Source organism: Nymphaea colorata, chromosome 12 (assembly GCF_008831285.2).
Source record: "Nymphaea colorata isolate Beijing-Zhang1983 chromosome 12, ASM883128v2, whole genome shotgun sequence".
In the NCBI taxonomy this organism is placed as follows: Eukaryota; Viridiplantae; Streptophyta; class Magnoliopsida; order Nymphaeales; family Nymphaeaceae; genus Nymphaea; species Nymphaea colorata.
This window is the reverse complement of record NC_045149.1, coordinates 15,669,529-15,782,421: the sequence shown is the minus strand read 5'-3', so window position 1 is coordinate 15,782,421 and position 112,893 is coordinate 15,669,529. Positions and strand designations below refer to the sequence as shown.

The following is a 112,893-nucleotide window of genomic DNA, read 5'->3' as shown; positions in this document are numbered from 1 at the left end:
ACAAGAATACATTATGAAGCTGTAACAACACCCTTATAAGGTGTCCTGTGAGAATCACAAAACCATGCTCGATCTCCTTCAGACAGCCTAACCGGAGAGTTATCGAAGCAATGCGCTACGGAAGCGAGGAGCTCGATCCAGATTACGCACTATTCATCGTCAGCCTGCAGCTAAAATTCTCAAGCCAACTGAAAATTGACGCTATATTAATAATGGGGAGCTAGCAGTTAAGAGGATGTACTGGATTCTTTCATTATTCAAAGAAAAATTTAAAGAGATTAAAAAATTTGCGGGCGTGCATGGTCGTCTTTATGCTCGTGCAGTTTGCAGTAGTCAATCAGATGGGCGGAGCAGCTGGGGGACCCAGAGAACAAAGCCAAATAAGATAGTGGATAGATATTTTACGCACCATCAATATCATCCCCCCGTCCAAGCAATCGCTCGTTATCATGATCCATGGCCCATGAGTGAGGCGGGAGAAGGGAGATCTATCGGGTCCCAATTCCAAGAGGGAAAAAAGAAAAATTCCACATGTTCTACGCCCATCAATTTGCAGAAACTTTGGCACATGCTGATGCTCAGCAGTTTTTGAGACCGACACTACTCTCTCTCTCTCGATTTCCCAGTTTGCAACCCTTTCTTCTCTTCTTTTTTAAAGTCCTTACGTCCAACCCGTAGGCCCTGGGTAGCCAAGTGGATGGAGCTGTTGGTGGCTAGATGCTAGCTACTATGCTTTCATTCAATAACGATCATCTTGCTTTGAAGGCCTTGATTAAATGGCCGCGGCTAATATACGTTATCCAGGGTGATGGAGAGAAAATTGTCTTTCCAAACGTCACGCCGTGTTTGAAAAACTAGGGATGATTTACATGAGCTTGAACAAGGCCACCGGCCATGGTTTCCTGGCTGAAGCGCAGAATCGCTATTTTCAGGCTTGGGCATCTCCTTGTGAGAAGGCGCTTAGACACAACAGGAGATCCCATACCACAACTATATATTTATTGAGTACAATGATCAAAATAAGAAGAAAATTGCACAAATATGAGAAGACTTTGTTTCTTCTGCTGCCAATGGTACGGGGCAGAGGCCTGCGTGTCAGGGAGAGAAGTCATGGGTTCACGGATCCATCCCCACCACCATTTTAGTGACCCTTCCTCCGTCGGTAGCCCATCGATCTGTAAATTACCGTGGACTCCATTGCCAACGCTCAGCCGCGACGTTCTTACCCCTCATTCCTAGACGAGTTGGCAAACAAATTCAGAATAACTTTTCATCTTTGTTTGATTGGGTTTCCAGAATTGTCCTCAAAACCACAAACATTTAATCTGTGGAGAGGTTTTATCCGCGAATTCAAACAGTGCCCCCCCCACAACTTGCCACATCACTCGTTACCATATACACAAAAGACTAGGAAAAGAAAGGTGCTCCATTTCCTGACGAAGAGACATTCAAAACAACTGCTGCAACTAATTGGGAGGTAAAGATGATTGTCTTTTCTTCTTTTTTATCCCTTCCTGCTCTTGTGACCTCCACTTAAGAGCAGCAACTATTTCCTAAGTTGGTTTGCTATACAAATTGCCTGCCCAATGAGCGTATGAGACAGCGACTGACCTCCTCCAGTATGTACGTTGGATTTTGGCTCATAAGCATATCCGCTACTACATTCATCCCAGCTCTTTCTACTGCGGGGGGCAACTTGGTGTCGAGTGCTTCTTTTGTTCTGATTGTGGCAGTGCTCCTCATTTCAAATGGAAGTGGAAGGGGACGTAGGAGATACTGCAATTTACTTCTACAAGAATAGGTGAAGGTGTATTAGGAGGATTTCTCATTCATGGGAATGTAGATGGATTGGATTTAAACCATTATTGATCGGATTCTGAATTTTATGTACCCAAATTCAGTAAAGAAAGAACGAATTGAGGCCAGCCAATCCCAACTAGCTGTTCTCTATAGAAATGCCGATGTCCAACTTGAGGACTTGCATGTATATTTGGGTGTCCCGAATTCAAACTATTTGCGACCCCAACAATCAAGTCATGTTAAAATTGAGAATGTTGAAATTAGGACATCACTGGTCAGTGCATCCAAAGTTATAACGGGGTCACCAAACCAACACAACACATCTCGTGAAGCCAAAGGCCTGCTTCGCCCCCACATATCGATCGGTTGGTATCTGATTCTTAAAGCCATGGCGAGCAAATTAGGCAAAGTGACACGTTCTTTCTGGGGCGAGACCTGGATCATGGATCCCGTGAGCCGGTCCGCGGTGAGCCGAGCGCCGGCTTCCGCTTCCCTGGGGAAGAAAAGGCGCGGGCTCGCGCCCTAAAATCGATTCTGTCCAACAACTTTTGCGCGACAAGAGAAGAGAGCGGGGGGAAGAGGACGACGAGGGATTTCGCCTGTTCGAAAAGACGCGGGAAAATGGAGGCCGATGGTTAGTACCACCCTCTCATGTTTCTTTCCTTGTTCTTCTCTCCCCCACTTTTCTTAATCAATTGAGGGCGATGCGATTTTGATGCACGGTTCTTCGTTGGCAGTCCAACGGCCCGCGTCCAATCCAACGGCTATGCTCGCAGCACTGGTGAGCAAGAGGGAGAAGCTCCAGGAGGAACTTCGTAAACTCGAGGACCAGGTCTATCTACTTCTTCCGTGGGCGTTTTTCTTGTATCTTTCCTTCTTGCTTCTCTTCCTATACTTGTTGATTATGGTTCAGTTACGTGAATGTCTGGTTGCTTAATTCCAAACGCCAACAATCTTTTTTTTCTGTGTGATTTTTCTGTTCCAAGCAATTAGGGTTTCCATTTTGCAGAACGTAGGTCTCGTGTCTTTTTGCCAAGGGAATGAATTTCCATGGCTGCATTTTTCTTTTTTGCCCCCTATTGACCTTGATGAATAGGAATAGAACGTTAGGGCACGATTCCACGCCCCATTTCTATTTTCTTTGTTCCTTTCAGATTTTGGGTTTTTCCTTTTTCCAAGCTCAAGGGTTACTCATAAGAGATTTTGAATTCCGGCTCCTTATTCAGATTTTGAAGAAGCTTTGCCTGTCTTTTATACTACGTTGTGAAGAATTTCCAATTCCTGATACAATTGTGTGTTGATAATTACCTCAATTCATCACTCTCAGTTATGCGTATGCATCAGATCAAATTGGACATTCTTCTGGTACAATTGGGCGTTGTGTATGAGTTTGCCAACGTTTAATGACCCGGAACTATTAAGTTTTGTTGGGCTGATATATTTGTTTTGTGACTACTAGTTATATGAGTTGGAGGGCAATTACTTGCATGACTCTGCTCAATGCGGTAACGTACTCAAAGGATTCGAAGGCTTCCTGTCATCATCCAAGAGCACAACCAAGTAAGTCCTTTTTAGATGAATGGATACAGAAGAATTTTAGTCAAATTATCTGTCTTGTGACGTGCTTTTTTGGATGTTATGGCACTTCTTATCTTCATGGCCCTGATGATTTTGATTACTTTGGTGTCCAAAATGATGCATCGCAAGGGAAGCCAATAACGCCACACATTACTTTCTGGTCAGCACATGATGACAGGGTTCACTTGAATTTTGTTTTTCAGTTTAAAACGTCCCAGGAAGTTGCAGGCCGAAGACCGTCTCTTCTCGTTGTCCTCAGTAACTTCACCTGTGGTAATGTATCCGTTTGTTGTTTTTTTGGTAAAAAGATTCTCCATTCTTTATGCTACATGGTGATTGTATCTGCTTGTGTCAAATAGGTAGGCATGCTATTTGACATAAACATTTGTTCACTTCTTTGTCAAATTTTAAATCTTGCACTAGATCTGAATGTAGATTTTAAGTAATATTTTGCTTTATTAAGTGCATGATGGAGTTGCTGAATCTGTCTCTCATTTATACTCTATTATGAGAGCATGTATAACTTCTTTTTCCCCTTTGGGTTCTCTTTGATAGCCTCTTTTATTTGTTCATAGCTTTATAGAGGTATCCCATGGTAGACCTATTTTCAACGTCAACCACTTTTAAAGCTTTAACCAATGGTATGTTGATTTTCAGTAATTTGACACATGATTCTCAAAATTGGCTGTCGAATGTAATATCCATTACTTTCCTTGTCTTTCTGTTATGAACATATGGATTTGCACACTTGAAAATTGCCTCAAACCATTTCCTCTTTTTACTATAATTTGAAAACCCTAGTTTGTGCAAGTTAGATGAGTTCACCCACCTGTGCCCCAATCAACCCCCCAGAGGAATATGCGCCTCTAGAAGATCTTTTGTACTGTGCCCAATTTTGAAGTTCGTTTCCCTTGTGAGGGACTCGGAAGAAGGGGAACATGCCAAGTCTCATCCTGGGATCTTGTCTTCCTAGCTATGTTACATGGGTGTGGGTGACATGGGTGCGGGTGCCGGTGTGGGATGCTGCAAGTTCCAAAATAAATTGGGTGCGGATGTGGCAAGAGCATGTAAATATATGTATATGTGTATACATATATTATATACTTATATATGTTATTATATACATATATATGTTATTTGTTATATAAGTAATTTTGTTTGTTAAATTTTTGAACTTTTTTTTATCAAGGTTACCTTGAATCGATGTATCAATGAAAACTCAGCCAAAACATTTTTCAAAACATCCAAAACTAATATTTGACGTTGTGTCGGGCCGCACCAGTAGTGCGGGTGCGGGTGCGCCACCATTGTTGGCGCACTGTGTGACTTAGCTTCCTAGTTGCATGTTGATTTCTATATCTTAGTTAAGTTGGAACATTTGATATGCAACAAGGGGTGCGGAGACCTATGTTTTTGGTACAGTCTCTCGGTCCTGGTCACTGCGACTCCGTTTGTGAGGAGGTACCCCAAAGCCCTACGAGCTTTACGTTTGGAGGATTTGAGAATTTCTTCTTCTTATTCTAAAACTTTCTAGGGCCCACCTCATGACTTTTACCCATTCAGTGACTTTGGCATTGGATGTTCCCAAAATGGGTACTATCGTGTCGGGTGAATTAATATGTTGGCATTCCAAGCTTCCTTCTCCTTTTAGGGAGGGCCTATCCATTTCACAATTAGTGAACTAGATTTATTGTCATTGTGATAACCTAAATTTTCTGGTTAAACGATCCTCTTTGGATAATTCGTCCAGTTCAAGAAGCTAACTTGAGTAAAGCAGAAGGCAAGAGACAATTAATTGTACTTTAGCTCTTAGACAAGGTAGGCCCCATATGGATAATAAATAGAAGGAACTATTTGTGCGTCCGCTGTAATTTTCAAAATGACTACGTAAATGTTTCCTAGATCTATCTCCCCCGGACGTCCATCAACTGATTTAGTTGTTGGATCTTAATGGTGATATTAAGAAAAGATCAACTATTTATGTTATTGATTCTCACAATTTCTGTGTATATCTGTGCAATTAATCTGTGTATATTTTCTCATAAAACTCAACATATAAATATAATTGTAAATGTATTTTTTGTGATCTCTTGGCATTCTTCAACAGCTGTTTTTATCTCATTTATCTCACCAAGATCTTCAGACATAATATTGATGCAATGAATGGCACATGGAGTCCAAAAGAAGAACCCAAAATATGAAGCTAACACTCTACCTACAGCTCTATGATTTCTTCCATTATCTGTGATGAACCACATAATATTTCAAAACATTGTCAAGGCAGAAGAAAACATCAGTCGTCTTTGGAGTATCGACAAATTGATACATTTAAAAGAAAACATCTAGGACAATATACGAGACAAATTATCAACGTTTCTTGTCCTTTATCTGTCCATCCATTTGCCATGACGTTGTATCTCATTTTCAGTCTGAGCAATCTCAACTTGTCACGTTTTTATTTTAACAATTGAATCAAAGAAATTTTCCTCTCAAGAGATAAAAAAGACATTGTATGCTTAGGGCTTCTAAAAGCAATTGCATCTGCCATAGCTTGAAAATGAAATGAGTTCATCAGTTTGTCGCATTAAATGGTACAGATACATCATAGAACCATCTATCAACTACATTATTTTTGTGTTCTAGCAAATGTTTGGGACACATAACTGTCCAAGTATCAGGTTGAGAACCTACAGCAGTATGAGAAGGAAACAAATTCTAGTTGAGGCAAAAGCACTCAACTTGCCACTAGGTGCTCTACTACAATGACCTACTGCCTGTTTCACCTTTTCTCTTTCTGCTAGAACTACCTCCTGCATATATCACTCATTTTCTTTTTCCCCCAATTCTTAAGGTTCACTAATCTTTCACCTCCTTTTCTTATTTTTTGGCTTTTAATGCATCAATCGGTTGCATACATTGATATTGTACAGCTCCTGGCAGACCTTTACCGGTGCATAAATTCACATTTTTGTGTCTTGTCTAGATGGTGTTTTAGCTGAGAAAGCATATGGCTATCTGTTTTTAACAAAGGTTATAAAACTAATTTCAACTGTTTATCTTCTTTCTGTTGTGTACGCTATTGCCATGCATGCTTATTTGAAGTCATATCTTCATAAAATAATAGAAATGCACAGTAAAAGTGGAACATTTACTTTTCATGGTATATGTTGTCACATTTAAAAAGAAGGAAAGTTCTCTTTGTTTAACCACAAATTGATCTTCCACACATAGATCTAGCCATAATCCTTAAAAACAATGAAAGCTTCACTGTACACAACTCTTAGGTGTGTCTAGGATTCAAGTGTTGAAAAAAGGGGTCAGAGGTCTATAACTCAAAATGAAGAAAGTGATTTGAGTCTCTTTTTCCCACATATGATAGAGAGTATGTGCTGTATCATACAATATATAGTATGGGGGTTGATGTGAGCCTTTATATTCTTGTAACTAGTTATAGTGGTGAAATCTATACGATAGATATCGTACGATGTGTCACAGTACACAACATTGATCTGTACAACCTGTTACAAACTTTAAGAGGTTTTCAGCTCATGTCATAGCTCAAAAGAAAGCTTGGCTGCATAGACACATCATGATGTCTCTGAGGCTTTCCTACTCACAGCTTCTCATCATTTTTGCTTTTGTTGTTCATTTTATTTACTTTCAGGTTGTTGATCATGGTGCTGGACGAGAAGGTGGAAACCGAGCCTAGAACTGAGTTATGTCTTCAATCTTTAGAAGTTTCTTCATGTTTACTAATTTGAGCTACTTCTTCTCTTCAATAATAGATGGGAGGTCGGAATTTGGTCGAGTTAAGGGTGGTGGCACTCCTGCAAATGGACAGTAAGCATTCCCTTTGTTACTTGCCCTCTGGATAAAATGGTATTTTACAAAGAAACTAACTTCGGTTGCAATATGGAAAAATTTTATACTAGCTAAGAACCCCACATTAACAACTGATGCTGGTTTTGTAGACGCAATCTTTTAAGATTATGGGTCACAGAACTGTGAGTAAAAAGCTTGACGTCAAGATGTCCACAAAAGTATATAATAGAACATAAATAATAGAGTTGTTTCATCGGCAGTCGCTTCAGAAAACAGGAGCTATACATAAATTTCATTTTGCTTGTTTCATCGGCAGTTTGAAACCATGCAAATTGTTACCTTATCAGATTCTAGTGTTTTTGCCTGTATTAGTAATTTGATATAAGATGATCTGTCTCAACTAATTTTACGACTGAAGTAAATTTTATCTTATGCATAGAAAAGAAAATTTTGAATAAGTTTCTGATTTAAAAAAGTCAAACACTTTAGAGGTTGTCCTAATGATGTTAAAGATTTTGTTGCATAATGTAACTTTTTCCAGGCTTCCGTTGTACCTTTTCCAGTAAGTTCAGGTTTTTATATGTGGAAACCTTTAATTGGAATAAGGTGCAGGAAAGGCTACCTGTAGAGGCATTTAGTTTATTTCTCTTTCTAACTGAAAACTTTTTCATTTGAAAACATCAGAGGGAAACCAAAGAAAGGGGGAAGGTCAGCTTCAAGAGATGGAAAGAGGATGAGACTAAGTGAACAGGAAATTGATGATGATGATGATCCTGACTTGAGTTTGAGATAGCTGCTCACCAGGTTGATTTGGATTGGTTTGAAAGGCTGTAATTTGGTTGAATGGTGACATTTGATGGATAGTTCGTCCTGCTGCTATTAAGCTGAGGGTTTTTTCTGTCGTCTCCATGCTTTATCTATTGAGAAATGAAAACTCTGGTCACTAAAGTGGTGGCGATTGCACTCTGATGGCCGAGGCAAATCTTTTTGTGTAAATGTAATTGATGCATATTTGATATTTCCCATATATGTATATAAATAATTACAAGAAATTGATATGGAATTTTGCTTTTCTAGGAAGGAAAGTTAGGCTGCTAGCAATTAATGCTGTTTTTCCCCATCTGTGGAGATTTTGTCGTCTTTGCAGTTATTAAAACAAAGCCTCTTTCCTGAGGAAAACGAGCGATTAGCTAACGTGCTACCCTGCAAAATTTCTGAAACATTTCTCAAAGTTCAAGAGCAGGCCCCATTTTCTGCGTCTTACATTTTATTTAGAACAGATGGCAACTTTTCTTGCCCACCCAAGCAGTTAACAAATAAACATCGATTCTGCAAATGTGGCGGATGTAAGGTGGCAATGCATGGTTTACATGATCAACCGACTAAGATATTAGATTGGACAAAAGGCAGCTGCAGAAGTTTATGCTCAAACAATGCAGCTACCTCATTCTGGAGTAATACTCTCACTTCCTGAAAAGTTGAAAATACAAATCCTTTTGGTAGGGGCTGTAGAACATGGAGATCGATACTTGTTAAAAGCGCCGTTCATCCTTGAATATCTCAAATAGGGAATCTGATTACAGATAATACGATTTGAGATTTTTTTTAAAGCATGTGCGGACCAAACGTACTTTGGTGGCTCAACTTCATGAAGCATGAGACATACACTTAACAGTGCATTGCAGCTACTTGTGGAAGGGCCATTGGCGCTACTACAACGGAAAGCAACGCAGTATGATTTGGAAATTGTTGGAAACGCACAAGAATTGTAGGGTCCTTTGTTGCTCGTCATAAGGTTGAAAAAGAGTACACGAAGCGACCGTGTCATGCGTGCAATTCTCGACGTATGTGTCTCTTAAAAGAGAATAAACTAGTATGCGTAAATTCATGAATGCAGATGAAGATGGGGCCACGACCGAAAATTTTACTAAGAGGGCCTGATTATCCCATTTAACTGAAAAATCCAGGAGTACAACATTGCAATAGCACAGTATAGGGATACTAACAAAATAGGTAAAGTTGGCATTTTGTTCCAAAAATATAGGGGTCAATAACTGTCCCCAAATCTCAGTTCGAAAACCAGCCGGGAATATGGATCTTGGTAGGCCAACCGAGCAATCATGCGCCCGCAAAAGCCACTCCACGGCATTTTTTCTTTGCCCTCTTCACAAGCACCGATCATGCTGAAATACTGTGAAAAGGTTGACCACAAGATGACAGCACGAGGTAAGAAGCAACATCACCTTAACTGGGTACCCTCTGGCTTCACATAGAAGAGGGAACAATGAATAGCATGAAACTGTACGGAAAACAAGAGAGAGAAAGGTTTAAAGCATCTGTTTAGACTTGGGAACAGAAAGATTACATTGCTGTATTGAGGCTGCAGGTCATGGTTTCATATAATGAAGGATGATAGAAAAAACCAAAAGTATACCGTCGGCTTTACAAGAATTAGTTTAAACACTTTGAATATAGTTAGACAACAGCAGAAGTTTATTGACAGGAGCCCGCTCCATCAGATCAAATTCATTTCAGAAGCTGGAAAGATGAGAATTGGTGCGGATCTTGCTTCATCTACAACGATAGCTAGCTTGTTCAATTCCTACAGTAAAATGAAAAGACAAATGAATATTTCAGAAACTGGAGACAATCAAACAAACCTGTAGACGGTAAGGAGTAATGGCTTGTGAGTTGCGTCCTTCAAATTACTCGTAGCAATAATAGCAAGGGGACTGAAAGGATGAAGTGATGCTTTCCCATGAACATGCCATCCAAACATAAAACCGCAGGTGTATGAATATGCAACCCAGCGATCGACTAATGTGCTTCGGTTGAGATGGCTTCCGTGCTTAACAAGGCAGGAAAGCATTAAAAGCATTACCGAACAGAAGGTGATCAAAAGAGTTACCTGTCATTGCCATAAATCTCAAACTTGGAAGTTAATCAAATCCATCATTGTTTAATGTGTAATGCACTTTTTTCATTCTTGAACTTGTATATTCACCTACTAAGGGAGCCAAAAATATTGTGTGATGTTCTTTTTCCATTTTTGTTGTAGTCGAAGTAGGAAAAAGACCTATCATCATGAAAGGAAAATCCACGAGCACCATACATGCAGTTGCAACAAACAAGTATACAAATTACAATCTTTTGCCATGAATTAGGACACGAAGAGGCCGAAACACGAAAGTACGAGTCTATTACAAGATTGATCTTCTCCTTCTCCCTTGAAATTTATACTGTTCTTGATTTCTCCAAAAAACAAGTCCTGCTCCCTGAATATTTTATGCAAACAAGGCTAATTGCATTTAAACCACTCAAATTGTTGTCCACGTAGCTTGCGTTTTCTCTTGCCAAGCATCCTGAAAGACGGGGAAAGAGGGAGATTGTATGAGATTCAGAAATTACTTTTATGCTTAACCACGAGAAGCTGAAACAACTCCGGTAAAGTGCACAAATTGCTTAGTCTCCTAAGTTCGATTCATACTATCTAGACAGGCAGCATTGAGAAAGCTAATACATGAACTCGAATCAACTTTAATCAATTCAGGATAGACCCAAATCTTAGCCACCTCCAACATATCTATATTTAGACGGATGGAAGCTAAACTAAGCTTCCAATTCCAAGTTGATGATAGACTAATGTCAACTTTGTGATCCCTGATCATGGCTCTTTGCATCTCTGTAATATAATGAATTAATATTCGCCAGCAGTAGTCACACTCTGTTTTCAAGGGCGCTTGAGGGTTTATTTCTTTATTCGATGGCAATAAGGAGATCATTTGGGTAGGTAAATCTTTTATTTTCTCGACATCCTGGATAACGAAGTAGATAGGAAGAGTACCATAAAACCTGGTTACCCAGATTATCCTGAAAAATGATGTATCAAAGCATGTCTAAGGGTAGAGCTAAGAGAGAGAGCCCACAGTGACTTCATTAATGATGCCATACAAGCACTCAAAAGAGTTGGTGAAAGCCAACTTCCTCCCCCCTGCAACTTCATGAAAGAAAAAGGGGAAAAGGAATGAGATATGCCAGAAGGGACAGCACTGAGCTTCTTGCTTATTCGTAGCTGACCGTTTTGAACTTTTCTGCTTTCTAAATGGCCCTTTCTATGGAAACTTTTGATCTCCCGTCATCTTCATGTAATTAGGAAATAATTTCAAGTTGTAGGCGGGATCCATATCCAATTCAAGAAAGCAAGATCTCACGGATCAGTCAAGCACGACGCTTTCTGCATGCTTAAAGCTACAGCTACCTCCACCAATGTTATTATTGCCAGTGGGCCAAAGTAAATATGATTTGAAATATTATTCTAATTAAAGAAGTATTTGTACTTTGGGCATGCATCAAAAGGTTTCGGCAAAGCATTGTTGGATTCTTATCTCGTAGGATCTCAACACTCCTAGTTTTAACAGTTGTTCCGTCTCCCAAAAGTATTTCTTTGGTGATTTTGAGGAAATAATTAATAATCAACAGAGAGAGAGGAAACCGAAAAGTTGGAAATTATTTTAAAAAATATAACAATCAGAAGGACTATTAACTTTTGTTTGATAAGTATCTTGAGCATTCTTTAACATCATTTTTCAGAGAAATGTGCGGATTGAAAAACATACCTGCACATGAATGAAAAAGAAAAAAAGCAAGACACAAAATCTGATCCCATGTTTATGATGACTCATTTTCGTAGGGAAAAGATCACGTGCATGAAACGTAAATTACATATATATGTGAAACACATTCTATTTACGCTTATTAATTAATTTCATCTGATGTGCCAAACCTTCTGAGCTAATTAGAGGTGCACATTTATGATCATGTGTTTTTTTTCTTTTTCTTTGTTAAACGTGAATATATAAAAACCGTTGGTGCGCCGTTCCTTTCTACTTTAGCCTCATGACAATCGAAACATATAATTAATGTATTGACATCGAAACCTCCAGTTTGATTTGTACCTTTTAATTGGTTAAATGCTCGCCGTCGCTGTTGACGGCAACTCCCATTCTTCTTGAACCCAAACGGAACTGAAAGCATTTTAATGTGTTCGTCTGATTAACTAAGTTTTGAATCTTTTGCTGCTGAATCTGACGACGATGTTAAGGATTTTATGTGATCGATCCATACATTCTAGCTTGCTTCTGCTTCTTGCTCTTAATTTCTTGTTTGTTCTCGGATCCAATAGGGCTTCGATTTCGGCTCATATCGTGCTCCAGCCATAGCTAAACACCAACAATGCCCGTGTCACAGCTTTGGGACCAAGTGCTCCTTAATAACAACCATGCCCAAGTTTATAAAGGGGATCGATTGATAATGCTCGATATGATTCCATGTAAAATATCCTTGCTAAAGATAGCACAAGTGATAAAGCAAGTTACCATCCTGAAGATAAAGATTTTTCCGGCTAGGAACATTATGTTCGTGGCAAACCACGATAAATAAGAGGAGATCATTTACGAAGAGCAGAAACCAATCTAGCTAGAAACTGTTGCTTTAGATAAGCAGCAATACAGGTGTGTATCTCAAAATGATAGGCAACAAGAAAATTTTATGTATAGATATTGTAACTAGTTGAACAGGAGAGCAACATATATAACAAAGCCCCAAGCATCATTGTTCCTTGTGCATGTAGGCACTAAAGAGCTTAACCACATAAAAATTTTGTTTACCATTTTTTGTATAGTACCCGAACTAGCTAGGTTACCACCTTAGTTAAGCCTCTTTTGGTGTTGTCATCAACTTCAACCAAGTTCTGTTATCCTGCTCCATTATGCCAACCAAATTTTGTTTCTATGAGACTATGTCACAACATTAATTAATAATGCACTTTGAAAGAGTAAGCTGCATGGGCATGTTGAACCACACAAGATCTTTTCTTAACGGCGCCCCCATTCTAGTAGTCCAACATACTGCTACCAGTGATGGAAACTAACAACTGATCAATCGAGATTTTATATAGACAGATTGTTGTATGGCTGGCTTATGTAGGTTTTCTATTTGGAGAAGTTCGTTGTGGGAATTGAGTTAGCTATAAGGTTTCGAAAGCCCTATAAGAAAAAATTGCTCTTGATTCCCAAGAGCGAGAGTGTTTTCTTATTCAAAAAATGCAAATCCAATGTAATGGCACTCATTCTGTGGCAGAATATATTGCCTCATTCAAAAGCACATGCGAGGAATAAATGCTGCTATATATCGAAAATTAAACCTCGAACTGATGATCAACGCAAGGTGCAAGCTTTCTTTGTTGAATAGACTCGGGAATGAATCCAAGCCCTTTGTTACGACCGACCATGCTCAAATCTCATACTCCTACATACAACTGACCCTTGACCGCTGCGAGTTCGACCCTTGCTCTCGCTGTCTTGTAATACAATGACAGAAGAGAAACTTTCGTCTTCACCTTCAAATCGGACGAGTTTACATCAGTATCATGATGTTCAAGTTTAGGAGCACAAGTTTGCCCTTTCAAGACGATGAATCCAGCCACCATCTGACAGGCATATCTTACTTTCCGAATTTTTGTCTATAGAAGAAAAAGAAAAAACTAAATATGGCAAAAAAATCCGTGCTATATATTAACAGGCAACTACAAACTTCTGCATAGATCAACTCCCACATCTTCAATCTTTCTCCACCGGTCGATTAATTTGTCATGACATTGCTGGAACAAGCATAAAAAATTAAAGGCAATTAGTCAGAGGTGTTTGAGTGCCTTCTCACATTTCAGCCTCTTATTTGTCAAACAAACTGAGGCTTAATTACGCTTCAAAATGCCTGGAAGATGGGGTTGAAGAAAATGACAGATCTGACAATTTATGAATGTGTATCGATTCCAATTCCCACCCAACACCTCAAATGTAATTAATGGCCCTGGTGTGCCAGTGCCACACCACCCACAAGCTATATATTAATGCTTTTCAAACAGCACCTCATGCGTCGTATTTTTCCAAACCTTGTTCAAATGTATGCACTAAGTATATAAATATAGAACAAATATAATAATCGTCGATGCTTTCTCTCATACGCTTGTTGAAAATAGGTCCTTGGACCATGAAATTCGTGGTCGCGAAGGTGGCGTCATTTGCTGTATATGAATAGATGTGAATTCGTTTACGAGACTAATCGTCAGAGGTTGATTTCCAAAACTTACAAATTTATGAAAAAGATTGACAATGCGTCGCCATTTTTTTTTCCAAGACTGAGCACTCGGAGCACACAATGGTTGAATTGAACATCTAAGTTTCCACGAAGAGAAAGGGACGTGCTCGATAGTGGCGTCAACCGTCGTCTTCTCGCCGTGCGGTCAGCCGAAGGGAGAGAGGGACAGAGAGGGACGCAACCGACGTTGAGCAGACGTCATTTTTTTTAGGGATAAATTTCTAATTTCTTGGCGTGCTAAGTTCAGGACCACAAGCATCATGATTCCCGATCGAGAGATCTTCTTCCTCTGTCTTTTCTGATCGGAATACACCATTCTCGTCGACCAAGTGCTGGTTTTCGCTTTCAATTAAATATTTTCTGGGGAACATATTGTAGGAATCTGGACTCTTTCCCTCTGATTTGAAGCCATATGCCACTCCTTTTTGAAGCATGCACTCAGTCAAAGGTGGGGGACTAGACGAAAAATAGATGAGCAAGACAATTAAAGAAAAAAGACATTTTGTGTTTTCCGGCAAGGATGGCAGGCTTCAAAATGAGTCAAAAGCAAAGGCCGGCTCCTTCGATAACGTTGCAGTTCGGAGCCATCACTGTTCGGGACCATTTCTTTTGAAGACCTCGACCGCAGCACAAGCCACGAATCAATGCTCAATGTGAACCGACCACCAAATGCCCATCATCTGCCTAAATAAATCCTCACTGGTGTATAAATCGGACGTCTATGATGATCTTTGGTCCACTACTTACTTTGATGAAGAAGTATTAATTAGTTCTATTATTTATATATGTAAAGAAGGATGTGCTTTCATGCTCTCGAGATTAAGAAGAAGGAAAAACAAGCAAGAACACAGATTTATATGGTTCAAAAACACCTACTGTAGACGCTGTAACCCCCACTATTAGAAACAAGAGGAAGGCAAGAGATGATGAACCGCAGGAGTCTATGGTGTAGCTGGATCTACAAGAAGCATGAGAAGCCTATTAAATTGGGATAGGGCTCAATGCTCCCCATCTATGTATTTTAGCCAGTTGTTTAAAACCAACCCCTTCATGATCTTAATTAATTTGGCAAATTCAGGGTGTAGGACTGCTTAAAATTTCTCTTCATTTTTTAGTTAAAAAGTACAGATGTTGCTCTTCTCTTTTATGGATTGGAAGGGAAATTCTTTCCGTTGGATGAGTAACCTGCGTAACTCAATTTCTCCTTTGAAAGTGGAAACTATCCTCTTATTGGCGAGATCATCCTGTCTTTTTGTTTGTTGATCAAGAATTGAAAGTAAATGAAGAAGGCAAAGAAATTTCAAGGCCTGAGAGGCGCCCCTCAAAAAGTAAGGGCGAGATTTCGTCTTGAAAATCTGTCGAGGACATGGCCTTCCCTGCCAGTCACAAAAGCCAATTTCTGCCATCGCGATCCGATCCCCACCATTTTCACCTACGCCCACCGCCGTCCTCCAGGGAAAAAGAAAGGCGCCCCAAAACAAAATTGCAGAAACGAGCTTCGCTTTTGGCAAAACGATAAAGACACAGCTAATTCGCCGTGTCTTCCGTTTGCCGGCTTGAATTGATGAATATATGAGAAGCATAGGTAGGCGCTTAATGGTTCCTTTTGGTTGGAAATTTAATTGAAAAGAAAAGAAGGCATATCACAAACTCTCCTACCCTATGGTGCAGTTTAGTTTCTTGGAGACCCAAACAGAAGACAATCAATCAACCAATCTTTTTAACAAGCCAACATACCATCGTCCCTCTTCACAATTTTATTAACAAGTAATTAATTGTAGGATGATTGATTATATATATTGCAGTTACTTGATATTGAACAATTTGAAACTGGTTGTGATTCAGTAGTCGGTGCACGTGATATGCATACGGAATAAGTGTCGGTACGGTGCAACAATTTTGACTAAATCCAACAGTTCATGACATATAAAATTAGATATTGCTTGGGAAGTGAGCCTTATCGTTTATTATTTATTCACCAGCTTTTTAGTTTGGAAGATGGCGATCGAAATGCGTATCTGTATCGATATGCATCTATGTTTTAAATATATATATATAATTGAACTTAGATGCTGCATGGACCTTGTACTTGTGAAAGGCTTTTACTATATGCTCAATTTGGATGTATCTGCCCAACTTGAACTTGTTAATCCATTTTCACACTGGCTGTTGATTCAAACGAGCCGATCGATTTCGCCAAGTTGACATCTCTTGCATATCACTCTTTGAATTTGCTCATCGATCCAGACCCGCCAGCCAACATCTAATTTTTGTATATTGATAACACCAATTTAGTCGGTATATAATTTATCTCATATTCTACACATTAGAACTTGAGCTTGGGCTTGATTTCATGGAGGTGATCAGTGAGAAAAGATTTCTCGATACTCAAACTCTCTTGCTCACCGGGTCTAAGGCTGCGCTGATGCCTTGAGATGTGCACGTGCTATGTCCCTGGTGGGGTACAAGAGGGGACCCCTGAACTGAACTCAAACATGCAATCGGCCACTGATCACTGAGTGATGAACCCTCGAGGCTGGTCTTCCCCTCTTTAATTGAGTGGCCCAAATGGTTAGACGACCCACCCAAGTGGGCACTTGGTTTTGTGTGGAAGCCTAAATGTGGGCGAACTAACATGAATTTGTTTGATTCTATGAATTTCTACGTATTTGGATCATGCTACTGACTGGAAAACGATGGATTTACGTATTTTTTTTCAAAACATTATATTATATGCAGGGGAATGCATGAGTATATTTCAAACTGAACACTCTTCACGCGTACCACCTTTCACAACAAACACAGATTATTGCCTATGGATGCAAATGAAGAATTACATACAGGGGAGAAGGTTTTGCGCCTCTGTGTTATGATACACTCACTCTCTCTTGGGTTCATTTGTTTTTTGTTATTTTATGTTACAAATTAATGTTGCCAATCGGTAGGGCTCATTGAGAATTTCTCTGAAATGTTGAATGTGTATTAGTAAACTTTTTAAAGTTGAGTCGCAGTTGTGAATTTGATATACATATATATATATATATATTACTTAAACGTCATATTAGTTTTTCTCCTTTTTCTACTTTACTTGGTGAGAAAAGAAGAACGTACAAGCACTTTTGACTTGGTTCCTCGATGGCGTGTCCGATCACAACAAAGCGGCTTTTGTTGTTTGAAACTTTTCCCTCGTTATATTATACTATACCGATCTCGATTATCATATGCTTTACGTTTACTATGCCTTTTTCATTTAGACCAACGAATCGAGATCTTAGGGATCAACAAGAAGTTGCCTTTTTATATATCTCACCATTCATTTCCACCAACGCCAACTTGGGATTCATGGTCAATTCAACAAGCACTCATGATGTTCATGTAATTGACTCTTCCGATTTCTTCAAACGGCCGCTCGGAGAGTAGTTTTTGAAGTTATCTTCCATTCGCTCACATATATGAAATGGCATACATCGTCTTTTTGCTCTTCTTCATTTCCCCCATACTCTCCGTCCGGAACATCTGCGTTGATCGTTCATTACATTGTGGAGATGGCCAAACTCATGATCTGGCAAACTTTTTTAGTTTCTCTTCTCATTTAAAATAACGAAAATGTAACATTTAATACATTCAAGAAAAACGTGGATAAAGAGACTTGTCATATATGTGATATAGTAGTTTAGTATATATCCGAGAATACAAATCTTGTGTTCCGATAAAAACATGACAATACGACAACTGTCGTCACTTTCTCTACATTAAACTAATGATAAATAGTATTTACTTAAGGATACATCCAACAATCAAGTTGGCATGCATGTTCCTACAACTATATATATATTATATAGGAAAACATGTCGCTTCATGTACCTACGCATCAAATTTTAGAAATGAAGTGTTTTCTCGTCTCATATTATACGAACTAAGAAACAGGACCTTTTGTTGAATAATTCTGTATTTCGGGCTTGAAGATGACATTTTATTGTTAATTTCACAGACAACATATCCCAAAATTAAGGATGGGTTAACGAAGGCTCACTTTTTCACCAAAGAACAACTTTTTTTTTTTTTTTTATTGTGATAATAACTATTAACGTCACAAACAGATTGTGAAATATCTGTTTATTGTGATAATAACTATCACAATAATAATCTCAACCATCTTATGACAGCCAGTTTATGGCATTTATTACGATTTGGTTTCAAACTGTGGATTTGAGGGCGGTGGGCTACGACTTGGCATTAAATGATGTCTCTGATAATTGCCAAACGTATCCATCCGAGTCGTCCAAGTTGGCTAGAGTCAAGCAAGCAGAGACCGTCAATTAATACAAAATGTACTGCAAAAATTTATGATATATAACCCAATCGAGTCGTTGGTTCAACTTTCTGATCCCATAACATAGTTTTCAGCCGATCCGAATCCAAATCACATGTTTGCCAACTTTGACCGTGGTTCTCCAGCAGCTGCCGTGACTTGACTACCGCACTTGACTGGAACTCAAGTGTGGACAAACACAAAACGTTACCTCTCTTTTTTCGGAAAGCATACATTTCATGTATTAATCAAACGCTTTGTAAGAAAACGAAAGAAATTTCGGGAGGACCACCTACATTTTCCTGAGCGGAGCAGGTTACCCTGCCTTTTAATCTATAACTTAAAAAAAAAAAAGATTAGCTTAAAATGAAGCTGCATTTTTCTCGAAAACTGTAAGAACCTGAATCAAAATTTGAGAATTAAGGATGGTCACGTCTAAGACCCCCACCTCCACCAGGGATCGGCATCGGCATCTGCTCATCAATCAACGGCGAGAAGCTGACAGCCACATGTGATCGCCGTCCGCCACTCTGATTCTCCGGCGACGTCATTGAATGTCTATATTTGATTAACTTGTTGATGCCCAGTTGTCATCGCGGTTGATATAACCCATTAGTCTTTTATCGGATATATCAGAGCTTGAAAGGCCGATTCCCAGAACAACGACGATGATAAATCCATTTATACGTTCTTTTAGCCATTTGTTCAGCAATGGCTCTCCTTGTCACAATTTGGTGACCTTAACGCAGCGGTTTGCTGGTCTGGTTTACTTGCTGGTCGGGACTTTCCAAAGCTGGGAAACCCTGATCAGCACTAGCTTTTCTTTCTTTTGGGATGGAAGTATTTACCATCTCCAACTTTGAAGGAGACATGAAAATGTAAAGGCAATACTCATTGTCTGAATGCTTGAACAAATGATCACACACCACAGAGAACACTTCCGTTCGAATGATTTTCAAACTTTAACCAGTAGAATTCGTGCTTCCATTTTATGGTTTTGGATGAGTAAACTTTTTGTAGGATCCTGTAGTTATCCTTTCGATTTATATTTTCAAACAAGCGTCTATATTTAATGTATTTTCACATCTTCTGTTCAATTGAACTGCATATTATTAATTTAAGAACCATGTACATTAATAGAAACATGGATTATACTTTCTGCATGCTTAGACTTTTTAAATTATTTGCAGGGCTCTTAAATGGTGGTGGTGGTGGTCCGTCCGCACGGCTAGAATGAGCACACATTGTTTGACTGCCTTGTCATCAAATGCTGCGCACTTCATATTTCCACACCACTAGTTACAAAAGAACGTGTTATATATATTCACATTTTTTTTTTCTAGTGTGAATTTTCAAAATGCATGCTTTGGTCATATTGTTTTGAAGTACCTAATGACGATTTGTCAGAAGTTGGTGTTTAACAAATAGAACTTTCACCAAATTGTGATGATCATTACGTCATTTAATTAATGATTATATGGACGATGACGTCATGGTGCATTTTCAAAATTGTTTTTTGCAGACATATCAGGAGACTTATGGGTCTCTGTGAACGAAAGGCTACGTTGCCCACATTAAGCTTCAGTGGGGACGGCCGGTGCCTGCTGCGCTTCTTCAATTTCTGCTTGCAACTGAAACAAGAAGTGAAAGGGAGGACAACGGCTCTGCATTTTTTATCCATGGCCATGGGGATAATTTTCTAAGGTGTTTTTGTCTGGTTCATGCCTTGTTATCTCTGTCTTGGGGAAGCAAATCAAAGCCTTGTTATCGATGAATTGACAAAAGAGATCTGGTCTTCCAACGCCAAAGTTTTTGTTTGGTTCATGCCCACAAACACTCAGTAATTTCGTTGACTAACTGGAAGGAATATTGCCCAAGCCTTCGTATTACGTTCTGGAGATCATTAATTGCAGCAATTCCATCTTCTGAAATGCTCATGAAACTGAAAGAGTTGACAGAAGATGAAGAAGAAGAATGGTTACGCTATGGAGGTTCAGCGTGTGAGCCTATGAAGATAAAAAATAAGATGCTTCAATTTCGATACCTATGAAGATAAATTTCTTGGAGGAGCTAATACGGAACCAAACAGCCGCCAACGCACAAATATTATCAATCATTGTTAGGGGGCACTATTTGCCGATTCATCGCACCATGACTTGTACCGCAAAGACGAAGTGGGGATGAGCAGAGCAGGAAGGGAGTATAAACGGATAAGATCCAAGGGAGCTCCATTATTTCTAAAAGAGAAAGAAAGGGAGTGGTGCCTCCTATAAAAAATATACAAGAAATTATCAAGCGCTAAAACGTGGCACGCTTTGTCTAATAATACCACAAGGTTCACGCTGTTCCAATTATAAAAGTTTCTCTTGCTGGAAGGCAGAGTTCAGAGGTCGTGTTTGCCTCGTACCGACATTGTAGCCAGCCGTGGCCACACGGCACAGTTGTTGCGATTCTCGCTCCCAAATATTATTGATCACATGTTCGCCGAATTATTATTCCGACACGTTTGATGCGATTTTCTTTCTTGTCCAAAAATTGGAAGACCAATTCCCTTTACATTTAATTCTAAATCTAAAGGGGTGTTTGGACTTTGGATAGCGGCCTAGAACTGGGTTTTGCAAACTTAATTTTGCCGTTGAATAAGTGGTCACCCTAATTAAATTAACAGGTTAGGACTCGTACACCATGAAATGGCTTCAGTGTGTGACAACTGAGACTCATATCTTGCACGACTTTAACGCAAACCAAAAAAAAAAAAAACACTTCTCCTTTCATATGATAGAAATGTCCCTTTTTTTTTAAATGCCAAAAATGTTCCACATGGTGCCCTTCCCTTATTAGGCGCAGATCACGGTAGACCTTCTCTATTCTCATCTGTGGGGTCGAATGGAAAAAGATAGCCAAACTTTAACAGACAAAATCGAGATTTTTCATTTAAATTTCATGAATGTTGCATTTTTACTCCTTCAAATACTATTGCCGACGAAATGGGAGTACTCATAAATATAAGAACTAAAGAAAAAAAAAAAAGGAAGAAAAAGTGTCGGTTCCATCTAAGTTGAACCAAAGCTCAGCTCAAGACCTCAAAGGCAAGGAGAATGAAGGGACATCGCACCGGACAATAGGAATGAGTTCTCACTCACCAAATGTAGTACCCACGATTTGTTTCTAACACCTCAGAAGTTTAGTCTTGTATCGAAAATTGTGAGGAATCTTCAAGGGTTTATAAATGAGGTCATTACCATAAATGATTGTCTTGGTTCTAGCATTTTTTTGGGGTTGGAGTTGAAACTGTTAGGAAACGGGTTAGGATCCGTCGAACAAGGGGTCCGAGACTATGAGTGGGTTGGGTTGTTATAATGTAATTGATAGTTTTAAATGAATAAGGAAAGGGAGAAATCGTGGGCATTACACCAAACAAGATTTAATTATTTGGATGACCATTTTAAATGTCTAGACGACATACACATTCTATTATATAATTATTCCGTCTTAGATTGTAACAACCTTTTGCTGAGATCTTCACACGCAAGCTTTTGGACTCAGTTTTGATTAGGACAAGGGCATAGTTCAAAACGTCTATATGAAAAATGGGTAGGACTGTTTCTTTCTTTCTTTCGGCGTTTACAAATTTTTAGCACTGTAAGAAGAGTAGCTGGTAATCACGCTGACCACGAGTATTTTCGGTGTTTGGTAAACCATATTGACTTGGTGGGAGTTTTCTTATGGGACACACTTGGGTCTTGATCATCCAATCCGTAGAATGACCATACAAGTCTTGACAAGCTTCTGCATATTCACATTTGAATTCTATACACGGTCTTGACAAGAATTGTAGGTAGTTTATTATATTTCCTAGTTACAGTCGTCTCAATTTAGTTATCACGCGCATTTTAGAGTTATCTGGATCTATTTCTCCGCTTATACCAGTTTTAATGCCATGATGATCATGGATAAAATGAATAGACTTTGACTTTGACCTAGATTTCAACAACAGTGCTCTATTGATGTATTAATGCATGCCAAAACTAGAAAAATGAAAATTTGATAATATATTAATAAGAGAGTGGTATAGGAAAATTTATCTGTTGAGATTTGTACATCGTCGATTTAACTAATGGGTGCCATGGAAATGCCCATCTTATTAGAAAGTTCGCCGCACCTTATCTCGAACTGCCGTTTGTCCTTGTCTGGCACCAATTTTTTCTCCTTTTCAGAAGATGAAAGGCAAGTGGAGATGGAGTGCTAATTTCATTTTTCTCCACTTTTTTGTATTTTATATATATATGAAAGGCAAGTGGAGATGGAGTGCTAATTTCATTTTTCTCCACTTTTTTGTATTATATATATATATATATACATATATCTTTTACGATAGTTTTTAGTGAGACAAAATAAAAAATAACCATGTAGCTACAAAGGCAGCTGATTAATTGTAATTCTTATTCAATCAGCTGGCAAAATAAAATGAAAATAAATATAAATATATACATTGAGAAAATGGTTTTTCTCAACATCGAATGGAAAGGAAACCACTTGATTGATTGACGGTGTGAATCGCTCTTTCACTGTTGTTAATGGTGAAATAATAAACTTGATTGTGTGTGACGTGATCCGGAAGGTGTCCAACAATACCGAACAATGGAACAGCCACAGTTATGGTCTGACAAGCTACTGGAGACTATACATGTTCCATATTTGGAGATGGTAAATGTCTCTAATTGCCTGGAATGGTTTTGACAAAAGTATTATCCGGCCAATGTAGGCAACTTATCATGCCCCCATTTAGTTCTTCAGTCACACCGAAAGATGCATAGAAAAAAAAAAAGCTTAACTACCATCAGATCTGCAACAAATCCACTAGAGGTTTCCGACCGGACGTGCTATGATATTCTTCAATGATCTGGCTCATATGCCAAAGGCAATGAATGCCACCGAATTGACTAAATTGTAGTGAAAATAGTTGTTTTTCTGAACTCCAGACTCAGTACTCCAAATGTGTAATGGTTGATGCCTTGGATCTTATTTTCTCCTTAGATATCTGATTCTGGAGTCAGCGAGGAAGAAAAGATTGGCTGAAAACAGCCAAGGTCATTCCCATGCTTTTTTACTCTCTTCTGCAAGATCGTAGCTTGCCGTTTAAAACTTTTTCAGTACTTGAGCCAAGAAAAGGCGGCCGTCCCAATCGGCCGTTTAAAACTTCTTTCTTTTCTTCGACATGAAGCAACATCAAATTTTGTGCCCTTCATCTTGAGATTTTGTTGCTTGTGGCCATGCAAGGCTGCCCATTTCTAATTTTCAAAAGGAAAAAAAAAAACCATGACCGTGCAAAATGCCTACTGGTTGCTTCTCACGGTGCTCAATGATTTGATTTGAAATTTTATGCACCCATCGTCCGAAGGGAATCCCAAAAGGAAATAGGGCTCTGCTTTCTTTTCAAAGCTTGAGCTGCCTCTTTCCTTGACCCTTCCCCCCTTGTCCTTTCCCACAAATCAAACAAGAAAATATGAAAAGAAAGGGGGATTAATTACTCTGTGAACGAGCTCCCTTCGTCCCCTTCCAACTTTTAGCCCTCCCCACGTCCGGCCGGACTCCAGCTCCTGGATTTCTTTGACTATAACACACGGACCATATGCTATAACAGAGGCAGGAACGTCATGTCTCACACGCAATCTCTAATCTTTTGAAGCACCCGCGAATCTTTGAAGGGGCCCCCATCCCCCCCCCCCTCTGTCTGTTTCTTGCTGTTCCCATTTTTTCCTTTCAAAGAAATAATAATAATCAAGCATCCTTCCGCGACTGGGCTCAGCTTTGTAGCGGATAAAATAATGCACGAGTTGCCACCTTCCACGAAATTTCTGTTTACCACGTGCAGATGGCCTTCCAGCCTCCAGGAGGGACCGGCCCTCTAAATTTGGAGGCTGACGCGCCCTTCCCCCTTCTATATAAATGCTAGGATCTTCCGTAGGAAGGCGGGTGCCAACACAGAGGGGTTACAATCCTTTTAAGCAGTGGGGTGGGGTGGGAGCTGTTCAGGAAGTTGGCAGCGGAAACATGGTGAGAGCACCCTGCTGCGAGAAGATGGGACTCAAGAAAGGACCGTGGACTCCTGAGGAAGACCAAATTTTGGTGGCTTACATCCAGAAATTTGGTCACGGAAATTGGAGGGCACTCCCTAAGCAAGCCGGTAAGTTCCCCAACTGGGTATTTCTCTCTATCTCTCCAATATTGATGATTTGATCAAGAAAGAAAGAAAATTTAAGTTCTTGGTCATCTTCCTTGCCTTCGGTTTTACCTGCTGGGAATCCGTCACTTATTTGGATTTTGGCCCAAAAAAATACAGGTCTCTTGAGGTGTGGCAAAAGTTGCAGACTTAGATGGACTAACTATTTGAGACCGGATATCAAGAGAGGAAATTTCAGTAGGGAGGAAGAGGAGACCATCATCCAATTGCATGAAATGTTGGGAAACAGGTGAGAAATGATTCTGTTTCTTCAATCTGCTTTTTGGAATTTCCCTATTCCAGAGCAGAGTCGAGTAGAATAATCATGATGTTTTCGCTGGTGCTAAATGGGGTTCTTGATTTTTCGTTTTCTCGTTAGGTGGTCGGCAATCGCGGCGAGGCTGCCTGGACGAACAGACAATGAGATCAAGAATGTGTGGCATACCCATCTGAAGAAGAGATTGAAACAAAGCACCGGACCAGCGAACCAGGCCTGCAGCACCATTCAAGTTGCAGACGACAAGGTGAAACTAATAAGAGAAGCAAAGCCTCCCCAAATCCTAGAGCCTAGCGTTGCAACAAAAATCGAATGCGATAGCTGGATCGAAAATCCAGTGTCCCCACAACAATCCTCCAGCAACTTCTCGTTTTCAAGCACCGAATCGTCGTCGATCATAACTTCCGAGAACAGGGCTATCACGACTTCCGGAGCTGAAGACGAATGCATGGACTCTTTTGGCTCCATCGATTCAACCGAGTTTTGGCCCGAAAATCTTTCCGATATGGATGAATTTTGGTTGGACGCACTAAACGAAGACAAAGTCATCGACGACGGCAAGCTTCCGGTAGGCGCCACCACGGTCGACCAGGCGCTCCATGTGCCGCTCTCTCCATTGCCACTCTCCATGTGCCAAGACGACGGCATGGATTTCTGGTTGAATGTGTTGTTGGCCGGGCAGACGCCAGAGTTTTGATGCCCTTAGCCGGATTCCGGCGGAGTTAGGAGGACAACCCGGGATAGATTAAAAAGAAAAGACAGGCTTTAGTTTTTTTTTCCTTTCTGAATCTGAAAGTATTTTTTGTTGGTTGTCGATCACTCAGAACAAAGCGGGCTGCTGTGACAAATCGCTTGAGAAGGCGAATTTCCGTGCCCCATGTAGAGAAAGTTCGACCGTTGCGCAGATGCTAATAATGCTTGTAGTTTTGGAGGGGGGAAATATTTTGGCATCAGTAAGCAGGAAAAGTGTATAGAATGGACTCTTTTTCCATCTGATATGACAATCTGTGTTTGATAAATCGCCGACCCTTTCACTTGTTATGTTTTCTCCCTCGTTTGTGCAATAAACACAAGAACCGAAACCTATAAACTTTGCCAAACAACACGATGCGTGGTCTACCAACATCTTAACTTTTGTCTTCCTTGTAGTAATAAGAATCTTACTCAACTTGCGTATGCTGCAAATCCTTCACCGACATGCCTCATCCTAATAACAACCAGTCTCTCAATATGAACTGTGGATCTACCGATCATGGACAGAATATGCCTCAAACACGTTGCCTGCGCAAAATCAATCATGAATCAAGCGGCCCTACATAGACAAATATAAAATGGATTCAGTGCTAGTGGTCCTCATTGACAGATATGATGTTGGATCGTGAACGTAATCAGGTTTGTCCCATCCACACCGAGTCAGCCTTGGAGGTCAGATATTCCACTTATTTCCATATGCCCCCCGTTCTTTTTGGCATCGAATGAATATTCCTATATTGTATTCCTTCCGGCGTTTGTCGTAATTGTTTAAATGAATATATATATATATATATATATGTATATATATATAACAAGGCACTGCTTTCATTTTCAGCTTTCTGGTGTCGAAAACCCTTGTGTATTCAAGTCTTTAGAAAGATGATGTGTTTGGCATCATGCTCTGCCAGTTTGCAACTTGTCGCCTTCTAGTCTCTTTCGTCAATAAACGTGAAGTGCGACCAAGATCCTGAATTCCAAAACTTGTTCAACCGCCACATACTTCATCCAAATTATATTCGAACTTGGATTAGCTCCATGTATCTGAAACCGAGTCTGGAATCCGGTAAAAGTCGCTCTTAATCACCGTCCTTACCTCCAACATTCGGTCGGGTTTGCTTTGAAGAATTCAGGTGATCAGAATCCGACTCCAGCAGCTAAGATCCGACTAAACGCACGAATAATTTAATTATTAGTGCATGCTGGTCTCCAAAACGTTTGCATCCCTAATCAGTAACCAGGCATGCCGCTACCGCCCCCTTTTGGATTTGTCTGCACCTACTTAGACATGCTTGGTTGAGCACGATACTGGCTTTTTTTCATGGAGTTACCTTATTGGATGAACTTTGACATAAAAAATCAGTCATACTGTGTAAGATTGGGAAGAATCTGCCACCTGTTTTAGTTTAGCATGTCTGGGCCTACCACCTCTCCAAACGCACAGAGGAGGTGGCCCAGCCTTCTGCCTGTGCCGTCTTCATCAATGTGGAACAACCCTAAGGCCTTCTGTTTTTGGCCCTTCACTTATGGTGGCTTTGTTTGACCCTTAAGATCCACCTGTCAAATAGAACAGCTTGTAATCGTTTCATGAACCTACTTTTAGAAGTTAGGGTACATTCATAGAATACTACTTTTAAGGTGTTTCATGAATTTGTTCCAGTCTTTGGAGCTATATTCAATAGATAATTATATACTTTTTTGTTTACCAAATGGACCCTTATGAATTGTTCGACAGTAAGGATACTGTGTAAGCGTCTCATGAATTTGCTCAAATATTGTGTCAGAATTCATCCAACACTAGTTCTAATGTCTCATGAATCTGCCCAAAGATTCACCTAGATTCATGAAACATTAGTTATAATGTTCCATAAATCTTGATAATCAGAGAGTGTCTTTGTTGCCAAACAAGTTATAATGTTCCATAAATCTTGATAATCAGAGTGTCTTTGTTGCCAAACAACCCCTTGAGTTTTATGTTATCAAAACCTAAGGGGAAATGAAGTCTCGATTGTTATGCAACAAGGCATAATTCTGCTTGATATTTTGAGTAAAATGTCTAATAACATCAGCATGATTCAAGACGTTTCGAGAAATTTAGGCCAAGGTGAAGCCCAAGCAGTTTCAAGAACCCTAACGTATACCATAACATGGATCGGCAGTGACAGCCGAGCTAAAATTCCTGGTTAAGGGGCACCAAGATTTTAAATTTAAACTTTAAGAAGCACCTATATGAAAATAAGTAAAAATTTAATGAATACAAATTTTTTTTTGGGGTGGTGCGGGAAATTGCACCCATCAGCCAATAGGTGCAGGTGCATACATGAGGCTGAGATATGGCTTTTACGTGGCCTTCTGATGCGATCTGATTATATGAAGAACACTGTCTCCTTCAAATACATGCTTTTGAAACACATCATTCGAAAACGTCATGTTCTTGTTACAGAGAACATAGCGTGTCCATGAATGTTATTCTTACATTCAATTATTAAAATGAGACAACAAGATGGCTTTTAAAAGAACATAGTGTTCTGTTGAAACATGCGTTCCATCAACGTGTTTTAAGGGCTTAAAGTTCTTTTTATCAAACATAATCTTAATGTTGTATTTTTTTTACTGCCTTGAGTACCCGACTCATGCAATCTAATCCTAGCATTGTAGCATCAAATGTAAGGACATGTTTAAATGATGAGTAGACTAGAAAGGGGTGTCTGAGAAGCTCTATCTCAAGGCTGAGTGTCTGAGATGCAGGGTGTCTTGTAACATCCTATCTCATCAGTACTCCAATACACACATTAAGGAAGAGTATGACGCTGTGGTTCTCTCTCTCTCTCTCTCTCTCTTACAAACAAACACATAAAATTCATATTTAGCCATTTCTGTAGGATTTCAAATCAATAATCAGATCAAATGAGTTTTTCATGAATCATATATAGCTGAAATGCATGCAGGGGTGTCATGTATATACCATAGAATGCTATACGCGCGCGGTTACAGTCTATTGAATAACAATATACACTGCTACCGGAATGTACTTAACAGAATGAAATTTATTTCAATATTTTTAACATTTGTACAGTCTAGAACTACAACGTTAGACAGCACAGATTCATGGAAGTAAAAAGTCCTCTCTCCAAAAACAAACGAGAAAGACCAAGGACCTTTATCTCTGAACCAAAAAATTGTTTCTGGTGGTGAGCCTATAATAAAAAAGCACTTTATTCACACGAGGAGAGCCATAACATAGTTAATTTGATCGTGCAGAAGACGTGGCAGAGTAGGTAGTGAGTCTTGTTGATCGGTTTATTTTTTCTTCAACTTGCGTCCTTCATTCTTTGCTTTTGGATTTATTAGGTGGTACTGCTGACTCAACAAAGTTCATGTTTATCATGTCCATGTTGCAAAGACATAGTCCCAAGTTAGGCAGGTTTTAAAATGTCGTATCATAGATCCAGTGAGAATTAATTTCTGTTCGAATGGATAACTAAATGCCACCAGTAGGTAAATAAACAAGTGGCTATGGGAGGATTTGTTAATATATCCGATTTCAATCGGATATCCGACCGAACTATTTTTAAAATATCGGACATGGAAAAAAATTTACGACTCGATTAAGAAATCGAATCATATTCGGATTTAAGACATAGCTTCTGACTTTATTTGAATTTGAATTCGAATATACATAAATATCTGATTGGATACCTTTAGACAATTATGCTATATCTAATGCTTTTACATTTTGAAAATTGGTTAAATTCAGTTTAAACTTCAAATTCGGATTAAGATATGAATGTATAAATCAGATTCACATTGTTAAATCGGAAGGCAGACTATGATATGACTTTTTTCTACAAATCTGAATCTGAATATGTCAATATTCGTAAAATAGATACAGTAAAAGATACATCCTATTCGAATATAATCCGGTTGTCCATTATTATGGGCTCTCAGAATTAAGCAACCTCGTTCCTCATATTCGCTCTTAGAATTATTGCGTGCATGGATCATGGACTCAGATTCTGTACCCATGTACATGGAAATACTGTGGCAGCACTTTGTCAATAATTTTGGCAACTTTTAAATGAAAAACATTATTAAAATGTCTCCTCGTTAATTACGATCGAGTCCGTCTTATTTTTTTAATTATCTTCTTAACTTGGTCTGGATACTTTTCGGTTCCCATTTAGGAACTTACGGGATATCAACCAAAAAATGCCAGAGTACAGTACCGCTTTACTGTACTGCTTCATAAGATGAGCACAAAAACCACATACTTTCTTATTTTATATTCTCTGAATTGTTATATTAAAAACAACTTTCATTTATTTTAAACTAATAGAACAAATAATCTTTACTCGCGTGAGTTAGGAAGAGATTGGCCGTTACATAAGTATCGGTTGAGGATTACTAACCGGAAAGCGCGAAAGTTTGTTAAATAATTTGGGAAAGCCAAGTAGTACGTTTTCATATCTGTCTTCGTTTCGACCATCTGCTGTCACTTGAAAAAAAGGACAAAAGCCAGCAGCCCAGGCCTGTCGCTGAACGGAACTATAATCACATCTCACATCCCAGTTCATAATTGCTAGGCGATGGAGATGCGTGTTATATATATATATATATATATATATATATATATAGAGAGAGAGAGAGAGAGAGAGAAAGAGAGAGAGAGAGCAAATTTGATTTAGTTTCTTTCCCTTGAAAAAGTTGAATGATCATGACACTAAAGAGGCTTTCCACTTTGTTGGAAGTCAATTTCCTTTTAACTTGGCAGATGAATAGAAAGAAAAAGAAGACCCGAAATTGAACTTGGGCTTCGAAAGGCACGGAGTAACAACATTTGGTTTCTTTCATGTATCGTAATTTAAGTTTCTTTGGCTGTAAGAACAGCATGAATTAATTGAAGGGATGTCGACATGCTGGTGTGGTGAGGCAATCGAGCGACAGGACTGCAGAGGCGGCTGTCGCAAGCCATAGATATATATATATATCGCACACACATCGTTGCTCCATGATCCAGCTTCAAGGTTTTGGGCTGGCGGCCAGGTTCGACGACCCATGGACTCAGACATGAACAGGGAGGCTGGGCCATGGGGCATGCTTCTGTCAATCATGGTGGGCACGACCTGGATCTTTGGGCTCCACTCACCATGACAGGGGCGACTAGCAAATGTCATCAAGTTAAGTCGATTGGGACACTTGCGTGTTGAAATCCATAACTGATGGACACTCGTGCGAGTGGAGAAACAAGTTTCCTCCGCACTTTGAATAATAAAAAGAGGAAATTAAAGAAGAAGAAGAAGAAGAAAGTGAAAGGAATAAATGCAAATTTCTCTCATGCTTTCTCTATTCTATATTTTATACAATGTTGACATAATGACATCTTTACATAGCATTTTTAGGAAAAAAAAGTTGCTGCAGCGACAGAACAAGTCGCTGCTGCGGGCTGCAGATTTAGTGCTTGTTCAATTATAAGAGTTGATGATGATGAAGATGATTACATATGATGACGATCAAAAGATGCCACTCCCCAAAAGGTGATCGCTTGAGATACTGGCTGCTATAACCAACTATTTTTTGCACATCGTCGATAGACCATAGATAGATTGAGATAAGCACAAGCCAACTTTATGGCCTTCCAAAGCGGTGAATCACATGGCTCATAGATTACCACTTCCTTTTCTAACTCTCTTACTGGTGAGCTCTTTCTTTTTGAGATATAATTATTTAGCAGCAAATCAGGATCTGGGGTGGGGAAATGGCCACGAGGTGCACGAGAAGTTTGGCATGTGGTTAAGATGTGATACATGAGGAGCAGACGTCTCTCACCGAGCTTCATGGCCTGCTGCTTGGTGACTCGGCCAATGCCAATCCAACAACATACTCACACCCTTTGATTGAGACAGGAAACAGGGAAAAGGATAACAGAAGATCTTCCGATCTGCTGCAAAAGACCGTGCGGATCTTTTTCTCCACCTTCCGTGTGTTTTTGGTGGATGGCTTGAATAATCAAACTCATCATTCATTGAATACATACATGTATATATATAAAGGTATGGATGGAAGGAGGAAGATGGTGCTTAAGCTTCTATTCATATGTTATGATTTGTTATCCCTTTTGATCATAATACCCTTCAGTAGTGTAACTTTTGCTTCAGTAGTGTAACTTTTGCTTGTGTTGAAAGCAAGGTCCACCTTAGCTCCAAATATTGATCAAATAAAATTTATAAATAATTAAATCAAGTATTAGCCCCTCAAAGCCACGTGCTTTCCTAAAAAGTTTTGTACCGTGATTGCTCAAGAGCTTTTCCAACAGCTATGTGCCTACATGCAATTATTTTATCATTCTGCAATGATTCAATCCTAAAGTAAGTCAACGTTAATAACATAAAATGATAAAATAAGAACATATAACGTTTAATTTGTTTTCCTTTTCTCCTCAAAGTGAACCACGTATTGCTGGCTGCATGCGTGCATCAAGTGAATTAACTTCATGCTGCCTGTTGTGACAAGCTATTGTCCACAAAGGCAAAGACTATTGTTGGTCTAGACTTGAGGCGTATGTAACGTAACAAAATTTATACAAATACATTACTATCCGTTTAGTAGACTTGAGTACTTGGCCTGATAACAAGATTAAAGTTTTTTTCTTTCCCAAATCCATGTCAATCTTTTGATATTGGTGGCGTATTCTAGCCGTTTAGTTGGAAAGGTTTTCTCGTCACTCTTCATATTCAGCCTTTTAGTTCATTTGAGATCCACATCTTCCTCTTGTAAACTAGTACTGAACTTTAATGCCATTATTTGCCAAAACGAGTCTCCCTGAATCTTTTCTTGTTAAACCAAACGGGTCATTTGGCTGCAAGAACACTAACAAAGTGTTTAATTTGATTCAAACATTTAGCAGATTCATCATCGACCCTAATCTTTTGATAGATTGATGAAATATTTTGTTAGAGTTTTTCTCGTTGAACGCCCCAAAAAGGACTAGACCCTGTCAAAACGTGAAATCTTTGATCTTTGAACTAACAAAGTGTTTAATTTGATTCAAACATTTAGCAGATTCATCATCGGCCCTAATCATTTGATAGATTGATGAAATATTTTGTTAGAGTTTTTCTCGTTGAACGCCCCAAAAAGGACTAGACCCTGTCAAAACGTGAAATCTTTGAAGTTCTCGTCTGGAACTATGAGAAATAAACCAAACAAGGTTACAAAAGGGGAAAAAAGGGAGGGGCGGTAAAGAGAATTCAGCCCAAAAAGCTTAAAGAGAATTCAGCCCAAAAAGCTTACTTATGGAAGACCGTTATAGGGAGAAAATTTCGATATTCAGTGACGTGTTTATGTGTTATTTTAAGGCAAACGTCAGTGCTGTTGTAATTCACTGGCATTTCGCTTAAACTGTCAGTAAAGGTTATCGTAGTCACTCTCCCTCTGTCTCTCTCTCACGGAGTTCCAGCTGACACATCAAGTTCACCATAGTTTCCTTCAGACGAAGGCACCGGGCAATTCATTTATTTCATAATAAGGTAACTACAGAGAGAGACAAGCATATGATGATTGATCTAGGGAAAAAAAAGTAAGCGTCCTCTCCAACACGCAGTTCAATCCTTCACTTGCTACCCTTCTGCTCAGCATGCAGATCAGAGAAGTAACCTTTTGGATCACTTTCAAACTGTTCCCTTGATATGTACCCACTGCCACCAGGAGCCCACATCGCTCCCGACCCACCAGGGCCACCACTCCTCCCACCTCCCCCTCCGCCGCCACCGTTGCCTCCTCCACCACCTCCGCCACCACCTTTGCCTCCACCTCCGCCACCACCTTTGCCTCCACCTCCGCCACCACCTTTGCCTCCACCTCCGCCACCACCTTTGCCTCCTCCTCCTCCACCACCACCCCCCTTAGAACCTCCCATCTTTGCTTTCTACAGAAATAATACTGAACAGTGAGAGCTGGAAGATGTAGACGACCCTTTTGTTCCGTGGGTTTTTATATAGTTGGAATGGGCACTGGTCAGCATGAGCAGCAAGTGACGAGGATGGATTGGCATCGTAAATACATCTTCTTGGTAACAGGTGTGGTGTTCTGAAAATTAAGTGAAATGCGAATTATTCTCATTTCGTTATGGCCTTCTAATTCCCAGGCTTTCGAAATGTACGTCAGGTCTTGTTGACTGTGGCCATATTAATTTCTCTTTGATTAGTTTCTAGAGATGACAAAGAAATTCTCAGTTCTTTCATGACGAGTTACACACAGCGAGAGCTCCATCTATTAATCATCAAGAGGCAGCCTTGGTACCATGCATAGCAACCATGTAAAAAGGTGACAATCTGTTGGTCAATTTCCGATTTTCAACCTTTGTGATTTTGCGTTCGTGTTATTAATATGACGCGCGCATTTGTTGGAAGTTGAAGCCTGCCATTACTATTTCTTGGGAAGAAGTTAAGTTCGTTTCAGGCAGGATGCATCGATGCTGTGTTGGATTTGGCACTTCGGTCAAGTTCGAGTTGCTGAAAGGATAAGAGTCTCCTGATCGAGGTTGGCTCTTGAAAAGACCAAAGGAGATAAATTGGATACATGATAGCTCATGAATCTAGTACAGTTCGTTCAGCGTCCTTGCGAGTCTTGCCTTTCCGGGGTAACTTTTCATCTACACCAAAAGAAAGGACGATGAGGTCAATAAGCTCCTCCTTTCTTGTATTTCCGGCTTTTTCCCTCTGGTTCGGGTTTATTAAATGTGCTCAGGTTTACAGGCATAGTTACTCCAGCAATTTGGGTGCTGCAAAGGTCAAGTAGATATTTGGTTCTTTGTAGCGGCAATGAGAGTGACATTGAGAAGAAAAAACATGCTCTTCCTTTTCGAGGTCCGGAAATGGAGAACCCATAGCATCCTCTGGACACATAGAATCAAACCTCAAGCAGTAGTTTTTTGACAGAGTTCTCGCCAGCTAGAAACTTTAGGGCTTGTTGGAGCCCAAGCAGCGACTACCATCTACATGTTTACTTCACTGTAGTTGAATAAATCAAGTGTAACTGCATAAATGGAATGCAGTTAATTCATTATTGAGATAAGCAGTACATGATTGTACACTGCCAATCTGACAGAAGTACTTCAACTTCTCTTGCTCTGTTGACTCGGGATTCATTCTTTGGAGTTTGGATCTTTTAAAAGGAACAATGTTAATTAATCCTATTACGTGACCTTCAAAGCTTTTGTATCGTTTGGAAAAATGATAAACCAGCAGCCTTCGGACAAAAGATTCACATAGAGAAAATCCTTTGCAATTTGTTTTACTCTTTTAAGCTCAAAGGTCTTAACGGGTTGCCTAACTACTTATATGCAAGTTGGTATCCCTTACATAACCTTGTTGCATAAGGGCCTTTGGCCAGGCTCATATCTGTTCATATTGGAAATGCAGCTGATTCTTGGAAATTTTCAATTTTCAACAAATTCAGAAATATGAAGAATTTATCTCTCCTTAAAGAGCTATAACTAATTGCACTGCACAAAAAAAAAAAATTAACTTTGTAACTGAAGTTGTATGAAATAAGGTGCCTTTGGAATGTGCTTTATGATAGTTTGTCATATTGAATGTGGATTTTCGCCTTCGTTTGTCATGGATTTTAGTTCAGTTTGAAACGTTGACATGGTCATATGACTTAACCATGCAGTTGATGTCATGTTCCAATTGACAGGCATACAAACAGCCATTTCCCAACTATTAGCAATGGTCCTTATGAGAAGGCATAAAACTAATGCTGGTGTCAAAGTTTACATGTTGTTTACGGAAATCATTAAGATCTGAGTGAAAGAAAGGACTATATTATCGGTCTGGATGTTTCGGTAGTGTAAGAGGAATTGGCTGGTACATATTATGTTTTACCATATTATACTGTTATTGCACTTGGTCAACCTTTTGATGTACAGTTTTGGTTACAGATTTGTTAAAATAGGCTCTATGTTCAGTCTAAAAGTTCCTCATTCGTGGAATTATCTATTATCTGGAACTGAAACTGCAGCACCTTCTTTGAATTGGATTCCAGTACTCTGTAGCAAATTTTGTGATCACAAGTATACTGAAGGGCCATTGATAGGAATCGACCTAAAGGGAGAGCACTGTAAGCTCAACTCCCTACAACCGTAGATGGATTGTCTCACTACTTCAATGAAATATCTTCATGTGCATTTCTCTTCCGTAAAAAACAGAAGGCCATTGTGTTTGTGTTCGCCAACTAACCATCTTTATCTTCGTCTAATCACCATGGAACAACTGTTTAAAAATAAGAGTCGTTTCTTGTGCAATATGCACTGTTCAGAAACTCTTTTTTCTTCTTTATATCATCATAGTTTTTGTGTTTAATTCTTATATCCTTTCCCGATTGTCATAGAGATCTGGGAGCTCCCGAATTGGACATCGCATGTGCTTCTCTAAAGCAGCTCAGCCAATGGCCATTCTGAAGCAGGGGCGCCTTGAAGATATCTAAGGCTTGGGCATCCATTGGTCTGCACATACTTTGATGTCATTATTTGCCATAACGATTCTCCCTGTATTTTTTTGGTAAACCAAACGGGTCAACACCAACATTAAATACTTTTGACAGATTTATGAAATACTTTTGTTAGTGTTTCTATTCTTGAATGCCCCAAAAAGGACGACATCCTGTCAACACGTGAAATCATTGAAGTTCTCGTTTGGAACTTTCAGAAATAAACCGAGAGGGGGAAAACGGGAGGGGCGATAGGGAGAATTCAGCCCAAACAACTTACTTATGGAAGACCGTTACTAAGCACAAAAATTATATTCTACGCTTTTATGCGTACGTTAACCACCCTCTTCCCATTAAAAAAAAAAAAAACTTTCCAGTTCAGTTCCATGAACGTCAGTAAACGTATACTTCACTGACATTTGGCTTAAACTCTTCTCCTTCTCTCTCTACCTGTTCACTGTGGTTTCTCCTCCTACATTCGCTCACGATCTTCTATTTGGTCCACCTTCCTTCCGACGTTCCTGACCTTTGGCGCACTTGGTTATACCCGTGATGATATCTTGTTCAGTGGGATGCATATTTGATTGTTCTCTTTTGTTCGGGGCAATTCATTTATTTCATATAAGGTAACTAAAGAGTGAGACAAGCATATGATGATTGATCATGGGAAAAAGCAAGTAGGCAAGTAGGCGTCCTCTCCAACAACAGAGTTCATTCCTTCACTTGCTACCCTTCTGCTCAGCATGCAGATCAGAGAAGTAACCTTTTGGATCACTTTCAAACTGTTCCCTTGATGTGTACCCGCTGCCACCAGGAGCTCACATCGCTCCCGACCCACCATCGCCAGTCGCCACCTTTGCCTCCTCCTCCTCCTCCACCACCACCATCTCCCTTTGAACCTCCCATCTTTGCTTTCTACAGAAACAATACTGAACAGTGAGAGCTGGAAGATGTGGACGACCCTTTTGTTCCGTAGGTTGAGTGGGCACTGGTGAGCATGAGCAATAAGTGACGAGGATGGATTGGCGTCATAAATTCCTCTTCTTGGTAACGGTTGTGCCGTTGTGGTATTATGAAAATTAAGTGAAATGCGCATTATTCTCATTTCGTTACGGGCTTTTAATTCCCAGGCTTTCGAAATGTAGGTCAGGTCTTGTTGACGGTGACCATATTAATGTCAGTCGCATCACTCCTCTCCACATTAGATGACGAAGCAGCTGCATATTGCATCCATTTTCTTTTGCTTGTGTTACCATTCAGCTCATCTTTTACAATATCGTAACCCTTCTTGGTCAATTCCACAACCTTATTATCCTTTCGTTTTTCAAAAGCAGCCTAATTTTTGGTGGTGCAGATGAAACATTTGACTTGAACCTATGAAAGAATGGATCTGACGCACTGGTTGGTCCTTGACTACTACTGGCCTCAGAGGAGCCTTTCCCATCCCCAAATGCACCACTGTCATTATTGTTCATGCTAGCACTGGATTCACTTGGAGTACTTGTTTTCGCATCTGCTTTTCCAAATCCAAATGTTTCTTTGACCTATGACAGAAAGAAAAGAAAAAAATCACCTCACATTTAATCCACAGAAGAAAACTTGCTTCCAGCTCAAATGTGGATACACGAAAATCATCATGACAGAGTCTTTCGATAATATGTGATAAAAGTATGTCCATACCTCTTCCTTAGCAGCTGAGATCTTCTCTTTCACATTTGTAGAAACCTAAAAAATACCATTGAAGAAAGTAAATATGAGTAAGACAACAAAAAGAGGAACTAAAGAACACAGTTTCAAATTATTTGCAGTAACAAGCCACAGAAGTAACAAGTTAACGGGAATTAGAAAGTAAAACCCTGTAATACACTACCATGCAACTCTAGTTTTGTATAATGAAACCGTAGCTAAAAGAACTCCCATAGCAAACACACTCTGGGGGTAATGCTTCAACAACTTGTTTAATTATGATAATACCAGCTTTTGAACAAGGTAACAAGATGAACACACGGCAGAAAGCAAGCACTGGTGATGATTAAGACTGCAAAAAGTGTGAAGCTTGTGCTGAACAATATCAGGAGGTTGCATTGTGTGAATATAGAGAATAAATATGAAACCAGCGAAAGATATAAGTAACCAGTAGAGTAGACAAACAAGATAAGAAAGAAAATGGGCATATGGAGTTTTATCCTATATAAATACCAACAAAATAAACAACCTATTGGAAAAACAATCTTGCCTGCCACCCACACCTACCAATGAATCTACAGCCAGAAAGGTAGTTCTGACTGATGCAACAATGAGTGATCACTTGTCTTATCCTCCTTGAGAGGAAGCAACTGAACCTTTCGTAATTTCAAATTTTGAATTTTAAAGCAAGAAAAATCTGCCAAGCTACAGGATATACAATCATGGCATTACCAGACAACACCAATATCTACAAGTACCAATTCCCCCTCTTGAGAGGACATAACTAAGAATCAGAGAAATCTTTTATAACTATATGACTTCATTCATACAGCAACGAATTTAAATCCATATAAAACTCCATAAAATAATCCATTGTGACCAAATATCCAGAGATTCAATAAAGTGAACATCAACAAGAAAAGAACCAGAACTACATTTACTCCTGTATCTTGTGGACAACAGGATTGTCACTAGTCTCCCACCGTTCCATCACATCCTCTGCAACCTGCCAAACAGATAAATGGACAAGTAAGAATTATCAGGATAATCTGCTTCTGTGAGTGGAATAGTTATCACATGATGCTTTAATTGCAACATACCTCTTGGGGGTTCTATTTTGGGGAATTATGCTATGTAGAGGGTGTTGAACAATGAATGAGAAAGATGGATTGGTGGTTTGTACATTTTCACAAAACGAGACTTACATTTAGTCTTATTTTTGGGACTCGTCAACAATTAGATGGGCCTTGCATCAAGCTACCTCAATCATTCTCCTTTTATCCTTCTTAACCTTATATTAGCTATGCATGAAGAAGTTGATCAATAATATTTACCAGATTCTTTATGTCAATTGGCGTGACTAGCCATGAAGTGGTTTCAGAAAAGTATAGGCAAACATTTGAGTTGTCTTGATGGTGTTGGAGGGTCTGATTCTTGGTGAGTTTGAGAGAGTTGATTAAAATTTGAAAATTTTGTTAAATTATGTAGATCAATCGTATATCAGGAACGAAGGTTTTGGAAAGCAGAACTGCAGTATTTTGGCATAAATAGCTAGCTTAAATTAAATTCAAGATATAATCTATTAAGTGGATAACTAGCTTGAATGTCAATCTTGTTAATGTTGAAGATGAAGGGTTTGATATTTGATAAGCCCGATGCTTTTGAAAATTAAACTTCAAAGATTCAGTTGGTGTCGGCAAATCTTTCTTATGCTCAGAAGGAAAGCTTTCAAGCTAAAGAAGGTGATGTAGTTATGAGCTTGCATTTTTTTTTTACTAATTTTAAGAAACTATGGATTTAATCAGATTCAGGTGATCTGTCTACTATGACTGTTCAAGTGGCACAAACATGTATATTAATTTTCACTTACACTGCTATATTCATCGTAAGAACTTTTGCAAGAGCTGTTTCAGAAACTATCTGCTCGTGGTGGTGCATGTGCATGATTAGTTGCATGCATTTACATTGTTTCTTCATTCATAAGGTTGTTCTGATATTGTCCTGCCACTACTATCATGTTGCTTCTTTGGAACAGGTCTGATGGGAAATATGACTGGTGAAGCTCCAACAGTATTTCAAGATATATTCATTTAGTTGCCTGTCAGACCATGATGAAACTAGACCCACTTCAGAAAGATTACAGAAAGATAGTTAGAATTGTCACTCTTAGCTTTCAATTAGTGTCTGGTCATCAAATATAACATGAGTAACCAACTTTCAGTTAGTGTCTGGTCATCAAATGTAACATGAATAACCCATCCTCTCGTCATTTGTAATATGATGGGCTCCAAAAGAGAGGGAGAGTGGTGGGACGGGGAGGAGGTTTGCAGCTTATTATATTGGAAGGTATCATATATTTTTTTGGGCTAGTTAGTCCTCTTATCTTCATTCTTTGTTTTGTTTTTTAAGTTTTCCTTGCTTGTGACAAAAAGATAAACCAATTAAAAAACTTAAATGCATCTTAAATGCATCATTCAACGATAGGATAATTTGCATTACGGAAAATGAGAAAATCAACTCAGTCAGAGCAGTGCAGAAAATAAAAAGTTTGAAAAAACAGAACCACAATTCGCAACTCTGTTTTCTTCAGGAAACAGGAAAAAATACATTATAAATATTTGCATTAAACGAAACATTCATTTGGCTGACAGAATGAAATTATTTTTTGAAAAAAAATTATAAGATCGAAATACTTTTAAAAATAAAAACATCTTCGGAAAAAATGAAAATCCTTTGCAAATTTCAGTCTGAAATATTATACACAGATATAAGCACACACACACACACACACAGATAGAGAGAGATGGCAGTGCTATAGAAGCACTCAAAGGAGCATTCTCAGGCCTGCAAAATGAAAATGAAGAGGAGGAAGAGTCCCATTGGTTTTTATTTAACCCAAAAAAGGGGGCAGAACTGAACTTGTTCAAGGTTGACTGGGTCCATATCTGGGCAAAAATAGACTTGAATCCATTGACTTTACCTGACACTGTGTCCAAATCAAGCAGAACACCACACCCATGAGGATAATAGAACTTTATACTTGAATGCAGTAATGAAGATGAAGATGATATCCAAATGGCCACTAAGAAAGGAGAATAAACATATGATCATGTGAAAGGATTGCATCATGGCACATATAAATTATAAACTAAAATTGACCGTCATCTTCTTAACTGCTCCATTTTCTTAGCATGAGGTGGCAGATCATGAACTTTGTATAGTATCTGGTGTTGGGTGGTTATTTTTCCCTTTCCAGCATCTGCATGCATGCAGTTTTTGCTTCCATTACGCAACGTCTGACGGTGCATTTCAGAAACATATGTACCTAGTTATATGAGTTCATTAGAGAAAGATGTAAAAAGCTTCACGTCTCACTGTATCTTTTGTTTGTGAAACCTCTCTACATCATAAGCTAGCTCCTGTCCCCAAAATCATGAAGTAACTCACGACTAGAAGTTTTTTGCCCAGGTCTTAAGACGTGAGCCACTGATGATGAAGGTCCAAAAAAGTTGTCTGGGAATTTGTTGTATAGTGAACAGATCGCTGATCTCTCCTAAAATTGAGGCATTATAGAATTACCACTAATGTTTGTTTTTTTCATATGCTCTTCTTGTGCATATCAATTTTGATTTTTTCTGGTTTTTACAGCTTTAGGACTGGTTGCATACAAATGGCATCTGAATTGTGTCAGCACTGATAGAGGAACTTCAATGTATGGAACCGGGACAAGCTTCAATGTATGGAACAGGGACAAGCATCAGAATTCATCGAAGAAACTCTGAGAGATCAGAGAGACAATCTCAGACACCGATCAGATAATTTGATGAAAATTGTGGAACTGCTTGGTTTGGCATCTAACCAGGAGTTCTTCAGGGAAAGTGTTGCTTTGGAGCAGAAAAAGGAGAAGGCTGAATTATCGAAAGAAAGAACAGACATACACTACCTTGATCAGATTATTGTCGTTGTCAGCCACATTCGTGATTGCATCAGTTTGAATAAATCCAGACTTACTGATGGCAGGGGAGTTCCTGCATATTTTTGCTCCCCATCATCAATGGAGTTGACGATTAATCCAGTTATTGTGGCATCCGGACAAACATTTGAAAGGGCTTTCATTCAGAAGTAGCTTGACTATGGCTTAAGAACTTGCCCGAAGACATGCCAATCACTTGCTCACCGTGATCTCATTCCTAAAGACACAGTTAAGGGACTTATTCTGAATTGGTTTGAGATGAACAATGTTCTTTTCCCCCCTTCCTTCATGTCAGTAGATCACCAGCATTCATACCCTTATGTTCCTTCAACAGTCTTGGATTCTCCAGATAGTAAAGCCCTTCCACGCAATAGGAGTGTTAGGTCTGATGAGGCCCTGTATACAGCCAATCAGTACTTTGGCAGCAATGAAGTCTTGAGTGATCACAGTTCAATTTTTCAAGGAGTTAGGAACATGCCAATTCAGCAAGATGGCACTGTATCGTTTCAAAATGGAAACTCCTTTACAGAAAGAAGGAAAGGGAGTCATGGCATGCGATGTGAAATTCCAAGTGTGGTGTTATCAGAAAGTAAACCCAGCAACCTCTCATCATGTGACCAATGTAGTGACCATAGCCGGACTGATTCACTGTCAAGTGCCATTTCTAGCATTCAGTATAATCATGCAGTGGGTACAGAAGATTCAAATGACGCAACCAGGTTTTCAGGCAAGTACGATAGCAATGAGGCCTCTGGAGAAATTACATCTTTCTGTCATGTTTTCCACACTTGGTTGCCTGGACGACTGCATAGTGCAGGAAACCGGGCACAGGCTGGTGATAGTACTGCTCCTCGAAAGCATGCATCTTCACTTCCATCTTATAGACGTGAGGATGCCTCAGCTTGAAATTGACTGAAGGACTTAATAGTCAATCAATTGGATCACAAACGGCAGCAGCAGAAGAGCTTCAGCTTTTGGCAAAGCATAATATGGAAAACCGGGTAATGATTGCAGAATGTGGAGCTATAGCTTCATTAGTTTATCTATTATATTCTCAAGATAAAAGACACAGGAAAATGCAGTGACAGCACTTCTGAACTTATTGATAAATGATGAAAACAAATGTAGAATTGCTGAAGCAGGTGTGGTTGAACCTCTCATTCATATCTTGAAGGCCGAAAATTCTGAAGGCAAGGAAAACTCCACTGCAACTTTGTTTAGCCTCTTAGTTATGGAGGCATACAAGAACAAGATTGGGAGATCTGATGCTATACGTCCCTTGGTTGAACTTCTTGGTGATGCAGCCACAGCACTCTTTAATATATCCATCTTTCATGAGAACAAAGCACACATAATCCAGGCAGGTGCTGTCAAGTTCCATGTGGAGTTAATGATGGATCCAGAAGCAGGAATGATTGATAAAGCTGTTTGCCGTTCTGGCGAATCTATCGACGACCCCAGAAGGCCGATCAACTATTTGTGAGGAGGGTGGGATTCCAGCATTAGTGGAGGTTGTTGAGTTTGGATCTCAAAGGGGTAAAGAGAATGCAGCCGCCGCCTTGTTGCAGCTCTGCATTAATAGCCAGAGTTACTCCAGCCTGTGTAGCAGGAAGGAGCTGTGCCCCCACAAATTGCATTATCTCAGTCAGGCACACCAAGAGCAAAAGAGAAGGTAATGTGTTATTCCATGATTTCATGTTCCATAGAGTAGCCTTGAAACACCAAGCAGATTGAGACGACCAAGTCAAAAAATTGATCGTTCCATTTCAGAACTCCAGTATCAAGACCAATGAATTTGGAAGGCATGTTCCAGCTGCATGCCAACAAGAGCACTGTACACCTGGCTAGGGAGTCCGCTTAAGACTTACAAGTTGGAGGAGGTCAAGAATTTGACACCCAGGGTTCATCTTTTTGCATAGTCTGGTAGAAGGCTGATTAACCCAGGCTTGGCCATTGAAAAATATAAAAAATGAGCTCACTTAGACAAAGTAGGTCCCCCTCTCAGTTGACCATCTACCGGCCCATTTGCACGACACAAGGAACATGTTAGATAACTCGTTTTAGTAACAAATCTAGTTTTAAAATGCTTGTTTCTTGTAACAGTCGGGTTTCTGACAGTGTTAGTGCATCTTCACGGCTTGTCAAGCTTTCGTATGAGTTACCAAATTTGTAAGTGAACCATGTTGAGTTTATTGAGTCAGTTGATCATTTTCATTTTCTACTTAACTGAGTCAATTAACTGAAATATGCTAAATGCATTTCTCTGCTCTGTATGTATTCTACAACTAAAACTCAAAGAAGCTAAGCTGGTAAAGCAGTTGCATGCACAACATATGACCACCATCTTATAGGTCAATCAGAGCAACTTAAATGTAAGGGGTTCACCCCACAGATATTAATTACAAAAACAAAAAATATGTCCTCCACTTAAACATGTCTAACTAGTGGTACTTTTGTGCATGATCATCATATCTTTTAGTGCATGATATAACCATTAATAAATAAATACACACACATATATTATATATATTATGGTCATCCAACCAATATTTTCTCAAAGATAATATAAAGTAAATTCGAAGTTTTTACATTTTTAGCAGTGAAAAATCTTTACTTTAAACACTAAATTGGTCTCCCATGCACTAAATTAGCCTCCAAATGGTGTTTTTTTCCTCAAACACGTGAGCATCCTTGCACCCAACTCCTAAAGAGTGTACAAATGTGAGAGGCATTTAAAGCCCAAAATCAGAAAAGGTAATGATCCAAATAGACATTGCCCAACTCAACTAATAATAAGAGAATCACATAACAGATGTGGGCAGGATGGCTGCACTTCGACTAACATAAAGAGGAAAAAAAGAAAATGAAAAGAGAGTCCTCGTTCACCCAAATGACTTTGACTGCCACTGCTGCCTTTTGCATCCTTAGACCAAGGAACGGACGCTTATGAATCCTCAATCTCTTGCCTCTTTTAAGATTCTCTAATCCCGGAATGTGGGGCTCTTCAACAGACAGAAAAATACAGACCCCAGATTAAGTCATATTGTTCTAAAATTGCTGAAGAGATCTGGCACGAGACAGGATAAACTTCCCTAGTGCTTTGTGACACTTTGTAGAACTTGGAAGTAGTTCGGAAAAGTCTTGCGCGTGCAACCAGGATCCTTAATAGTGACAGGCACATCTGAACATGCAGCAAGAGAAAATGCCATTGCCATCCTGTGGTCATCATATGTGTCAATTGCTGTCACATTCAGCCTCTCTGGAGGAGTGATTACGCAGTAATCTGGCCCTTCTTCAACTGTTGCACCCAACTGCAAACAACCAGAAAATGCATTTCATTTGGTCAGAAATGGAAGAATGAACAACCAAAAAATGACCGTTGGTCACGAATTCTAGGTGGTAACTGAATAACATCATCTGTTTGCTAAGAATTATCAAGTTAGAAATACAATCATAGTCTACAATTTCCAGTGCTCCACTAAACTTTAAAATTTGGGACTACTGTAATTTAGATTGTAATTAGTGATCATAGAAACTTGATAAAACTCAAGAACCATTTGAAGTTGTAAGTATACTCTAGTCTGTTATATAGGAAAACTCATTCAAGGAAAAGAAAACCAACCTTTGTCAGCTCTGTGCATATTGCTACCATCCTTTCAGTTTCCTTCACTCTCCAGTTTGCCACTGCAAACAATAAATGAATGCTTCAGGTTGCTTGAATATAGTGTTAATTCCTATAGCAACGAGAAAGGGTATGCTTTATAGAACATTCACAGTGCAGTAAGTACCATCTCTTATCGCTGTTGGACCATCTGCAAAAAGTGCAACAACAGCTAGGGTCATTGCAACGTCAGGCATCTTGTTCATATTGACATCAATACCACTCAGACGCCTCCTCGAACCATCCTTTCGTGGACCAGTGACAGTGACACTGTTCTCAGCCCAAGTAACTTTTGCTCCCATTTTCTCGAGAACTTCAGCAAACTTCACATCACCCTTCATGTACAAAACAGAAATTAGCACCGTCCTTACAAAGGAACAAACAGAAGAGTCCTTAAGCCTCACAAAAAAAAGCAGACGGCTACTGTACCTGCAGGCTACTTGTACCACAGCCTTCTACAGTTACAGTGCCTCCAGTTATTGCAGCACCAGCCAGGAAGTAACTTGCGCTAGATGCGTCTCCTTCAACATAAGCACTTCCAGGTGACCTGTTAAGTATCGCCCAGGCAATGAGCATATAAGCGACTTATCTGGCTATCCATTGTTTCTTTCTAACCAAGAAATCTCTACCTCTGCCATAAGTCTGAACTTACTTGTACATTTGACGACCCCTAACCAAGAATCTATCCCAGCCACCAGCATGCTCGACTACCACTCCAAAGCGCTCCATCAATTTAAGTGTCATTTCCACATATGGAACAGATACAAGTTTGTCAGCCATCTCAATTTCCACGTCCCCAAGAGCTAAAGGTGCTCCCATGAGTAACGCTGTGAGATATTGACTGCTTATTGATCCAGAGAGTTTCACCTAAAAAGGGAAGCACAAAAAGAGTAACTAATAGATATATACAATAGTAACAATATATGCTATATAAAAAGATTTGGTAAATGCATCAAATATTGTGTTTGTGTGTGAGTGGATACGTGTGTAGTGCTTAGGCTAATGAAAGTACCATGTCACCTATAATAAAGACTTTAATGAATTCGCGACACTTCTACTCCGCTAAGTTCTCCTAGCCTAGCAGCATCTCTTGCTCTACTAATTTCTTGCTGATGTGGTGGACATACAGTTGATGTGGTTGATAATGCTGGTTCAACATCTTCATTATCAAATTAGGGATTAGATTTTCTAGCGAATCTATCTTGATTTGCAGACTCAAAAACAATATTTGGTAGAGGTGAACTTTTGCCATCACCTGCAATCCTTGTCCTTCTCTATGTGAACTCTATGAATCATTTACAAAAATCAGGTGTCTTTTCATCTAAATGCATAATGGCACAACATATGACCACCATCTTCTAGGTCAATCAGAGCAACTTAAATGTAAGGGGTTCACCCCACATATATTAATTACAAAAACAAAAAATATGTCATCCACTTAAACATGTCTAAGTAGGAATACTTTTGTGCATGATCATCATATCTTTTAGTGCAGATAACCATTAATAAATAAATACACACACACACACATATATTATATATATTATGGTCATCCAACCAATACTTTCTCAAAGATAATATAAGGTAAATTCGAAGTTTTTACATTTTTAGCAGTAAAAAATCTTTACTTTAAACACAAAATTGGCCTCCCACGGCCCACGCACTAAATTAGCCTCCAAATGGTGTTTTTTTTTCTCAAACACGTGAGCATCCTTGCACCCAACTCCTAAAGAGTGTGCAGAGGTCAGAGGTGTTTAAAGCCCAAAATCAGAAAAGGTGGGTTCAGAACCCTCTTTTCCCATCAATTCTAATATTGTGCCAAACAGACTGTGTCATACTTTATCATATGACATGGTGTCATATTGTACAATACAGGCATTACACCTATTTTAGACCTCTAAAACTAGTTTCATGGGTGTTTTTCGTCATGTCTTTTCTTTATCAATTTCTGCAATAGTTAAGTACTATAATGTATTGTGTGGTACAGTAGGCAAAAAAAATTAATAAACTTCTAAGGCTCGTTTTCTCTTAGACTTTCTTCCTTTCTTCCTTCCATTCTAAATACAAATCCATGATAGAAAATTTTGATACTGATGATGAGGACTCCAATAGTCCTATTGACCAGTTTGTTGTTGCACCAGAAAACATTAACACTATAGTGAAGATTAAAAAAAAAAGGCTAGCATCTTTCTCAAAAAAATACATATCTATCATTATATGTACATGTCATATGAAGAAACCAATGAACAGGAAGAATGGGTGGCATCACTAATAGGCTTTACAGATTTGTGTCTGTTGATTACCATCTTACTGACAAAGGAGGGCTCAACCGACCAAAAGGGGTTGGCAAAGTCAGCCAATCAGAATAAAGGATGACTGCCTGATGGTAATAAGTTCAGTGGGATTGCTTGTAATAGTAAAGGAAAAGCTCTCCACAAATGCTCATTAGACTTGACAACTTCTGCATACAAGGTCCCAAGAGGAGACCAGAACATGGAACACTTATTCGGAGGGTCATATCAAATATTTAAAGATAATTAAAGTAGCGTCTCCTTCTCACTAATATGTTGAAATATTAATTAATTCAAACTTTAGAGGAAGTTTCACAATGGGGGACAAGCAACGGTAACCCAATTTTCACCACAAATTATGAATGGTAGAATCATTAAATTTAGATCTGTATGCAGGAAAGTCCACCATCCTAACAGTCAGAAATTGGTACAATGAGTGCTTACCAAAAAAGAGAAACAAGGACTTAAAATTGAAATTGTCTAAATACAGATCATTATCATCTACGTATTTGAACTGAGAAGCAAATTTTGCAAATCGGTTAGAACAAAAGCAGAAATATACATAACGCAACAACAAAGGACCTCACCTTTCCTCCAGGAAGTCCTCCCTTTCCATTTACATAAACTGGCGGGCAGTTGGTACCTAGTGTACAGCCAATATCTGCACCGAGCTGCTGTAGGCCACTAACCAAGTCTCCTATAGGCCTCTCCCTCATTCTCGGAACCCCATCAAGTATATATCTAACAATTTACAGGGGAGGAACATTTAGAAGATCAGAACAACGACTGCCATAAAAAATACAGCCTAAAATATTTCTTCTTTTGAATTGACATAAAAAACTGCAGATGAACGGACCTTGTATTTCCACCAGCAGCAACAACTGCAGCAGTCAGCGGGCGCATCGCAGTCCCCGCATTTCCCAGGAAAAGTTCAACCTCTTTTGCCGAATTCTTTGCCACTGGGAACTGACCACTACAACCTTCTACTATTGCCCTTTGCATATCTCTATCTTCATCTACACGAAGACCAAGCGTTCTCAAAGCGCCAAGCATATAATGAATATCATCACTGCTCAGTAAGTTGTCCACAGAAGTTGTTCCCTGGAGAAAACATTCCCAAAAACAAATTGACGGCCTTGCATAATATATATATATATATATATCTTTTAAAAAAAAATGTTCTTGGCACCCTCAATAATTGGCCTATTAGCTTCAATCATGAATCCAACAATCTCAAGAGGTTAGCTAAGGATAGAGAGGGGAGAGAGAAGGACGCCGGTTGCACTTTAAGATTCCAAAACTAATTATCAAAATGAAAAGATAAAGAATTCCAATAAGAGGAAGTAGGAAACAAACAGCACCTCTGAAAGGGCAGCCAGGAGAAGGGTGCGATTGGACAAAGATTTAGAACCAGGAAGCTTAACGATCCCGCTGATTTCCTTGATGGGCTGCAGAACCAGCTCATCCTCCTTCTTCTCCGTGGCAGCAACGGCCTTGATCTGGAAAACCAAACCTCTTTTGAAGGAGGGCCTTTTCCTTCCGCATCCCTCCAACTGAAGAACCGTCACTGGTGCACCGGAATACCTCGACCCGAGGTAGACGCTCTCCATCGCTCCATGGCGGGACTGCACCGCGTTCTTTGGGGCCGATGCAGAATGCAACGAAGCCATAGCACGTCCTCCTCTCAGACTGCGGCAACCGAAGGCAGGGGTGGGTGGGTGGCTGACTTCCTTCTTTCTTGTGTATGAGAGAGGAGAAGGATCGAGACTGATATACGCAGATGGGCGAGAAGGTAGGTGGAGAACACAAAATTACGAAAGACCCCTCATTTCGGTGGGTGTTTGGTCTTCGGTTCTTGATGGCCGCCAGCCCTCCGGGTAGGTAATGGGATTTGGTCGGGATGTTGGGTTCGCCGTCGTCGCAGAAGTCACAATACCGCTACCTACCCACTTTTGTATCCTGGTCATTGGTGAGGCCATCAGTGGCCATTATATGGAATCCTCTTCTTTCCACCTTTGTCATTGACCTGCTTGTTTCCCCAATTGTTTCACTATCTAACGATGTATAAAGACTTCAGATTTTGTGGCTATGCCGCCCGTACCTTGATGCTAGTTTACGTTTCTAGGTAATGAAAGAGGTCCAACGAATGTTGGGAGCTGTGTGTGGCCGATTCTGTGTCAGACACCAACGCTCCAAAACTCCTCGTTGAGTTCTAGACTTTTGGAATGGGCTGATCTGCACTCTGAAGTCGTGTAGGACCTTTGGACTTCTCAAACAGAGGGATTTATAATGGAAGCCAAATTCGCCAGACTTTATGGCGCTGGCGATTCTTCAGATTTCGACCTACCTTGATCCAGTGGCACACATACATGAAAGCTGGTGTGGGCAATAAACTTGTTATTTCATCTTTCAGCCATTTCATTATTTACATATCGACTGCTGCTCAAAAGTTTTGATGTATTAATAGTGCCCCTCAGGAAGGAAGTTTTGGCTCCACCACCGCCTCGAGCCAGCGTGAACTTGATGTACCACATAAACGAGGTCAAGCCAGTCCATTCGCCTTCTATCATCCTCTGGAATCATGGCCTTTCTTGTGCCAGACCCGACAGGCTGTGTAGAGTCCATTTTTGTATGTGAGCTAGGTTTGATTCATCAAGTAAGTTTCAGGCCAAACTCAGGCTCTTTTCAAAATCCGACAATGGGGTCGACCATACTCGAATCTGAGTTTGACGGAGGGTAGTCTGAGTCTAATTGAATTGAAACCTGACGCGACGAGCATAAATTTTGCACGCCCAGTTGGATATCCCCCTTCCATCCTCTACAAGCACATTTACTCTGGTTCCCGTCCATAGATTCGGCCGTGGAGTAAAACTTCCACAGAGTCGTCTAACGACGACATGTACACAGAGACACGTGAACCACGTCAGCCTTTGAGGCGAGAAACTTGGCAGAAACGATGGGTTGCAGCCACCGGTTACAAAAGCTTACAGGGTTGGCAACCGCTGGTAAAACGACACAGCCATGGTTTTGTTTTGAAGAATTGGATTGGAAGCTTCCAATTAGAAAAATATTTTTGAAAACAAATTTTCTGAATAAAGAAATGAGATAAATCTTTTTTATTCTCATTTTTATGTGTACGTGATAGATTGAAAAATATGTTTTTACAAAATTATTTTTTAGTTTGATAATAAAGAAACTTATTTCTAGATTTAGATAACACCGATTCTAAACTCTTGTCTGCCAGGTATCGCTTAATAACGTACAACGACAATATTAAAAAGTCATTGTCCCTCAAAGGGTGTGAAAAACATGCCATCCTAATTTCCATATTCAAATTTGACAAAATTCATCCTGGACCTTCAGCCTCCACGCTGCCATACATGAACTATAGTTCACACGGTTCATCTCGACTCCAAAAAGGAAAAGAACAACAATAACAAAGAATTTTGCCTCAGATTTTATGCATTACAACAACATCACCTGTCTGAAATTGGGCCACTGCTCACCTCACAACATTTCCCTTTCTAATCTCAGAGAAATCAAAAGCTCACTACAACAGAAACTCATATATTGTATACCAAGTACAAGTGAAGCAAAGCTCAATGATGGTAAAAATACTTCTAAACTAAAGATGATTACCATAACATGGTTGGCATAGTTATTGAACAATTGTGCCCTGAAAGTGAGGGCAAACTTGAAGCAGGCAGACTTACTGACAATGTGATCCCTTGTGCAGTGGTCACATTTTTCTTTCTGTTGGTTCCATTGCTTTGGCAGTTGCTAGTGAACATTGTCAGAGTTTTGTAAACCTGAGCCTCCGGTGAATAGATGCAGAGTGTGAAAAGGAGTTCTAAAAGATTTTTTGCAGTTGGAATCCAGTGTATTTATTAGAGCCTCTTATAGTTTCAGTTGGTTATGCTGATAATCCCAAGCAAATATATAGAGCAACTGGCCATTGTACGTATTAACATGTGTAAAGATTGATGAATTCATAGTAATGTGAATCATAGAGCATCAATATTAGTTCAGTTCATTTTTTGTCGATCAAGCTTTTTGTGTGTCCCATTTCCAATGATGATATAGTTAGTCCAGGTGTTTATTAAGCACTAGTTCCATCTGCAGATGTGCATAAATGGTTTCTGTTTCTGTTTGTAGCCTCTGTGTATAAATGGATTGGATATAAATCAGAAGTGGCTCCTTCTCATGCACTCAACCTTGTAATCAAAACTTGGAGTTGATATGCTACATTCCATGAAGAATAGAAGAACCCAACACCTTTAATGGCCATGAACACCATTATTATAAATTAGTGATAAAATACAAGGTTTACAATAAAAGGGTGGACTCAGGACTGACGCCAAAGCTACATGAGTACATGAACAATTGTTTGTTAGAGAAATAGCTTTCCCCAATTAAAACCATTATAACCAGCAAGTCTCTCTCCCTAAGCCAAGCCATAATTCTATGCCAAGGCTTCACTCTCTTTTCCAGATCGAAGAGCAGGTAGCCAGGGAATCACTAGCAAGTCTGCTGTTCGTTCAGATCTCGGATTGCTTTTTGATTCTTCCTTGTCGGAATTGGCATCGAAGCCAGTCAATAATCGATGACCACCATTCAGAATTTTACTGCTGAACCAACTATGGAGGCCTACAGCTTTCATAATCTCCGGCAAATTCCCCATTGTGTTCCTGCCCAAAACGTGGCGATATCCAAGAACGATCAGTGGGCCAACATCTTCGCTCTTCATTCCCAAGCTAGAAAAGAAACTGACCTTATCTTTCATTATCTTTTTCACATTCTCCTTAGAAGAATCAAGCAAAATAATCAAGCCATCGCCCAACGCTTCCCCAATCGGCCCCTTCTCGCACCCAAGATCGTAAAAGATCCCAACCTTCCTGCAATTAACGTAGCACGAATCCAAGCAACGCGATTTCGCGAGCTGACTCTTCAGCAAGACCCACTTGAGATCATCAAACAATCCGTCGTCTTTGCCCGCTGATTCCTCCTCCTGGCGGCCCAAAACGAAGGGAAACGACAGACAGATGCCGACCAACTGCGTCCTGCTGAACCCCAACCCCAATTCTGATGCGCAGCGGCGAACGACGAAGATGAGAATAGGAAGACGGTAATTTCAGAAACATTTTTTCACCCCTCGCGGTGGAAACATTTTTTCAGGAAAATCTTTTCCATTCCAGCCTCAACATACCAAAAAAAAAATTGGCAGAAAAATTTTAAAATTTTTTTCCTGGGCTACAGCCTACAGGGAGAGAGTTTGAGAGGAAACGCCCACCACCCACAAGCGATCGGGCAAAACTCTGAAAAAGGACTGCAAAGGAGAAACCGAGAAAACCGGTTCTGTTCTTTTCATGTTTCATCTGCTCTGGCCTTCGGAGGAGCATTGTGCTTGAGCTGTTTAAACAATGGTTTTTAAGGTTGCAAACTAATCAAACTCAAGACGCATAAGATCAACCAAAATCACATTTGAACTGCTAAAAATTGACTAAATCCTCAAACCAGGTCCAGACCACAAACAAATCCTAATTCTAAACGCTGGGAATTTTGTCAAACCCTTCATCTTCGGATGCGCACCCTCCTCATCGATATTAATGCCTACCAAGAAAGCACTTACAGCCCAATCACGGCGGAAATGTCCTTTACTCGGATACCGCCCATGGGGCCTTAAATCGGAAAAAATATGGGTACATCAAAATTGAAAGGACGTCCGGTCAAAATTAACACAACAGAGAAGCGAGCGCTTGCTCGTCATCAACTTTTCTTTTTTACCCAAATGAAAAAAGATACGTTATTCTAAATCTCCATAAACGGTTTCTGAACGAAAAAAAGTGAAGCGGACGCCTCCCACACCGCCTAGAGCACGGTTAAGCGTTCGAGAGGCAAGAATAAGCCAAAGCTTTCTCCTCGGTTAGCTCCTCTGCTGTTGCATCCAGTTTCTTCCTAGAAAATTCGTCGATAGGGAGGCCTAAAGCAAGCGGCATGATAAACAAGAGTAAGAATTTTATCGTCTGAAAGCGGAAAAAGCTGACGCTGTGGAAAAATTGATCTATGAACGCAGAAAAACAAAACTCACCCTGGACAATGCTCCATTCACCGTTCTGGCAAGTGACAGGGAACGAATACATGAGTCCAGCTGGGACGCCGTAGGAACCATCAGAGTACACTCCCATGGAAACCCAAGTGCCCTGCGCATCAGAAATGGATGAGACATTCAAGCATACAGTAACGCTCAGGACTGCCTAGTGCCTAGCGAGAAGGGGGTTTCGTAAATCATCCACCTCCATGAAGATACAAATAAAAGTGGGGGAAAAGAAAAAATACAGGACAAAGCAGAATAAAAGAGCCATCTGCTAATGTTTCAAAATGATAGAAATAAAACCTGAGGTGTTCCAAGCACCCAATCACGAATGTGGTCGCAAGCAGAACTTGCAGCAGATAATGCACTGGAGAGCTTCCGAGCTTTGATAATGGCAGCACCACGTTGTTGCACAGTAGTGATAAATTCTCCTTTCAACCTACAAATATTTACAGAAAATGTGCATTGAATTGAATATACGCGCACCCAAAACCGGGAATTGACAATCTTACAGACGAGTGGTCCAAAAACATGAAAACATTGGCGTAAGCTTAAAATCAGAATGAGACGGGAAAATTAACAAGGTTAGTTCTCACCAATCATCGTCACCTACAAGTTGACGAACAGGCTTCTCCCCTTGCGGAGTAACAACACTTGCATGATTGACGTCAGGATACTGAGTAGATGAGTGATTGCCCCAGATGATGGCATTCTTCACATTAGAGACTTGCACGTTCAGTCGTTCAGAAATCTGACCGAGCGCTCGGTTATGATCCAACCTTGTCAAGCATGTTATGTTCTTCTCAGGGATGGAAGGAGCAAATTCCTTCAGAATCAATGCATTGGTGTTCGCTGGATTGGCCACAACCAGTACCTGTCGTGGAAACAAAATATAATAAAATGGTGACAAAATATCAGTATACACCCAACTAGACGGCCTGCTGTCGGGGTTATCATTCCCAAATGTGACCAAGCACTTTCGACGAAGAGAAAAACAAGACAAGCAGAAAATTGAAAGGTTATGCTGAAAGGAACCTTGCAGTTTGGAGCAGCATACTGCTCTAAAGCAGAGGCCTGCGCCTTGTAAATAGAAACGTTTTTGGACATCACATCCTTCCTCTCCATTCCCTCTTTTCTTGGAAATCCACCAACCATCACTGCTACATTCACACCAGTGCAAGCCTCAACGACGTCTGTGGTAGCAACAACTCCTGTTTGTCCAAACAAGTTCTAGATTTAAATGTAGCTTTATCCAATAAAAAATTGCGAAAACAACAAAAAAGGAACACACACTAAGATAGCAACGGAAGGAACCTTTGAGAAGAGGAAATGCTGCATCAACAAGCTCCATCTTGACCCCATTCAGGGCCTCTGCAGCAGGTGGAATATCAAGCATATGCAGAATGACCGGTTGGTCCAGCCCAAGCATCACACCCCTAGCAATCATAGGAACAAGAGCATAACCAATTTGACCTGAAAAACAAGAATGTCCATGTTAGAACCAACTGGCAAAGAAACGCAATCTTATCATTACCCAAAACTTTTCAAAGAAATTAACACATATGAGACGAATGAGAGGGCGCCATATAACTTTGGTGGACAAAAGGGGGCAAAGGAACTTAAATCATTAAACGAGGACACAAAAATATTTTGCCATAACCAGTATTATGCTGCATAATGTGCCATAATTTTCTTGCACCGTAGAGAGAGATTTCCTATGCCAAAATTGACTTTTTGGCATACATTAATCTTTGTGTATTCAATCAAGAATGTTACATAGTCGTCAAAGATTTATGACATGCGGAGAATTACAGAAACACACTTGAACATCATTTAGAAAAACACCTCTACAGGAGAGGGTTATAAAACTGCCAAGTTCTAAGGCAGAAATAGTCCAACCGACCTTTCATACCACAACAGGCATAATGATAGCAGGATTCAACATAACGTGCAGTTGAATGAAGGATCATTACCATAAAAGTAAACTGTTAGGCTACAGTGAATGATACTAAGATTTCAACTGAAGAAATTCATCTCATAGTCATACAAAAAGTACGTGCTGCTTAATACGGAAAATTTTAGCAAGCATGCCTCCACATATTTAAGTCAGAATTTGGTTAAATGATATCAAATTGCGAAAGGAAATTGTGAAACATGGTCTCACACACATGGGCATATGAGGTCCTTTTACACATTTCACACTGAAATTTCCTACTTTTTCATACTTCCAAACATTGCCCAAAAATGACAATCAAAAGAAATCTCAATTCAAAACTTTTTGTGCATGTAGTCGATACTTAGAAAAATAAAAGTGACAACCGTAAGATTCCCCTCAATCAAAAAACAGACACAACAGCAGAACGAAACAGAACGCCCTTTATGTCAGCAACTCGTACCAAAACACGTACTATAACCATAAGAAAACTAATATATGCATGTCTCTTTTGCATAATTTGAGTCTCTAGATGTGTTTTACATTATGCATTCAGCACAAAAGATGCAAATAGACTGATTGTTTAAAGAAAATGCCTTGTTACACAACAAACCTTAATGATAAAAGATTCGCGATCTTTTGTTAAACCAATTCAATATAAACCATGTTTAGTTGGTAACCACAGAATGCAAATTACAAGCACATCTACGCATTTCAAGAAAAGTCAAAAGGCCTGAAACGCTGTTTCTCTATAGGATCCTAACCGCAATCGCATGAAATTGCTTCCCCTACACGCATGAATGACTGATAGCGTGAAATTATAAGTATATATTTTCTGATTTCAACACTTAGAAATTGCAAGGGAACGCTCCATCTAGTCAATCAGAGCTAAAATGCATTCAGAAAGGAATCAATTGGTCAGGTACATGCAGCCATGCCCCAAGGCATGTGTAATCTCAAAGCACTAATAGGCCTTTTAGCCATAAAACTGCGTTAACTGCTTTGGCTTTTCTTTGTTTCTTCAGTTGTGTAACTATATAATGAAAACAAAAAAATATTGAATACCTTTTTGCGAAAAATATTCATTCGTTTTGCTACGCAGACGAATTGAGGTGGATCACGCCCTTAAATAGACATTGCAAAAATCATCATTGAATGCTTTTTTGTGATGGTTTTGAATTGTTAAACTAGAAAACACATTAGAACATGCTCTTTCAAGCTAATATGTGCTTTCAGAAAATGACAAAATAAATGTCCCAAATTGTTTTAAAACTGAGCAATGAAGATTTTAACCTTTCCTTTCTGCATACAAGTCCACACCAATCATGTAGTTAGGCAGTAAACAATAAGAAACACGTGATCAAACATAAATACTATTACAGTACTTTTACTCAAGGGCCTTATATGAGGCTAAAATATTATATATATATATATATATATATATATATATATATAAACGAAGCCAGAAATTTCTGGCACAAGTTCAGTGGCTGAAAAGCCAACAACGTGTGAGCAAATAAGGCCACGAGGTAGTACTGTGTAGATGTGTGTGGGTGCATATGCCCGCGCTGTAGGCATGAGAGTACATGCGTTCCATTAGCGACACGTATGAGTGTTTATAGAATAGAAATGCCAGTTTCACAAAATTCAAGATCATTTGTACTGGCGAAGAACTAAAACCAACCAGACGCGCCCACCTTTTTGAGATCAACAGAGCGTGGCCGGACAAAGACAAGCTCACTTTATTGCGGAAGGGCAGGTGAAAAGTAAAAAACCCGACAACAAGGCAAAAGGGGAAATGCACTTCTCCCATTATGCATCAGCCTCCAATATCATTGGACGGTCAAGTATAAAAAGCAATTTGGCTATTGGTTCCAAGTTTCATATAACCAAAACAACTAGATTAACCGCACGTCTCTTCTCTCTTAGGAGACATCCGATAAAATTGGAACGATTAACCGCACTCACTACCAGCACTTTCACGCAGCCCAAAAAGTCCATAAGAAAGATGAAATGGAGGAAAACATATTTCTATCCTGCTCTTAAGCATCAAGCAGATCAAGCGTCCGTAAGGGGAAAAAGAAAAATCCAACCCCTCATCTTCCAGAATAACCCAACTAAATCACAAGATCTGGCTCAGAATCATCCCAAATTAGTTCATTTAACGACCATCCTCCCTCCAAAGTGATAGTTAACATTAGAAGTTCAGAAACCACGCAAAAATAAAAAAAAGGAAATCACACGCCCCCTCTTCCTCAACTATTTCAAGTTTTCTGACAGATCTACATCGTTGCATCACCGATCGACCACTTCCGATAAGTGCAGATGGGCTACACCAGACTTTTCGAGTCGTGCATCCCGAAAAACGAAAAGATTGCTCGGAAGAGGAGATCTGAATCTGAGCGAGATGAGGAAGAAAGAAGGAAAAGTAAAAAAGCACGAGCTGAGATCTCACCGGCTGCGCCAGTAACAAGGACGCGAACAGGATCTTTCGCCATTGCCGTCGGGCGGAAGAGAGGGCCGAAGCTTCGAGAGAATATTGAGAAATGGTGTGAAGGGTTTTCTTGGGGCCTGGGGGCCGACGACTTCGTCTCCGCCTCTTATAGGAGGAGGAGTGGGGAACTTCTTCTTTTCTCAGCTTTTTCGTCCGTTTACTTTTCCCTTTTTTTTCCAAGAAAGGAGGCCAAAAAAAAAAAACGGACGGCCCCCCGCCTCAATAAAATGGCAGCCAAAAAAGTCCCTTCATGATCCGAAAATTACGACCTTACCACCCACGCTCACTTCTTTGAAACTTCCTTAAAGCGCCTCAGCTAAGGGTAAATTTCTCGTTTACACTGTTTTTGTTTTCTAATATTTAAGTTAACATGTTGTCTTCGGGACGACGTTCATGCTTGCAAGTCTCTTTTCCCTTTAGACGATTTTCATCGCAAATTGGATTCTCCTGGAGAGTGTTTCTCACATTCGATGAATATGCACGATTTTTTCATCGAATTGCACATGGTGAAAACACAATCTGCAACCATTATCGTGTTAATTGTGGCTGTGCTTTCCATTAAATGTTTATATACGTTAAAATTTCATTTCGATGACGTATTGAAATAAATAAAATACATATGCATAATTCGGGTTCGAGCAATCTCAGCGACTCTGATTTTTACAGAAGTCATCGAACTCTGATTTTTATTATAATAAATATAGTTGAAATGTCCATTTCTTTTTTCTCTCATTCCTTTCCTCAACGTCCTGAGGTTTTTATTATATTCATTCGTACCTCTGTGAATGGTTGAATTCGACGGCCCTCACCCAAAAAGAAAAGGTTTGCCAGGAGGGAGCACCAAAAAAAAAAAAGGGCATATTCCCATCTCATGCTCTTCTTGATGCTTGTGGTGGGCCCCCATCCTATCCTGTCTCTCCTTTTTCTCACCGCAAGAACATAAGTGAGTTGGTAAATAATTTATAAGTATCGATTCTTTGCCTTTGTTTTTTTTCGTCTGTATCACGATCCGACCTTAAGAACGCATTTCGCGACACGAGCACTGTGGTCTGTGGGGTTTCCATGATCTGGAACGCTGTGTTCTTGTTGTTACTTGTTAGCCAACGAACGCTGCCTTCCGGGAAAAAAGACTGAGAAACGTTTTTCACCGTCGTTTTTAAAAAAAGCTCAAAAGCTCTGAGCACACAACGTAAATATTAATTTGGCTATGGAAGGTTAGGTGGAGAGTTTGGTTGGGAGGTCATCCCGTGCATCACCCTGCACTCCCACAAGCCAACTGGTACTTTTATCTATTTTTCGTTGCGTAAAGAATTTGAACTCTGGAAGGCTTCTAGTGTATTTGGAGCCTACTTCCTTTCATATCTTCACGTTTAAGCCAAGATTTTGTGTCCCTATTCTTTTGTGGGTTTCTTATGAGGCTTCCCAAGAATTTTTTTCTCTCTTTCTCTGATGAGGAGTTCTATTGTCACTTAAATGGATCATTTCTTGGAAAACCCTGAATAAGTCCAGGCCGATATGGGATTCAATGTAGCTTAATATTATCATATACAGTTGTACATCTATATATATAAATGGCACAACGATCATATGTCTTGCCTTGCAACTGAACCCTCCACCAACATGCTTTACGAATACAATTAGTTGAGGTCGTCTGGAGTGTGGAGTCTTATCCCAATTTAATAGGCTTCTCCCATTTTATACGGATATAACTTGCATTTTAGGGATATTATTATAACGTTTTAAATATTTGTAGTGTTGTCCTAAGTTAGCATCTCTTATATTTGTCTTGTTTGATTGGTTGCATCTTTCCCCAGCCAAGGCTGCCAGGGATGGAAACTAGATCCTCCTCTCTGACTGATGCAGTTGAAAGCAATTCAGGGGCAGCAGGTGCCAAGAAGGAAAAAAACTTAAACTTGGCTGCGCCACCGGAAAGGATAATTGAGTCATCCGACATATATCTTTCATAGGGATTACCTTGTGATCGAGACATCCCAGGAAGTCGTTTTCTCTTTCAATCTTAACTTTTTTCCTTCGTTTCTTAGCTGAGCGAATTGCATTCAAACCAGATTATTTAAGTAATTGGATTCTCACTAGCCCTCCACAACCTATGCACCGTTTAGCTTTTACAGAAAGCAACTCTGATTTGTTTGAACTCCATCTGGAGATAAATAAACATTGATAGTGAAACTCAATAAAAAAATAATCAGTACTACCCAATTGAACAAAAAAAAAATGAATTATTAAGTTGGTCCAATTTACGGGACAGCCCCTTGCTGCACCAATTTGGTCTGCTGGATCTCATAGTTCCAGTAATCTTCTTCTGATTCTGTCTAATATAACTTGGATCTCAAGTCCAATCGACCTTCAGATGACAGATCTATTGTTAGATGTCATATTGGATTTGGATCTTAACGTCAAACATTACCTCATAAAGGATCCTACATACAGAAGTCATCGAACAGTATTCTGGTAGTCCCAGAAATAAACGATAAACTATTAACAAACGCTCAAAAGTGCCTAAAGAAAAAGGAATCGAATATTTTCACGCGATTCTTGTTTTCTATTAAATTTTCCCACGTACTGGCAATTAATAGTGACTGATCACGAGAAAAGAAATAAAAGAGCAGTTGGAGACCACGCCCACAGTTCCCGACTCACGTCAGGTACATCTCAACATGGTGTTCTAGAGCACTTGTGTGGTTCAGATAATTCATTTTTCTAATCTTATTTATACACCACAAACGTAAGTATCAAATCTTAGAAGCAAATCAGCTACATCTCACTTACAAGGTTCACCTTTTGTAATTATTGAGAAGAGTCAAATTTGATCGTGAACGCTCATAAATGCATGTTAAATTAAGTATTCAACTTCTTCTGTGTAGGAAGGTGACAGATTTTTTTTATGGGCAAAAGCACAATAGACTGTTTGCATACGGGGGCTTTCAATGTGTAACTGCAAGTGGTTTGGGTGAGTTGGTTCAGACCAGCAAACGAAAGAAGGTGCACAGTTCGATTCTGGTCAACATCAAACTGCTGTGCAAATCGATGCAGCCCGAAACTTTCGGAGCAAGGGAAAAATGCAGGAGACTTGACTTCTGGCTCCTTATTGCAGGGCTTTCACTGCGCATTATTTTTTTGTAATGAGTCCCAAATGGGTTTCACCGCTGTTCCCGTGACGGTTCAGGAATAGATTTTTTATGCTTTAGCTATAAGAATATTAAGTCCCAAAGGCCTCCTACTACAAGGCTTTGGCTTCAAACTCCATGTTGACCTCTTACAAGGCCGGACAAGGTAAAATGCCTTTGTACATATCAAAGCTTCTACATTGTTGAGAAGATGTCCTTAAGTATGAAAGCTAATATAAATGCTCTCTAAATCATGTTCTTCCAAATATGTCATATGCTAAAAGATCAAAATTCAAAACCTTGGCTTAGATTCCATATCTAAAAGGTTTCCAATAAAATAAGATATTTAGATATTGATAATCAGTGTTGATCCCATAGAGACATGAAACCTCTACACAGAGAGGGAGGTTCTAGTAAACAGAGGATCGACAGAGAGGGCAGAGGTTCTTATAAGCCAGCCACGCCGCAATGCAGATGGTATGATACATGTGAGAACATGCCAAGAGCTTCACTTCATCACCACCGCCGCCGCTGCTTTCGACCTCCCACCCTTCCCTGCACACAGCACACATCCATTCCTCCTGCTCGCTGCTGCAACCCACCGCATGACTCACCGTTGTCATCTCTTTCAGCCGTCTCGACACCTCGACGTTGGACAGCACCTTCCTTTGCACATCTGCATAGTACGTGTCTACTGCCTGTTCCTCAGCAATGGCGCCTTCTCTGCTGCTGCTCATTTCCATTTCAGAGAAGTTTGAGGGGGGTTCTGACCAGACCAACCTTTGCAGACGCTCGGCCAACTCACTGAGTCTCAAATTATAGTCCAAGATCTGCTGGTTCAGGGAATCCAGCTCTGTGAGCAACCGATTGATGCGTGCGTCGATGGCGTCCCATGCAGAAGGCGCAGGAGGCCGGCCGGCCATCTCCTGCAAATTTTCTTTCGCTCCGTAATACGGGCTTTCTGTTGTCCTTCATCATACTTTTGATGCTTCATCGTCATTATATATCATTGTGTTTTACAAGTATTGCATTAAAAAGTTGGCTACAAGGGTAGTTGCTCAGAAACATTGCATATGGCTAGCTTGGCAACATCAATCACTACTGTGAAGAAACAAAGAATCTATGCCAAGCATGTTTGGAGCCGTCCCCAGAAAATTGCAAACCTTCTCATGGTTGGGAAGGATAACTTTACCCTTGCACATGAAGTCTACCTTCTCCTCTTCCTCAACTACCTTATGATGCTTTATAAACACGTATCCAGGTTTTTGTAAGTGGTCGAATATGTTCAACACCCAAAAACAAATCAAAATGTCATTCTGTATTATTCGACCACGTTGAAGACATTTACGAGCTAAGGTTGACCATCGCAGCCTACCGAAATAGTTATAGTTAGGAAGCTCAAATTCTGCGAGTATAAGTGTGCAGGATGAGCACGGCCCAATGCCCACCAACAAATCAGAGAAGTTACCTGGAAGGAATTGCAAACTTATGCTATTTAACAAATTTGTAACTCACAGTGCCCTGGTGAAGAGAATGAGCTCCCAATCGGCTTTTCCCAACCTTTTTGTTTTTTTGTTTTTTTTTCAGCAAGAGAGGCAGAAAAGCCTTCCGGACCATCATCTGTCAGAAACGTACGCGGAAACAAACGGGTAATCAGTCTCCCTTCATAAATTTCTACAACATAGGTTCTGGTTAAGGCAAAAGAAATCAAACACGAGAAGCCACTCCACATATCAAGCTTGGGGTGTTCTTCAGGCCACCACCTCACCTGATGTTTCCAACTTTAAACTTTAAAGGTCTTAACCTAGCGCTCTTAGCCGCTGGGGCCAATTTCTGCCAAGCCCGTCATCCAATTGAGGCGAGCCACCAACAAGAAGCAGAAGCAAGCCATAGTTCTCCGCCTTATTATGCAACATGCTATGATCCAAACTTAGGCAAGTTTCGTACAGAATAAGCAAAGAATAAAGCCAACTTGATACAATCACTTCGGGCATCTGTTATAAAACCAATTGCTACTGTTCCACAAAAAATTTGGCGCGGGATGGTGCACCCGTAAATAAGATGCCCTTCAAAGGAGGTAAAAATTAAGTAGCGCCACATAAAAGCAAATACTCTCTCTATCTGAAAATATAAATTTATTTCCTCGAAAGAAAAAAGGAGAAAGGAAAAAAAAAGTAAAACAAAACTACTCTTTGCAGAACTGCATGGTATATACTTCGGTAATTGTTTACAAATCCTATATGAGGGCTTGAATACCCAGTTGTTGCATCTCTCTTAATCTCCACACAGGGTAGAAGACATTTTCACCAAGCTCCTCGGCATCAACCTGCTGCATTGCCCATGCATAATATACGGTGTGTATGGTATCCTGTAATTCAAACTTCAGTTAAAACGTAAACACATCAAGAAACTTCCAACGACCAAGTTAACTGTCTTATTTCTGACCTTGCCACCTTCCGTAATGGCACCATGCTTATCACGAACACAATATATTTGCTGTGTTTGGAACTGCATTCACAACACAACCAGCATAATAACAGGCTAAGTAGGGAACGGTGAATAGCTAAGATCAGCAGTCTGAAGTAAACTTTACAGTCAAATGTAGCTTAAAAAACAGAGGATCAAATCTTACTGCTAATACGATTATTGGTGTTGTGCCCATAAGTTTAGTTTCCCTGACTTCCACTTCTGATATATGTAGAATCTGCAATAAAATTGATCATATTTCAGGGTTTCTAAAGAAAGTCTCTGTTTCTGGATGTTTTACTACAGTCCTCTCTTATTATGGTTTAGTTTTACCTTGTAACCACTACCTTTTAAGCAACTAAACCTTTCACCTTAAAGAAAACAGAATCCAGGAAACAGCCTGGTCCTATATGCAGATAGCTTTTGTGCAGTAATCGAACTAGAACAAAAAGATATTTCACATCCTAAAGAAACAAATGGAGCAACAATTCAGAAGCTGAAAGAGGAGACTAATTACGGGGATAAAGGAATCTTCTCAAAATAAACACACAGAAAAAATTAGAGAACCAGTAATGTTTGTGTACCAGACAGGAGTTACACATAATTGTGGTATTAAACAAAAAGCAAAATATTACCCTCCGCTGATAGCAGAGCCAGAATTTCAAGTTAGAGGGGCACCAAGGCTACTTACCAAGGCTACTTACCGTATATACGCACACACAATTGAAGATTTTGGCAAGTCAGATGGGCCTAGCACCTCCCTGGCTCATATGTAATGCGCCAATGGCTTAGCACATCAGGGATTTTTTGGACAATGCACGTACTCACAACATATGGCCACCAACGTCAAGTTTAATTTGTCATAAGCATCACCATGATTTCAAATGATCTAGAGATCACTCATAGAACTATATCAAGATCAAGAGTAGCAGCATGTCGTAGACTCGTATGGTCATATCACCAAGGCTATACTTCGCTTATTGATACCCTGAAAGGTTGCGCAATTACTAATAATAAAGAATATCTATTTCCTATCATGGAACAATATCTTGCATCAATTTCTGGTCCACAAAAGTAGTATTTTTGGCACCAATGCTCTCAATACAATAATGAAGTCCATGCCTAGCGTGTAATTGCTCTGCCTTTTTGTTTCAATTTCCTGTTCTGCTTTTCTTCCCTCATATTTCAACCTAGACTCCTTTAATACTGTATATAGTCCACGGCATCCAGAAGAATCTGCAAAAACTTGCTGAACTTACATCCTGTAACTGGAAAAGTCTAAGTCACTTTCAACTAAACCAATTGAAGAATGTTCTAGCAAAAACATCCCAGTTTTGGGGTTTTAGGAACACTGGAAAGACTTTGTCCAAGGTGTCCCCATGTCTACTATTTGCAATGGAGATATATATCAGGCCCCCAATTTTATGCAAAATATCCTCCTTGGAAGGCACCTGTTCTTGCATTCGAGCACCTTCTTGTGTCTAACTTTGTCATCTTTGGCTTTGAGAGCTTCCATATGCAAGGACATGATCCAATTAATGACTTTGTTCCACAACAAGAACCCACTTTTGCAACCACAATATATATAGATATGTTCATATGGACCACCAAAAGGATCCAAGATGACATAAAAAATGTAAAAGAAAGATGCGCACACACAAACACACATAGCCACAATAATATGAACCCCTAAAAGGATCCAATATAATTGATACAGAATGTAAGACAATATGTAAACAACTATCTAATAGGGAATACAATTTAACCTAGTCATTTTGTAACTACTTGAAACAAAACATACAACTCAAAATAAAACATACATAATTACACAAACCCCGATACACCATCCTCCAAATAAAATAATGTCTAGGACTCGAAGCTCCGAGGACAGCCAGAATGCTAAAGTTTAGTGATAAGCAGAACCCTTTAATTTATTTTGAAAAAAAAAATACACATGTAGTGGACTTGGAGGATAACCTCCAGGTTTTGAGCTTTCACTTTGCTATGACTGCATAGCCTAACCATCAAGCTAAGAAAGCATTGACCCCTTAGAAAATTAGCAGTTAGGAGAAGGGATCAATCAGTAGATCACTATATCCATTAAATGGTTGATGAAGGAACCATAAATAAATTAAATGAAAGGAATGGCGAATAATGGTAAACACAAATAGACCAGAAAGGCACTCCAATAACATTAGAAAATAGAAAGTTATTTAACTTGCCAAAAAAGGACATAGAGAAGGGAAATTAAAAGATCAAAGGACGTTGCTCCCTCTTCATTGTAACTTTTTGTGGCTGCATTAGGTAATGCTACTTAATTAAAGAATCTAATAGAAAAACTAGAAACACTGTAGATGTCCATGTTTATGACCTTATAGTAAAATTGCAGCTTCAAATAGCTGTTGGCTGAAGACAATATTGCCAAACTGAAGGCATGACAAACATGACAAGGATAGAATATGGGGGAACTAGAAACAAGTGGACCAGTGCAAAATAGCATCTCTTACAAGCATAAAAAAATACAAACTTGTCAATACATTTATTTCTAAAGTTGTGGGAACTGGGAACATCATTTTATCATCATTATAGCTTTGGCTGCATTTGACTTTTCCAGCATTGTATAATAATTGTCATCTTCTAATGATAAACCTGGCTTAAATAACAACAATGCCTATAAAACCATCTCCAAGGTTTCAATTGGCCATGATATAAATAGAGAACTACCTTGTTATCAAAGAATATTCCTTGACTTTCATATGCCATACGCTCCGCTTTGCACCGTTCAATCACTTCAGGAGCACAAGTTTTCTTTAAAGCTTCCACGTCACCCTGTCCAATGTCACCACCAATCACCTTAAATGAGAAGCCTTGCACAATGCATCAGAAGTACAGTAGAGATCTGTATAAAATTATAATATTCAGCAAACATAATCAATATAATTAATATGATACTTACTTTGAGATAAGCTTGAAGAGTAGGCCTGACCATTTCCTGAACTTCAGCCACAAAATCTGGCAATGAAAATGTTCTTTTCCACAAAATGCCACACAACAATCAGTTATTGCTAATAAGTTCTGGAGGATGATATCATATTAAAGGCATCAAACAGAAATCTTACGGATCACGGCGCTTAATTTCCTTAAAAGAAAGAGCAGCAGCAGTTTCACCAAATACAGTTTCATTCAGACTGACAAAAGAATAGTATATTAGATGAGAACTGCCAACAAGAAATGCATAAAAACAGACAAAGAAAAGATAGGTCATAAGGGGGCACGTACTCCTGTATCTTGTGTACAACAGGATTGTCACTAGTCTCCCACCGTTCCATCACATCCTCTGCAATCTGCCAAACAGATAAATGGACAAGTAAGAATTATCAGGATAATCTACTTCCGTGAGTGAAATAGTTATTATATGATGCTTTAATTGCAACATACCTCTTGGCTCTTTGTTACTACAGGTTCACTGTACCCACTAACTCGCTTAAAAACAGGATGTTTTTGCACCTGGATGGAAACGATCATCCTTAATAAATCAGTTCATTGTAGAAAAATAAGATAACCAGACTAATTAACTGCCCTAGCAGTATGAATACGCACCTTATTCTTGAATTCCTCCCATTTTTGGCTCCAACGAGATTGCTTCACAGGTACAACAACAATGTCAGTCGCATCACTCCTCTCCACATTAGATGACGAAGCAGCTGCATGTTGCATCCATTTTCTTTTGCTTGTGTTACCATTCAGCTCATCTTTTACGATGTCATAACCCTTCTTGGCCAAGTCCACAACCTTATTATCCTTTAGTTTTTCAAAAGCAGCTCTAATTTTTGGTGGTGCAGATGAAACATTTGACTTGAACCTATGAAAGAATGTATCTGACGCACTGGTTGGTCCTTGACTACTACTGGCCTCAGAGGAGCCTTTCCCATCCCCAAATGCACCACTGTCATTATTGTTCATGCTAGCACTGGATTCACTTGGAGTACTTGTTTTCGCATCTGCTTTTCCAAATCCAAATGTTTCTTTGACCTATGACAGAAAGAAAAGAAAGATCACCTCACATTTAATCCACAGAAGAAAACTTGCTTCCAGCTCAAATGTGGATACACGAAAATCATCATGACACAGTCTTTCGATAATATGTGATAAAAGTATGTCCATACCTCTTCCTTAGCAGCCGAGATCTTCTCTTTCACATTTGTAGAAACCTAAAAAATACCATTGAAGAAAGTAAATATGAGTAAGACAACAAAAAGAGGAACTAAAGAACACAGTTTCAAATTATTTGCAGTAACAAGCCACAGAAGTAACAAGTTAACGGGAATTAGAAAAACCATGTAATACACTACCATGCAACTCTAGTTTTGTATAATGAAACCGTAGCTAAAAGAACTCCCATAGCAAACACACTCTTGGGGTAATGCTTCAGCTACTTGTTTAATTATGATAATACCAGCTTTTGAACAGGATAGCGATATGAACACACAGCAGAAAGCAAGCACTGGTGAAGATTAAGACTGCAAAAAGTATGAAGCTTGTGCTGAACAATATCAGGAGGTTGCATTGTGTGATACAGAGACTAAATATGAAACCAGCGAAAGATATAAGTAACCAGTAGAGTAGACAAACAAGATAAGAAAGAAAATGGGCATATGGAGTTTTATCCTATATAAATACCAACAAAATAAACAGCTTATTGGAAAAACAATTTTGCCTGCCACCCACACCTAAACCAATGAATCTACAGCCAGAAAGGTAGTTCTGACTAATGCAACAATGAGTGATCACTTATCTTATCCTCCTTGAGAGGAAGCAACTGAACCTTTTGTAATTTGAAATTTTGAATTTTAAAGCAAGAAAAATCTGCCAAGCTACAGGATATACAATCATGGCATTACCAGACAACACCAATATCTACAAGTACCAATTCCCCCTCTTGAGAGGACATAACTAAGAATCAGAGAAATCTTTTATAAATATATGACTTCATTCATACAGAAACGAATTTAAATCCATATAAAACTCCATAAAACAATCCATTGTGACCAAATATCCAGACATTCAATAAAGTGAACATCAACAAGAAAAGAACGAGAACTACATTTACTTAGTACAGGAAAATGAAGAAATATAAGAAACCCTTTAAGATTAGAAATTATGCAGCATGTTGTACTTCAGACAAACGCCATGTATTCTCCTAGGAACAGATTTATAGAATAATAGAAATATAATCTCATCAAAAAGCATGTGTCCTATGAAATCGTAGTATTCTCACCTTCTTTGCTGTAGCTTCAGCTTCCGTCCAAGCACCATCCACGTGTTTGTACAGCTGCTCCGCCGTCTGCTTCGTTCTGCATTCGGCAGTTCACCATCTCTTCCTAAATCAGGGCTCCTTTGAAGCTTCTGCGTGCCTTGACATACACAGTATGTCTCAGCCTATCACTAAAAAATAAACAGAATTCTAGAAGGTGATTATTCCTGCCATTACCTAGCTTTCACATCTTCTCTCACACCTTTGAGTTCATTTGCTTTTTCTTTCAATTCCTTGAGTGACTCTTGGAAGTCCTGATTACTAAAAGCAACCACACCAACGCTTGATATCAGACAAAAATAAAATAAAAGACTGCATGGTAATAAGCCAGCCCCATCCACAAAAGTGGCTTCCATGATGAAAAATAAGAAAAAATATTCAGTCGCTAGGTGGAAAACCGCTTGCACAATTCCCCTAGCGATATGGAATTAGATTTTTCTGTTTGGAAGAAATTTGAAAAAAGGTAAGCAAATTGAAAACACAGCAGGCGGTTTGGTGGAGAACCAAGTATTTGTACATAGTAATACATTAGTAATTTAGCAGGAATAGGCATGAAAAAGTGAATGCATCACAGCATTCTTCAAATATGTGAAGGAGAGAGCACATAACCCACCAACTTGCGCTGCAACGGCACTTTTCCACAATGAGGAAACTAAAGACAAGTTAGACTACAATAATACAGAACAGATAGCATAACACGGACATGCCTAACCGAGAAATTCTGCTGAGTGGCATAGATGGCTTAGCTGAAGTTGATATTTTGCGCTCACAAGTCGATTCCATACAAATAATTAAATGGCCAACCAAAATCAGTTTCACGCAGTGACCAAGAAGCTCCATTTCTCCCTTTTTGGAAGAACAACCAACTTCAAGAATATCGATTAGATAAAAATGTATTGATGATGAGCAGAAATGTCGAATAATAAACAAAAGAAAAGGTGACAAACGTCGTTCCACTAAGAACCATAGGCTGCCCAATCGAGTGCCAACTTCAACTGGCAATCAAGCGAATGAAGATAACAAGGATTAGCAAGTAGATGCACAAAATAAATGGGTCCTGTAAAACAATAATCACAAAATAAATGGGGTCCTGTAAAACAATAATCTTCATTCTCCACCAAGCTAATAGACGAATGCCCAAAACACCCCATCGGCCATATAGAACGAAAACACATAGAACAAGCTAATTTTCCCATCCAAAAAGGACGATACACATTGAGGAACAAGGACAAAACAGTTACCTCTTGGCTTCTCCTTTCACTTTCTTGGAGAACTCATTGAAGACACTAAACCGGCGCACGCCCTCTATAAAACGATGGGGGGCCTAAAAAAACACAATCAAGAACGAGTAATAAGACGCCATTCCAAATTTTTCGTCCTGTCTGAGAATGGCGGCAAATATCATCCCCGCCTTTTCCAAGCAACCTACGTTTGGTAAACCAAACTACCTGGCTCGAGTGCCTACGTAGGAATAGGGTTTGCTGCGACAGGAGGAAATCACGAACCAGTTTCCTGCTACCCATCTATAGAGAGAAGACAGACAGAGAGAGAGAAGGGGGGGCTAGGGGTTTGCGGAGGAGACGAAAGAAGGAAGAAAGGCGTTAACAAGACGAATAAATATCGCAGGAGGGAGGGCAAGTTTGGATCCGAAAGCAAACCGGATATTGAAATAACTCCAAATCCAAATGCAACAGTAAAACGACATGGCGCAGGAGATCAAAACCAGGTACCTTTGCATAAATGATGGGTTTCTTGACCCGGATCTAACGCATGTACAGTAAACATGATCTGAATAACAGAAAGAGAACAAAGAAAGTCGCTGCGTGTGGGTAAATAGCCCGTTATTAGATCCAAAACCTAAATCTAGAATCAACTAAACTAAAAATACTTGCCCGCGTATGAACCAAAACGATGAAAATAATCCGAAGTAGTTAAACTCCAAACCCGAAATCATAGAGTGCAGGTATCGTCTATCCCATTCCCATGGAGTCGGTGCCCAAAATTAATGATCCCGCCCATACAAACCCGATCCAGTTGCACCACTAAAGTCGGTTGCCCCTCGACCAAGACACTGACGAAATGTTTAAGAGATGCAAGCCGGCATTCACCTCCAGAGCTTGCTCCTTACTCGAAAATAGGATGGATGGAAACATGGGGTGTGCTTGATAGCCTGATCTGATCTAACATTCCTTTTGTGTGGAACCTATACAATATAAATAAACACTGAATCTTACCATTTATGGACAAAACCTGTATATCGTAGATCAGATGGGAGATGGGAGGAGGCTCTGACCTTAAATCATCCTGTGATTTTCAATGACCTCAAATTTCAAATTCGAGGCGATCGAATACATACTGGGTGGGGACTGTGATCCCAAGGGACGAGGAACGTGCAGTTTTCAAGAGTTTTCGAGTACAATTTCTGCAAATATCGTGCATCTATTCTTCGAAATGCAAACAGAAGGCCTTGGCCTCTTGCTTGTTCAGAAAACACTCAAGAATAAGAAAACCGAACATCCTCGATCTTCATGGAACAGATTGTCCTGTTTCCAGGCCTCCCTCGTGGGAACGACTTGAATAACTGACTGACCCAGGTGATGCATGCCATCTAACAGTTTTTCAACAATTTGGCCTAATTTTTGAAGAATCTCATCTTCTGTTTTTCTCGTACAGGCATCTTTTTTCAAAAATTGACATCTGTGAATATAATCCAGAACGCAACTTGTAAGTTTTTTTTTTTTTTTTTGAGGAAAAAAGGCACTCAACCTGTTCCATGCCTTCAGTTTTAATTGGTAAAAAGAAAAATGCATCACCTCGCACAGTCTAGTTGGTGCTTGCATAGCCCAAGCTTGGCCATCCAATATTGAGGGAACCGGTACAAGTGCAAGGGAGTCCGTGTTGGGCATGTGAGGCACAGTGTGTAACACTGTGTACTTCATATATTAGATATACTTGCATTCCTGTATTCGTGAAGAATTCAATCCTGGAGAAAGGGCGTTTACATGTGGAAACTTTAAGGCATGAAATGTGCTTCAATAGTTCACTGACCCACAATATATATTCTTCAAGTATTACAGTGGCATTGACACTTTCGAGTTGGCAATTACTCTTTCTGATGATTAGAGATTTAAATAACCAAATCGACGAAGCTGAGGCAGGATAAAAGAACTGTACATTGACGTCCAAACATGAACTTTAATAAACCATGACTATTGATAAATGGGCTCCATGAGCTTAGTTACGTAAAAACACAAAGAACTCAAAATGGGCAATTCTTAACTTGTAACAAAGCAGAAGTATTGATGAATACTGGAGAACATTCAAATTCAAAATTTAGATGTCGCTTTGTGGCTTGTTCCATGCATGGACGCCTTGCACCCCGAGAGTCGCATGCAGTTTTGTGGCTTGATGATCTCCAAGTTTATGTTGCTCCAGAAACTTTATGCAAGCAATAAATTTGTAGATCATGTATTTATGCAAATGCTGCCTTCGTTCTTGCCGGTATTCAACGTTTACTTGTTAAGTTTGTTTATGTTACTCTTACTAAGGGGCATATTTGCCAGGTACTCTGGGGGATAGGAGGAAGGTAAGGGCTTCGGCCATCTTCTTGCACAGTAGGATCAAATATTCCTCCTCGCAACATGGGTATCGTGATGAATGTAACATTTGCCCTTTCTTTCTTTCTTTCTTTTCTGCTTTCTGTCCTTGTTACTCAAAAGTCTAAACTCTTTGTATTTATTGACTTTTTCATTTTGTTCAGTTAATAATGTGTTGAACATTTTGTTTCCAAGAGTATGATATTTTAGTGTTGGTATGTACCTGAACTGATCCTGGAACTCCCACAATTCCTTGAAAATTTTGCTGGCTGCCTGTTTTTTGGATGAGGGTATAAATCTGTGGATATTGCTGAATAAATGAGATGCCAGCCTAGAGAGAAAATTCCTCAAACATTTTTCAAATTTATGTCGCTATTTTTGGAACTTCTATTATTTAGCTCTTGTCCTGTTTGTCAGTGTTGCAAACTTGTACACCTGAATGGGATTGAGAAACTAAATTAAACAGCGGGATTGATTTGCTGATTATCCTTTTTAGGGGAATGCCGATAAGTTTGTAATTTCTAGAGTTGATTCGGATATCCTTAACTTTTATCAAAACCTTCAATAGCTTATAATAGGGCTGACTGCCAGGGACTATGAACAACTTTAAAATGTGTCAATTAACCTTTTCTTTCTGAAACCTGCATCCTGGGGTCTAACATGTTTTATCATATTCCAAAATATTGCTGGAAGAATGATGTATGATCCATGATGACTTAAAGTGTGACCAGGAAAAGAGCAACACAACCATGGAGATTACCATTGACCATATAAAGGCTTGCCATAACTCAACCGTAAAGGTGCAATGATTTAAACATTAGTTGATTTATTTGAGGAGTTCGTATGCCATTGTTTCTGCAGCTATTTGGTCATATTTTCCCTCCTGCTCTGGATATATATAAGTTGACAAGCACTTCTGCCCGACAGGAATGCTCTTGACATTTGAATCAATTTGAGGAACTTGTGTTTTCATTTCAGGGATCAATGCCTCTACTACTAAACTGACCCTTTGGTGGTCCATGATATTGTGCTTAATCTAGCCAGTTGGTTATTGTAAGCATTTATGCGGAATATTTAACCACTCCTGTGCTGATCATACAAAGTTCATGAACTTATCTGCAAGGGAAGATGGCACGCGCCGACTTTAGAAGTTATGGGGAGCTTGTTAGGAACTTGCATAGTTACATGTTCTTCACAATTTGTAATTCTAGAGATATCAGTAAATAATATATATATGTGCTTGTTTATGTGCGAGAAGTGCAGGCAATCTCATGTCCTATTATTTGGTCATTGTAAGCATGATACTCCTTATTTCTTGTGTCATAGACTTGTGAGACATATGATGTTACACTCTGTTTGGTTCGAGCCTTCAAGGGCGTTTTCTTCGAAAGACTGAAAAGAACTCTGTTCCATCTGTCATCTCCTTTTGCAGCATTGAATCCTTCAGCACGTTTGGCTACATCTTTTACAGAAGGCCTGGGTTTCTTTTCATGGCCATTACAATCAGCAATCCAGGAAAGCGTTCCTGTTTTTCCTCTTGTCTATCTAGTTCAGCAGCTAGAAATAGCAATATTTGGGGTAATCATCCTGCATCTTTAAAAACCAATAAACAGACCCATCAACTTCAGATGTCAACTCAGGTGGGGTTCACTTGTTGGTTGTAAACTTGGTGGACTGGGGTCCATCTTAAGTAGGTTCACGGAGTCCCCTTTGGACCTGTCAAAGTCAATGGCAGCAGGATATCTCTTCGTTTACATCTCTCTTGCACACTTAGCGTGCCCATTCCTCGAGGTGATCTAGTTTACGAGCTGGCTACAGATTTCAGTCCATTAGGCCCAGGCTGCGTGCAAGGGATTGTTCCCCATAAACATCTTCTAAGATGATGGTGATGGTTCACCCACTCTTTAGCTGGGAAGCTCGAGATGAGTATGCAGCCATTCCTTGCATCACTTGGCAGGCTGTTTCTCATATTTGAATGAGATAGAAAATGAAGAATTGGAGTTGCCTTGTTGCTCTATTCAGATTCAATAGGCTACAAAGTGCCCATCGTTTAGATGGTGGATAACAGGATCCAAGGAACAGGAAGTTGGACGGTTATTTTGGCATTTTATATGGGACAAATGCATATGATTAAGGAACACACGGTTTTATTACGCGTTTTTGCATAATTGCATATCCAATGTGTCATCATCAGTGATAAGCTGCATTTGTAATAAAGCAGATACCTGAGCTTGCAGCATTTTCAAGTTCTTGCTTGCAGTTACAAACCGAAATTGGGTTCATGTCATTCAACTGTGGTAGAGATTTCTTCATCTTGTTTGCAGATTTGAGGAGGCCGTTACCAATTTAAATTGAAACGGATATTCCAGAGAAATGATTGGGTGCCCTGTGACAAATTACTGTGTGGTAGGCAGGCATTTCTGGTTTCAGATGGAACAATATCTGTTTGGCCAAATGATGAATGTATTTGAAAATGGCTGTGAACCTGAGAAAGGACAAGTTTGTTAAGCAACTCCGTCCAATAATGGGGACACAAGTTGGCGCTTGGAGTTGCTTCTCGAATTGGTTCTGCTCATTTTTTTGCAGATAAAGTCTCTAATCAATTCTTGGTAGGTTGTCATGGCGTCCAGCTATATTTTTTTGGTAGAGGATGGGGTCAGCTTGAAGAAATACGTAACCAGGGGTGGGAGGATTTTAAAATGCTTCTACCCTTCTTTGCTGCAGCAGTTGACTACCATCAAGAAATCCTTCGCCTATTGCTGACGAAGGCCTTGACGAAACGGAGAAATTTAGACGCTGACTTCCAAGCTTCCAATGTGGTAGTAATTAGTGATTCTCTAAACGTAGAAGGAAACATGAACCGCATCGAGTGAAAAAAGTTGCTGAAGCATAGAAAAAAGTGAAAGAATGAATCTTTAAAAATAGTTTCACACTCAGCATCTTTTTTTTCTTCTTCTTATCCAGCTTCACACGCTTCTAGAGGAATGGACCTAAATTCAACCACAGTAGTCGTTGGTGTATTTCGATTATACTCTGCTTCGTATCAGAATGATCATGTAAGAAAAGAGCTCTTGTAAATCGATGGATTCGGAGGGGGGAAGGGGTGGGGGGAGAGAGGGGGCCATCATGTCATGGCCATTATGTATGACGCCGGAAGATGGTCAAATGCCTTGATGGTGCGTTACGATTAAAAAGGGAAGTTCCCCATGTTGTGAATCACAACCACATATCAGGGCCCCACTAAGCATTGCATTGCTGCTCTCAACATCAAGCGCCGTCCTTTACTTGGAGCCAATTTGAACCAGCACATGATCTGTTCATGGGAAGAGAACTTTATCATCCAAAGCTTCAAGAGGATGGATCCCCTCTCTCTCTCAATCGCTATTTCTTTTTGCTGTCCGTGGAATGTGGCTGGTTCCAGTAATTGTTACGAAGCAACTTGCACTGATCCGTGGCTTTGACCCTGCCTCAACTTTAGGTAGCAGAATGGACCTCTGTAAAAACATATTGGCACCCCAAGTTCACGTAATGAGTACCACTAAGCAAGTGCCGTTGAAGTCCACAAAAAAAAGGGCCTCCCCATTGGCAAAAACTACAAACCAAAGAGTTAAAGCATGTCCAGGTCATAAATTTGGATCCTGCTTTTTCATAGCAGGAAAAATAATTTTTCTTTCTTTCTTTTCCTTTTTTGTTTGGGTGTTCGACTTGATGGGTCTTGTGTTCATCGTCACACTATGTATTTTAAAACGTCTTACGAATCTTTCCAATTGAAGTTGCACCCACCAAATAATGTGGGCCTGCTTTACTTTGGAGACTTTAAGCAAAACCCACCTCGTATACCGTGACGCAGGGTCGGTATAATATACTTATATGAGTTCTATGTACAGCTCCCCTTCATATCCCAAAATTTTTGGTTGACATGAAACAAGTCTGACCATAGAATCTAAAGCGCCAATATGAACTCTTTAGGTGCTTATCCTATTAGTTTACAGCAACTTAAATACTCAGTGTTCATGAAAACAGCCGAAACTGAGGAACTAGAAAAGTGCATTACTACAGAAGGAGGAAAACAACTCAAATTCCCGGTCTTGTCAACACCACACCAGATCAGATAGACATGGTGAAATCTGACGGGAACAACTTAAAGGGTAATAATTAAGAGGTACCTGTACAGTGTCTTGGACATCGCCTTTCTCTGCATCCCTACTCCTGGCCTGCGGTCTGCAGAACCCACGTGGGCTACCAACCTTGCCGACAGGAGATCCATCAATCTGGTTAAGATATCAAAATCCAAGACGTTCAAGTAGTACGAGGTCAGGGATTCGATGCAAGAGTTCGGTTTCAATCAGATACAGCTTGCCATTTCAACAGAAAAAGAAGAGAAGACCCAGCTGCGGCGGAGGAATTGGATCTACCCAGTGTCTTAATGGCCTTGGACACAAAGCTACAGTATGGTCCTCCATTCGTCGTATTCATTTCACAAAAATTTGAGTTAATGCAGAACACTAAGTCCACTATTTTTAATCGCAGGCGAGAAACTGCACCTCACGCTTAATCCTTTAAGGTGATGATGACTTGAGAGGTCGGATGGGGACACGGGGAGTGAGTCGTATTGGCTGGTTTCGATATCATGAAATTTCGCAATAAAAGCTGGGGTAGTAAAGGCAGCGTTGAGAAAATGGGGACATGGGAGATGCCAACCAGGACACGGCGATGATGATAAAAGGGCAAAAAGAAAAGAAGAAAAAAAAGGGAAGAAAGAAAAGGTGGTCAGTCTTTAACCCTTCTGTTCTCTAAAAAGTCGTTTAAGAAATATATTTTACTCCCTCCTTTCAAGTTGAAGAACAAGCAGATTGTTAATTAAAGTGACTTAAGCAGAAGATGACAGTCTTGCTTCAATGGTTGACTAGAATGATCTCGAGTTCATGTCAATTATTTTTCTTAATATTAAGATGATGAAGACCAATGATTCATTATTTCACGGAAGGAAATGTGTTCAGTGGGTTGGTGTTACAAATGTTGCATGTTTTTCCTTTTTCATCTTGGATGTCCTTGTCCATATGGTAATCGACACCCTACAGATCAGCCATTTACTCCAAACGAAGGCAAGAAAAAAAAAACAGAAAAAAAAGAGTAAGAGGCAATGGAAGGGCAGTTTAACAAAGCTATCAATGAGGGTAGTTTGGTATTTGTCTACATTGCTCCCCCCATGAAGGGCAATACCTATGGTTCCTTCCATTCCCTAGCTTCTTGCAGTTTTAGAAAGAGAAGTGGCCTGAGTTTTGTCTGTTCATCGCTTCCGCAAGCCACCGAAACTATCTACCTGCAACAACAACAATATTCCCAAATATATATCGAGTAAAGCATCTCCTGTTCTGGGGGACTATCTCACTGCGGTGCCTGGTTGCTCTCTCTCTCTCTCTCTCTGTTTCTCTGTCTGTCTGTCTGTCTCTCTCTCTCTCTCTCTCTCTCTCTCTGTGTGTGCGTGTGTGTGCGCCTCTGGAGAGAGAGAATTGGGGTATATGGAGTTGGTTGCTGAGTCAGAATAATGAAAGGAGGCGGACACATGGTATTCTTGCAAAGAAGGAAGTTTGGTTGCAGGGAGCTGTCGGGCATTGTCTGATCCTTGGCTTCTGCAAGTTTCAAAAGGTATAAAATCCTGCATCTTTTGTCAATTTTTGATGTTTAAGGTGGAAAGATTTGAGACCCACTAGCTTTTTTAGCTAGATTCTCGAAACTGACGAATCGGGATCGACATCCATTTTATTTCTTTCCCTTTTCTGGTAGTCTTCAATGCGCACAGTGTCATGTCTAATTCCTTTGGTAACCGGGGAAGCTTACCGATCTTTATGCTAGTTTTCTCATCGGGTGTGATTGTCCATCAATCTTGGTCTCATAGACTTGGTTGGATTTTAGTTTATCTCTCTATCTCTCTCTCCCTCTCTTTCTCTCTCTCTGGGGGTTCTATTTTGGGGAGTTATGCTATGTAGAGGGTTTTGAACAATGAATGAGAAAGATGGATTGGTGGTTTGTACATTTTCACAAAACGAGACTTGCTTTTAGTTTATTTTTGGGACTCTTCAACGATTAGATGGGCTTTTTACAGTAATCATCGATGTCTTCCAGTGTGGTGTATGTGAAACGTTGTCCATTCTTTTGACTAACCTATGTTTTCGGGATGACTGTAAAATGTTCCGATGACTCCTAATTACTTGTGTTTTTGCCTTCATGGTTTACTTACCTTGCGTCAAGCTACCTCAGTCCTTCTTAACCTTATATAACTAGCTATGCCTGAAGAATTCGATCAATAATATTTACCTGATTCTTTATGTCGATTGGCGTGACTAGCCATGAAGTGGTTTCAGAAAAGTATAGGCAAAGATTTGAGTTGTCTTGATGGGGTTGGAGGGTCTGATTCTTGGTGAGTTTGAGAGAGTTGATTAAAATTTGAAAATTTTGTTAAATGATGTAGATCCATCGTATATCAAGAACGAAGGTTTTGGAAAGCAGAACTGCAGTATTTTGGTCATAAATAGCTTTAAATTAAATTCAAGATATAATATATTAACTGGATAAATAGCTTGAATGTCAATCTTGATAATGTTTAAGAGGAAGGGTTTGATATTTGATAGCCCGACGCTTTTGAAAATTACACTTCGAAGATTTAGTTGGTTTCAGCAAATCTTTCGTATGCTCAGAAGGAAAGCTTTCAAGCTAAAGAAGGTGATGTAGTTATGAGCTTGCATAAAGCAATAGAAGTTTCAATGTTGTATTTTTTTTTTTTACTAATTTTAAGAAACTATGGGATTAATCTGATTTAGGTGATCTGTCTACTATGACTGTTCAAGTGGCACAAACGTGTATAGTAATTTTCACTTACACTGCTATATTCATCTTAAGAACTTTTGCACGAGCTGTTTCAGAAACTGTCTGCATGAATTTGTGCTTTTACACATGCATGCATTCGTGGTGGTGCATGTGCATGATTAGTTGCATGCATTTGCATTGTTTCTTCATTCATAAGGTTGTTCTGATATTGTCCTGCCACTACTGTCATGTTGCGTCTTTGGAACAGGTCTGATGGGAAATATGACTGGTGAAGCTCTAGTCAACAGTATTTCAAGATATATTCATTTAGTTGCCTGTCAGACCATGATGAAACTAGACCCACTTCAGAAAGACTACAGAAAGATAGTTGACATTCTGAAGCTTTTGAGGCCAGTGCTTGATGAGGCCATTGAGTCCAACGTACACTCAGAGGAGCTACTTGTGGAATTTGAGGAATTGGATTTGGTGGTTAATGAGGCCAGGGATGTCATTGAAAACTGGAATCCCAAAATGAGTAAGATATTAAATGTATGTCCCATTTCACTTGCTTTATGCTTGCCAACCTGGAGCTTGCTTCTATATATAATGCTTCACAGTAGGGAAAGCAATTCTTGAATAACTATATGTTAGAAAATTGTGTGTGTTATGCTAGCATTGTCGAGAAAATCACTGATGAGTTGCTGCTATTGCCATCATCTGTTTATTCCTTTAAAAAGTGAAGTGCCTCATTTAGGAATGCTGTGTCAACTGCATTCAGTTTATGTACATTCCTTCAGAGTAATCCCAGTCACTGCATAGACACCTCATGTAGTTATCATTGTTTGCTTTTTCCCATATCGCATCTTTGGTTAAACCTCGTTCATTGGTTGTATCCAAGACTTGTAACATTTGATGTGGTAGTGGGGTAATTCTTGTTACGTGCAAACTGGATTTAGGCGTTATCTCTATTCTTACCCCAGGGGATCGTTAGAATTGTCACTCTTAGATTTCAGTTAGTGTCTGGTCATCAAATATAACATGAATAACCCATCCTCTCGTCATTTGTAATATGATGGGCTCCAAAGAGAGAGAGACAGAGAGAGGTTGGACGGGGCAGAGGTTTGCAGCTTATTATATTGGAAGGTATCATATATATTTTTGGGCTAGTTAAACCTCCTATCTTCATTCTTTGTTTTGTTTTTTTAAGTTTGCCTTGCTTGTGACAACAAGATAAACCAATTAAAAAACTTAAATGCATCATTCAACAATAGGATAATTTGCATTACGGAAAATGAGAAGATCAACACAGTCACAGCAGTGCAGAAAATAAAAGGTTGAAAAAACAACACCACAATTCGCAACTCTGTTTTCTTCAGGAAACAGGAAAAAATACATTATAAATACTTGCATTCAACGAAACATTCAATTCGCTGACAGAATGAAATTTATTTTTTGAAAAAAAATTTATAAGATAGAAATACTTTTAAAAATAAAAACATCTTGGGAGAACATGAAAATCTTTTGCAAATTTCAGTCTGAAACATTACACACAGACATAAGCACACACACACACACACACACAGAGAGAGAGAGAGAGAGAGACGACTGTGCAAAAGAAGCATTCAAAGGAGCATTCTCAGGCCTGCAAATTGAAAATGAAGAGGAGGAAGAGTCCCCATTGGTTTTTATTTAACCCAAAAAGGGGGGCAGAACTGAACTTGGTCAAGGTTGACTGGGTCCATATCTGGGCAAAAATAGACTTGAATCCATTGACTTTACCTGACACTGTGTCCGAGCCGAGTAGAACACCACACCCACACCCACACCCATAAGGAGAATAGAACTTTATACTTGAATGCAGTAATGAAGATGAAGATGAGATCCAAATGGCTACTAAGAAAGGAGAATAAACATATGATCATGTGAAAGGATTGCATCATAGCACATATAAATTATAAACTAAAATTGACCCGTCATTTTCTTAACTGTTCCATTTTCTTAGCATGAGGTGGTAGATCGTGAACTTTGTATAGTATCTGGTGCTGGGTGGTTATTTTTCCCTTTCCAGCATCTGCATGCTTGCAGTTCCTGCTTCCAGTATGCAACGTCTGATGGTGCATTTGAGAAACATATGTGCCTAGTTACATGAGTTCATTAGAGAAAGATGTAAAAAGCTTCACGTCTCAGTGTATCTTTTGTTTGTGAAACCTCTCTACATCATAAGCTAGCCCTTGTCCCCAAAATCATGAAGTAGCTCTTGACTAGAAGATTTTTTGCCCAGGTCTTAAGAAGTGAGCCACTGGTGATGAAGGTCCAAAAAAGTTGTCTGGGAATTTGTTGTGTACTGAACAGATTGCTGATCTCTCCTGCAATTGAGGTATTATAGAATTATCTTTAATGTTTATTTTTTTCATATGCTTTTCTTGTGCATATCAACTTTGATTTTTTCTGGTTTTTACAGCTTTAGGACTGGTTGCATACAAGTGGCATCTGATAGAATTTGAATTGTGTCAGCACTGTATGCAGGAACTTCAATGTATGGAACAGGGACAAGCATCAGAATTCATCGAAGAAGCTCTGAGAGATCAGAGAGACAATCTCAGACCCCGATCAGATAATTTGATGAAAATTGTGGAACTGCTTGGTTTGGCATCTAACCAGGAGTTATTCAGGGAAAGTGTTGCTTTGGAGAAGGAAAAGGAGAAGGCTGAATTAACAAAAGAAAGAACAGACATACACTATCTTGATCAGATTATTGTCCTTGTCAGCCACATTCGTGATTGCATCAGTTTGAATAAATCCAGGCTTACTGATGGCAGGGCAGTTCCTGCATATTTTTGCTGCCCATTGTCAATGGAGTTGATGATTGATCCAGTTATTGTGGCCTCCGGACAAACATTTGAAAGGGCTTTCATTCAGAAGTGGCTTGACTATGGCTTAAGAACTTGCCCGAAGACATGCCAGTCACTTGCTCACTGTGATCTCATTCCTAATGACACAGTTAAGGGACTTATTCTGAATTGGTGTGAGATGAACAATGTTCTTTTTCCCCCTTCCTTCATGTCAGTAGATCACCAGCATTCATACCCTTATGCTCCTTCAACAGTCTTGGATTCTCCAGATAGTAAAACCCTTCCACGCAATAGGAGTGTTAGGTCTGATGAGGCCCTGTATACAGCCAATCAGTACTTTGGCAGCAATGAAGTCTTGAGTGATCACATTTCAATTTCTCAAGGAGTTAGGAACATGTCAATTCAGAAAGATGGCACTGTATCGTTTCAAAATGGAAACTCCTTTACAGAAAGAAGGAAAGGGAGTCATGGCATGCGCTGTGAAATTCCAAGTGTGGTGGTGTCAGAAAGTAAACCCAGCAACCTCTCATCATGTGACCAATCTAGTGATCATAGCCGGACTGATTCACTGTCAAGTGCCATTTCTAGCGTTGAGTATAATCATGCAGTGGGTACAGAAGATTCAAATGAAGCAACCAGGTTTTCAGGCAAGCACGATAGCAATGAGGCCTCTGGAGAAATTACATCTTTCCGTCATGTTTCCCCCACTTGGTTGCCTGGACGAGTGCATAGTTCAGGAAACCGGGCACAGGCTGGTGATAGTACTGTTCCTCGAAAGCATGCATCTTCACTTCCATCTTACAGACGTGAGGATGCCTCAGCTTCAACAACTGTTGAACATGTTAAAAAATTGATTGAAGGACTTCATAGTCAATCAATTGGATCACAAACGGCAGCAGCAGAAGAGCTTCGGCTTTTGGCAAAGTATAATATGGAAAACCGGATAATGATTGCAGAATGTGGAGCTATAGCTCCATTAGTTTCTCTATTATATTCTCAAGATAAAAAGACACAGGAAAATGCAGTGACAGCACTTCTGAACTTATCGATAAATGATGAAAACAAATGTAGAATTGCAGAAGCAGGTGTGATTGAACCTCTCATTCATATCTTGAAGACAGGAAATTCTGAAGCCAAGGAAAACTCTGCTGCAACTTTGTTTAGCCTCTCAGTTATGGAGGAATACAAGGCCAAGATTGGGAGATCTGGTGCTATCCGTCCTTTGGTTGAACTTCTTGGTAAAGGAACCCTTAGAGGAAAGAAAGATGCAGCCACTGCACTCTTTAATCTATCCATCTTCCATGAGAACAAAGCACGCATAATCCAGGCAGGTGCCGTCAAGTTCCTTGTGGAGTTGATGATGGATCCAGAAGCAGGAATGATTGATAAAGCTGTTGCCGTTCTGGCAAATCTATCAACGACCCCAGAAGGCCGATCAACTATTTGCGAGGAGGGTGGGATTCCAGCATTAGTGGAGGTTGTTGAGTTTGGATCTCAAAGGGGTAAAGAGAATGCAGCTGCGGCCTTGTTGCAGCTCTGCATTAATAGCCAGAGTTACTCCAGCCTGGTGTTGCAGGAAGGAGCTGTGCCCCCACTAGTTGCGTTATCTCAGTCAGGCACACCAAGAGCAAAAGAGAAGGTAATGTGTTCTTCCATGATTTTCATGTTCCATAGAGTAGCCTTAAAACACCATGCAGATTGAGTTGGACGACCAAGTCAAAAAATTGGTCGTTCCATTTCAGAACTCTAGTATCAAGGCCAATGAATTTGGAAGGCATGTTCTAGCTGCATGCCAACAAGAGCACCGTACACCTGGCTAGGGAGTCCGCTTAAGAATTTCGAGTTGGAGGAGGTCAAGAATTTGACACCCAGGGTTCATCTTTTTGCATAGATTGGTAGAAGCCTGCTTAACCCCCGCTTGGCCATGGAAAAATATAAAAAATGAGCTCACTTAGACAAAGTAGGTTCCCCTCTCTGTTGACCAACTACTGGCCCATTTGCACGACACAAGGAACCTGTTAGGTAACTCGTTTTAGTAACAAATCTAGTTTTAAAAATACTTGTTTCTTGTAACATCGGGTTTCTGACAGTGTTAGTGCATCTTCACGGCTTGTCAAGCTTTCGTATGAGTTACCAAATTCGTTAAGTTTATTGAGTTAGTTGATCATTTTCATTTTCTACTTAACTGAGTCAATTAACTGAAATATGCTAAATGCATTTCTCTGCTCCGTGTGTATTCTACAACTAAAACTCAAAGAAGCTAAGCTGGTAAAGAAGTTGCATGCACATCTTTGTCGCTGCGTCTGTTATGGGCTGTTAAGCCTCTGATTCGGAAGTACCAAACTAAGACAAGGTTCATGGCTTCTGCAGGCACAACAGATCCTCAGTCATTTTAGGAACCAAAGAGAGGGAAAAATGGGCAAGGGGAAGCAATAAGATGATCGCTACATGAGTTAAGCAGTCTCCAAGTTCATATCTGCGTCTGTTCAGTGAGATTTATTTCATCTTCAGTTATCGTTTTTCACCGCTGCAACATGCCTATCATTGCCGTCCTAATTTTGCGATGCAGCCCGTCAGGCGGTGAGATTTGTTGTAGTTCGAATGGCGTTTCATTTCTGATGTATATAACTTTCCCTCTCTCCACACGCACACACCCGAGATTGGAGTATGTTTTTCTGTGTAACTGTTGCATGTTTGCATAAGGAGGCTAGTTGGAAATTCATGTCCATACATCTTGGTGTGAAGAGAGAGAGAGAGAGAGAGAGAGAGAGAGAGAAAGAGAGATTTAAAAACATCTAGCAGGCATAATGGGACGTGTGCGTCGTAGTGTCCTTGCTTCCACTCTGAAACTGACATATGATGGAGCGTATTTATTTACATAGATGATGCCCATATGCCCTTCTCTTCACCTTAGTTTCCAACCAAATATTGTGGAAACAGTAGCTGCACGTTCCAAATAAGGCACTCCTTCAGTTCCAGAAACATATGTTTGATTACAGTAACTACATTATTTGATATTACACACCTGAATGCACGAGAGCGTGTAGTGGATATCACTCTCCGAGATCTGGTGGTGTAAAACCACCCTAATACTGCAAAAAATGAAACAAATACTAGTGTATGAAACACATGGGCTATGGAAACACAAGGCTGAACAGTCAACATTGGTAAAATAAACGTTACGTTAGTAACGACATTAACAGCTGCAAACGTTCCCTACCTATAACCCTTCTACAAGTTTCACCTAAAGAGTTCTGAAACAAACTCGGTTTCAACGAAGTGGTTTTAAGGTAAGACAGCTATTTTGATGTATTTTTTACTTTTTGCAGAGGTAGTCCAGGAAGGCGGATGGCCGTAAACCTCAGAAATCGTTTTAAAAATGGTTAACAAAAAGGTATTCAGACTATTCTTCTATAAAAGGCTAACGGCAGATATTGTTTTGTAACAAAGTCCACACGGCCGGGACCATTTTGCAATCAATGGAGAATCAAAAGAATTTTTAACTGGGGACATTGGTTGAATGACAGGCAGTTCGCAGTTTAAAAGCAAAGGAACATGGTCAAAAGGGATGGAGCTAATCCGGTTTTGGGAGATGAAAAGAAACTAAACAACCACTGGCAGACTCCGAAAACCAAAGCTATAGCTAAGGTTCTTAGGAGGAGTTCGTACCTGCTGCAAGTGTCCACTGCCATCACAAGTATGCCGTGCTCTTTCAAGAAATTACAGAATTTTTCTACTGAAATGTTTGAGCTTTCCAGGATCTCGAAAAAGACCTATTTGTTTAAAACACAGAGAGTAGATGTTAGGATCCACACACAAACCAAACTTAGCAGCATAACACAGCATGAAAAGAGCTAAGGCCGGGAGGATGAGGAGACTTAACAATATTTGTCTCCACAGAAGCCGAGTTCACTTTCAGTCCTTTGATCCGACTAAGTCCCTCTGCAAGAGAATTAACATGACGTTAGAGAAACCACATAAAAAGAGGATTTACAATCCATCAATCTGCCTGCGTGATGGTGAAATAATTCCAATAGTCGAAAGTATCTTAAAAAAGCGTTCCGCTCCTTCTGGCCCAGCCAAGGCACAAACTCACCAGTACATGTTCAATTTATAAGGATGAAAGTTTCAAAAGTTGAGAATTTCTGGCAGAGAAAACAATGAAACAAAAGGGATCATAGCTGTAGATGGCATGCCTGCATGCGATCAGCACGACCGCATCAAAAAGTCCACCTATACTTGACCACATAATTTGGCAATTTTTAACCAAACAAGTTACAGATTCTAGTGTGGAAGCCACAAAACATTTGCGACAGCCTCCATAGGTTACAATTATGCACGAGTACGCCAGAATCAGCAAACCAAGGTAAGGAGTCAAACCTGCTAAAATCTTGGCCTTCCGATGATCCTCTGCAAGCTTACTGACGTTATCATTCAATGCAACTCGTGCAGCAGCACATAAGATTCCAACTTGCCTCATCGCACCGCCCAGGGTTTTCCTAAGCCTTTTTGCCTACAGAACATCCATAAGGTGTACTCTGTATCAATTGCTACTATCATCAAAACACTTGTTAGAAATAGAAACATTTAAATGAATAATGGAAGGCACCTTTACAATGAAGCTTTTGGAGCCTAGAATTACTGACCCAACTGGAGCCCCCAGACCTTTGGATAGACATACCTGTTCGGTGCATTAAAAAACACAGCTGAAAAGACCTATTCAGATAGCTCAGCAGCGCAAAGATACACTACTATCACAAGAAGAATATCTGACATTTCCAAAATCCAAGTTGAAGAACAATGTTTGAGAGAGAGAGATTCAACATGGAGAAATATTGTCATTTCGTACCGACACAGAGTCCGCAGCTTGGACAAGCCTGTCAACAGGAACTCCCAATGCCTGATATTGGAAACCTTTGATATCAGAGAAAAATGAGAGGGAGATAGAGAGAGAGAGTATGAACATACAACAAGGCAGACAAAACAGATTTATATCAGATCAATAAACTTATGTAATGTGGAATATAACAATCAAGTAAATCCGCACACCATTCAGTGATGTAGGTCCTAACAAGCATGCACTTGGAAAGGCCAAATGGAGCTCAGTTAGAAATATAGATAAATAGGATAAGACAAATGCTAACAAAGGTCAGAATAGTGTACACAATGTACCACATCATATGATACATTAGGTTGTGCAATGTAGGTAAGACGAGAAGCAATAAGATACACTTCTGCACCTAGTTTCAGCGGTGTCTTATGTGTATTGGCCTACGATATGCATTGTGTTGTACGATACATTATTGGTGGATAATAAGGGGGTTGCCAGACCCTTTCTCAATATTGGACTTCAAAAGTTTTTTATCCCCTACTCTGACACTCTTAGGGTGTTGTGTGTGAGGAAGGTCTTGTATGTTTGAGAAGAAAAACACTGATTGGAGGGTGATGTTGTGTGTGAGAGATCGATTTTGTGTTGAAGATAGAAGTCTTTCACACTTTTTGGCATCAAAGTTATGAAGTTCTCGACTTATGCCATATGTTTTTTCTTAAAAGATTGGTTCAAGGATTGTCAAACAATTTCCGTCAACTTTTGAAGTAGATCTGACGATGGCTGGTTTAGTTGGGAGATTTGGCGATCCTTCCTGTGATCAATATTGTCAGTTAGATGTGCTTATAAGAACTACCACACGTTCTTTTTGCAATCAACATCTGCAGGATGGACCCTTGATGTTTAAACTGCATCTGATTAGCCAAGATAATAGTGTATTTTGCATCACCATGCATTTATATGAAAAAGGCACCTAATTTGCATGAATAATTCACAGAGAAACCAATGTTGTAAAAAGCGTATCATAAACCGTATCGTTCTTGCTTTAAGATACGCTGTATCGTAAAATATCATAACGTATCGTAACCGTATCATTTTCTTTTTTTTAAAAAAAATCAGAAAAAATTCTCAAAAAATAATAAAAAATCAATAAAAATTACTGTATCGTACTTGTATCGTGCCGTATCGTAACCGTATCGTAAATGTACGATACAGGGGTGTATCGTATCGTATTTTACGTTTGATACGATACGTTAGTACAGCACTGAGAGAAACTCACCTAAAGAAGGACAAAGGTTGAAATTGATTATCCAAATTTACCTCTATCGAATATTGTTCCTGAATCTGAAGATCAAGATGATACACTAAAAAAACTGATAGTTGCTAAATCTGAAGATGAGGCTATTGCAATAGCAACATCAATTATATGACCACCACTTCAAAAACTCAATGAAGCAAGGAAACTGGAAGCCTAAAAGAGCAAGAGACTTAATGAAGCCATCAAGTCCTTATTTGAAAATGCAAATAATACTGCTCTTACTTTGGTTAGCCTAAAGACTTTGTTACTAGGAACTCGGATTTCCATGTACTTCAAGTTTTATGCTTAACTTATTTCCTAAGAACTTTAAGTCAATTTAATGATGTAATTTGATCATTATGTTTCTGTTAAATTGGGATTTTCTGTTCATTAGTTGTTGTTTTCTTATGTAACCTTATGTCAATGCAATTCATGTTCTCTCCTAGGGAACATTTTTCCTATTTTTTATATTTTTTTCAAATTTTTATAAATTTTTCATTAATTTTTATATTAAAACAAGCATCTTTTAATGTTATGTTACATATCTAACTTTGGACCTGTCAGAAACAAGTTACATCACACACTTCATTTAACTGAGAGACAAGGGCTTGTGATGATCACAGCAGGTCAAAGCACCACTTCCAACAGAATAGAAGAACCGATTATATACTAGAAATTAAAACCGAGAAATAGCTTTAGAGATGCATAAAAATAGTTGAAGCATAGGTTTTGAACACAGAAATTCTAGCAAAAAAAGACACTATTCAACGGAAATTAAAAGAAGTATAAAGTATAAACTAGTCAAAGTATTATATCAAACCAACAAAAACAGAAAGCTTACAACTGATGCATTAAAAATGCGGGCCCCGTCAATGTGGAGCTTTAATGCATGCCTCTTTGCAATTTCTCCCACCTTGTCCGTGTATTCTAGAGAAATGCATCTACCACCAGAACTGCAATTTAAGAGGCAAAATTAAGAATAGTGACTAATTTACGTGGAATGCCAGACTAACATACAAACAATTGCAAGAGCAGACCTCCACCTTAACATAGAGATAGTAACCTCATTTACAATTGTGTCTAAAGTAACTTTTTAAGTCACATACCTCCATCATTTCGATTGATCATATTAACACATGGAGTCATGAAGTTCAAAAATGTCCCATCCTTATATTTTGAAAGGGATACCTCTCGGTGCAAAAGAAATTCCTCAAAGTAACAACATCCATTGATGGGATGTGATTGTTTCATTCCTTGGTGTAATCGTTAGTAAGTTACGATGAAATTCTGTAATCCCCAACAGATGAAGCACATGCAAATGACATCCAGCTAATTGTACAATTAGAGGTTATTAGTTGAACCAACATGTTAAGCTAGCAGGCTGCAAGTCTATCATCTTACTTGGATGCAGGGAAAAGCATATGCCAAACTATTTGGCAGACAAACAAATTAAACTATTTCTAGAAGCGGGAAGAGTACCATTAACTCCAATAAAAAAAAAAACATATCGGATCGATTTTAAGGAACTCTGAGTTAGCTGGCACCTTTGATAAATTTACATACCAGGGGCCACTAGCGATTTGAAAAGAAACAGATAAGGCCAGTTAGCCACAAGGGCAAATAAGTATCCACGTCACAGTTTGAGGGAAGGCAATAACATAACAAATATGTTGTTCTGGGGTGAAGGAAACTGGAAAAGTACCAACAAGAACTACTCTGAGTAATAGTGCAGTAGCAAAGCCAGCAGTACTAAACACAAATACGACCTCAAAGACAAAAGGCAAAAGCAGAAGAGACCAATTCAGAAACTATTTACACAAAATCGAACAGAAAACATGTGCAGTGAATAAATAGGAAAGCACTAAAAAACATAGATACGAGGTCCCAAGGAGGAAGAGCATTATAAAGCCAAAATTCAAACTTACACAGAAACACATGAAAAAATGGATTTTTCCCTCGTCAGACAAGTTATTGAAGGGTCCAAAAGCAGGTATCCTACTATTCTGATATTCTGGGTTAATAACAGAAGCACAAGCCAGGATAATTCAATGTACTGAAAAGCGTACCAGTCTACCCTCAATCATCATTTATAGGTGATGGGGTTTCTCCTGCCAATAGAGACCATAAAGAATCTTTTTCATGACATTTTCACTTGCACATCATAACAGAAATAGCCATTATTGGGGTGCTTGGACCTGCGGATCTAGGATCCCATATCTGACACGTTTGGTCTGAGAGCTTTGGCTTATGGCAGCCACCTGTGGGAGGTCAAATCAATTCATGGCATCAGGGCTTGTTCCATATGTTCACACATCTCTGTTGAGATCAGCGGTATCATCCAGTTGCATCATCCACGTATTGAACATGAATTTCTAACCGGCAAAGTGGACGGTCACTGACACAATCACATCTGGTTTATCTTTGCATCTTCCATGTTCCAACTTTTCAGAAGCATACATTGATTTAACGATTTTTTAAGTGCACAATGTCACTGTTTTGGAGTTACCTCTGTTCTTTTGCCAATATCATTTGCATGCGATGAGGTTTTTCTTATCCCACATAAACAGCAAGGCACATCCACAGACATATGAACCAGTGTCCTGAAAACTTATGGTGGCGATCCATTACGCCAGCACCACATGTTGCTATGCGGTGACAAAATAGCAGCCAGAGCATCAAGACAAAACACGGGCCTGTTTGTTTCACGAGCTAGGAAGCATCCTAGTTTGCAAATTCCGGAGCGCAAGTCTCCAACTAGAAGGTACTTTTTCCAGAATGGAACCACGACTATGAACCTTTATTTAAGCAGGTGTGGCCCAGAGAATAGCATTTCATATCCAATAATGCAGTCTCCGGAGGTGAGTAACTGTCACGGCTGGTAACAAAGGAGAATCTACAATGGGACCCCGCAGGGGACACAATGGAAGGTGGTTCTCACAAAAAGAAAAATACAAAAACAGAAGAAAAAGAACGGGACCGAGGAAAAAGGAGGTAAAAAAAGAAAGATACTAAGTAGACTTCGTCCTAGGCATCAGATCCCACACAAATTTCGAAAAGGTAACTTCATAAGAAATCGCGGAAAAAAAATGCCGGGGATAAAGACGTTTAAAGACTACCAAAACTGGGAAGAAGAATAACTTCAGACAGTAACTACATACCGACAGAAGTCGTGAAGAACACAAGTGAGGGCACAGGGGAAGGATCATAGGCAGTGATATTTTGCAAACCACAACATGCATAATTCAAGAAGATCATGAAAAGGAGAGGAAAACGTTACTTTGCGTGAGTGTTCTCTAGACAGATAAGCCTCGTGGTTGGGTAGTAAAGCTCTTCATGAGGGTCCCTGATAGCTGCTTCAATCAAATCAAGATCCATCGTCCCATCCGGATTGTTCGGGACTGTTCTTGAATGAACGCCTCCGATAGTAGAGATTCCGCCGTTCTCATATACATTGATATGGCATTTGTCTCCAAGGATGACTTCACTTCCTCTGACCTCACAGTGAACCAAAACGCATATAAGGTTGGCCATAGTCCCCGAAGGAACAAAACAGGCCGCTTCCTTGCCCACAAGAGCAGCAATCTCCGCCTCGAAAAGGCTAGCGGTGGGGTCGGAGCCCAAAACGTCATCATCCACAATGGCGCTAGCCGCTGCTGCTCGCATTGCTTCTGTCGGTTTTGTCACCGTATCAGATCTCAGGTCCACGATTTTAGTCACCATTTTTTCCGCTTATTGACCGACTTTAAATCAAGAAGCCTCTGAGATCCCTGTTCCAATGAACAATTTCGAAAAAACAGTTATTGAAATTGACACAAAAACGAAATAACATTAAAAACACCAGACATATCAATTCTTTCCCACAGCAGAAAATTTGGTTACCCAGCCTTGCTCGTTCTCTTGTTTGTTGAAGAGATTCTAGTGCCTCTTTACCCCTCCCACCAAGATAAGTGAGATCAAGTGGGGAGAACGGCCGGCATGAGTTCTTCATCTCAGTCACCAGAAGGGACGTTCTTTGTCGCATGTGCGACAGATGGCTCGGAAAAGAAAAGAGATTTCCCCGACTCTTTCGGAATCTTGTACGGCCTACCCATCCTTTTATCGTTTTATCGAAGGGGATAGTTCTCGCAGCTCTTTTTTTAGCACAAGCGCTGCACTACCTTCCCTTACCTCTTAATAAAAATATAACATCTGTATCTCTCACACACACGCACGCACACACAATTTTTTGTCAACTAATGTCTTCTTGATGGAACCATAATTTTTTGTTATACACACGCAAACCATCCTCAGCAACAGGGTTTGCCAGGACAGGAAAGACAAGGAAAAGTTATTTGATCTCCCCTAGTAATATTCTCTCTCTCTCTCTCTCTCTCTCTATATATATATATATATATATATATATATATATATATATATAAAAGATTCGCGTTCCCCACAAAAGACCGTCCATCCCCAAGCGGGATCGTGGCCGGAGTGGAAGCGAGCCATCGATGGGCGTCCTCTAGACGTAATGTCGCAAATGACCAGGATCTGGATGGACATATAAAGAACGTATGTTGGACGAAACGTTCACATCGTGGATGATGATGCAATCTAAAGCATATAAAAAGGGAAGATTGATAAACAGAGAGTCCACCTGAGGACTTTGATGCCGCCTCTGCAACGACGGACGGTGCTTACGGGCCCTTTCTGCACAGATTTAAGATATAAACAGTACTTGCAAGTCGCAACACGTCACTCAGCCTGGAAAAAGAAAAACTTTTTTTGGTTACAAAAAGAAACGTGAGAGCGAGACAGAAAAACAAAAAGCAAAATGAGGGTCGAAACCCCGTCTTTCCGTCATGCCCAGCATTTATAAATGGTTTAAAACCTCAAAAAGCCAGAAGCACCATGAAGAAGCGCTCTGTGAAGAAGCGATACGTGAGGTCATGTTATTGTGAAGACCAAACAATCGATAAAAATGAAAAAAATCGGAGGCCTCAATAAAGGAAATGATATCCGAGTCAATTTAAAATGACGTAACAACAAAATTGGGATTCTAGTGATGGAAAATCAAACTCGCGTTGGAGAATCAAGATTCCTGATACACGCTCTGCTTTTCACTCCTTCGGAATTAGGATCCTTCCTGTTACCTTCGAATGATTCCAGCAACGATTTAAAACCCGTTCAATCAACCCGTTCCGTATGTCCATTTCATATTCTCATCACAGGTTCGTCTCGTTAAGATTTTGTTCCTTTTCAACGAAAAAATTTCATAGGTTCTCGGTAGCAATTTACAAGCCCAACCCAAAGTTACGCAGAAAATCAAATGAAAAAGTATAAACAAACAAACGCGATTATAGGAAAAAGCAATCGATAGGTCAAAAGAAGAGCATTTCCATCACGCCGATATTCGCGGCAAAACTTGAAATGGCTTCCGCATAGAATCTTGAAAACATCGAAATCCGCCTCCGAAATGGCAACAAATTTTCCAAGCTATCAAAGGCTACTAGCTAAGCGCCTAAGCCATTACCAATGAGAATCAACAGTCAGCTTCTCTCTCTCTCTCTCTCTCTCACCTGTGACCGTCTCTGAGCCGCGAAAAGAACCGCCGCTCCTTCTCTCACTAACTCGCAAAATGAGCCGTCAAATCTTCCGACGTGACTCCTCCGCTTTCCCCACGCTCTGCCACTTCGAATTCGTCTACGTGGAGAACATTTACCCCGTAGAACCAGAGAGATGGTTTCAGATAGCTTCGACGGCAATCAGAAGGGTATTTTCCGAAGAGAACCGGGACTATGAAGATGAAACCTCGGAGTGGGAAACCCTAGGCCGGAGTTTTCCACGTATTCCGACGTCGAAGAGCGTGCCGCGAGGCCACCGTCGTCGCTATAAAACGGGAGGGTAGGAGGGGCACTCTGGCACTCTTGCAATGAGAGACATCGAGGGAGCCAGCGGGTGACCCCTTTATAGCAAAGGAGGGGGAGGGGGAGGAATCGGGAGAGGAAGGAAGAGCTTCCCTCCCCGCCTACCGGAAAAAAAGGGAAGGGATGAAAGAGATTGGTTCGAGCTTCCAGGTCAGGGCTGATGCTGCCCGTTCCCTTTCCGAAGTTAATAACCCAAAAATTAGTGTGTTCGTGAAGTGTAGCCTCGGCGAAACCTGCTGCTGCTACATGGCGAGTTGTTGGTTCGATTTCCGAGAGCATCAATTTTTTTTTTTATTTTCACGGCCGTAAGAAACAAAAGAATTATCCTTTGAATGCAAACTAACGTATCGGCATTTTTTGCAAAAAGTTTAATGAATGAGCCTACTCTTGGCTACGTTTCCTAGTTTTCTTGAATTTTGTGACGTGGGTCCAGCCTTTTACCGAACGAGGGCTTGTGGTTTTGTTCATATTATTTTTTTTTTCATAATTTTCGGTCTAAAGGGGTTTTGTTCATGCTTGGGCAATGAACCTTAATCTAGTTGATATTCAAATCTGAATACGTATCAATCATGACCAACAAAAACGCTTTATTTCTAACCCAAATTTAATTCTGGCAGGTTTGCAAATCATATATAAGCTAAGACGCAAGGGAAATATGAGAACGATGGATTGATAATTGTTGAGGTAACGATATGACAAGGATGATGAGTGATGACGAGGAACTGAGGAAGACGTTATCCAAACCAATGTTCCTTTAGAGAGAGAGAGGGAGAGAGAATTTGACCTACCACTTTAAAAGCTAATTCAATAAACTACTTGACGTGTTGCATAATCTTACAGATTTAGCTCATTTAAAATCTTAATTAGGCAGCAACCAAGCAAGAAAGCTCAAACATTGGTCTCTCATGTGACGTGACAAAGGTGATTCCAGCAAACGACCATACTGTCGGCCAGTAAAAGATAAGGATTAAATGAAGAATTCATAGGGAAGAAGTAACATAATATAATGATGGAGCTATTAACATTAATCTAACGGAGCATGATTAACCATTTGAGTGCTGTAGTTTATTAAATAACTTTATGAGAATCCACATCAGTGGGACGCCAACTCCAATATCAGTGGAGGTGGGAGAAGGCGGTGTTGGAGTTCAAGAGTTTGGCCCCGACCTTCCAACTAGAAAGGAACGCGAGAGAGATGGCTATAAGAAAGACGACGCCTGTGTCCGTCTGTGCGGTGCTTGCTGCTCCAAAAACATATTGTCGCCTTCTTTGGCCATGTGGTACCCATCTCAAAGCTGAAACACATTACTTTTCAAAGATTGAAAGATGGAAACTTAACCATCTTTGTCATGACTAAGCCACCAGGTCTGCCGGTAAATTATAAGGTTCAGCCGTCTCTCTAAATGGAAGAAAGCTCTAGATTGTATATGTGCCTGTGGATTTGCCCGAGAAGCTAGTTGCCTGTGAATTCTTTGGTTCTTTCTAAATGTTGGCGATGACCACGACGATCTTAATGGTCGTGCATGGCCTGAAGATTCCAAATTTGAATCTTTGACAATGACTCTGCCGTTTTTGAACGGGATATTTTGAGCTTGGGAGATTCTGTCTTGAAGCTCCTTCCTCTACGTCCAAATTATTGAAGACCTTTGGAAACTCGACTATTTATAAATCAACACAAACACGCGAACACGACAGAAACACACACGCTCACGCACGCAAGTTCACATGTAGATGCCCGTACACAGAGCAGGAGGAAGCAAAGTTGAAACTTGCTTCCAATTGAAAAGTTTCAAATTTGGTGTCACTTGCTTGCTACCAAAGTAGCCAAGTGGTGTGGGCGCCAACCCAGCCTAATTAGGTGGATGGTCCTCAACTCAAGGCCTTCCCAAGTACTACTTTCCTTTTCGCCTACCTACCCGCCCCCTTGTTCATTAAATGCACCGTGGATACAATGTTCGAGGATTAAAATCCATCGTTCGTGGGCATTTTGCCTTTCCTTCATTTTCAGAGCATTGATCGTTTTGTCAAGGATAGTTTCGTGTTTGCAATAGGTAATTTTTTTCAGTTTTTTGGCCAACTCCAGCTGCCCCACTTGTTACAAATTGTGAATTACACTTTTGTTTAGCTAACCATATTTTTATTTAATGGTAGAATGAAATACTCCTCCTCCTCACCCAACCACACAAATCACTTTTCTTTTTTCTTGTAGTTTAAAGTGCTCATATGTAGAATTTCAGTTGAAAGGAGACATTACTAGATAAATATGTGGCTCCCCCATTATCCATAGTAGAGACAAAAACACTTTTCTGGATGGACTCACTAACCCATATGTGGCTCCGCCAATTGTCCTGGTTCAAAGGATTCAAAAGAGAATAAACTCTGCTCAAAGAACCGTGTTTTGACTTTAAAAAGAAAAAAAAAACCTTCAGACTTTTTTCTATGAAAATCATATGTGGCTCCTCCAATTGTCCTGGTTCAAAGGATTCAAAAGAGAATAAACTCTGCTCAAAGAACCGTGTTTTGACTTTAAAAAGAAAAAAAACCTTCGGACTTTTTTCTATGAAAATCCCTGTGTCATTAAAGCATTGTAAAGCTGAGATTAATCACTAATTGCATTGAATTTCTTGTTACAAGAAATAAGAGGAAATGATGTTGCAATGAATTTCTTGTTAGAAGAAAAAGTAGCAAATGTTATGAAGACCGTCCAATACTAAAGGAGAAGACGGGACTATCAAAATGATATGACGATCCAAATCTGAAGAGCTAAGATTATGGTATGAGGTTATCCTGGTAGAGGTCCGATACATGCATCAGGATATGGTCATAGATGCATGCTGCCCGTTGGGAAATTAGAGCGAAGCATATTAGAGACCCGATCAAAAAACGCTAACAGATTGCACGCCTTCCATATATCCAGAATCCGATCCACCCATTGGCGCTCGTGGACGCCACGAAAGCTACATTTGATCTAAATTACTTCTCTACATGATCTAAATTACTTCTCTACATATTTGGGTGAGTAATAGGTTCATTCCTCTACCCGAAGCGAGGCCTAAAGGTCCTCCAATTTCCTTTGCTTTTGGGGTCCTGGGCTGCGTCGGTGCAATGATAGCAACGGTGCACCCTTCAACTTGAATGTCGTGCCTACTACCTTAAGACACAGGAACATAATATCCATGGGAATCGAACTAGTGTCTACCTTTATACATGTCATAGCTCGACCAGTCACGCTATGCCCCTTGAGGTATTTCTCCTACATATTCTCGAACAATGTTCGCCTTCTGAAATGCACGCTCAAATGGACAACGACAAGTAAATATGACAGCAGAAAAAACGTTCGGCAGAAGATCCTTTGGAAATTCAACATTAAAGAGACTAATTTCTGTACTTCCAATACCATACAACCTCTTCTCTGTCTTAAAAAACAGTATTGAAGAAAAATGGGGCTACATCGATCTACGTTGATTTTTTAGGATTTCGTCGACTAAGGCTTCATCTGGTATTCCACAAGTTATTTAACTTAAAAGTCACTAGGCCGTCGGTTTCTGATGCTTCAACCTAAGAACATGCTTTTTCGTCATCAAGTTGCGGCATTTTGATGAGTATCTTAATATTTTTGAGTTTTTAAGATGCTACAAGACGTACTTTGCATACATGTGCACCTGTGTTACATGTTGAATTCTTGAAATGTAAATATCTCAAAGCTCTCCTTTATATGTCCTAGTATCACTAACCCTTTGTCCACGCAGGTTGTTCGTGTACCACGATGTCTCGTTCTATATTCTTTGTGTTCTTATGATCCTTTTTATGAAAAGTAAATTGTATACACTAGTTTTAAGTTATGGGTACCATATACAGACACGATTACCAAACAATGCTTTGGCATTTTTAATAAGTTTGATCGCTTACGGGTATCTTTTGCGTGAAAAAGAAAATATGTAAAATACATTGGTTGATAGAGTAAGTTTGATAACCAATACAGGTATCCCAAACCTGAAAATGTATCAGTTGCTGCGGTTCGGGTCGTCTGAGCTTTCCATTCGCATGCACAGATAATAGACAGAGAATGTAGAGGAATCGTAACGTATGCTTTTAAAGAGTACAGTTTGAGACATCTGGAAGATAAGAAACGAAACCATTTTAAGTTAGAAGAGTGGGTTTGGCAGGTGGTGGATCAGGTCAGAGGTTCCACGATGCTCATTTGAGGAACTTCAGAGGCTTGAATGAAGCCCAACCACGAGAATGGTCGACTTCATTAGCAACTCGTCTGTTCAAAGGTAAACTTCCAATCCATTTTAATGGTGGATTTCTGGCGGACCAGATACAGGATCTTGATTCCTGGAACAGAGTAGCCACGCCACTAGCAAATCTTCTGTTAACTGTCAATTTGGTGGAAATTTGGAGTAGGTCTCCCCATGATGGTCATGATCTTGTGCATATCTTCATATCTCCAAACTTCCACTCTATCGCATAAGAGGGAGATCGAGAGAGAGAAGAAAGTGAGGAGTGTCTCTCTTCTTCCCGTGTGAAACACAGAGGGAGATTGATACCAAAGAAAGTGGGTAGGAACTGCTGATCCCTTTCGCTATTTTGGTACTGAGTAGACAGAGATGAAACGAGAAATTCTTTTCTCTACCGTTCTCTTTATGAGGTAAATGAAAGAATCAACTGAGAAAACTCATATGAAGTGTCAACATAATTAATTTACAGAAAAACATAAGGAAATACGGTCTGATGTTTCCGTATATGAAACTCCATACACCATTCTCATGGCCTATCTGCGTGTTAGTGTTACTAGTGGGATGCTCGTGGAGGCCCTTGCCGAAGCACTTAGTTGGACCTCCTTTATTATGAAAACCGTAAAGCTGATTCAGTAAGGACACCCCTATTTTTTATTAATCCCAATCTCCTCATTCTCGACATCTTTTGCTACTAATGAAGCTTAGATGCAAATGGCATGATCAGATCCAGGGTTGGGGCCTTATAAGTCTATGACTGTTTCGAACATAAATCCAATCTGATCCTTAAATTCTATTACGGAGCTCGCGTTCAGATGGATATGTGGTTTTAATATGTTGGCAGAGCATGATTCTCAAATTCGGGAAATTGAGAATACCAAAAGATATTAATTGGGAGCACCATTGTTCTTCGTTTAGTTTTGGACAAGCAAGAAAAGAGAGACTGATGCCATTCTCGCACTTTTGCTGGAGAAGAATGAAGCCAAAACAAAACGTTATGTTGCCAATGAAGGAACACTCTCTTCAAGGTGGTTTTGAAACCATGTTCGAGGATTGGAAATTCACAGCCAACTCCTCTTTCAAAGCAATGTTTTGGCAACAATGCCGGTGCTTTCGAACTCGAAAGGTCGTCAATAGAAACCGAACGGACTTCCCATTTCCCATGAACACCATGTTCCAGACATTGCCTTTAAGAACTTATCTAAATTGTAGCTGCTCACATTCCCTTCTGCAACAAATCAACTTGCCTGGAAGCCATGAAACCACCTAGTTATTAGGCAGGTCTGTCAAACTAAGTCAGCAAATCCTTCATATATAAATCTCCTAAGAACATAATGAAATATGATGGATGCAGTTCAAACTCTTTTAACCCTACGTTATATACAAGTCTCTTTTTAGGGCAATTTTTTGAGGTGGAAGGTCGACCATGACTCGAGTAAATCGTCCAAGGTTTGTACAACATAATGGCCAACAATGCTCTTAAAGTACTGTCTCTTAGATCCATATTTCGGATGTGGGAAGCCATTTAGTGCAACTTAAATTGTAATTATAATCAATGAACCATTAGATTTCCTGCATAAGAATTGAAATTTCATAAGAGAATCAGAAAAATACGTAATACAAACTCTTTTTCTGTGTTTCGTTCTGCTACTCAGCAAGCTGGGGTTACGCAAAAGCGCGTCACATCCCAAGCGGTTGAACGATCTCTTCTGCTGAGGATCTTTAAGTGCAATCACCTTCTAGTGTGGTGTGTGGAGGCTCTTTGCTGCAAAACCTTATATTTATATACCTTTTCAACTATTAACAAGGTTTAGTTTCTCAAATGCATAAATACATTTCTCTAGCTCTCTGTATTATATGTTGGATGATTGCTTATTATCCCCTGTCCAAGGTCCATTCCCCTTTTGTCGGCAGTTGTTTAGCCTTTGTCTGCAGTTATTGACGGCCACATTTCGCCTGGCGGGACTAGCATGCTTGGCTAAGTTGATTTGAATCTCCAGATAAAGGGAGGTTTAAAGTTCATCACCCAGCTTCTCAGCAGCCAAGAGAGAGGTACAGAAAGGTTTAGAATTGACGAAACAACCAAAACATAATAAAGTCTCTCTCACCATATTCTACTTGATTTCACCACATTCTTTGACAACCTAATTAGTTAAAAAAGCACCTTGAATCGTGTATATGTTCGTTTCCATGGTTCCTCCACAATGATGTGAATCTGGCTGTACAGAGCCCCCATAATGAGACCGTGTGAGCGGATTCCTCGCCGGAGGGATCTCAGTTTCCCTTCAATTTGCTGAAATTTAGTAAACAAACAAGCTTAAACTCAGCTGAAATCGTTAAGTGGCAGCTGTTAATAAGAGATAGAGAATCATCTAGCTTCCAAATAAAAGACAATGAAGTAACTATTTGTCTTTCTGCCTGGATTACGACATTGCTGCAACTGCTGTGTATTTGTTGCCATTGATTAATTGCCTTTTCAGGTTCCAGGAAGCGTCCACAGTTGCTTCGTCTAAACTTTTTTTGGCAACTTGAAAAGCTTCTTCTTTTCATTCTAACCACAGAAGTAGGATTATTGTATAAGGGGAATTTATGTCCACAAAGCTGAAGTCCCCTCCCAATAATGAACATGATTCTAATATGACTTGATGAATTTATAATCTACAGTCTACACATGTTCAGTTCCCTGAATTGCAGACATCCCCGACCCCCCATCTACAGCTTAGTGAATAATCCCTCTCTCTCTCTCTCTCTCACACACACACACACACAGAGTAGGGTCACGTGGGGAGTTCCTATAGGCTATAAACAATTTCATGGTTCTATTTTTTTGGAATATCCAGGATTATACCTTCAATTCGAAACTATCCGGGCCTCTTATTCACATGCAGACGAGAGGTGATCTAGTCATATTTGTCTAGAACACTGCGAATCGGGTCCACACATCCCCAGATCGATCTATATGTGTGCGAACTTCAGATTGGATATAACTGAAAATCAATCATAGCTAGCGTATCCTGATCATCTTGCCTTCGGAGAAAGCAAGATAGGTTTTCAAGCTGAGCATGACCCACATTTACAAGTATGTTAGGTTCTGGTCGAGTTCACAACCTATGCCACATATGATCTGTTTCTTGGCTGGTCTGTTCCATGATTGAGTAAACAAACAATGTTAGACCGGTCCGGAACCAGACAAATCGGTTTTCACCGGATCAAGCATCGTGGACAAACGGATAGGATCAGATGGTATGTAATCTTGGTCGTACTGTTTTTATTTTGATTCACCAGATGACACGCAAGTTAAAGTGTGCATGGGATGGCACTCCAAAACACCAAAAGCAAGTCTTGTATTTTGAGGAGACAAGAGGTTGAGTGAAAGCTTCGGCTCTATTATAAGTGGTAGGATGAAATACTCTTCATTTTGATCACTCAAAGATAACAACTGAGGCCCATGCCGGATTTGAATATGAATTGTTTAATAAGATTTTGAGTTGATCCATGTCAAGAAGCGGATCTACAATTTCTTCGGATGCCAAGCCTTTTGTGTTGATCAACATTCACTTGACAAGTGTAGGGGGAGAGAACAAGGGTTTTATGGATCAGAAGCATGCAATTATCAAAAAAAGGTTTTAAAAGAATGCCGCACATGTAGCGTCATGGGCATTCACATATCACACAAACACATGAACATGCCATGTTGATGAACCAAAGATACGCTTGAAGATTTCCCACGATCCCCATTTGTAATTTAATAAACAAAAGTTGTATGGCAGAATGGCAACCTTTCTTCTCTTTCTCTTATTTTAAACAACTCAATCATTCGAGCTGTCTCCCTAACGCTACCTTGCTTCCAGTGCTTCAATATATATATATATATATATATATATATATATATTATAAATTAAATTTACATTCTTTAAGTTGGTAACAAAGATTTTATGGAGGTTCAAGAATTAACGGTCAGAACTTCTTTTGCTTGTAAAACTCATTATTGAAGAGAAGGAAGGAGAGAGAGTATCTACTGCTATGCGAATCCAGGGATAACTTTGTGGCCCATAACATGTTGTCTAATTGGTCAGGTTATATATAGCGGCTGTTTAGTAACAATAACGTATTGTTCATGTGCCACAAATTTACCTTAAAAAATGGGTAAATTTATGAAACACTTTAATGAGCGTCTCATTTCATACGGCAGATTCATATAACAACAACAACATATGTCTTACTCAGCTCTATACAAATCACCTAAGAAAAGCCTGTAAGGACTAATCTTTCATGTACTAGAAACAAAGACCTTCTTGAGAATATGAAAAAAGCCCGTGAGCGTATTTACAAATGAACAATAAAATAAGGATGCATCTGGAGAAGCTAAAAAGAAGAAGAAACTAAGTAGAAGACAAGATTTCATGTAAACGTGGAGCGAGTACGAGATTGTCCAATATGGAAACAATAGAATAAGTAAAAGGCAAAAGGACGTGAAAAACAACAAAAGAGTGTATACTGTGTTGTGTTGGGGAATTCATTTTTAACCATAAAGAAAGCAGGTGGATTCGAATTGGAGTTACGGCTACTCTTCATGGTGGCGTCATGTCCACTGCTCCCGGCGGGCCCTCTCCTTTCGCACACTAATTGATCTTCTCGTCCTTCACTACGTCTTCTACTTTTAATATTATATTTCATTTTTAGTTCCCATTCAATTGAATGCCATTTGCCTAATGAATCTGTTCTTTAAATCTCCCCTTGAGGATAGCCACCCTCTTGTATGAATGAATCAAGCTGAGGACGTAGCTATCACACGTCGTCCAACCCGATTGGTTGCATTGCATTGCATTGCATTAGAGAGTACTGCCGCATCATTTATTGCTTCAACCGATGAAAGCTAAAATTGTGTCAGAAAACAAATTTTTAGATCAGTTCCCAACAGTAACATCAAATGTTCTGTGGTTTTAGCATCTCAGAGACACACATTGGCACCAAAAGCTTGGAAAATGACATCTGAGAGTTGAACTTTTTTCTTTCAGCTCCAGGATGAGAGGCTTAGTCGCTCCCTCTTAAAATCTCAAGCCCGTTGTTCAGGCCACAGTATGCTTTCCGAAGAACAGCCCGCCCATAAAATTCCAAGCAGCAACTGGCCGGCCACCTATCAACTGTTGGCGGAAAGAGGTGCACCCTCGAAGAATGTTATTGAACCAGCAAAATTTAAGGGGAGCGAAATGTCGCTCCAAACAAAAAGAGAGAAAACATGATTGTTCAAACTTATTTATGCTATGCTAGGCGGTACTGTAAAAGCAATCCTAGTTGACGCACATCGGCCGATACCCGTTCCAAATTTTCATCTTACGTTTCCTGAAGTTAGCTTAAAATAATTAATTCCTCGGCCGGTATAATGTATTGGTAACCAAATCGATACGGCATCGACACCGTCATTTACAAAATTATATATATATATAACGAGTACACTACATATCATCATTGATCCCTTTAAGGTATGTTTCACTTGGAGGGTTGATCATTTAAAACATTGAAATTATAGTGCGTGCACTATTTGACTTTGAGGCGGTTGGTACAACTGTTTGGGGTTGGAGTAGGTAGGTAGTTACTTTTCATTTTTACTGTTAAACAGTGTCATTTTCTTGTGCCGCAAAGGAAAGGTCAAAAAAGTGTAAATTGAAGTGCAATAAGAGTGGTACCGAAAAACAAAGTCTATACCTCCTCAAAAGGATCAAAGGTTGAGTGAAAGCTTCTGCTTTCAGTTTAATGTGATTTTTTTTTTTAATGTTAGACCTCTCACTAGATATATATCTCAAATCTTCTTTTATCTATAGATCTAAAATCCAATGTTTGTTTACTCTATCGACCCTATATAAAAGGGATTTTAGATCAAATAACAATCAAAATATACCCCAAACGCGGGCATACTTAAAACACGTGTTCGGATATCGTGCAAATGGGGTTTTTGTTCCCTCTTTTTGCCCTTCTTCTACTCAATTAAGCTTGGTCCATTAATGCCAAAACCACCAACATTATATGTTTTCAACTCCATGCTTTCTTGGACAATTCATGAAATGTGAAAATAAAATATATGAATTAATAAAAGGAGGCTATGAAATTTTTCTAACTCTATTATTACGTCGACCGAGCTTTCTTTCGGTATTGTTTAGGTAAAGGGTTGATGGTGGTCTGAGCTCAGCCACTCTTTAGAAAGCTATAAATCAATAAAGATGGATCTAAAGGTGGGAGGGAAATATAATCCCCAATAACCTGGGGAAGAGGAATAATGATTCCCCAAAGCAAACAGGGATTTTCCCATCCATCGGCTATGTGCACTCATTTAACTCGTTTAGACGCTAACTTATTTGGCGTTAACTCATGTAAACATTAACTTGACTCGTTTAGACGTTAACTTATTTGGCGTTAACTCATGTAAACATGAACTTGTTTAACTCATGTAAGGTTAACTCATGTAACTTATTTAACTCGTGTAACTTGTGAAAAATTGTTTTTACCCTTAAAGTTAAAACCAGTGAACCAGTTTTGACAGTATTATATAGAGTACCGGTTTTGCGAGTTGAGTCGAATATAAATGAGTCGAGTTCGAGTTTCAGGAACTCGACTCTTTTATCATTTCGAGTACCTTTATCAGCTCAAACGCGACTTGTTTATAAATGAATCGAGCACAAACCGAGTTTTTTCGAGCAAGTTTGAGTCGAGCCCGAGTTGGCTCACTTTGTTGTGCTGCCCTACATCCAAAAGACATTCCCCCAAACTAAGAGGTAAAAAACTAAAAGGAATTTCAACAAATAATGAGTTTCAGTGAAACTAGAAAAGGAAAGCAATTATTGAATCAGACCGTGTCGCTATGCACAATATAATAGCACTTTCCTGGTTTCTATAAACGGGTCGACGCTACACGCTCAAATTTCATTCCATCAATATGACTGGGCAAGATCCAAAAGCCAATGCCTAGTTTTTGCTCAAAAGAGCGCCTAAATTGTCTTTATATATACAGGCACATAGCGAAGTTTAAGATATTTCCCAAGGTACATGACCACATTGATCACATCCAGCTGTAACTAATTAAGAAAAAAAGAATCAGAAAGTAAGCCTGTTCAAACCAAGTAAAATAGATGAATAGGGATGCCAATAGATTGGATTTGAATAGGATATATCACTCTTAACTCTATCTGCTTTTTTTTTAGATATTCACATGTTTAGACACGAATGAAAAAAAGTCATATCGAATCAAATTTTTACATTTACATCCGAGTCCCAATCCAAATTTTGTATCAAATCTGGTCTACTTTGAAAATAGAAGAGAGTTGGATAAATATATATGTATATATAAGGTGTTTGCTTAAAACTCCATCCAATCTAAATCCAAATCTGATTGGATATTTATGTACATCTAAATCCAAAGCAAATCGGATGTCATTTCTTAAATTTGAATCTGATTCTTTTTCCGATTGGATATTAATTTTTTTTTTCATATACGATTTTTTCAGAATGGTTCTGCGGGATATCTAATCCAAAAAAAGGATATATTGATATCCAATAAATAGCACCACGATCACCACAGCATGATCACTGCCGTACAAAGTCAGTATCTATGCATTTTTGTCAAACATGATAAGCATATATGTTTATCTAAGGTTTGACAATGAGCGAATACCAACAAGATCTCCATCCACCTGGCTCTCAATAGGTAAAGAAACACGGGCTGAGGAAATTCAAGATTTCAGTATCCAGCCGCATCTATTGATGCCCACTTAGTAATAGTATCTGGAACGTCCCACTTTGAGAAAAGCCAACATTTCTATGTCCAGCCACCATCCACATCTTATGAACATACTCGTGCAGTTCATCCGTAGCTTTTACTTATGCTCATGCCCAATGCAATGCACTGCGTTGGATTGTGTTGTGAATGTCGTAGGACTGCTGTGTCTAAACCCTAACTGCAGCCATCCAAGAAGTGTATATATATACATGTGTGTGTGTGGGTGTGTGAGTTGTCAAATTTATTGTATTGGCATTAGCGACAGTTTGTGGTAGATATTTAGCAATGATTTATGGTTATTTTAGAAACGAACTTTAAAAATTTTAACCATTCAGCAATTATCCGGCATTAGCGGCATAGACTTTTCTGATATAACGAATCAAGATAATAAAAAAAAAGGTTTAGGTCCTGAAAATATCAACCAACATGATAAAGTAAGCTAAGATGCGACTGCTTATGTCTAAGCCAATCAAATCTACCAACTTGAACTGATTCAGCATCTATGGCCGGCTGCAGATCACCTTGATTATTGTTTTTTTTTTTTTTGGTTTTTTGTGATTTCAAAAAGAGGTACTGAAATGACCATATATTTGTTTGCTTATGTATGTTTCCTTGAATAAATGTGTAAATTCATTCATTGGGTCCATTCCGATGATGATCATCTAATTCATCATTGTAGATCTTATGTTTTTCTTTTTTGGTATTATGCTTTCCATTTGACGGATATCGAATCTTTGAATCTCTTCAAATTTAAAACGATTCGGCTGGAAGAATCAGGCCTCTAACACTTACACAACCCTCCCGATGCATTGCCACAGGAATGCAGTGAGTTTGTGGAGAATATTGGTAAATATTCTAAAAGAGAGTAAATAACCTCTTGTTAACAAATTAAACAGTGGAAAATGTCTCCATCCAATTTTGCTTCATTTTCTTTATGTCCAAATCAAAGCATATTCCTTCTATAAAGCAATGCACTTTTCCATCAAAGAGAGACACTAAAATACTCCATTTCCTTGTCGTCCACTTCTACTGAGCAATACAAAAGGTTGAGTTTCACAAATAAAACCTTAAATTAGTCCTCGATCCACATCTGAACATGGTGGATGTAGATCATGAAAATCATAGCAAAAGACAACCATTCTTGGCCTCAGGCGGGAGAATTTTAATAAATAAAGTCCTCCTGTCCTGGGCCAGGATCATTTGAGTCATATATTCAAGTTTTCACATATTCAAGTTTGGTTGGAATCAGAAAATTAAAACCCATAAATTTTTGTTTGGTCGCAAACAAATACACCATGATGTTAAAAGAGATCAAGTGTGGGTTGCAAGTACCATATCTTTATATTCCTTGACATAACTGGTAGAGCTAGCTAGGCTTGTCTAACCTCACTAAGCAATACGCATGTTAGCACCTCGAGAGTGATTTTTCTGGTAAGCATATGATGACTATATATACTTGATCCAACCATTCAGATTGATAATTCTACATTTGAACTACCTAACCTATGAATGCCAACAAGTTCTCCACGTATATGCAACGCACAACACCAACGATCCAAGTGAGTTCCCATTTTGGCATCGCATGTATGGTTGGGGTTTGCCTAATGCCCAGATTGCTTTTGGTCTTGTGGGTAACATTGCGAAGAAAATTAAGAGACTTATAAGAAGATTGGCTAAATAATAGGTTATCCCGGTTTTTTCAAGCTGAAACAAAAACTATTAAAGAGAGGGTCGGGATTTATGAAGCCAGAAATCCAGGCCCAATGTGCGTCGGGATTTATGAAGCCAGAAATCCAGGCCCAGTGTGCGAACAGATCGGGTCATTGCAATGGCATCAAGCTCATGTCAACATTCGAACCCACACACGCACGGACACGTGTGCCTTAAGATTATAAAAAAAAACTTAGAGGACTTATAAGAGGGTTGACTAAATAATAAATTGTTCTGGCTCTTAACTTTTTCCATTTTGAAACTGAAAAACTTGGAGGACTTATAAGAGGGTTGACTAAATAATAAATTGTTCTGGCTCTTAACTTTTTCCATTTTGAAACTGAAATTAAGGAGTAGGTTAAGATCTGTCAAACCCAAAATTGAAGCTCTGCAGAGGAGTGGGCGGGATGCTTCAGGTCAAGTCGAAATAGGCAAATTGTCAAGACGAATTTCATTGGAATTGGACCTCAGCTTTAACTGAACTTCGTTTCTCGTTTTAGACGGAACTTAGAGCTGAACCGTCTCGGGAGAACCACTTTGGAAACGAGCAACCGCCGTTACGCACCGCTTGTTAACGAGTAATACCCATACGAATATGATTCGAACGACAAGAGCTATATCCTTTATAACGATTGCTCTGCAAGAACGCTCAAAGATACTTACTGTGGAATTGGGTGTTTCGTTCCACGTATTCCATAGTGAGGAGTATCGGAGACATATATATATATAGAGAGAGAGAGACTTGCGTGGGCAACTGCCCACATAGACCCATATACATATTAAAGACCCATCGCTATTTATTTAGCTGCACTCCAATTTAGTATGTGGTTGCCTCTCTTCTGCATTGATTTTTTTACCTCCCTCAAGGAGGGATGCATATGGACTTTCACTGGCCTTTGCGTATCGGTGGGAAACATTTTCCAACACCCCAGAGCCGAGCCGCCAGCTTCAGCACCACCACCCGCACCGATCACACGGGAATGTCCTAGGGAAACGCGCCCCAGGCCTCAAGAGGGTAGTCTCGTCATTTGGCTCGGCCATTACCTTCGTGTCTGCTTCGGGTTCAGGTACGGACGGTCAACGGCATAGAACTCTGGGTAGCGAATAAGTTCCCGATCCCGGCGTTTGACCATTGACCACACGTGTGCCCACTCCGCACGCACTGTCCACCTCTCCCTCCAACCCAATTACCGAAACTGCCCTCCCCGACCCTGAGCTCAATTCCGGGGTAATTTCGTCCGAAAGATATGATGGGGCACCGCTGCGCTTAAGAATGCTGCGACGACACACGAGCGGTCATCGACACCTTCGATATAATAATAATCACTCTTCAAGTTCCTCATGTAGAAAATTTCAGAAGTACTGATCTCTCCCTATATATATATATGAACCGTATAGTCTAGGAAATTGGTATTAACATTTACGACGCTGCTAATTAACTCCCCACACTAAAACTGCATGAATCAAGATCCAATTTCAACGTCAAAATTGATTTCTCTTCAAAGAGCCAGAACTAACTAATGTTAAGCACGAGCTTTTGACACAGTTTTTCCATCATGCACTTGCAAAGAGGGAAATCAATCCAGGTAGTTAAGTCAAAGACAGTGAAACGTATAAAAAGGAAAAAATATATGTAAGTACAAAAAAGAACCGGATACCCTCTCCACTGATTCCAATCTGCAAATACGTATGTGTATCCGTGAGCTAGAGATAGTTAAATATACCATCGACCAAGGGACAGGCTCTCGTGAGATGAGTAAAATCCAAAATTTTTTTAAAGTTGGTAAATTTCGATAGAAATAATTGCACCAGGCTAGCTCATCGATTTCGTTAATCTTACTCACTTAGACACTCTAACTATTAATTAACTAGAAAGTCGAGATTTTCTTTCTTTGTAATTTATTCTGATATATCGAGTTAATGAAGCCCTACCAATCGACGCATGAAAGATGATGATGGGTGTGACTTAGCACCACATATAACACACCAAAGCTGATGTCTGATTAATTAAAGTTTAAGGCAATAGATTAATGAGCGGACAAAGTCCAAAGGCAACCATCCAAATGCCCATCGTACGGAAAAGGGTTTAAAATAGAGGTTTTCTTTAAGGTAGCCCATTTTCTTTTTTGTTTTTCTGAAAGGTGGCTCGAAAAACCACAGCGCACCTTACAAGTTCACAGGATTCACCCATCTAACTGTTGCTTTGCACCAAAAGTGGAAAAACTTAGTACCATCTCTTCCTTTAATAACATGTGATAAAAGAGATTTGACAATCCAACAGTTCAACCCACTCTTTTAGTTATTATTTATTGGCAGAAATGACAAAGTCATAGTAATATTGTCCAAGTTTTTTAATGCATTTCTCTTTTTGTCAGGAGATTTTGATCAATTATGCAGCTGAACATAACGATGGGTGAACAAACTGAGACCATATTTCAAAAACAGATGGTCAGGCTGCTGCAAATTCTTACACGAATTAGATGTTAAAACGATGGGGCAAGGTTTTAACATGTTGCCGGGTTTTGATGGAGATCAGATCTTCTTGAAAATGAATGAAATACCCACCAAAACAAAATGCAAAAGAAGGATAAGAAATCGCTCTTGTTTTCAAGTAAATAATTGATAATAATTGACCAAGAATCAGTACTATTCATTTACTCAAAAGGTTAAAAAAAAAAAAAGTTGGCATAATGTACCATTCGTCAAAAAAAAGAAAAACAAACAAAGGGGAACCCATCAATCTCACTCATAAGTGACTAAATACATAAATACAAAATAAACAATTAATCATTGAATAAGTAACCCTAGTAGTTACCAATCCATCCACAGAGAGACTCCAGAGCGAAGGCCCATCATCCAATTCCTTCACTGCACTTAAAAAGGAGGAAGAAGAGGGGAGGAAGAGGGAGAAGCCAGGAGGAAGGCGAAACAGCAGCAACAAAGGGAAGAAAGGGGAGGAGGGAGGCATCGGTTTAATCAGATAAACAGGTAAAGCCATCCAAAAGATCTTGTTTTCCCATGTCTACCATGAATGTTGCAGATGAATCTCAATCATCTACCACCGCCACCACCACCACCAATAGCAGCACCATCACCACCACCACTACCACTATCACCAATACCACCACAAGCCCATCAACTCTCAGCAGATATGAGTCGCAAAAGAGGAGAGACTGGAACACCTTTGGGCAGTACCTAAGAAACCACAGGCCACCATTATCACTATCAAAGTGCAGTGGTGCACATGTGCTGGAGTTCCTGCGCTACCTGGACCAGTTTGGCAAGACCAAGGTGCACACCCAGATCTGCCCTTTCTTCGGCCACCCAAATCCGCCCTGCCCGTGCCCGTGCCCGCTCCGCCAGGCCTGGGGCAGCCTCGACGCTCTCATCGGCCGCCTCCGCGCCGCCTACGAGGAGAACGGCGGCAAGCCGGAGTCCAACCCCTTCGGCGCCCGCGCCGTCCGCCTATACCTTAGGGAGGTGAGGGACTTGCAGGCGAAGGCGAGGGGCATCGCCTACGAGAAGAAAAAAAGAAAGCGCCCACCACCCCCTTCACACCAACAACAACAGCAGCAACCGGCGGCAGCGACCACGGCTTCCGGTATGATCGATGATGATGAGGGTGAACCCGTGATGGCAGAACCCGGCGTCGGCAGCAGCACCGGAGTTTCGATCTCTGGGAACCCATTGATGAAAAGGGCCCCGGCCTGACGGCACAAGCAGGTCCAATTCCCACTACAGCTTCCAGGTTGAGCAGGGTCTGATGCCACGAGCAGTAGCACCGAGATGGTTGGTTGAACCTGAGAAGCTTCCAAATTGCACCCCAAATCTTACTAACTCTCAAAATGATCATCCATGAGTCACCTGGACTACTATTCAGTATCTCTCTTTTTTGTTTCACTTTTCTTTCACTCTTCTTTGTCCTCGGAGTTTGTTAGGATCAGTGCTAGTTTTAGTAGTGCCGTTGGTAGTGGCAGTCATGATAATGGCAGCAGTAGCTAGCAGCTGCAATAGTTATAGAGTCAGTACCAATACTAGCAGTAGATGATGATGATCGTGATGATGGTGAGAAAAGAGAGGGGCTCTCCCTTTTTCCCAGTTTCTTCTTCATCTTATTTGGTATCAGCTATCAAGTGTTCACTTTGATGTGGCGCATCTATCGTGTATGCAAATGTTGAAGGTTCATAAAATTGTATGTAGATTGTGGAGCAGATTTAGCTTCTTGTTCTTCTTTCTCTTATTCTTCTTCTCGGTGTTTCGGGGTAGGTAATTTAGTATTGCTTTCTGTGAGTAGCTTACGAAACTTCTTTGCTGATATTGGCGCTCATTTGTTAGGAAAAGTTGAAAATCGCCTATTGTCGACAGTATGACTTATAGTCCCTCTTTCTCTGGATAGTGATACCGAACAATGGGCTAATTAGCTCAGGCATTTGGGATTCTTTTGTTATC

General features: G+C 39.7%; 10 protein-coding genes and 1 pseudogene across 16 annotated transcripts; 5 read left to right on the top strand and 6 right to left on the bottom strand.

The window, feature by feature from the left end:
• Positions 1-2,219: 2,219 nt before the first annotated feature.
• On the top strand, positions 2,220-8,263 carry LOC116266247 (uncharacterized). The gene is made up of 7 exons (XM_031647384.2): positions 2,220-2,434; positions 2,538-2,632; positions 3,260-3,360; positions 3,582-3,651; positions 7,043-7,070; positions 7,164-7,218; positions 7,885-8,263. The coding sequence occupies exons 1-7, from the start codon at positions 2,422-2,424 to the stop codon at positions 7,991-7,993; spliced, it is 471 nt and encodes a 156-aa protein (XP_031503244.1). The 5' UTR covers positions 2,220-2,421; the 3' UTR covers positions 7,994-8,263.
• Positions 8,264-24,628: 16,365 nt separating this feature from the next.
• On the top strand, positions 24,629-26,206 carry LOC116265134 (transcription factor MYB4-like). Its single transcript, XM_031645649.2, has 3 exons — positions 24,629-24,854; positions 25,011-25,140; positions 25,270-26,206. Exons 1-3 carry the CDS (start codon positions 24,722-24,724, stop codon positions 25,862-25,864), a joined length of 858 nt encoding a protein of 285 aa, XP_031501509.1. The 5' UTR covers positions 24,629-24,721; the 3' UTR covers positions 25,865-26,206.
• A 7,216-nt stretch (positions 26,207-33,422) lies between these two features.
• LOC116265276 (uncharacterized) lies at positions 33,423-37,311 on the bottom strand. The gene is made up of 2 exons (XM_031645830.2): positions 37,207-37,311; positions 33,423-33,841 (listed from the first exon to the last, which is right to left on the bottom strand). Exons 1-2 carry the CDS (start codon positions 37,309-37,311, stop codon positions 33,527-33,529), a joined length of 420 nt encoding a protein of 139 aa, XP_031501690.2. The 3' UTR covers positions 33,423-33,526.
• A 4,299-nt stretch (positions 37,312-41,610) lies between these two features.
• Positions 41,611-43,775, top strand: LOC116265602 (U-box domain-containing protein 4-like; annotated as a pseudogene).
• An 838-nt stretch (positions 43,776-44,613) lies between these two features.
• On the bottom strand, positions 44,614-50,047 carry LOC116265601 (3-phosphoshikimate 1-carboxyvinyltransferase 2-like). The gene is made up of 8 exons (XM_031646325.2): positions 49,378-50,047; positions 48,873-49,117; positions 48,604-48,757; positions 46,378-46,592; positions 46,155-46,272; positions 45,853-46,060; positions 45,687-45,748; positions 44,614-45,375 (listed from the first exon to the last, which is right to left on the bottom strand). The coding sequence occupies exons 1-8, from the start codon at positions 49,684-49,686 to the stop codon at positions 45,157-45,159; spliced, it is 1,530 nt and encodes a 509-aa protein (XP_031502185.1). The 5' UTR covers positions 49,687-50,047; the 3' UTR covers positions 44,614-45,156.
• A 3,594-nt stretch (positions 50,048-53,641) lies between these two features.
• Positions 53,642-58,668, bottom strand: LOC116265851 (malate dehydrogenase). The gene is made up of 7 exons (XM_031646805.2): positions 58,496-58,668; positions 55,422-55,580; positions 55,143-55,318; positions 54,704-54,981; positions 54,411-54,546; positions 54,105-54,216; positions 53,642-53,996 (listed from the first exon to the last, which is right to left on the bottom strand). The coding sequence occupies exons 1-7, from the start codon at positions 58,536-58,538 to the stop codon at positions 53,896-53,898; spliced, it is 1,005 nt and encodes a 334-aa protein (XP_031502665.1). The 5' UTR covers positions 58,539-58,668; the 3' UTR covers positions 53,642-53,895.
• A 3,282-nt stretch (positions 58,669-61,950) lies between these two features.
• LOC116265724 (probable E3 ubiquitin-protein ligase RHG1A) lies at positions 61,951-63,496 on the bottom strand. Its single transcript, XM_031646549.2, has one exon. It carries the CDS (start codon positions 62,580-62,582, stop codon positions 62,070-62,072), a length of 513 nt encoding a protein of 170 aa, XP_031502409.1. The 5' UTR covers positions 62,583-63,496; the 3' UTR covers positions 61,951-62,069.
• A 135-nt stretch (positions 63,497-63,631) lies between these two features.
• On the bottom strand, positions 63,632-71,022 carry LOC116265723 (mitochondrial import inner membrane translocase subunit TIM44-2-like). Its single transcript, XM_031646548.2, has 14 exons — positions 70,888-71,022; positions 70,681-70,763; positions 69,617-69,700; positions 69,404-69,479; positions 68,292-68,336; positions 67,726-68,157; positions 67,564-67,632; positions 67,405-67,469; positions 67,245-67,313; positions 67,082-67,154; positions 66,850-66,954; positions 64,292-64,363; positions 64,105-64,167; positions 63,632-64,027 (listed from the first exon to the last, which is right to left on the bottom strand). Exons 1-14 carry the CDS (start codon positions 70,960-70,962, stop codon positions 63,896-63,898), a joined length of 1,443 nt encoding a protein of 480 aa, XP_031502408.1. The 5' UTR covers positions 70,963-71,022; the 3' UTR covers positions 63,632-63,895.
• A 7,250-nt stretch (positions 71,023-78,272) lies between these two features.
• Positions 78,273-85,422, top strand: LOC116265764 (U-box domain-containing protein 4-like). 5 transcript variants are annotated; one of them, XM_031646646.2, is made up of 5 exons: positions 78,273-78,684; positions 80,111-80,377; positions 82,124-82,219; positions 82,369-84,333; positions 85,065-85,422. In XM_031646646.2, exons 3-5 carry the CDS (start codon positions 82,148-82,150, stop codon positions 85,128-85,130), a joined length of 2,103 nt encoding a protein of 700 aa, XP_031502506.1. In that variant the 5' UTR covers positions 78,273-78,684; positions 80,111-80,377; positions 82,124-82,147; the 3' UTR covers positions 85,131-85,422. The 5 variants fall into 5 exon arrangements, with proteins under 5 accessions (XP_031502506.1, XP_031502505.1, XP_031502504.1 ...); XM_031646645.2 differs by having other exon boundaries at positions 82,357-84,333; XM_031646644.2 differs by having other exon boundaries at positions 80,111-80,391.
• On the bottom strand, positions 85,153-94,892 carry LOC116265766 (low-specificity L-threonine aldolase 1-like). 3 transcript variants are annotated; one of them, XM_031646648.2, is made up of 11 exons: positions 94,378-94,892; positions 93,456-93,562; positions 92,097-92,586; positions 89,661-89,772; positions 87,544-87,594; positions 87,304-87,375; positions 87,075-87,207; positions 86,578-86,636; positions 86,364-86,467; positions 85,720-85,786; positions 85,153-85,637 (listed from the first exon to the last, which is right to left on the bottom strand). In XM_031646648.2, exons 3-11 carry the CDS (start codon positions 92,537-92,539, stop codon positions 85,605-85,607), a joined length of 1,074 nt encoding a protein of 357 aa, XP_031502508.1. In that variant the 5' UTR covers positions 92,540-92,586; positions 93,456-93,562; positions 94,378-94,892; the 3' UTR covers positions 85,153-85,604. The 3 variants fall into 3 exon arrangements, with proteins under 3 accessions (XP_031502508.1, XP_031502509.1, XP_031502511.1); XM_031646649.2 differs by lacking the exon at positions 93,456-93,562; XM_031646651.2 differs by lacking the exons at positions 93,456-93,562; positions 94,378-94,892 and adding an exon at positions 92,699-93,034.
• A 16,366-nt stretch (positions 94,893-111,258) lies between these two features.
• LOC116265347 (protein LIGHT-DEPENDENT SHORT HYPOCOTYLS 4-like) lies at positions 111,259-112,674 on the top strand. The gene has a single exon (XM_031645903.2). The coding sequence runs from the start codon at positions 111,463-111,465 to the stop codon at positions 112,153-112,155; it is 693 nt and encodes a 230-aa protein (XP_031501763.1). The 5' UTR covers positions 111,259-111,462; the 3' UTR covers positions 112,156-112,674.
• The last annotated feature ends 219 nt before the right edge of the window (positions 112,675-112,893 follow it).

What these genes read in the sequence shown, in the direction of transcription:
- LOC116266247 (XM_031647384.2), top strand. An exon ending in TCATCCAAGAGCACAACCAA is followed by an intron (nt 3,361 to 3,581) that starts GTAAGTCCTTTT and finishes TTTGTTTTTCAG; the next exon opens with TTTAAAACGTCCCAGGAAGT. An exon ending in GGCACTCCTGCAAATGGACA is followed by an intron (nt 7,219 to 7,884) that starts GTAAGCATTCCC and finishes TGAAAACATCAG; the next exon opens with AGGGAAACCAAAGAAAGGGG.
- LOC116265134 (XM_031645649.2), top strand. Translation starts at nt 24,722, where the DNA reads ATGGTGAGAGCACCCTGCTGCGAGAAGATGGGACTCAAGAAAGGACCG. An exon ending in GGCACTCCCTAAGCAAGCCG is followed by an intron (nt 24,855 to 25,010) that starts GTAAGTTCCCCA and finishes AAAAAAATACAG; the next exon opens with GTCTCTTGAGGTGTGGCAAA. An exon ending in CATGAAATGTTGGGAAACAG is followed by an intron (nt 25,141 to 25,269) that starts GTGAGAAATGAT and finishes TTTTCTCGTTAG; the next exon opens with GTGGTCGGCAATCGCGGCGA.
- LOC116265276 (XM_031645830.2), bottom strand. Translation starts at nt 37,311, where the DNA reads ATGGGAGGTTCAAAGGGAGATGGTGGTGGTGGAGGAGGAGGAGGAGGC. An exon ending in TGAGCTCCTGGTGGCAGCGG is followed by an intron (nt 33,842 to 37,206) that starts GTACACATCAAG and finishes TTATTTCTGTAG; the next exon opens with AAAGCAAAGATGGGAGGTTC.
- LOC116265601 (XM_031646325.2), bottom strand. Translation starts at nt 49,686, where the DNA reads ATGGCTTCGTTGCATTCTGCATCGGCCCCAAAGAACGCGGTGCAGTCC. An exon ending in GCTGCTGGTGGAAATACAAG is followed by an intron (nt 48,758 to 48,872) that starts GTCCGTTCATCT and finishes GTAAATTGTTAG; the next exon opens with ATATATACTTGATGGGGTTC. An exon ending in TATGCACAGAGCTGACAAAG is followed by an intron (nt 45,376 to 45,686) that starts GTTGGTTTTCTT and finishes GGTTGTTTGCAG; the next exon opens with TTGGGTGCAACAGTTGAAGA.
- LOC116265851 (XM_031646805.2), bottom strand. Translation starts at nt 58,538, where the DNA reads ATGGCGAAAGATCCTGTTCGCGTCCTTGTTACTGGCGCAGCCG. An exon ending in CCTTGTTACTGGCGCAGCCG is followed by an intron (nt 55,581 to 58,495) that starts GTGAGATCTCAG and finishes CTTGTTTTTCAG; the next exon opens with GTCAAATTGGTTATGCTCTT. An exon ending in ATGCTGCTCCAAACTGCAAG is followed by an intron (nt 54,982 to 55,142) that starts GTTCCTTTCAGC and finishes TTTCCACGACAG; the next exon opens with GTACTGGTTGTGGCCAATCC.
- LOC116265724 (XM_031646549.2), bottom strand. Translation starts at nt 62,582, where the DNA reads ATGGCCGGCCGGCCTCCTGCGCCTTCTGCATGGGACGCCATCGACGCA.
- LOC116265723 (XM_031646548.2), bottom strand. Translation starts at nt 70,962, where the DNA reads ATGGGTAGCAGGAAACTGGTTCGTGATTTCCTCCTGTCGCAGCAAACC. An exon ending in CACCAATAATCGTATTAGCA is followed by an intron (nt 64,168 to 64,291) that starts GTAAGATTTGAT and finishes TTGTGAATGCAG; the next exon opens with TTCCAAACACAGCAAATATA. An exon ending in CCATTACGGAAGGTGGCAAG is followed by an intron (nt 64,028 to 64,104) that starts GTCAGAAATAAG and finishes TTTGAATTACAG; the next exon opens with GATACCATACACACCGTATA.
- LOC116265764 (XM_031646643.2), top strand. Translation starts at nt 80,116, where the DNA reads ATGGGAAATATGACTGGTGAAGCTCTAGTCAACAGTATTTCAAGATAT. An exon ending in AAATGAGTAAGATATTAAAT is followed by an intron (nt 80,392 to 82,123) that starts GTATGTCCCATT and finishes TTTTTTGCCCAG; the next exon opens with GTCTTAAGAAGTGAGCCACT. An exon ending in CACCAAGAGCAAAAGAGAAG is followed by an intron (nt 84,334 to 85,064) that starts GTAATGTGTTCT and finishes TGGCTTCTGCAG; the next exon opens with GCACAACAGATCCTCAGTCA.
- LOC116265766 (XM_031646648.2), bottom strand. Translation starts at nt 92,539, where the DNA reads ATGGTGACTAAAATCGTGGACCTGAGATCTGATACGGTGACAAAACCG. An exon ending in CCAAAAGCTTCATTGTAAAG is followed by an intron (nt 87,208 to 87,303) that starts GTGCCTTCCATT and finishes GATGTTCTGTAG; the next exon opens with GCAAAAAGGCTTAGGAAAAC. An exon ending in GCAGTGGACACTTGCAGCAG is followed by an intron (nt 85,787 to 86,363) that starts GTACGAACTCCT and finishes CATTTTTTGCAG; the next exon opens with TATTAGGGTGGTTTTACACC.
- LOC116265347 (XM_031645903.2), top strand. Translation starts at nt 111,463, where the DNA reads ATGTCTACCATGAATGTTGCAGATGAATCTCAATCATCTACCACCGCC.